This window comes from Lissotriton vulgaris, unplaced genomic scaffold (genome assembly GCF_964263255.1).
Source record: "Lissotriton vulgaris unplaced genomic scaffold, aLisVul1.2 SCAFFOLD_535, whole genome shotgun sequence".
NCBI lineage: Eukaryota > Metazoa > Chordata > Amphibia > Caudata > Salamandridae > Lissotriton > Lissotriton vulgaris.
Window position 1 is genome coordinate 1024908 of NW_028250319.1, and position 144179 is coordinate 1169086.

At 45.9% G+C, this 144179-nt stretch overlaps 1 protein-coding gene across 1 annotated transcript; it reads left to right on the forward strand.

Annotated features, from left to right (window-relative positions):
* Positions 1 to 62456: 62456 nt before the first annotated feature.
* On the forward strand, positions 62457 to 118304 carry LOC147663293 (uncharacterized; the record flags this gene model as incomplete). Its single annotated transcript, XM_086950551.1, has 4 exons — positions 62457 to 62606; positions 115475 to 115564; positions 117086 to 117213; positions 118139 to 118304. Coding segments are annotated over exons 1-4 (460 nt in total), but the record flags the coding sequence as incomplete, so codon positions are not given.
* Between the last annotated feature and the right edge of the window lie 25875 nt (positions 118305 to 144179).

The following is a 144179-nucleotide window of genomic DNA, read 5'->3' on the forward strand; positions in this document are numbered from 1 at the left end:
CGTCTTCGGCCCGGCTTTCTTGAATCCTGATGGTGCAGTGAGCAAGGGACTCACATCTGAGTATACCCTTCCACGCTTATGGTGGACAAAACGATTCAGAAAAGGGGGTGGTGATGGACAGAGTATCTGAATTAAGCAGAACACTCCTACCCAGTCCAAAGATCACGGCTTGATCCATCACCGTTTTTTAGCTCACTGCACCATCCCAGCTCAGAACCTGGCTACATGCAAATTAGTCTGTCCCTGGCCCAGTGCATCATGGGAACAGGGCATACCAAACTACCAAGCCAATTCTTATACTGGGAAGGAAACAAGCTTCCGGGGACCGGTTTCTGGCATTTCAGCCGTCTTCGGCCCGGCTTGCTTGAATCCTGATGTTGCATTGAGCAAGGGACTCACATCTGAGTATACCCTTCCACGCTTATGGTGGACAAAACGATTCAGAAAAGGGGGTGGTGATGGACAGAGTATCTGAATTAAGCAGAACACTCCTACCCAGTCCAAAGATCAGGGCCTGATCCATCACCATTTTTTAGCGCACTGCACCATCCCAGCTCAGAACCTGGCTACATGCAAATTAGTCTGTCCCTGGCCCAGTGCATCATGGGAACAGGGCAGACCAAACTACCAAGCCCATTCTTATACTGGCAAGGAAACAAGCTTCCGGGGACCGGTTTCTGGCATTTCAGCCGTCTTCGGCCCGGCTTGCTTGAATCTTGATGGTGCAGTGAGCAAGGGACTCACATCTGAGTATACCCTTCCACGCTTATGGTGGACAAAACGATTCAGAAAAGGGGGTGGTGATGAACAGATTATCTGAATTAAGCAGAACACTCCTACCCAGTCCAAAGATCAGGGCTTGATCCATCACCGTTTTTTAGCTCACTGCACCATCCCAGCTCAGAACCCAGCTACATGCAAATTAGTCTGTCCCTGGCCCAGTGCATCATGGGAACAGGGCAGACCAAACTACCAAGCCAATTCTTATACTGGGAAGGAAACAAGCTTCCGGGGACCGGTTTCTGGCATTTCAGCCGTCTTCGGCCCGGCTTGCTTGAATCCTGATGTTGCAGTGAGCAAGGGACTCACATCTGACTATACCCTTCCACGCTTATGGTGGACAAAACGATTCAGAAAAGGGGGTGGTGATGGACAGAGTATCTGAATTAAGCAGAACACTCCTACCCAGTCCAAAGATCAGGGCCTGATCCATCACCATTTTTTAGCCCACTGCACCATCCCAGCTCAGAACCTGGCTACATGCAAATTAGTCTGTCCCTGGCCCAGTGCATCATGGGAACAGGGCAGACCCAACTAACAAGCCCATTCTTATACTGGCAAGGAAACAAGCTGCCGGGGACCGGTTTCTGGCATTTCAGCCGTCTTCGGCCCGGCTTGCTTGAATCTTGATGGTGCAGTGAGCAAGGGACTCACATCTGAGTATACCCTTCCATGCTGATGGCGGACAAAACGATTCAGAAAAGGGGGTGGTGATGGACAGAGTATCTGAATTAAGCAGAACACTCCTACCCAGTCCAAAGATCAGGGCTTGATCCATCACTTTTTTTTAGCTCACTGCACCATCCCAGCTCAGAACCTGGCAACATGCAAATTAGTCTGTCCCTGGCCCAGTGCATCATGGGAACAGGGCAGACCAAACTACCAAGCCAATTCTTATACTGGAAAGGAAACAAGCTTCCGGGGACCGGTTTCTGACATTTCAGCCGTCTTCGGCCCGGCTTTCTTGAATCCTGATGGTGCAGTGAGCAAGGGACTCACATCTGAGTATACCCTTCCACGCTTATGGTGGACAAAACGATTCAGAAAAGGGGGTGGTGATGGACAGAGTATCTGAATTAAGCAGAACACTCCTACCCAGTCCAAAGATCACGGCTTGATCCATCACCGTTTTTTAGCTCACTGCACCATCCCAGCTCAGAACCTGGCTACATGCAAATTAGTCTGTCCCTGGCCCAGTGCATCATGGGAACAGGGCAGACCAAACTACCAAGCCAATTCTTATACTGGGAAGGAAACAAGCTTCCTGGGACCGGTTTCTGGCATTTCAGCCGTCTTTGGCCCGGCTTGCTTGAATCCTGATGGTGCAGTGAGCAAGGGACTCACATCTGAGTATACCCTTCCACGCTTATGGTGGACAAAACGATTCAGAAAAGGGGGTGGTGATGGACACAGTATCTGAATTAAGCAGAACACTCCTACCCTGGGATGGTGCAGTGAGATAAATAACGGTGATGGATCAAGCCCTGATCTTTGGACTGGGTAAGAGTGTTCTGCTTAATGCAGACACTCTGTTTATCACCACCCCCTTTTCTGAATCGTTTTTGGCCACTTTAGGTGTGGCAGGGTATACTCAGACATGAGTCCCTTTCTCACTGCACCATCAGGATTCAAGCAAGCCGGGCCGAAGAAGGCTGAAATTCCAGAAACCGGTTCCGGTAGCTTGTCTCCTTTCTGGTGAAGAATTGGCTTGGTAGTTTAGTCTGCCCTGTTCTGAGCAGGGACAGACTGATTTGCATATAGCCAGGTTCTGAGCTGGGATGGTGCAGTGAGATAAATAACGGTGATGGATCAAGCCCTGATCTTTGGACTGGGTAAGAGTGGTCTGCTTAATTCAGACACTCTGTTCATCACCACCCCCTTTTCTGAATCGTTTTTGGCCACTATAGGTGTGGCAGGGTATACTCAGACATGAGTCCCTTTCTCACTGCACCATCAGGATTCAAGCAAGCCGGGCCGAAGAAGGCTGAAATGCCAGAAACCGGTCCCTGGTAGCTTGTCTCCTTTCTGGTGAAGAATTGGCTTGGTAGTTTAGTCTGCCCTGTTCCCATGATGCACTGGGCCAGGGACAGACTGATTTGCATATAGCCAGGTTCTGAGCTGGGATGGTGCAGTGAGATAAATAACTGTGATGGATCAAGCCCTGATCTTTGGACTGGGTAAGAGTGGTCTGCTTAATTCAGACACTCTGTTCATCACCACCCCCTTTTCTGAATCGTTTTTGGCCACTATAGGTGTGGCAGGGTATACTCAGACATGAGTCCCTTTCTCACTGCACCATCAGGATTCAAGCAAGCCGGGCCGAAGAAGGCTGAAATGCCAGAAACCGGTCCCGGTAGCTTGTCTCCTTTCCGGTGAAGAATTGGCTTGGTGGTTTAGTTTGCCCTGTTCCCATGATGCACTGGGCCAGGGACAGACTGATTTGCATATAGCCAGGTTCTGAGCTGGGATGGTGCAGTGAGATAAATAACGGTGATGGATCAAGCCCTGATCTTTGGACTGGGTAAGAGTGGTCTGCTTAATTCAGACACTCTGTTCATCACCACCCCCTTTTCTGAATCGTTTTTGGCCACTATAGGTGTGGCAGGGTATACTCAGACATGAGTCCCTTTCTCACTGCACCATCAGGATTCAAGCAAGCCGGGCCGAAGAAGGCTGAAATGCCAGAAACCGGTCCCCGGTAGCTTGTCTCCTTTCTGGTGAAGAATTGGCTTAGTAGTTTAGTCTGCCCTGTTCCCATGATGCACTGGGCCAGGGACAGACTGATTTGCATATAGCCAGGTTCTGAGCTGGGATGGTGCAGTGAGATAAATAACTGTGATGGATCAAGCCCTGATCTTTGGACTGGGTAAGAGTGGTCTGCTTAATTCAGACACTCTGTTCATCACCACCCCCTTTTCTGAATCGTTTTTGGCCACTATAGGTGTGGCAGGGTATACTCAGACATGAGTCCCTTTCTCACTGCACCATCAGGATTCAAGCAAGCCGGGACGAAGAAGGCTGAAATGCCAGAAACCGGTCCCGGTAGCTTGTCTCCTTTCCGGTGAAGAATTGGCTTGGTGGTTTAGTTTGCCCTGTTCCCATGATGCACTAGGCCAGGGACAGACTGATTTGCATATAGCCAGGTTCTGAGCTGGGATGGTGCAGTGAGATAAATAACGCTGATGGATCAAGCCCTGATCTTTGGACTGGGTAAGAGTGGACTGCTTAATTCAGACACTCTGTTCATCACCACCCCCTTTTCTGAATCGTTTTTGGCCACTATAGGTGTGGCAGGGTATACTCAGACATGAGTCCCTTTCTCACTGCACCATCAGGATTCAAGCAAGCCGGGCCGAAGAAGGCTGAAATGCCAGAAACCGGTCCCCGGTAGCTTGTCTCCTTTCTGGTGAAGAATTGGCTTGGTAGTTTAGTCTGCCCTGTTCCCATGATGCACTGGGCCAGGGACAGACTGATTTGAATATAGCCAGGTTCTGAGCTGGGATGGTGCAGTGAGATAAATAACGGTGATGGATCAAGCCCTGATCTTTGGACTGGGTAAGAGTGGTCGGCTTAATTCAGACACTCTGTTCATCACCACCCCCTTTTCTGAATCGTTTTTGGCCACTATAGGTGTGGCAGGGTATACTCAGACATGAGTCCCTTTCTCACTGCACCATCAGGATTCAAGCAAGCCGGGCCAAAGAAGGCTGAAATGCCAGAAACCGGTCCCCGGTAGCTTGTCTCCTTTCTGGTGAAGAATTGGCTTGGTAGTTTAGTCTGCCCTGTTCCCATGATGCACTGGGCCAGGGACAGTCTGATTTGCATATAGCCAGGTTCTGAGCTGGGATGGTGCAGTGAGATAAATAACGGTGATGGATCAAGCCCTGATCTTTGGACTGGGTAAGAGTGGTCTGCTTAATTCATACACTCTGTTCATCACCACCCCCTTTTCTGAATCGTTTTTGGCCACTATAGGTGTGGCAGGGTATACTCAGACATGAGTCCCTTTCTCACTGCACCATCAGGATTCAAGCAAGCCGGGCCGAAGAAGGCTGAAATGCCAGAAACCGGTCCCCGGTAGCTTGTCTCCTTTCTGGTGAAGAATTGGCTTGGTAGTTTAGTCTGCCCTGTTCCCATGATGCACTGGGCCAGGGACAGACTGATTTGCATATAGCCAGGTTCTGAGCTGGGATGGTGCAGTGAGATAAATAACGGTGATGGATCAATCCCTGATCTTTGGACTGGGTAAGAGTGGTCTGCTTAATTCAGACACTCTGTTCATCACCACCCCCTTTTCTGAATCGTTTTTGGCCACTATAGGTGTGGCAGGGTATACTCAGACATGAGTCCCTTTCTCACTGCACCATCAGGATTCAAGCAAGCCGGGCCGAAGAAGGCTGAAATGCCAGAAACCGGTCCCCGGTAGCTTGTCTCCTTTCTGGTGAAGAATTGGCTTGGTAGTTTAGTCTGCCCTGTTCCCATGATGCACTGGGCCAGGGACAGACTGATTTGCATATAGCCAGGTTCTGAGCTGGGATGGTGCAGTGAGATAAATAACGGTGATGGATCAAGCCCTGATCTTTGGACTGGGTAAGAGTGGTCTGCTTAATTCAGACACTCTGTTCATCACCACCCCTTTTCTGAATCGTTTTTGGCCACTATAGGTGTGGCAGGGTATACTCAGACATGAGTCCCTTTCTCACTGCACCATCAGGATTCAAGCAAGCCGGGCCGAAGAAGGCTGAAATGCCAGAAACCGGTCCCGGTAGCTTGTCTCCTTTCCGGTGAAGAATTGGCTTGGTGGTTTAGTCTGCCCTGTTCCCATGATGCACTGGGCCAGGGACAGACTGATTTGCATATAGCCAGGTTCTGAGCTGGGATGGTGCAGTGAGATAAATAACGCTGATGGATCAAGCCCTGATCTTTGGACTGGGTAAGAGTGGTCTGCTTAATTCAGACACTCTGTTCATCACCACCCCCTTTTCTGAATCGTTTTTGGCCACTATAGGTGTGGCAGGGTATACTCAGACATGAGTCCCTTTCTCACTGCACCATCAGGATTCAAGCAAGCCGGGCCGAAGAAGGCTGAAATGCCAGAAACCGGTCCCCTGTAGCTTGTCTCCTTTCTGGTGAAGAATTGGCTTGGTAGTTTAGTCTGCCCTGTTCCCATGATGCACTGGGCCAGGGACAGACTGATTTGAATATAGCCAGGTTCTGAGCTGGGATGGTGCAGTGAGATAAATAACGGTGATGGATCAAGCCCTGATCTTTGGACTGGGTAAGAGTGGTCGGCTTAATTCAGACACTCTGTTCATCACCACCCCCTTTTCTGAATCGTTTTTGGCCACTATAGGTGTGGCATGGTATACTCAGACATGAGTCCCTTTCTCACTGCACCATCAGGATTCAAGCAAGCCGGGCCGAAGAAGGCTGAAATGCCAGAAACCGGTCCCCGGTAGCTTGTCTCCTTTCTGGTGAAGAATTGGCTTGGTAGTTTAGTCTGCCCTGTTCCCATGATGCACTGGGCCAGGGACAGACTGATTTGCATATAGCCAGGTTCTGAGCTGGGATGGTGCAGTGAGATAAATAACGGTGATGGATCAAGCCCTGATCTTTGGACTGGGTAAGAGTGGTCTGCTTAATTCATACACTCTGTTCATCACCACCCCCTTTTCTGAATCGTTTTTGGCCACTATAGGTGTGGCAGGGTATACTCAGACATGAGTCCCTTTCTCACTGCACCATCAGGATTCAAGCAAGCCGGGCCGAAGAAGGCTGAAATGCCAGAAACCGGTCCCCGGTAGCTTGTCTCCTTTCTGGTGAAGAATTGGCTTGGTAGTTTAGTCTGCCCTGTTCCCATGATGCACTGGGCCAGGGACAGACTGATTTGCATATAGCCAGGTTCTGAGCTGGGATGGTGCAGTGAGATAAATAACGGTGATGGATCAATCCCTGATCTTTGGACTGGGTAAGAGTGGTCTGCCTAATTCAGACACTCTGTTCATCACCACCCCCTTTTCTGAATCGTTTTTGGCCACTATAGGTGTGGCAGGGTATACTCAGACATGAGTCCCTTTCTCACTGCACCATCAGGATTCAAGCAAGCCGGGCCGAAGAAGGCTGAAATGCCAGAAACCGGTCCCCGGTAGCTTGTCTCCTTTCTGGTGAAGAATTGGCTTGGGAGTTTAGTCTGCCCTGTTCCCATGATGCACTGGGCCAGGGACAGACTGATTTGCATATAGCCAGGTTCTGAGCTGGGATGGTGCAGTGAGATAAATAACGGTGATGGATCAAGCCCTGATCTTTGGACTGGGTAAGAGTGGTCTGCTTAATTCAGACACTCTGTTCATCACCACCCCCTTTTCTGAATCGTTTTTGGCCACTATAGGTGTGGCAGGGTATACTCAGACATGAGTCCTTTTCTCACTGCACCGTCAGGATTCAAGCAAGCCGGGCCGAAGAAGGCTGAAATGCCAGAAACCGGTCCCCGGTAGCTTGTCTCCTTTCTGGTGAAGAATTGGCTTGGTAGTTTAGTCTGCCCTGTTCCCATGATGCACTGGGCCAGGGACAGACTGATTTGCATATAGCCAGGTTCTGAGCTGGGATGGTGCAGTGAGGTAAATAATGGTGATGGATCAAGCCCTGATCTTTGGACTGGGTAAGAGTGGTCTGCTTAATTCAGACACTCTGTTCATCACCACCCCCTTTTCTGAATCGTTTTTGGCCACTATAGGTGTGGCAGGGTATACTCAGACATGAGTCCCTTTCTCACTGCACCATCAGGATTCAAGCAAGCCGGGCCGAAGAAGGCTGAAATGCCAGAAACCGGTCCCCGGTAGCTTGTCTCCTTTTTGGTGAAGAATTGGCTTGGTAGTTTAGTCTGCCCTGTTCCCATATTGCACTGGGCCAGGGACAGACTGATTTGCATATAGCCAGGTTCTGAGCTGGGATGGTGCAGTGAGATAAATAACGGTGATGGATCAAGCCCTGATCTTTGGACTGGGTAAGAGTGGTCTGCTTAATTCAGACACTCTGTTCATCACCACCCCCTTTTCTGAATCGTTTTTGGCCACTATAGGTGTGGCAGGGTATACTCAGACATGAGTCCCTTTCTCACTGCACCATCAGGATTCAAGCAAGCCGGGCCGAAGAAGGCTGAAATGCCAGAAACCGGTCCCCGGTAGCTTGTCTCCTTTCTGGTGAAGAATTGGCTTGGTAGTTTAGTCTGCCCTGTTCCCATGATGCACTGGGCCAGGGACAGACTGATTTGCATATAGCCAGGTTCTGAGCTGGGATGGTGCAGTGAGATAAATAACGGTGATGGATCAAGCCCTGATCTTTGGACTGGGTAAGAGTGGTCTGCTTAATTCAGACACTCTGTTCATCACCACCCCCTTTTCTGAATCGTTTTTGGCCACTATAGGTGTGGCAGGGTATACTCAGACATGAGTCCCTTTCTCACTGCACCATCAGGATTCAAGCAATCAGGGCCGAAGAAGGCTGAAATGCCAGAAACCGGTCCCCGGTAGCTTGTCTCCTTTCTGGTGAAGAATTGGCTTGGTAGTTTAGTCTGCCCTGTTCCCATGATGCACTGGGCCAGGGACAGACTGATTTGCATATAGCCAGGTTCTGAGCTGGGATGGTGCAGTGAGATAAATAATGGTGATGGATCAAGCCCTGATCTTTGGACTGGGTAAGAGTGGTCTGCTTAATTCAGACACTCTGTTCATCACCACCCCCTTTTCTGAATCATCATATTATTAACAGTCTCGAAGTCCCAATCATCAGAAAAGGTACTAGATGAAACAAAGTCACTTAATGAAATCTTGAATTGGTGTTGAATCTGTAACAGTTCCGACGGGCCAAAAATATCATATTCTGTTTTGTCCCAAGCTATACCATCAGGTATAGGAACAGCTGTGATGTTCACTGCTGAAAAGTCTCTTTGTTCACAATGAGATGATTTGTGTGGTTTGAGGAGTAAGTTGACGTTCTTACTTGCTGTGTACATTTTTACATATCTTCCATTTATCAGCATGCCAGAGTTATTACCAAAGCTAACCAAAGTAGAAGAAAAAATATTCCCAACACAATCCAAAGTTCAATCCATGGTGAAACCAGATAAGTCTTTTCCAGGTGATGAAAAAAGTCAGTTGCTTGTTCTTTGAAAGTTCGCTTGGATCCTCAGAAAAGTTAATGAAATAGCCAGAAGCAGTTCTGTCAATGGTTGGAATAGCATCCAGATTTGTTGAAATCACTGGAACCACTTGATCACTGGTTACTTTGTTGTAGACAGGTGTTTCCTGACTGTTATTTGGGTCTCAAGAGGAATAAGTTCCATGGCTTTATTGCATAGTCCTTCTTTTCTCACTGCAGATACTTCAATCATGATGAGTCTCTCACTCTGAACCTCTTGGATAGTAGCTAGAGGAGTGCGTCTGCTACTTGGTCGGGGAACACTTGGCCTACTGCTTAGTATCGGCCACATAGTGTGGTTTGATCAGGTCGATAGACACAAACCTGTTTTCCTTTTTACCAGCAAGGGGCAGCAGCAAAACTGTTCTTGATTTGTGGATTGCTAGGACAGGTACTGGTTGTCTGTAAGATGGCCCAAATTCCATCTTGTCCGCAATCTTTTCTCTGACTTGATCTCCAAGCTTCGGGATCCATACAGGCCTTGCTGGTGTGGTTGGCTTTAGGAACACGTTGCTTTGTTTCGTTCTTAGTTCATTTCAGTCCGGTAAAACATCACAAAATGCTTTTGTTCCACCACTGATATGTGACAATCAAGGTCCGAGACCAACTTTCTTGTCCCAAAAAGGACCTCATACGGAGTGATACCCCCAAGAGAACTTCTTGACAAGTTGTTAAGACTATGTTGGACACTTATTAGATGTTTAACCCACCCGTCACCCGAACTTAATACCCTAGCTGTTATAGATTGCTTTATGTACCGTTTTCTTCTCTCCACAACTGAATTTCCCTCAGGATGGGATGGACTAGAATACCGCAATGCAACGCCCAAACTGGCCATGGTTTCTTTGTAAGCTTGATCGCTAAACGCAGGACCCTGGTCAGAATGTAGCGTGCCAATTGCGTATGTGCTGATAAAGAATCGTAAATCGTTTATAACAGTTTGAGCGTCAGCCAAGCACTGAGGCCACATCCTAAGGAACCTTGAGCACAAATCTACAGCAACCATGATATATTTATAGCTACCATCCCTTTGTAAGGGACCACAGTGGTCCAGGTAAACACACGCTAATGGTTTATCTGAAATTACCTGGGGCGTCTGCGCAGGACGTTTCACAGTAGAGACTTTCATCTTTTGACATATTTCACAATCCAAAAATAGTTCCGGGTTTGATTCCTAATGCCTAGCCACCTGTACCGTAGTTTTAATAATGATACTGTGGGGGAACACCTGCATGAGCAGAGGCGAGCCCTTCATGTGCTGCTAGGATTAGTCCTAATCTATGTTCCATGTTTGTAATTACCCTATCCCCCACTCCAAGGATTCGAGCAAATGGAACATTGTTTGTATCAGTTATATATGAGTATTTGAGTGGAAACCCTTTAGGTAACACTGCACCTCTGCCATCGCATGTAGCATTGACAGCCAGCATTATTTCACTGTCTATTTTCTTTTTTGAACGAGTGATTGCCGCTATGGAAGCTGATTCCACAGCCCCCTTTCGCGGCTTCATCAGCCAATAAATTCCCTTCAGCTTGAACGCCATCACGTTGATAACTCAGCCTGTGTATCACATGAGTGTTTTGTAGTCCTCCTCATAAATGAACTACTTGTTCCCAAAGCTTTTTATGCTTTATTGTGCCACCTTTTGCAACTTTTGAAACCATTTTGAAGCCAATTCTGTAAATATTCATTGTAAAATTTCTGTGTGTTTCTGTTTCCAATTTACTGTTTTAAAATCAGGATTGATTAATTCGTAGAGAGGTTTTACCCATTTTGTGTAGTTTAGAATGTAAGTTCTTCAGAAATTTAGGAAGCCTAGAATTGACTTACGTTTTCCAGCATTTTTGGAGGTTGGAGCAGCGCACACTTTTCTAGAAAGTTGGCTGCAATGCTTTTGCCTTCACTTGATAGTTCGTATCCTAGAAAAAGGACGTTGAGATGGCCAATTCTCGATTTGTTTAAATTTAATTTATACCCTTCAGAGGCGAAGCCAAGTATAATGGTGTTCACCCTGTTCAAGTACCTATCCAGTTCATCGTCTGTGATGTAGATATCATTGACATATGACAATGCCTCATCATCATAAGTTTGTAGTAACTCTGTTACCCTTGCTGAGACTAACCCCGGACTATTCTTGAATCCCTGAGCGAAATGACAGAATTGACGCTGTGTCCCCTTTATTGAGAAAGCGGTCAAATACCTACTTTCTGTTGAAATATTTTGACAAAAGAAACCGTTAGAAATATCTAATGTGGTTTTATATTTTTCTACCCACAATGTTATTCATTAATGCTGTACTGTGTGCATTTTGCACTGCAAATGTTTTGCAACAAGAGTTTAGATGTCTGTAATCCAATACTAGACAATATGTATTGTCTGGTTTGGAGACAGGAAACAAAGGATTGTTCATTGATGAGGTGCATGTTTCAATCACCCCTTGGTATTCAAGTTGATCTAAAATCTCCCTGACCTGTTTTTTAGCTTCTTACTTAACTGGGTACTGCCTTTGTGCAGTTGGATGGTTTTTTAACTGGATTTTCTGGTGAGGAGAGTCCTCATCCCATCCTGCATGCTTTTTGTATAATGCTGGGGCATAGGTATACTTTGAATGGATTGGAATATGATTAGAGAAGGCAGGCATAATGATATCTTCGACATGTGGACACTCCCTGACAAATTCCCATGGCCAGTCTTTTTCTGCTGGAAGTACGTCTTAACCAGTGTTCCCTGTAACGTGCGGGGCTCCTCGCCCACACACCTTTAAGACAACGAGCGCGCAGTGTTCCGTGTTAAGCGCGCACAGGTTCTTGCCGCCACCCGCTTTTAAAATGCAAGCAGTGAAAAACGGCAATTTACTGGTTGCCTGAGACGTTGGGAAAGTATTCCTCTTAATCACAGTGCCCGTCATGCGCTGCAATTAACAGGAATATTTTCACAATGGCCCACAATCAGCACCCAGCGGCGCTGTATTTAGAAAAGAAATGAAGCAAGTCTGAAAGCACAACGTGTGACACATTATGCATTCAGTCTTGCTTCATTTCTTTTCTAAATACAGAGCGACTGGGTGCTGTTTGTGGGCCTCATGATGGGTGCTCAGATTAACAGGAATCCTTAACTCATGTACAAGCGAAAGCAGTGAATGTGACAAAGCGTGATTAAAGGGGGGACCATTCATGTGTTAAATAAACCATTGTGCAATCCAAAAGAAGAACTTGCTAGGACGTGGAAGAATACACCCAGAGACTAACATGACGGTGAGACACAAAGACTCCTCTGGGGTGACCCACATGTGACAGACACCATCGATAACCAATTGCTGAAGGAGCTCACCCCTGCATGCCAGGGTGCTAAAGAGGTCTGACCCCAAAGACAACTCTGCATTGAACAGAAATGGCTGGCTTCGCCAAACTTAAAGAATTGGCATCCATTCAGCAAACCATGCTCTTCACTGCAGTAATGGAACCACACTTGGATTTCAATTCAAAACACCATGTGTTACACTTCTCTTGTCCTAGAAAATTATTACTCAATGAAAACTTTAAAAATCCTTTTTTTTTTTAATCTCTGGGAACAATCCTCTAAATCAAATAGTATTAGTTTCTATGGCAATGCCAGGTCATCACAAACTACCAAGCATACTGTTGTTCACTATGCAAACCATTTCACAACATGAAACATGCACACATGGAGGTTTGCCCTCATTGTGGCTATGCAGTACCTGTTCTATGGTCGAGGAAGCGTGCTCCACTAGTGCAGTAAGAGTTCCATGTATGCAATGGTGATTTACTTTGTGTTAGTGTGGAATTGTGGACTGCCAGCGCACTCCCTTTTCTCACAGTGATATGAATTTGTATTCCAAAGGGCAGCAGCTGGTACCCTTGGCTGGCACTGCCCATTTTGCATTACCCTTACTCAAAGGCCATGAGGCAGCAGAAGGACCAGAAAATAGTACACCACCTTTACTGTTTCCTCCTTCTCCATGTCCCTACGAAGAACAGGGGTGGCTGGAACAAAGGGTCAACCAGGTGAAGTCATGGAGGGGGCTGTTAAAGGGCGCAATGTCACTTCCATTTCCACTGGGTTTTTGGTGAACTGGCATGGCTGCTGCACGGTTGAGTGGAGGAGGGTGGACGGGTGTGGGTTTATGTCGCACATGCATTGTCCCACAGGGAATGCTTGTACTGCTACTTACCATGATGTACTTGTGTGTTTGTGAATCTTGATGCGATTGTCAGTCTCTGATCGCGTGTTTGGTTAGCTAGGGAGCCAACCCTCTGCCAATGCCGAACTCCCAAACACATGGTCATAGCACAGTCTCTAATCTAGAGCGGTTGCTGCACGGTCGGATCAGTAATGTAAGCGACAGAAGATCTGTGTATTAGAAACCTAAGGAGGGGTCACAAAGCGCAGCCTTGCTTGCTCTAGAAGCACTTGTATTATATTTTGGCTTTCCTGTTTCCAGTTTCTAATTTTGGTAAATTCTGGTGGGGTTTTTTCAGTGTTTTCAAGTGAGTTCACTACCTTAAAAACAGTTGTTATCAGTGGTTACACATTTTTGCACCACTAAAAACTACAGAAAAAGTGTTTTTCCGGTGTTTATGGAACATTTTGCTGTTATTATTGCTTGCGTTCTGCACTCATGTAACATGATATATAGGCAGTGTATATGAGGTCCAAATAGATTTTTGCTAATTAAGCTTATTTTAGTACCCCATACCATATTTCTTCAGTAAGTCTTTGGTCATGTGCGCTCGCTCTTTCCTTCCCACGTAAACCTCTGTGAAAAGGAACTCTCAACATTGGCACTTGAGATGAGCAACCCCAAAACAGCCAGTACACAATTTGTTAACTCTGGCCATTGACTTATCTTTCCAAGCCAATACTGGTACACTTGAAGATTGGGATTCTCAGGGCAGGTTCTGCAACATTTGCATTGAGCTGGGCGCTTATGCCCTCAGAGTTATTGAGCGGTACAAAAGGGGGTGGTGATGGACGGAGCATCTGAACCAATCAAACACTCACACCAAGTCAACAGATCTGAGTTTTATCCATCACCGTTCTTAAGCCCACTCTGCCACCCCAGTTCGGACATGGCCATGTATAAATCAGTCTGACTCTGTGCCTCATGGGAACAGTCCAGCCCGAACTGCCAAGCTATGCCTTCCCTGGACCGGATTAAAACTTCCTAGGACCGGTTTCTGGTATTACAGCCGTCTTCAGCCAAGCTTGCTTGAATCCAGTGGCAAAGTGAGCAAGAGACTCATGTCTGAGCATACCCTGCCAACTTATGTTCATCAGAGTTTTTGAAGCGGTCAAAAATGAAGCAGCACTTTTGAAACTACGAGGTTTCATTTACTTCAAATGCCATTGGTGATGAATGGACATTTCTATGCATCATTGCAAGTCATTTCTCTTACACTGTAAAATAAATGTTCCTGAATTGCTCTCCAACATTGCTTTGCTTAACTTTGGCAAGCACTCTAACATGGAACATTTTGCAGTTCCAAAGTCACTAAAGGTGTCGCCCAGCCTACTCTCAAGGAGATATTTCACATCTACACCAATTATGCTGAACACTTGGCAGACAAGAGTTTTTTCAGAATCTAGTTTTTTTATTATGTCCACTACAGCAGTTATGTTTCCTGTAAAAATCTAATAATGCAGTAGAGTGCACTTTTTCACATCACTATCTTTATGCGACCAAAGATCCTCACATTTCTTGTGTAGGAGAGTAGGGTCTGCAATCCTATGATCACCCAGATTTTTTGCTTTTGTTTCACTGGTTTACGACTTTCTCTGGCTGTGGGCCTGCTAATCAGACCCACAGCCTGGCTGTTCTCTTTCTAAATTACGATATGTACCCTAGGTGCATTTACCAATTGGTACTGGGCCACCTTATCAGACCCCGTAACGCAGGGCATAGGTGTACCCAGGGCCGCCAGGGGCTGCAGCATGTATTATGCCACCCCTGGCTGGCCTCTTAAATTTGACACAACTGGCTGCACGACAGCTGGGGCGAAGACGTGTAACCACCCTTCGCTTTAGGTATAGTAGCCCTATATCTAACCATACAATGGACACCCGAGTCCCTATCAGTCACTCCTATGGCAGGCCTTATCAATCCTGAAGGCAGAGTGCGTGGGCTCGTGTGAGCTAGGTTCAGGCCCGAGCCGAGCCCGGCTGCAGCTTGCGGAATCAAGACCCAATAGCTGTTCCATGATAACGCGTACCATATCGGTAACTCCGGTATCGCGTTATCAAAGCATGTCGAGTAAGGTGTCATACGAATCGGGGTGCTGCCCTCTCACCAATTCTGGCGATGAGGTTAGTATCCCACCCTTCTAGAGGGACACGACATGTACGTAACTGTGAACCCCGGTTAAAGTTAACTGAAGCCTCAGCTCCACAAAATGGATGCTGCCACCACAGACACAAGTCTGACCTCCTGCTGCTGGGAGTCCTTCCAGCGAGGAGCACTTGGACAAAGGGTTTCCTGTCGAGGGCGCTGTTCGCACCGTCCCAGACAGGGTTTGTGTATTCTGGGTAGGTAGGGCTTTGGCGAGAAGGTGACTGCGGAGTGGCACCCCGGTGCTCACTACGCATCTGCCGGTTAGAACCAGTTCCAGGGGCGACAGCCCTGGCCTGGGGAAAGCCCGGCAGGGGAGAGGGGCGTAACTACCCCCCTTCCTGGTCCCACCCTTAGGGCAGGACCTAGTCACGTACCCACCCCTTTCTTTAGGATAAAGACCGGAGCGGGGACCCTTCCAAATTAGATCATCTTTGAATCAAGAACTACTTTCTACGAAAGGACACTCAAGACTCTTCTCAAGATTTCTCCCTTGTGGCTAAGGAGTAGTCACCCTGCATCAGCAGGCACCAACTAAGAACTCTGCGGTTTGCTGCAAGTCCTTCCTCAAGGATCCGACGGCCCAGCTCGACGAGAACCGGCTTCCCTGGCACCTCTGACCTCTACCCACGTCATCAGCTCAGCTGTGATCTGTGGGTGCGACGAGACCTCGAGGGACCGGCCATCATCAGAACCTGCACGCTCTTAAAAACCAGCACGACCATCGAGGTAACTCTCTGGTGAGTGCTCTGGGGTCCGAGAAACCCCGACCCTGAGCCGCTCTAGCACCGAAGTGCAGTCTCCCAGCATCTCCACGATCTGCGTGGGGCCCTTCTGCTCGCTGCTCAGCACGTTGTCTGGTCACTCGCCGCTGGCTTGTGCCCTTCTGTGACGACATCCGAGAATCATCACTGCTGGTCTGGTTGCTCCAGACTGGCCCTTGCTTCCATCTTTGCGAGAAGCACCCCGGACCCTCCTGGTCCACTCAAGACGCCATCTTAGGCCCACCCCGTGGCCCTGAGATCTGCCAAGGCTTGTTGCCCCATCCTGGGCCCAGCGACGCCGACAGCATCATCCTTCGTGGGACAGCTCGCACCTCCATCCTGGTCGCCGACAACGCCTCCTGGTCCGTGAGACTGCAGAGCCTAGCGTCGCCCACTCACCTAGTCGAGGTGACGGCCAACCGGTGCCTTCCTGGTACCCTCTGACTACTGGCTAGTAGTACGAACTTGGTCCCCTCTGCTTTCAGGTTTCATCAATCTCCGATCCAGGCTTGGATCTCTACAAACTATTCAGCACTGGTCGCCGGCCAGCAACTCCTTTCTTCCGGCTCCTGGCTCGTCAGCGAAGACCCCGACGCCTGTAAGACTTGTGCAGCCGCAGCCCTCGTGGCTAGGTAACTCGGCATTTCGGTGCCTGCATAGCCTCCTTACTCTAGGGTCCGAGTCCCTCGCTTCCGACTTGCCTTATCGGGTCCGCCCGAGACCTTAACCTTTCCGTGTCCTCGGACACTTGTTTTAATTGTGCACTTGAAGTATTTGCTAAAGAGATTTGGTTTGTGCTTAGTACCCTGTCCTCATAAAGAGTACAGGGTTGTTGTGATTCTTAATAAATATCCTGTTTATTTTCATAACACTTGTGTGGTGTCCTTTCACTGGGTGTTCAAGGGGTACATGTGTGGTAAACAGCTGGCTTAACACGCCCTCTCGAGTCTTTAGCCTTAGACTGCTCGTATCCACGCTACTAGGATAGCTGGTCTATAGGTTGACTTACAACCAAACACCATAAGGGTCGTTGGAACGATACATAGCGGTCGCTAGAATAGCGAACGTTGCATATCGGGCCAACTTCTCACATTGGTGAGCAGCGGTTGGGATTTGAGCTTGCTGTTGTTTTACCACACGTATCCTAAGAATATCTTGTTGAAAGATCGCACAAGTACTGTTAGTACATATAACTAAAAGCTTAGAATACTCTGAGTTCTACTGAACCAGCTGTTGTAGCTCCTCAAGGCTTAGCACACCTTGGCTACAACTCTTAGCAAGGGAACAGTAGGTAAACACATAGTGTAGGTAGGTGCATCACTTACACCACACTAGAAACAGTATGTCGGACAAAGGAGGAAACTCTGGGTCTCCCCTTGTGTCAGTTGACCCTCCACAGGTCATCCCTTCAGGATATACTGTGCTGAGCTTCAAGGAGTTGAGACGGTTGTGTCACTCCAGGAAGATTCAGCAGGGGTCTAACCCCACAACATCCTTTCTGATTGGTCTCTTGGAGACTTATGATGCCAGGAGAGCTGAGAAACTTCGTAGCTCTTCTAATCCAGAAGGAGACATGCCTCCCCTCGAGGGAACCCGAGACGATCCTGACCTCATTCACCTCGCAACCGAGAACGAGGATGTGGAGGAGGATGAGTATGAGGATCTCTCTGGGGATGAGGCAGATAAGGGACAGGTAGAAGTCGTCAGACTAAGCAGGTCCAACTTAAGCAAACATGATAGCGGTACTGGGGGACCCCTGGGGCCACTATCAGGTCAGCTTAACATTGGGAACGGACGAGCCAGATCTCTGTCAAGAGGCTCTGGCAGATCCCTTCAAACCAATGGCTCTCACAACTCGTCTCAGAGAGGGATGACGTCCCCCCAGAGGAGAGTGTACGAAGCTAAGGAAAGGGCAGCTAATCTAAGGATTGAAAGGGAAGAACTTGCCCTGGCCAAGGAGAGGCTTGCCTTTGCAAGAGAGCAACAGTTAAGTGGGGTAGTCCCCACTGGTGGCAGCAATGTACCTAGTAATAGGGAAAAGAGTTTCGATACGAAACACCTTGGTAAGATAGTGCCCCCCTTTAAACAAGGGGACGACATCCACAAATGGATTACTGCTTTGGAGAGGGCCTGCACTGTGCAGGGCGTTCCCCAGAGTCAGTGGGCAGCTATCTTGTGGCTCTCCTTTGAAGGAAAAGGAAGAGACAAGCTCCTCACCACAAGGGTAGAGGATGCTAACAATTACCAAATCTTGAAAAATACGCTCGTTGAAGGGTTCGGCCTAACCACTGAACAGTACAGGGTGCTGTTCAGGGATACCCAGAAAACGCAGTCTCAAGATTGGTCTGATTTTGTCGATTGTGCCACTAAGGCTTTTGAGGGCTGGTTGCTGGGCAGTAAGGTTACTGATTACGAAGGATTGTATAATTTGATGATGAGAGAACAAATTTTAAACAATTGTCAGAACCAGTTGTTGCATCAGCATCTTGTCGACTCGGATCTGACCTCTCCCCAAGAATTGGGAAAGAAGGCAGACAGATGGGTTCGTACAAGAGTTAAACAGAACCAGGGCCAGAATCAAGGTGGTCAGAAGAAAGCAGACCAGAAGGGTAAAGATTCTAAAGGGGAACAAAGTGACCAGAAGTCTTCGACAGGTCCCCAACAACCCAAAGAGGGTGGGGGTCAGGCTCCCCAAAAGAAGAAAGAAGGCCAATCCAAAAGATGGTGCCAGTACTGTAAAAGTAAATCTCACTGGTTTAGTGAGTGCACCAAGAAAGGAGGAGGGCAGACTCCTGCCACTGCAGCCCCTAAGGCACCTGTGCCCCCTAGTACAGTCAGCAGTGGTAGTGCGCCTCCCAAGGGTTTAGTAGGGTTAACCCTGGGTTCTGAGGGGCGTGACAACTTAGTTGGCACACTCACTCAGGCTGTCCTTGTCAGTACAGGGGACGTGGACGTGTCCCCTGACGTAAGCCCCAATTCTTTGGGCAAATACCGACAGACGCCTTTCATAAATGGAAAGATGGCTCAGGCCTATAGGGACACTTGTGCCAGCGTCACCATGGTGACGCCTAACTTTGTGGACCCTGGACAGATCATGCCAGGTACAGAATTCCTGGTGACCAATGCAAGCAATGTCACTACCAATCACAGTATGGCAATTGTAGCTTTCTCCTGGGGAGGGGTAACTGGCCAGAATAAGGTTGTAGTTAGTCCAGACCTCCCAGTGGATTGTTTGTTGGGCAATGATTTGGAGTCGTCACAATGGTCAGAAGTGGAGCACCGGACTCACATGGAAATGTTAGGTTTGCCAGCACATGTGTTCGCCGTGACTAGGTCACAGGTCAGGAAATGCCCCACTGAACAGGTGCTGGATCCTGGAACAAAGGACCAGACACCTCCCAAGAAAAAGAGCGGTAGGGTTAAGGCTGCGCCTTCCCCCTTGCCCCAGGTCGAGGATCAAGTCTCGGAGGAGGCTGACCTACAGGAATTGCGGGAAACTGAGCCTAGGGAATTCGAACTTGATCAAGTTGAATTCTTGGGTTCAGGGGGACCCTCAAGGGAAGACCTGGGGAAGGACCAGTTAGACTGCCCTTCTCTTGAACCCCTCAGACAGCAGGCTGCTGCTGAGGCTGCTGGGAATGCCACAGGTACCCACAAGGTATACTGGGAAGATGGACTCCTGTACACTGAGTCAAGAGACCCCAAGCCTGGCATGACCAGGAGGCTGGTTGTACCCTTGTCTCAGCGTGGTTTCCTACTTACCTTGGCCCACGAGATTCCCTTAGCAGGTCACTTGGGCCAGACGAAAACGTGGGACAGGCTCGTCTCACACTTTCACTGGCCTCACATGAACGAAGATACCAAGGAGTTTTGCCGCTCCTGTGTCACTTGCCAAGCCAGTGGTAAGTCAGGTGGCACGACAAAGGCCCCCCTTATACCACTGCCTGTGGTGGGGGTACCCTTTGAACGGGTGGGGATCGACATTGTCGGTCCCATGGAACCACCTACAGCATCAGGGCACAAGTTTATACTGGTGGTAGTGGATCATGCCACCAGGTATCCTGAAGCTATTCCCCTTAGGACCACTACAGCCCCTGTTGTGGCAAGAGCCCTAGTTGGAGTGTTCTCCAGAGTGGGCTTCCCTAAGGAGGTCGTCTCCGACAGAGGTGCAAACTTTATGTCGAGCTACTTAACTGCTATGTGGAAGGAATGTGGTGTTAACTACAAGTTCACTACACCCTATCACCCACAATGCAATGGGCTTGTTGAGAGATTCAACAGGACCCTAAAAGGGATGATTCATGGACTACCGGAAAAGCTTCGGCGTAGATGGGACGTCCTGATCCCCTGCCTCTTGTTCGCCTACAGAGAAGTCCCACAGAAGGGGGTTGGCTACAGCCCTTTTGAACTTTTGTACGGGCATCCTGTAAGGGGACCCCTGTGTTTGGTGAAGGAAGGATGGGAGAGACCTCTCAAAAAGCCTGCAACCAACATAGTGGACTATGTGCTTGGCCTCCGCTCGCGGATGGCTGAATACATGGAAAAGGCATCTGAAAACCTTAAGGCCAGCCAAGAACTCCAAAAAGCTTGGCATGACCAAAAGGCTGTCTTGACTGTTTACCAGCCCGGACAGAAGGTGTGGGTGTTGGAGCCAGTGGCCCCAGCAGCACTCAAGGACAAGTGGTCCGGGCCCTACACCATCCTGGAGAAAAAGGGAGAGGTCACCTACCTGGTCGACCTGGGAACTCCCCGGAGCCCCCACAGGGTGCTCCATGTCAACAGGCTAAAAGCATATGTCGACAGGAAGGACATGAGTTTGCTCATGGCTCTAGATGAGGGACAGGAGGAGGAGAGTGACCCTCTCCCCGACCTGCTCACTCAGAATCCTGACGATGGATCGGTAGATGGTGTTGTCTTTTGTGGCAGCCTCTCCGAACATCAACAGAGCGACTGTAAACAGGTTCTTCAGTCGTTCAGACATATGTTTTCTCTAACACCCAGCCAGACCGATTGGTGTACCCATGAGGTTGACACTGGTGACAGCTTGCCCATGAAGAGTAAAATCTACCGGCAGCCTGATCACGTTAGAGACTGCATCAAGAGTGAAGTGCAGAAAATGTTGGAGCTGGGAGTCATTGAACCCTCGGATAGCCCTTGGGCTAGTCCCGTAGTTCTAGTGCCGAAACCTCACACCCAGGGTGGTAAGAGAGAGATGAGGTTTTGCGTAGACTACAGGGGTCTCAATGCAGTCACTAAGACTGACGCCCACCCAATACCAAGGGCAGACGAGCTTATCGATAGATTGGCTTCGGCCAACTACCTAAGTACGTTTGACCTGACAGCTGGGTATTGGCAAATCAGGTTAGCTGAGGACGCCAAACCTAAAACCGCATTTTCAACCCCTGGTGGGCATTATCAGTTCGTGGTGATGCCCTTCGGTCTGAAAAATGCACCTGCCACCTTCCAACGGTTGGTGAATCAAGTCCTTACTGGGCTGGATGACTTCTGCGCGGCGTATCTTGACGATATCGCTGTCTTTAGCTCCACCTGGGAGGATCACCTGGTCCACCTGCGGAAGACGTTAGAGGCACTGCAAGCAGCAGGTCTCACTATCAAGGCCACCAAGTGCCAGATAGGGCAGACACAGGTTGTATACCTGGGCCACCTTGTAGGTGGAGGCCAGGTTCAGCCACTGGAGAGCAAGATACAGTCAATCAGGGACTGGGCTCCTCCAACCACCCAGACTCAGGTTCGAGCTTTCTTGGGCCTGACTGGATACTACCGGAAGTTTGTCAGGAACTATGGTTCCATCGTGACACCACTAAACGAACTGACAAGCAAGAAAATGCCAAAAAAGGTTTAGTGGACAGCGAGCTGTCAAAAAGCATTCGATGACCTAAAGCAGGCCATGTGCACGGCGCCTATCCTCAAGAGTCCGGACTACTCCAAACCATTCATTGTCCAAACAGATGCTTCTGAGTTGGGTGTGGGAGCTGTTCTTTCTCAACTGAATTTTGATGGTCAAGACCAGCCCATTGCTTTTATAAGTAGAAGGCTGACCCCTAGAGAGAAGAATTGGTCAGCTATGGAGAGGGAGGCCTTTGCTGTGGTTTGGGCCCTGAAGAAGCTGAGGCCATACTTGTTTGGCACTCACTTCAAGATTCAGACCGACCATAAGCCCCTCTTGTGGCTAAATCAGATGAAGGGTGAAAACCCCAAACTGCTTAGGTGGTCCATTTCCCTACAGGGGATGGACTTTACAGTGGAACACAGACCTGGTACTGATCATGGCAATGCCGATGGGCTCTCCAGATATTTCCACTTAGAACAAGAAGACTCACCTGGTCAAGGTTAGCTTAGTGTTCCGACGTTTGGGGGGGGGGTCATGTAGGAGAGTAGGGTCTGCAATCCTATGATCACCCAGATTTTTTGCTTTTGTTTCACTGGTTTACGACTTTCTCTGGCTGTGGGCCTGCTAATCAGACCCACAGCCTGGCTGTTCTCTTTCTAAATTACGATATGTACCCTAGGTGCATTTACCAATTGGTACTGGGCCACCTTATCAGACCCCGTAACGCAGGGCATAGGTGTACCCAGGGCCGCCAGGGGCTGCAGCATGTATTATGCCACCCCTGGCTGGCCTCTTAAATTTGACACAACTGGCTGCACGACAGCTGGGGCGAAGACGTGTAACCACCCTTCGCTTTAGGTATAGTAGCCCTATATCTAACCATACAATGGACACCCGAGTCCCTATCAGTCACTCCTATGGCAGGCCTTATCAATCCTGAAGGCAGAGTGCGTGGGCTCGTGTGAGCTAGGTTCAGGCCCGAGCCGAGCCCGGCTGCAGCTTGCGGAATCAAGACCCAATAGCTGTTCCATGATAACGCGTACCATATCGGTAACTCCGGTATCGCGTTATCAAAGCATGTCGAGTAAGGTGTCATACGAATCGGGGTGCTGCCCTCTCACCAATTCTGGCGATGAGGTTAGTATCCCACCCTTCTAGAGGGACACGACATGTACGTAACTGTGAACCCCGGTTAAAGTTAACTGAAGCCTCAGCTCCACAAAATGGATGCTGCCACCACAGACACAAGTCTGACCTCCTGCTGCTGGGAGTCCTTCCAGCGAGGAGCACTTGGACAAAGGGTTTCCTGTCGAGGGCGCTGTTCGCACCGTCCCAGACAGGGTTTGTGTATTCTGGGTAGGTAGGGCTTTGGCGAGAAGGTGACTGCGGAGTGGCACCCCGGTGCTCACTACGCATCTGCCGGTTAGAACCAGTTCCAGGGGCGACAGCCCTGGCCTGGGGAAAGCCCGGCAGGGGAGAGGGGCGTAACTACCCCCCTTCCTGGTCCCACCCTTAGGGCAGGACCTAGTCACGTACCCACCCCTTTCTTTAGGATAAAGACCGGAGCGGGGACCCTTCCAAATTAGATCATCTTTGAATCAAGAACTACTTTCTACGAAAGGACACTCAAGACTCTTCTCAAGATTTCTCCCTTGTGGCTAAGGAGTAGTCACCCTGCATCAGCAGGCACCAACTAAGAACTCTGCGGTTTGCTGCAAGTCCTTCCTCAAGGATCCGACGGCCCAGCTCGACGAGAACCGGCTTCCCTGGCACCTCTGACCTCTACCCACGTCATCAGCTCAGCTGTGATCTGTGGGTGCGACGAGACCTCGAGGGACCGGCCATCATCAGAACCTGCACGCTCTTAAAAACCAGCACGACCATCGAGGTAACTCTCTGGTGAGTGCTCTGGGGTCCGAGAAACCCCGACCCTGAGCCGCTCTAGCACCGAAGTGCAGTCTCCCAGCATCTCCACGATCTGCGTGGGGCCCTTCTGCTCGCTGCTCAGCACGTTGTCTGGTCACTCGCCGCTGGCTTGTGCCCTTCTGTGACGACATCCGAGAATCATCACTGCTGGTCTGGTTGCTCCAGACTGGCCCTTGCTTCCATCTTTGCGAGAAGCACCCCGGACCCTCCTGGTCCACTCAAGACGCCATCTTAGGCCCACCCCGTGGCCCTGAGATCTGCCAAGGCTTGTTGCCCCATCCTGGGCCCAGCGACGCCGACAGCATCATCCTTCGTGGGACAGCTCGCACCTCCATCCTGGTCGCCGACAACGCCTCCTGGTCCGTGAGACTGCAGAGCCTAGCGTCGCCCACTCACCTAGTCGAGGTGACGGCCAACCGGTGCCTTCCTGGTACCCTCTGACTACTGGCTAGTAGTACGAACTTGGTCCCCTCTGCTTTCAGGTTTCATCAATCTCCGATCCAGGCTTGGATCTCTACAAACTATTCAGCACTGGTCGCCGGCCAGCAACTCCTTTCTTCCGGCTCCTGGCTCGTCAGCGAAGACCCCGACGCCTGTAAGACTTGTGCAGCCGCAGCCCTCGTGGCTAGGTAACTCGGCATTTCGGTGCCTGCATAGCCTCCTTACTCTAGGGTCCCGAGTCCCTCGCTTCCGACTTGCCTTATCGGGTCCGCCCGAGACCTTAACCTTTCCGTGTCCTCGGACACTTGTTTTAATTGTGCACTTGAAGTATTTGCTAAAGAGATTTGGTTTGTGCTTAGTACCCTGTCCTCATAAAGAGTACAGGGTTGTTGTGATTCTTAATAAATATCCTGTTTATTTTCATAACACTTGTGTGGTGTCCTTTCACTGGGTGTTCAAGGGGTACATGTGTGGTAAACAGCTGGCTTAACACGCCCTCTCGAGTCTTTAGCCTTAGACTGCTCGTATCCACGCTACTAGGATAGCTGGTCTATAGGTTGACTTACAACCAAACACCATAAGGGTCGTTGGAACGATACATAGCGGTCGCTAGAATAGCGAACGTTGCATATCGGGCCAACTTCTCACATCTTGCCTTTGGCATCATCACTCAGAAAAAATTCTAGCATGATATAGTATTCATAGCCCCTTGGACTGAGAACCATTAGCTAAAGGAGACAGTTGGGATGACTCTTTCTTTGATGCCACACAAAGCACAAAATTGTAAATATTTGCGTTTTATTTCCTGTGCATCAGAATGGACTAAAAAGTGAATAGCATCCCTCATTAAATCTGAAGATTGTAAAGATGTTTTCAGCATACCATCTAACAAGTGGCATCGTAGCTGCATCACTGCAAATACAAACAATATCACTCCAATCTTTGTTGAACTTGGAAAGAACCTTTTTTGCATAGCATTCCAAGTGACACCGCATTCCATGTTTTCCAAAAGTCTGGTGTCATGTTTTCACTAATATCCCAGATGCTTGGTGGTAACACTCTTTATACATATTCTTGTAACGATACCTTGCATTGAATGTGTAAAGCATGATGTGTTGGCAGTTCACCTACTATCAATACTGACCGACTGGAAACTGTGGGCTGATGTATTAAGGGTTTTTACCCATTCTCTGTGGGTAAATGTGATGACACATATTAGGAAAGATTCTTATGAAACCAGCCATTTTACCTATCAGTGAAAGAATCAAATGCAGCCAAACTATCAAATATGATTTTGATATTTCCTGATTCTCTACAGTTTACAAAATAATTAAACGAGACCTAAAACATGCTTCTAAAGCCTGCATCTTTAGACAAAAGACCACAAAACTGAAAAAAAGCAAAAGTAAGACGAAACAATATTTTAGTGGCATCCCTAAACAACAAAACTCAAGCAGGATAATGTTATCCCAGCCTTTCTTACTGCTAGCGTGTATAACAAAGTTACATTGTATTGGACCCTTCAGGAAGAAAAAAATCACTCTTTCAATCTCTTTGTCCTTTCTTTGAATGTCATTTAATTTGTGATTGTGCAGGTGTTTTTTCAGTGTTTATATGTTTTCACTGGTGAGGGCTATTTCTCTTTCAGTGGGGTTTTATCAGTTATTATAGGTTTAAACCTAAAACTCCATATATATCTGGATGCAATGACAGGTGCAGCAAAATATCAGTAGGGTGGCACACTATGTGATGCATGTATTTTTAGCTTCACTGCTTTTAAGCCACACCCTTAATTGCATCGGTTATGACCCTTTGAAAGATCCCTGAGTATTTTCATCCCATTCAAAGCCCAGGTCCAGACGCGCAGTCAGGTTCTTGGTGCACATAGCCTTGGCTGCAGCGCACAGAGACCTTACTCTGCCGTACACAGAGGAAAATAATTAGAGGGAACATTGGTCATAAACATAGAAAGTCGCTCCCAAAAGAGTACTTTTACTTTTCTTGGTATGTCTCCCTCCATCCGGAGCATTATTTCATATAACCTATGTGGATAACTCACCCTGGTGTCTGCAGTTTCAACTTGAATGTCTTCATTCAAGTCCACTGTCTCCAGAAGTCCTTTCAGGTTCTGGCAAGCTATTGTTACTTCTGCTGCGCTGTCCAACATTGTCTGAGCCCATTCTTCATTCTTGAGTTGTGTCCTTCAAGATCCTGGGCATGTCTGATTTTTAGACCTTCTACCTTCTTTTTGATGAATTGAGGATTTTTGCTTTTCTGAACGTGTTGATTGTCTTTGGACTTCACGTGTTTCTCTTTGTGACTGACTGTCCTCTTCTTTCGGATTTCTGTGACGAAGTCTGAAAGGTACAAGAGGAACATGTATCAGTATCTTGATATCTATCAGGTTTTCTCAAATTATCCCTATTCCTGAGGTTATACCTCTTTTCAGAGGGCTACTTTTGAGGAGACCTATCTCGGGATTGAGAACGCTTCTCTTTTGAAGTTTGGTTGCTATTCTCCCACTTCTTTTTAGAAGAGGTTGGAGTGTTTTTAGTAAAGACCTTTTCGGGACTTTCATACAGGTGTGGTTTAACTGTATAATTCTACTAATCTTTGTATATTACTAAGTAATTCATCGTCTGACATTGCTTCAATATCAGGGTCAGGTGCATGGCCGGCTAAAATCGGCCATTTTGCTCCTGGTCTACCAAGTGAACCGAGCCTGGTAATGCGATTTAAATGTTTTAGGGCACCGTTAAACCAGAGCTCATGCTCCTGGTATGTGAGTGGACCCGCGCATTGCATTTCCGCAACCCAGCCTGCTCCACCGGGGGACTTCAGCCCCCAGACTGCTTTGCTGCCTACATCACCTTGCACGCCCGGAGGCGCATAAATTCTCTTGCGGCTCCTGCTTCGTGGGACCCGATGCACCGCATCTCCGCTATCCAGCCTGCTCCCAAGGGGGACTTCAGCCCCCAGACTGCTTTGCTGCTTGCATTACCTTGCGCGCCCGGAGGCGCATAAATTCTCTTGCAACTCCCACTTTGCGGGACCTGCGCACCGCATCTTCGCTATCCAGCCTGCTCCACCAGGGGACTTCAGCTCTCAGACTGCTTTGCTGCCTGCATCACCTTGCGTGCCCGGAGACGCATAAATTCTCTCATGGCTCCCGCTTCGCAGGACGTGCCCGGACGAGCCCGGGCAAAGCCTCGGCCAAGGGCGGGCTCGTCCTTGCCCGTAACTGGCCGGAAGAGGCTGGGCTGGGCCACAGCTTTTGGCTCCACGATGAAGAACATAAAGTCTCCAAGACCACGGTAAACATTGACAATTTGGCGATTGTGTATACCTTTGGTTCCTGGTTCCTCGATTTTCGGTACATATAACTGCTGGTTATTAATCTTTGAATGTTCGGGGGGGTTCTTGAGGCACACAAGATAGTGGCTAATTTACTAAAAGGTATTGACCCCCCAGGATTGTACGCTTGTATGTTTTTTATCCTTACCTTCTTAGCATGTTTTGAAAGTGGGGGCCTCTATCTACTATTGGAGTTTCACTGCTTAGGAAATATAGTGGGAAAGGTTTGCTTTGCTATCAGGGCAGGGATTGCTCTGAGGACACGATATGGGGAAAAGAAAATTGCACACCTGACTTACTAGCCAAAAATCAAACAAGGCTAAGGATTCTAGCACAACTTTAATGAAATACTTGACAGGGGCAGTGGGCACCCTAAAAAAGCAAATCACTAACGTAGAGGATGAGTTGAACAAAGAGTCTTACAGCTCGACTGACACTAGTAAAACCAAATCTCCCTCCCTGGGATTGATTGATGGGGCACTAAAATTGACATCAAAGGAGGCAACAGCTGATTTTCAGAATGGCTGTGTTCAGTCAGGAAAGGATGAGATATCTGTAATTGACTATGATGCTGCAATGTTACCTCCCTATAAAAGAGTGTGTGTGTCTAAGAAATTAGAGGCCCCCATATCATTGTCTCCACAGATTCATGAGGCCCCTCTTACCCCTAAAAACTTAACACCTAAGCCCAAGACAATTCAGGGAAAGTATTGCCTAGCCAATAGTATAGTAAAAGAACATGTACAATCTATTTTTTTATTTTTATTTTATTTTATTTTTTTTTAAGTTTTGTATAGCGCTAGCTGGACCCGAAGGTATCAGAGCGTTTCACACCAGGTACAAGAGTCTGCCTTATCGGCGATGGAAGATTGAAATCTGGACAGCTCAAGGGGCTTTCAAATAACAAAGTACATACAGAACGTAGTAATTAGAAGGGATGGTGATAATATGAGCATTCCTTACAGTTCAGGTAGCTTCCAGGAAGAGGGCTTTGAGTAGAGTCTTGAATTTTGGGAAGTGGGAGGTTGTTCTGATGTGAGGAGTGATGGCGTTCCAAATCCTGGGTGCGTTGCCAGCAAAGCATTTACTTAAAGTTTTGCATTTCCGTGGTTTCAATGGAATGAGAAGAAGTGTGTTGGAACTTCTGAGGGTCCTGGACTGGCCAGCCCTTTTGAGTTTGGCAGCCAGGTATTCCGGTTTGCCTGTGTGGAGGGCTTTGTGTGTAAGGCATGCTGTTCGAAAGTTGGCTCGTTGTTCAATAGGGAGCCATTTCAGGTCTTTGAGCGCGGGGGAAATGTGTTCGAATTTCTTGGTTCCTGTGACCATTCTGGCTGCGGCATTGAGGGTGGTTTTCAAGGGTCCTAGGTGTGATTTGGATGAGCCGGTCAGGGCTGCGATACCATGGTCAATTCTGGAGAGCACCAGTGCTTGAGTGGCCTGTTGAAGGTCCTTGGGAGGAAGGAATGGTTTTATTTTGTAAAGAAGTTTCAGATTGAGGAAAGCGCTTTTGGCGGAGTTAGCGATGTGTTTTTTCATGTTTAGTTTGGGGTCTAGGGTGATACCTAGGGATTTGACTGAGTCTTTAGGCTTGAGGGTGCCATTGAGGGCGTCAATGGCTTTGAGCCATTCTTCAATTTGGGGGTTTTCATCTCTGTTGGAGATGAGTAGAACTTCAGTTTTTTCTTGATTAAGCTTTAAGTGGTTTTGTGAGAGCCATTGTTGAACATCTTTGAGCGTGTCATTGAGTTTGAGAATGTCATCCATACAGGTGGTTTCCAGATAGAGTTGTGTGTCATCAGTGTAGAGGTGGAAGGGGATGTTGGAATTCCTGAGTATAGTGGTAAGGGGTTCCATGTAGATATTGAAGAGTTGAGGGGAGAGAACTGACCCTTGAGGGACTCCTCTGCTGACGGGTAGGGGGTCGGATTCAAAGTTTTTGATTTTTACTCTTTGGGAGCGATTATGAAGAAAGGAGGAGAACCAGTTCAGAACCGTCAATTCCAAGCCTGCTCTTTCTTGAAGGGCTTTTAAGAGCAGCGTGTGATCGACAGTATCGAATGCGGCCGAAAGGTCAAGAAGAATGAGAAGGCAGCAATGGTCGGAGTCAAGTGATTTGTAGAAGACGGTTTGGATTTGGAGATCAGGGTGACGATCTCTGATTCCTGAATCGGCGAAGAGACGGACCATTGGGTGGGTGGGATCAATAAGGTGCTGTCAGACAGTTCTGGGGTATTGGTCCGAGTTGTAAAAGAAGGGTTTGTGCTAAGGGAGAGGTCAATCTTGATGATTTTTTCATTAAAAAAGTTGGCAAAGTTGTCGCATTGGTTTTTAGAGGACACTGAGACGGATTTTATGGGTTTGGATGTTTGACTTCTGATGATGTTGAAGAGCTCTTTGGGGCGGTTTTTAGCGTTTTCAAGAGCGGAGCAGAAGAAGGAAGATTTTTTGTCCTTGATGAGATTGTTGTCGTTTCTGCGTGCTGACTTGAGTTGATCACGGTGAGGAGAAGATGGGTTGGACCTCCAGGTTCTCTCAAGGGATCTCAGAAGTCTTCTTTCGTCATTTATGTCCGTGGTGAACCATGATCTCGATGGAATGTTTCGGGTTTTTTTTAGTTTCAGGGGCGCCAGGCGGTCGAGGGTGGACGTCATGTTAGAGTAGTAGAGGGAGGTCAGGTCAGTGGTTGAGAAGTGCTCCGTTGTGGTCGGGAGGAGGGAGCTTAATTCATCTTCGAAACGCGTAGACCTTCCTATGTAACGTTGTTACATTGAAACCATAAGAAAACTGAACAATATTTTGACTACAGGGATTCATACCTTCAAATGAGATTCTATGGTTTCTTGTTCAAAAAATGTATATAAATTGTATAAAAATAGTTGTTTGTTGTTTAAGACTGCTAGTTGAACGAATGTTTTGAGTATGTATGGGAGAGTCTTTTAGTATGAATGAGTATGAATGAGGTTTGAAGAGAGAAGTATTATCATGTTTGTTTTTGTAATGTGCTTCAAAATATTTTGTTGAAATATGGACATGTTTAAAAATAAATGAAATAAGAAAAGTGTAAATAAAATGCAAATTTGAAAAGATTGATCCTATGATTAGAATTCCTCTTACATAGTGTTTTGTTCATATGTAAAGAATGAAATAAGATTCTAGAACTCAAATTGGCAGTATTGGCATTTGTTTTGTGATACAATTTAAGGCAGGGTTTGGCCTTACTGCTTGGGAGCCCATACCCAGTGGTGATCAGTAGTTAATAAACGGAGGGCGTGGGAGAATAGGAGTCAGCTCAGCATGAGGGATTTGTGCGGGTGAGTCCTGCGAGAGGAAGATTTTAAGGGGGGTAAAGGTGGGAGGAGGCGTTCTTTCTAGTTGGGAGGAGGTTTGCGGGGAGGGGGGTTGGGAGAGTGGGCCAAGGGGCCATTGGGGATGGGAATGAGAGTGGGGCTCTTCTCGAGTGGTCTGATTGTCATTGTTGGTGAAGTGAGGTGAAGCGGTAATGAGGGGATTCTCTAGTTGTGAGAGGGAATAGGGCTCAATTCTAGAGTGTGATTCATGATTGGAGGAGGGGAGGGAGTGGGCGGTGGGAGGGGTTGGCTCTAGTGGTGGGGAGACGATGGGCGGATTTTGGGGCTGTTGTGGGAGGAGAGGGGGTGGGGTTCTATTGTAATGTGTTGAGTCTGGGTGGAGGGAGGGTAGGGTTTTGCGGCGGTAGGCAAATTCCTGGTGGAAGACGGTTGATGCAGGTTGGCAATCATAGGCGGGTGGGTGGGATGGAGGGGGTGCTCGAACTGGGTCCTATGGCTAGTTTGGGGATGGATTTTGGCCTGATATGCGATCCGAGCTTGAGGCAGGGTAGGAGCGGGGGGTCCTCTTTAACGTGGGGAATAGGGAGTCGAAGAACTCGAGGTTCTCATTTTTAGCCTGAATCAGTATGGTGCCATTATCGAAAATGGTTGTGGAAATGGAGCCGGTCAAGGACTGGTGATTTTGCAGAGAGATGGTAAGTTTGCGGCTGAGTGCTGTGATGGTGGTTTTGGCGACTCGGAGGTGGGCATTAAGGCTGTTGATCCAGTGGTCCGGTCTAACCGTGTAAAAGATGAGGTCCATTTTTATCTGGCCTCTAGATGAGCAGTGGTACGTATCTACGATAAGTGTTTCTGGGAGTTGTCTAATGGTGTTCAGTTTTAGGAGTTTTTTAGCTTTGGTCGAAAGTCTATGGGGGTAGGCAATGGCGAACGCGTTATGCCCATGTGGAGTTAGATAATTTGTGGTAGGGCAGGGGTAATCATAGGAGTGTATGGAAGGGGGCATCTTGGAGCGGATAAGGAGAGAAGCAGGAGTATCCAAAATACGGGGGGGTCGCAAAATGCGATACAGGTGGCGGGGGATCTAGGCAAGGGGCGGAGGTGCTGTGTTCTTTAAGTGGTGAAAAGGTTGTTTGTAGTCTAGGAAACAGTAAGGCAGTAGCCTGCACGATAAAGGGGACTGGGATGTCGGCAGGGGGGACAAGCTGCCTAAGAGGGGTGATGAGGGTATTGGGCTTTGTAGCGGGAGTGAATGTGCTACAGTCGGCTGAATTGTTAAAGAAGAACTAGGAGATCCGGGGCACTTCACTGTTGCCTGGGATATTGTTGCTAAGATGGGGAATGCAGGTGGTGGTGGTCTCAACCTCTCCTGTTGTTAATTACTCATGAAGGTATGCATGAGGGTGGTGGACTGCTCCAATCCTTAGTTCCCACAGTCAGTCGAAGTTGGCGGCCATTTTAGGGTCAGGCGGCCCTAGGTTGAGAAAGGAGAGAGAGTTTGTCTCCCCGGGGATTTTCTTGGCCAGGTCGCCTAGCTTAGAACCCTGGGGGGAACTGGTACAAGCCGGCGAGTTAATAGTGGAAGTTGCTCGTTTCAAGTCCTTTAGAGCGCCGAAATTGCCGGAACTATGGATAGATGGCGGCCATCTTGGGGACAGGCGTCCCGGGTTTGTTTGAGCAAGACGGAGGACGGGTGAAACTTTCAGCAGAATATTGAGCAATCAGAGGAAGACGATATGCCAGGAGCGGTCTCCTCATGAATGGAGGATGCCAACTGCAGAATGGATCGAGATACCGTCCTTCGCGGTTCCTTTGCTCCCTCCGAGTTTCCGGGACCGGCACCGGGCTTCTCCCGTATTCGGTAAGAGGAGGCTCGTAACTCTAGTCTTATTCAGGGGCAACGGGTGGGGAGGGATTTGTGTTCCGGTGAGATCTGATAGCCTGCTTGTACAAATTCGTCTGAATGTGAGAACTCGTCGGGAAATGTCTTCTCTGTGCGGAGCACCACCCTATGAGCCGAGCCGCGGGGGGGGGCTCCGGGGGTTGCTCCGGTTCGTCTGGTTGAATGTTGATTGATTGTTCTCCTCTTTTAGTCAGGGGTTGCGGGGAGGGAGGGAGGGGCGCTCCGGGGCCCGCCGGTCAGCTCACCTGCGGCAGTCTGAATTCTCGATGAGGGTTCTGGAGGCTCCCTCGTCCCGGCTCTCGGGTCAGCTTCTTCCCACTGACATCGGAGTAGATCACTTGCGGGGCTCGTCTGAGGAGGGGTCCGGGGGGGGGTCGCTCTGGGTCGGGATATGCACTTTTGTGATCCCTCTTCCCCGGAGCTCATCCCATCAGCTCTCCCCTGTCGGCCATCTGCTAATAATAAAGGTAAAATTTAAAGCCAAGTAGCCAACAACATGGTAGGAATCACAAATTCTATTTTGGATTTAACTATTTTCATCAAAGAGACCATTGGTACCTTGGTGAAAAGACTCAACTTAATCGAGCTAAACCTGGCATCTACCTCAGAGCACTTAAAGGACACTAACGTTCAACAACTTGAGCCAGGTAGGGGTGGGGGGTCAGACAAAAAAAGCAGCCAGTCCTTAGCAGATTGTGCTTCTAATCACAGTAATCAGATTAGTGATGGGGAGAGAGTTAGTTGTTCTGGGGTATCTAGGTTTAAGAAGGTAAATTCCCCAAGTGTGCAACCAGCAAGGATTGTAAAAGAGAAGGGTGGTAGAAATGACCCCAGTAGGGAAAGGTGTAACAATTACTTTCAAGTAGATAACCGCCCTAGACCAGGCAGTAGAATGACTTAAATCAGGTCTCCATATCTAACCACATTAGCTTGGACCTCCCACCTGCAGCAGTCCTGTATACTTTAGTTTTGGCAAATGTGCCACCATCCACCGAGGGAGACAAAGAAAATAGGGTGACGCTGAAGAATAAATCCATACACTTTTTAGGGGCGAAAATGGGCATGACTCAAGACATGTTCACTTCCTTTAAAATGGTGAGATGTGTCACGTGGGTGGGACCCAGTAAAAAGGCTTTTAAAGGGGATTGCGTAGTTCTATCTTTAGGCTCCCCTGCCTTAGTACAAGAAATCTTAACTCGGACAAGCGTTGCCCCTGGGATTTTTCTATCGTCCTAACATGTTCGACAGAGACATTACTGCCTCTTTTGGTACTTATTCTAACAACCACTGGAGATACAACGTAGAAGTGTCAAACTGGTTTGGACCCCTATACTCAGTGGAGGAGGTGGATTGACATATGGTAACTAATGTTGATCAAAAGTTGGTATCTGGTGGGGCACCTAAAGCACTCCAGAGAGCATGTCATCTGGTACCCATGGAGGAACTACCTAAAAATGATTCCAAGATAGTGACCATATACCTGCACTTCGTTCAATACATGGGAGGCATAAAGGGGGATCTGTGTGAATATTTTGAATATGTTTGGGGCTTTGAAGATAAAAACTCTAAAGTCATCCATCTAGTATCAAATTGTTATTATTAATTTTTCAATGCAAGTTGAGTTAGCTGTCATTAATCTTTACAACAAACTCAGATAGGGGCAACTTCACTGACATGTTAAAAAGTCTTAATGAGGATTTAGATAAATTAAGTACAACAGCAGGGAAGGACACTATTGTAATCTGGGGAGGGGACTTTAATACTAGTGTTTGTACCCAGCCCTCATGTGGGTTTGGGGACTTCGAGGTAGAGGACCATGGCCATGTGGCCCATTTTGCACATTCGAATAGGGGTGAAAGTTTCAATGAAGTCATGGCGACCCATGACCCTGGCTTCGCCAATAAGCTGTGTTCTCCACCCGTAGATTTTAGCCCTACGTTCATCGGCCGGGGCTTTAGTACTGTGAGAGACTTCATTATTCTGCCAAATCGATATGCAACGTGGGTTAAGGAATTAACTACCCACCCTAATGGGCTTAGTGATCATCTCCCGCTAAGTATTAATATTTTACTTCCTCATAGGAGTACTCCCTCTGTAATAGAAAGTTTGGCCCGGACTCAACGTTGTGTGCTGAAATGCCAGAGTGGTTATTCATCACGCTGGGTTAGAATGACCCCGAGGTAACAAATTAAAAAATAATGCTACAGGCCATAATCCCAATTATTCTAAAAGTGTTTGCGAGAAGAGATCTCTCACTCTGAGATACTGACTGCCTCTTCTCGAATTACAGCGGTGATTCAAAAAATCCTGACTCGTCCATGCAGGGAGCAAAAAATTGCTAAAAATGGCTGGTTTGATACCACGTGCATCAAGGCATACTCGTGTTAAAGTCTGCTTTACATAAATCAGTGAGTGATTATGAGGATATTAGAGGGCTTAGGAAGGCCTATAACCTCGCTAAATACAAACGGAAGAAAGAAATTAAAGACCAGGCCTGGAATAACCTGTACGAGGCATCTCTTCGTCGGGATTGCTCTTTATTCTGGGAGGCAGTAAAGGCTCTGTTCTTCACGAGTAATAAGGGAGCAAGGATTGAGGTGGCAATAAGTGAAGACTCCTGGGTCGATTTATTTTCCTTGGTTCATGGTAACGGGAGCAAATAAATTGTAACAGCAAGCAACCAAGTATTATTGGGTGAGCACATTCATTTCATGCCGATTAACATCCACTTCACACACAAGGAAGTATTGGTGGCCATAAATGAGAGTAAAGGTGGAAAGGTACCGGGCCCGGATGGGACTCCGATTGACTTGTATAAACACACGACTGTGCTTTGGTCCCCATTACTAACAGAAGTCCTCGAAGCCAGTTGTGCAAATGGCTTAATTAAATCATGGTCGGAGTCCATAATAATACCAATTTTTAAAAAGGGGGACAGGGAAAATCCTGCTTGTTACCGACCCATATCCCTCCTAGACTCTTTTATGAAAAATGCAGGAAGGGTCATCTTGAATAGACTGCAACAGTGGGCTGAAGATAATAATGTCCTAAGTCCAGTTCAGTATGGGTTCAGGGAGGGGAGGGGTACTATCGAGCAGGTTTTAAACTTTTCCATCCTACACAGGAAATATACCCAGGCTAAGTCAGGTAATTTTTTTGCCGTCTTTGTAGATCTTACCACCGCCTTCGACTGGGTTGATCATAATCGTCTATGGCAGGTCCTAGAGGGACTTACGGTTGAGCAGTCACTGGTGTTATTTCTGAGACAATTATATGTGGGGGCCTCAGCGAATTTGAGGTATGGATTAAAGGGGGAATGTACAAAGCCTTTTTGAGTGAGGAAGGGTGTTACACAAGACTGCGAACTGGCCCATTCCTCTTCTCACTATTTTTATTTATTTATAAGAGTTTTCTACAGCGCAAACTTGACCTAAGAGCGCTTTACATTTAGGATCGTAGCGTTACAAGTTACATCAGATACAAGAGCATAGTAAGGTACAGTGCACATAAACAATGTTTCAATAAGTCGTAGGAGGGAAGGGAGGGAGGAGTAATAGCGGGGAGATGCGGAGGAACTATGCCCAATGTCCGACTGGGTAGGTGACGGTCAAGGGGGAAACCAGGGCCAATCTCCTCATTAGCTGTCAAGCAGCTCCGCCGGTAATCAGCCATGTTGCTCAGGTCTCAGCGATCAGGAAAAAACAGTTTTTAGTTTATTTGATTTGCGACAGTTATATAGCGCTATCTAGCCCCGGAGGTATCAGAGCACTTAACCAGAGGAACGTTTCATTAGAAGGTACATAAAAATGATTATAAAGCGCTGGCTAGACCCGGAGGTATCAGAGCGCTATAACAGAGGAACATTGCGTTACAAATTGCATCAGTTGCAATAGCGTAATAATGTACAGTAAACAAACAATGAGGTTGAGAGGATGTATAGGAAAGGAGGGGAGGAAGGGGAGGAAGGAGACGTAGCAGGGAGACGAGGAGGAAAAGTGTCCAATGTCCAGCTGGGTAGGTGACGGTTGAGGGGGAAACCAGGGCCAATCTCCTCATTTGTTTTCTAGCAACTCCATCGGGCATCAGCAATGTTGCTCAGGTCTCCACATTCGGGAGAAACAGTTTAGAATAGATGTGTAGGCTATGAGGATAGGAGTAAAAGAAGAAGGTGGGGGGGAGGGCATAGAAACAAGCCATAGAGGGAGTTGAGACACAACGGGGAGACAAGGTGAACCATGCCCAATGTCCGGCTGGGTAGGTGATGGTCAAGGGGTCGAACCAGGGACAATCTCCTCTACAGCTATCTAACAGCTCCACCGGGCATCAGCCATGTTGCTCAGGTCTCCGTGGTCGGGAAGACAGGAATAATCAGTTTTGAGTAGGTATATTAGCTACAGTTACATTGACAAACATAGAATACCAAGTCCCCATGTCATACTTCAGCTATCCTGCCCATCAATGCTTCTCTTGAGGCTAGTATTGCTAGCAAGATCATTGCATTGTCCGACACGGAGGCAGTATCTCCCATCGTTTTAGAGAGAGGAGTCACTGCTTTCGTGTATTTGTCCATTTTCCCTTGGCGTCGAGGCTTGGAGTATTCACCCTTAGCCACGGTTTGCCACTATCATTTTGTGTCCTGTACGCCTCAGAGCTTCGGCGGCTCCCCAACTCTACCACTAGGTTGTGTATATAATCTCCTGTTGGACGCCACCATCGCCCTTTTTGTATCATTTCATCTCCCCGCTTGACTGTTTATACTGAGTCTTAGGTTTCAGTATTTGCTTAGATGGCACCCCTTTAAGCTGGGCCAACAAGGGTGCTTGCCAGCACCACAGGACTTCCAACTCTATCCGCAAGTGTCTCAGGTCATTCGCCCCTAGGGACGCCGTAGGTTGCAATGAGCTGAAAAGAAAGGTGACCTCCAAGACTTCTCCTGTGCTCAGCAGAACCTGCAGAAGCCCCAGTTGGTCTTTACTGCCTCTGTTTCTCACTGGCGAGTTTTGAGCTTCTCCTCTTACTGTGGGGAGGAAACCCATTGGCCACCCTAGCTGTAAACAAATTTGCTCTTCTCGTTTGATCCGTGGGTGAAAAGGACTCCACACCCCCTTTTTCCTCCTTGCCGGTGTTGCAGTCTCTCACTCCCGGTGGCGCTCCCCAGGGGGCCTCACTACCTCTCCTCCCAGGCTTCTTCAGTTAGGCCTAGGGCGGGGTCCCAGCGTGAATAATTTACATTTAATTTTCTCTTGTCGCTCAAGAAACCCCTGGGACTCTCTCAGCCTTTGTGCCCAGTCACGCACTTTATCCGCAGGTTCGCTTCTCAGGGTTCCGTTCCCCCCACCCTGGCAGATTAATGTCGTCCCCGCTGTTTCGCAATGCTACTGCCGGGGACTTAGCCTGTCTGTCCCTGCCTGCCCTCAGTCTCTCTCGGGTCAGCTCTCTGGGGAGGCTGCACAGTTACACCTTACCCAGGACCTCCTGACTGCTCCCGGCCAACTCTCATCCGCCTGTCTCAGCTTTCCTCCCCACGAATTGCAGAGCCGCAATGGTGGCTACCACACACAAGCTCTTGCCTGTCAAGAAGTCTGCAAGGGCGCTGGCTGCTCAGGCCCCGTGTGGTGTCACTACAGCTCCGCTGCAGTCCACGGCCTCCTCCACTCCCCACACTATGCAGGAGTCTCCTCTTCTCCACTTCGCATGCCCTCACCGTGGAGCCAGAGCTTCTCTCCTCCTAGGATCACTGCATCCTGTAGATGTCTCAGGGTCGGGCGCCATCTTTGTCTGCCTCACCTCTCAGCCAGGAGTTCGTCGGAGCTGTCTCCCCATCGACACCAACGCTTTGGAGGAGGAACTGGTGGCCAGTGTGAACAATTCACCGCAATTCAACAATAACCAGATTGTCTCCCTCCTATACACGGGAGATGCAGTTTTAATGGCCAGAACCCAGCTTGGTCTTCAGAGGGCCCTAACCACTTACATTGATTTTATGGACAATAGGGGACTGAGGCTCAACGTTAATAAAATATTTGTGATGCCCTGTGGAAAGGGAAAGAATAAACGGTGTACCCTTGTAGCTGGGAAAGATAAAATTGAACCGAGAAAAACTTTCTCCTACCTTGGCATCCTATTGGAGGATTCAGGTTCTTGGGGTTCTGCTATTAAGAGTAGGGCCCTCTTATTTAGGAGGTTGACGGCGGCAGTGATGATATTTTCAAAAAAGATGGTCAGGAGGCCGCCGGAGATCTTATTGAAAATCTACCAGGCAAAGTGCACAAGTATAGCCACATATGGGACAGGGGTCTTAGGGCTTTATGACGTATCACCAATACAGGTGGTAGAAAATGCTTTTTTAAGATTTATATTAGCTATTCCTCAAAGTGCATCTGTTTTTAATTGTCACAGCGAACTAGGGATTCGCTACATCAATGACGTGATTAAAATGCAACCAATGCTATTGTGGCAGGGAGAGCCTGGACCTCACCCAATTTAGGGTTAGACCAAGATATTATTAAAGATTTTATGGGTTTGGAACAGGCTAGAAAAATTCCCTGGTTGAATTATATCACCAAACTATCCAAAGATCTGGGTAGGCCTGAATTTTATGGTAACCCTGATTCCTTGTACTCTATATCTAGAAAAGAGCTCAGAACATTATTTCTGAATCATTTTGAGTCTTTAAGAATGGGGTTGGAGTTTAATTAAAAAAAACGTGATCAGCATCAACTTACCCTGGTCTGTACCTCCAGTCAACCCGATTTAGCCTGGTGTATAGGGGGTTATGATAGATACATCTTGACCAGGTTTAGGGGTGATTGTTTTCATCGCCTGGTTTCGTTTCCAACTTCTAGCAACTGGTCCAGATGGCTCTGTTGTTGTCCGTGCGATAACCTATCAATTCAATCTACCTTGCACGTGACTCTCTTTTGTAAATTTTATGTAACTGAACGGGCCAGATGGATTATACCCTTTTTAAAGCAGGGTACATGGCGGCAATGCCGTCCTGCCTTTTTATTTTTACAATTACTGAAAAATGTGTATTGTGTTAAAATCATGACTGGTTTTTTAAAAAGCATATTGAGGAAAATAAAAAGTATACTTTTTAGCTTTTTTTGTAGTTTTAATGTATTATTAACTGTACATATTTAATGACTTGTTTTCCTCTATGTATCTTGCTTTTATGATTTTATCAATTTGTAAAATCGAATAAAGCATTTTCTAAGTCTAAGTTTAAGAGTGGAATTTCAATATCCTCGAAAGGAATATATTCCTCTGATGGATCATCTTCTTTGTAGAAGTGAAAAATTTTAGTTACTGGATTTGCTTCAGGGAAGACTATCCATGAATAGAATACCTCTGTCTGGTGATATTCATGTGCCTCTATAACAAAAACTGCCCTACGACCTCATGATGTTAGGCCATGTTTTATAGATTTTATAGTGATGGCTCTCCTTAAATTTGGAGGACTGATTATAGTATTCTCATTGGTTTCTTGGAAACCTGTTAAGTTAAAAACTGGTACGGCGTCTCCACCTAGAACTGCTGCCAAGGCGTTATCCTCGTCAGACATTTCAATGAAAGTTTGCAGAGCAAGCTTCAAGGAAACAAAGATAAGGTGCACAATATTTTATAATACTGTATCCTTCAACTTTGAACAAACCAAAAACTAATACATAGGATTTTTCGTCCTACTCCGCTATGGCAGATATTTATCCCTTACCCACTCCAGACGTCTATTGGAGTAGTATGAGTAGGGGGTCTCTGAGAAAAGCATGACTTAGTTATTTCAATATCTAGCGTTAAATTAGTGCCTTACAAAAACTTTGAGCAACAGTAGTGTAGTTCCTATGGGGCAGATGTATCAATAATGTGTTTTGCGATTCTATAATTGCGACATTTAGCGATTCACAATTGTAGATTCGCAAAACGCGATGTATGTAGGATTTTGCGATTTCTTAAAATTCGCAAATAATTCTCAGAATATTTTGCGATTTCTTAATCTGTGAAATTCACAAATTAAGAAATCGCAAAAAACGGGAATCTGCAATGCAGGAACAGGTTGATGACCTCACAGTCAGGAAGTGGGACTGATTACCTGCACCTGCTTGCCTGATCTACACCCAGTGGCAGTTTGAAGACTGTTTGGAGCCTGAACAGACCTGCTTGCACTGAAATGGAGCCTCAAAACACACAGGATGGAATGGCTGGAGATAAAAGAAAGCGAAAACATACGTTTTCTGAAAAGAAGCAAGAAATACTCATTGAAGAGATGGATTGCAGCCATGAGTTGCTTTTTGGCAAAATAAGCCTTGAAAGTGCCAGAAGCAAGGAAAAGAAAAATCTGGCTGGACATACAGCAGAAAGTCAATTCAGTGGGAGTGACCAATCGTACCATTGAGGAGTTACGCAAAAGATGGTATGACATGCGCCAGACGTCTAAAGAAAGGGTTGCTGAAAGACTGAAGGAGGCAAACAAGACTAGCGGTGGGACTTCAACTGCTGAGCAGCCCACACCGCATGAGGAACTGGTGGAAGTCACTCTCTTGTCTGAGAGTGTGAGTGGTGTAGCTGATATAGACAGCTCTGACCCCACACAAAGTGCACAAGGTAAGATCCATGATTTTTCGTACAAAAAAACATTGGGTAATGCATGTGCATTGGTGTAGTAGAAGTACACAGTGGTAGGATTGTTTAAGTCCTGGTACACAGATTCCCATACAGAGAGCAATGCATCATGGTTGTTGTAGTTTACCATTCACATCTAGATCTTCTCATCAAATAAACACGACCCACATAGTGCTTTTCAAAAGAAGAGTGAAATGTACTTTAATGATTCAACATTTTCAAGTACAGACACTTTACAATGTTCATAAAGCACATCATCAACAAACTCATATGTCTCACTCTACAACCACAGCACAGTCAAGGCATTTAAGAGATGAAACTGAGGGCAATGAATCACCTATCCAAGATGTTTCTGCTGCAGAAGGTGTGAGCAGTGATGAGACTGTCTCCACTCCCATAGTCCATAGAAAGCGCAGACATGTGGCCCCTCTGTCTCCTTTAGAAGACGATAACAATAATGAAGGCGGCACAAGAGACAGTGGTCCTGACACAGTGGTCCCTCGTGGTACTGAAGACCAAGACCAAACACAAAGAAGGCCACGTATTGATAGCGTACAGAGATCACGGAGCAGCAGTGGTCATGTTGAAACTCCATAAGTCTTCGCAGGGTTAGAGCAGGATATGCTTCATGTGCTGCACCTGCAACACAAGGCCCTCCGTTCTATCAATAGGCAGCTGTCAAAATTAAACCACAACCAAGAAAGCATGGGAGATGGAATGAAAGCAATGGCAGCATCAATGGACAGACTGTGCTTGACTTTGGAATGCACAGAAACCTCACGCAACAAGGCAGCACACCGTGTACATGGCAGGATGCATGGATACATATAGCCATTAACAGAATATGTACTGTCACATGTAATTTTACAAGGCGCAGCATTAACATGCAAAGAGAAATGAGTGACTGTACTCAAAACATAGCCAAAGGCCTTGACAAGGTCACATCTGCTGTGGAAATACTTCAAACAGCAAACTCTGGCTGCAGCGCACTTTTAGCAGCAGCAGACAGCGAGGACACCTCCAGCAGGAGTAGTAGCAACCCCACTCCTACTTCACAGCTGATGCAGCGCCGAAGTGGGAGAAATTCTGGAAATGCAGCAACTATGGAGGGCATGGAATGCCAGCATCACTCTACGCAAAGCCCCCAGCGTATAAAATTACATTGTGCATTTAAATATTTTGAGCCTAACAATTTTAACACATGAGAAAACATAAATATGACTGTGCAGTAACATGTCATGAAACCATATAATATTGAGTTCATTGTTTTGAAAATAAAAACATTCACTTACAAAAGGAAATACATGTTTGGAAATACCTTGTCTTGCCTAAAAGTAATTTCGTGTTATCTCAGACCGTCTTTGGCGGCCAGCCATAGCTCCTAATCCTGCTGTAGCCCTTCTAGGTGGGGGTATGTCATCATCATCAGATGTGTCTGAGTCACTCACTTCAATTTCTGTTCCTTTTCTCATAGCATGTTATGTAGCATTGCACAGCTAGTTATAATCTTACAGCATGTTTCTGGATTGTATTGTAATGCACCTCCACTTTTGTGAATGAGGCGAAAAAGGCTTTTTAAAATTCCAAATGTGTCTTCAATGACACCACATGATGACTGGTGTGCCATATTGTATCTTCTTTCACTTGCATTAGATGGATTCAAATATGGCGTTAGAATAAAATTGCGCACTGCGTAGGCACTGTCACCTGCATGATGAAAAAGAAAGAGTGAGTGGGTATTACATCAAGGATTAATTGTTGTGTGAATGACTGTATGTTTGAGGTTCATTTACCTAGTAGATATTCCTCTCCAAACTGTCCTGCACTCAGACGTCTATGAATTCCACTATGGCAAAAAATAAAGGAACCATGTGTGCTGCCTGGGTACTTTGCCACAATATAATTAATGATATATCTTGCATTGCACACATTGAGCGATGTTGAGCGAATGGTAACTTTTCCTATTTCTATACACATATTCTGTGGCTGCTGGTGGAGTTATTGCAATATGGATGCCATCAATACAACCAATCACATGTGGGAAACGCGCAATTTGATAAAAATCCAGTTTAGTCTCTTGCATGGCTTGGTGGGTGTTTGAGAAGTAGATGTGATGTTGAAGCTGGTTCTGCATTGCATCCAGAAAGGCATGAAAGAAGCATGACAGGGCACTCTGGGACACCCCACCAACCTCTGCAATGACGCTTTGAAAAGACCCAGACGCCAAAAGGTGCAGTGAGCACAATACCTGCACATGAGTAGGAATTGATTGTGTCCTGCGTATGTGATGCTCCAAAAAAGGTTCAATTCATCAATGAGATCGAAAATAGTGCGTGGGTGAAGTCTGTCCTTCTCATAGATGTCCTCTGCAGTCTGCTGGAACAGCGTGATGCGCAGTCTAAATATTATTTCCTGTCTCTGTCTCCACTGTGCAAGGGCTTGGATTCGCAGCCTCCTGGCTGTCAGGTAAAGTCCCGCCATTTTGGGAGTTAACATTGCTTTATGGGTTAATTTTTATACTTTTGAACTGGTTACCACCTGCAAGTAGTTGGTGGTAATTGCGATTTCTTATATTGCGATTTCCATGTTTTCGCAATTTGCACATTTTTCATACTTCTCTTTGCGATTTCTTATGTTGCGATTTCTTGATTGCGAAATTCGCAAATAAAGATGCATGCAAAATAAGGAATCGCAATTAAATTTGCAGAAAATGTGTTCTCGCAAGATAAGTAATCGCTGAAATAGCGATTACTTATTTTGCAATGCGAATTCCTACATACATACCATTTCCCTATTTTTTTGTCGCAAACGCTGTTTTTTAGCGATTCGCAGCTTTTGAGAATAAAAATGCTTTGATACATCTGCCCCATGATCCCTAATAGGCTGTGCACATTAGAATAATATACACTATAGATTTGACATAGGACTGAGGTCCGTATGCCTCTATCGAGTACATTAAACTTAATTGTGTGTGCCAGCTAACTCAGAGGTCACTAGAAACTTTCTCGAATAAACAAGAAGGGATTAGTATCTGACAACCGCATAAACATGAAAACTTTGTTCCCCTTAGAGTCGGAATAATATTTTCAGAGTTGTGGAATCAATAGATAACTATTTCACTCAGTCAATCCTGCATGCTTCGTTTCTACAGAGTTGAACAGAAATAGAGAGACGGGCGTTTCAATAAAAAGGGTTTATTGAACCGTCTTCTTTTTCATGCAAGAGATATGAACTGCTACAAATGTTAGACAGAATGTGAAGTATAATGCGTACAGCGCAAACAGTAATACAAATGATTCTGTAATAGCATTGTCTGTTGCTATGACATATATAAAAATACATACATAAATAACATAAGCTAAAATACTCAACTGGTGCTTCTAAAATATGCCTACCCCAGGGTACCTAACCTAGGTCTAGTACGAGGAAAGAAGGAAGGTCTGGTTTAGCATAGGTTTAGTTTTGCCAAGAATGGCCACAGGTTTCTCTAGGTTCTAATGAGCTCCATACCTTAGAATGACAGAGGTTGGAATCTCTTTCCCGGGACTCGATTTCCTAACATCCTGCAAGGGGAGGCAGAAACACTGGAGCTGTATTCTCGGCAGGAGGATGACAGCTTCTAGTCAGTGCGTCAGCTGGGGAGTTGGCTTCCTTCGGCACTTGCTGTAGCGACCTGCGTCGTGCAAGTAAGTAGTCAAACTGCACCGAACCACACCACGCTTCCACCCCAGGCACTCTACCGAATCCGTTGTGGTGTCGGTCCTGGACAACCTCAGGGAGGGCATGGACCACAACAAACATCAGGCCTTGGTGCTCCTCGACCTCTCCGCCGCCTTTGACACGGTGGACCATACCATCTTGCTCTCACGTGTCAGGGCGGCGGGAATCGAGGGCTCAGCCCTGGTCTGGCTATCGTCCTTCCTGAGGGACCGCACCCAGGCGGTCCGGCTGGGGGATTTCACGACTACTCCACTTCAAGTCACCTGTGGTGTTCCCCAGGGTTCCTCCCTTTCTCCCTTACTGTTCAATCTTTATATCTTTCCTTTAATCTTCGCTCTTCAGCAGCTGGAGGTCACCGTATATAATTATGCGGATGACCTCCAGCTTATCTTCAACCTCTCTTCTTCTCCCCTTTCTGTCTCCAATTTCCAGTCTACTATGATTTTCATCAGCGACTGGATGACCCACAACCATCTCAAGCTGAACCCGGACAAAACCGAGTTGGTTCTCACAGGTGGTTCTTCCAGTCCCTGGAACTCTCTCTTCTGGCCCTCTTCTTTTGGTCCTTCCCCCACTCCTTCCTCCACAGTTAAAACCCTGGGCGTCAAAATGAACAACCAACTCACTTTACACTCTCAAATCAGTTCTGTTGTTTCTTCCTGTTTCCTCACTCTCCGAACCATTCGCACTGTTTCCCGTTTTTTTTCCCCCTAAGCACTTAAACTGATCATGTCCGCGCTGGTGATTTCGCGGCTGGATTATGCCAATGCCCTGTACAACGGCATCCCAGCATACAGCCTGCGGAAGCTCCAGATGGTTCAGAACCAAGCGGCTCGATTGGTGCACGGTCTCCCGCGTTCTCATCACTCAACACCCCTCCTTAAGGAGCTTCATTGGCTTCCTATCAAGGAACGCTCCCTTTTTAAAACCGGCTGTATGGTTTTTCAGGCTCGCCAAGGTACTGCACCCGCTTTCATTTCTTCTCTAGTTAACGAATATGTCCCCGTCAGAGAACTTCGTTCATCTTCTAAATCCCTCCTGCAAATCCCACGTTTCAAACGTAAAAAGTGGGGAGGAGCCAACTTTTCAGCTCTGGCTCCTTCCTTTTGGAACTCCCTCCCCGACCACTTACGATTTGCTTCACACTATTCCTCTTTCCGCAAAGATCTAAAAACTTTTTTGTTTAAACAGGCCTTTTCCTTGTAACTTGTCCCTGCTATTTTTATGCATCAGGCTTCCACTGTCCTGAGTTGCTGGACCTATCTCTATAGCGCCAAGAAACCGTAGGGTGAACGCTGCGCTTTACAAATGTTTTAAATTCAAATTCAAATTCATAGCAAGTGAAGGTATATTTATACCTTGAAGGTGTTTAGGAATGCCAGAATTGACGTAAAAGTCGTGCCTATGAACTTCATGAATGAACCCCTAAGGAATAGATGTTCATGCATAATAAATGAATTTTTAGAGAAATCAATATCCAGGCAAGGGGAAGTCCCTAAAGCTTAAGAGTCTGATTTTCCAAGAAGTCGTTGTGACGTAGATGAACAGATCGAAATAGCCATGCCTGTATTTGGGTAGAATGGGCTATACCTAAATAAGGACTGGATATCTATGCCTATATAAGTGCAATGTGAAATGTACCTATATGAGGGCATGAAACAGGAAATTCATACAAAATCTAAATCAATACACAACACTAGGACAGAAGAATGTTTGCAGCTCCTGGAACAGGATATGCTGGGACGTATTGGAAGGTAAACAAGCATTTTCCATGCAATTGATCTCGCATTTGTATTGTATTGTAATTGCATTTATATACTGCTTACTACCCCTGTGAGAATTAGAGCTATTACCGTTGTAAAAGACAATGTATTTTACCAATGCGTTTTCTGTTTGGAGTGGAGTGAATGAGTGTTGTGTCAAGTGGACATATATGGTTTAGATTTGAAATGTTAGTTTTAGAATTGCATTGTGTGGATTGGATCTGTGTAGTGAAATAATGTAGCATGGTGTGCAGTGTAATTATGTGGATAGCAATTATATGGTATTGAGTGTACTGGAATGAGGAGTCGGATTGTGTGTCATGGAGTGGGATTGTGTGTCTTGGAGTGGGATTATCTGGAAAGGTATTTTGTGTTGTGGAGTGGTATGTAGTGGAGTTCACTTATGTGGTGTGCTGTTAAATATTGTAGCATGATTTGGATTTTTTTGGTGTTGATTGGATGTATATGGTGTGATGTGTAATTGTGTTGTTGGTTTTAGTTATGTGGTTGTAGCAGAGTAGGGTCTGCTTCCTATGGTCATCCCCACTTTTTGCTGTGATTTTCTGTTTTTTCGACTTTAGTATGGCTGTGGTCCTGCTAATCAGGCCCACAGCCTAGCTGTTCTCTCTCAAAATTGATACCATGTACTTTAGGTACATACCAGATTGTTTACTGGGTCACCCTTGTGAGTCCCTGTATAGTGTACAATAGGTACCCAGGGCATAGGTACACCTAAGGCCTACCAGGGGCTGCAGCATGCCTTGTGCCACCCCTGGTTGGGCCCCCAAACTGACATCACAGGTCTGTTCACACAGCGTGGGTAAGGTGGTGTAATCACCCCTTACTTAGATATAGTATATCTATATCTACCTTATATATAGACACATAGTACCCTATAAGTCACTCCTAGGGCAGGCCTTATCAATCCTGGAGGCAGAGGGCTGGGTTTTATGTGAGAGGGTGCCCTAGCATGAGCTGAGTACCTCTGCAGCTTTCGGAACCCTCTCCTTATAGCGGTTTTATGATATAGAGAAATTCCTCAGACCTTGCAGCGAAGCCAATCTTCATCTCCTGCATGGATAGCGTTTGCCAAGGCTTGTTGGGTCCAATCTGGATACCGACACCGCAGTCAACTAGATCCTTTGTCGGACAGTTCAAATCCAGCTCCTGGTCATCGTCGACGACTCCTGGTCCTCGTGGCTGCAGAGACAAGCTTCACCTCTTCACCTGAAATCATCTGACATCGCCTGGTTTCTTCCTGGTTCCTTCCTGGTCACTGGCCTGTGACCCAGACTCTGTCCCTTCTGCTTTCAGGTTCTTCCGATCTTCGATCCACCCTTGGATACATCCGGACACTTTTCATCTGGTCGCCTGCAGCACGAAAAGACACCTATGCACCCGGCTATCCTGGGTGAGGTAACTCGAGTACTCCGGTGCTCCCGTGGGTATTGACTCTCCTAGTGCCCTAGTCTAAAAGGGCTCCATCGTAGTTCACTCCCTTTTGCCCTTAATCTGTAACTTTGTAACTTCTACGTTTCCAATAGAAAGTCAATGGTAACCCGCTGCTGTGTTTAGTCACTGCACGCGTCTCCCGTGGGCCGTCTGCATCCTAATCTTTGGTAGTTTAGAGTAGCCCCAGCGATTCCCTAGGCCCTAGGCCTGCTTTCTATTTCTCCCGTGGTTCTTATACCACTGTTTTAGTATATGGTTTGTGAGGCCCCTAGGGCAAAACGTATATTGTTCAACTTATCGTACGCTAATTGAGTTCCTTGTATTGTACTTTTACCTCTGACCTCATAAAGAGTCCAGAGGGGTTGTGTTTAGAATAAATACATACATATTTGATATATACCTTGTGTGGGGCACTTTCATTTGGTACTCAAGAGATTATAAAAGGTAAAACAACTTGCTTAACTCGCCTCTAAGTCTTAGCCTGACGACTGCTGTTCCATGCTACTACTAGGATAGCTTTCTATAAGGTTGACTTTACAACCTACCATCAAAAAGGGTCTTTTAGACTAGTGCAAGGTTCACACTAGAACTAGTGGACATCATATGCCAGGCTAACTTCTCACATTGGTGTGCAGCGTGTGGGATTACATCTTGCATTGTTTTACCAAATAATCTTGGGAATATCATTTGAAAAATCACATTATGGTACCTGTGGGTACATGACTTATGTAAATGTAATGTGTAAATGTAATTTGTACTTGTAAAGTGCACTAATTCCCCAACTGGGGTGTCCTGGCGCTGTAATGCATACAGCTGTGGAACCCTTCCTGTTTTTTCCCTGTGAAATGTCCACTCCTGGGCACCCCCAAGGTGAAGCCAGGCATCCCAGCGCTGTTGGGGTCATTGTGGAGATTAAGCAAGCTATTGCCCAGAGTTGCATAGTGGAACCCATGATTAGAATAGACACCGAGGCGAAAATTATCAGGTCCGAGGAAATTGAGCCCAAGACCCACCGAGGCAGGAATTGAACCCTGGTCCTGGGCCAGACCTCTGCATCAGGGTCTGTCACTCTAACCATTGAGCCACACTTCTCCACTTATAATACATACGCTCTACTGAACTTAGCAGTTGTAGGTGGTAAGGGTTTAGCACACCCTGACTACAACTCCTAGTAAGGTTCTGGTAGGAAAACAAGTAGCGTAGGTAGGTGCACACACCACACCTCACTAGTCATGGCGTTAAAAGCTGGAGCTAGTGGCTCCATGCCAGGTGTCAGCAGTTTGCAGACAACTAAGTATGACACATTTACTTTTCAAGACTTGAGAAGCTTGTGTGTGGCCAAAAAGTTAAGGCAAGGACAGAGTCCAACCGCCAGCCACCTGATAGAGATTCAAGTGGCAGATGACTTAACAAAAGCATCAGACCCAGGGAATCAAGGTAGCAGGGAGTGGGCCAACCCTCTTCAGAAGAAGACCCTAGTGGGTTGCCTCATCCAGATGAGGAGTATGATGAGGATGCAGACCAGGATGATAATCCTCACCTAGAAAACACAGGACTACCTGGTGGTGGAGAGGGCCACAAAATGGGCCTTTCTCTATTCGCTCAGTTAGGCCTAAAGGTGGACCTAGAAGGGCGAGATCCTAATCAGGAGATTCTCACCATTCAGTTTCAGCACTAGGGTCCTCTGCCACTGCTCATAGGAGAAGGAGAAACTCCTCTGCAAGGAGGAGGAGAACTTCTACAGAGAAGAGGGAACATGAAGCAAGAATGGAAGAAGCCTAGCTTAGGATAAGAAGGCAAGAAGTTGCCCTGGCCAAAGAGACCCTAGCTCTTGAGAGAGAGAGGAAATTGTGTGGGCTAGAGCCCACTGGTGGCAGCAATATCCCTAGTGGTAGGGATAGGTCTCATGACCATAGAAACCTGAACAAAAGTGTCACTCCCAAACAGGTTGGGGATGACATCCACAAATGGATATCTGCTTTGGAGAGGGCCTACAAAGTACAGAAGGTACCTCGGAGTCAGTGGGCAGCAATTCTGTGGCTCTCATTTGCAGACAAAAGTAGAGATAAGCTCCTCACTGTAAGAGAAGAGGATGCTGACAACTACTATGTCCTGAAGAGTGCTCTAGTGGATAGGTTTGGATTAACCACTGATCAGTACAGGTTGCTGTTCAGAGATACCCAGAAGACACAGACTCAGGACTAGACTGACTTTGTAGATTGTGCTACTAAGGCTCTGGAAGGCTGGTTACTGGGCAGTAAGGTAATTGACTGCACTGGATTGCATAGCCTTATAATGAGAGAACATGTTCCTAATAATTGTCAGAACAAGTTATTGCATCAGCACTTGGTTGACTCTGATTTGACCTCCCTAAGAATAGGGTAAGAGGGCAGACAAATGGGTTAGAACCAAGGTGAAGCAGAAGGTAGAGAACCAAGGTAGTGATCAGAAGAAGCAGGACCAAAAGGGTGGGGAGAAAGCAAAAGACCATAAGTCGTCTCAAGGTCCCCAAAAAGCTTCTAATGGTTGGGGTTCCCAACAATCCAAAAAGAAAGAAGGTCCAAAGAAACCATGGTGCAAAGTTTGTAAGGTAAGTACTGACTGGACCAGTGAGTGCACCAAGAAGGAGGCAGCTCTAGCCACCATTGCCCCAAAGGCAACTGTTCCCCCTAGTTCAGCTTCAAGTGGTGGTTCTCAACAGAAGGCTATAGTAGGGTTAACCCTGGGAACTGAGATGGATTCGGGCCTAGTCAGAATACCAACTCAAGCTGTTTTGATCTGTGATGGGACATAGCAATCTCCTCTACTGTGAGTCCCAATAACTTGGGCAAGTACAGACAAACTCCTTTAATTAATCCGAAAGTGGCCCAGGCCTACAGGGACACTTGTGCTAGTGTCACAATGGTGACACCCAGCTTTGTGGACCCTGGACAAATCATACTAGGTGAGAATTACCTAGTGACCAATGCTAGCAATGTCACTACCACACACAGTATGGCAGTTGCTAATTTATCCTGGGGAGGGGAAACTGGCCTCAAGAAGGTTGTTATTAGCTCAGACCTCCCTGTAGAATGTGTGCTTGGCAATGATCTAAAGACTTCAGATAGGACACATGCAGAAATGTTAGGCATCTCAGCACATGTGCTTGCTGTAACTAGGTCACAGGTCAGAAATTGCAACACTGAACAGGCACTGGATTCTGGAATAATGGACCAGTTGCCTACCAGGACAAGGAGCAGTAGATTAAAGGCTTTGCCTTCCACCCTGCCTCAGCATGAGGATCAGCCTTCTGAAGAAGCTGATTGTGAGCCTGAAGAAGGAACTGTCCTAGAAGAGCTTGAACCTGATCAGGTTGAGTTTCTTGGGACAGGGGGACCTTCCAGGTCAGGTCTGAGGCAGGCACAGTTGGACTGCCCTTCTCTTGAGCCCCTCAGACAGAAAGCTGCTGCTGAGGATGCAGGGAATGCTAGTGGTACCCATAGAGTCTATTGGGATGAAGGGCTCCTGTATTCAGAGGGTAGAGACCCCAAGCTTGGTGCTTCCAGGAGGTTGGTCATACCTTTGGCATTCAGGGGCTTCCTTTTAACACTAGCCCATGATATTTCCTTAGCAGGACATCTTGGCCAGAACAAGACTTGGGACAGACATGTCCCTCACTTTCACTGGCCTCACATGTCAGAAGACACTAAGGAGTTTTGTTGCTCCTGTGTCACCTGCCAAGCCAGTGGCAAATCAGGTGGCACTACAAAGGCCCTCCTTATACCACTACCTGTGGTGGGGGTTCCCTTTGAACGTGTAGGGGTTGACATTCTTAGACCAATGGATCCCCAAACAGCCTCTGGGCACAGTTTTATTTTGTTGGTAGTGGATCATGCCACCAGATACCCAGAAGCTATTCCACCACTACAGCACCTGTTGTGGTAAGAGCCCTTTTGGGAGTTTTCTCAAAAGTGGGCTTTCCTAAGGAGGTAGTATCAGACAGAGGTGCAAACTTTATGTCTAGTTACATGACTGCAATGTGGAAGAAGTGTGGAGTGAACTCTAAGTTCACCACACCGTATCATCCACAATGCAATGGTATAGTTGAAAGATTCAACAAGACCTCAAAGGGCATGATTAAGGGTCTCCCTGAAAAGCTCAGACGGAGATGGGATATCCTACTGCCCTGTCTTTTGTTTGCTTATATCGAGGTCCCACAAAAGGGGGTTGGCTACAGCCCTTTTGAACTTTTGTTTGGGCATCCTGTAAGAGGACCCCCTTGTCTGGTGAAGAAGGATGGGAGTTACCTCTCAAACTTCCCAAACAAGACATTGTGGACTATGTACTTGGTCTCCGCTCCCAGATGGCTGAGTACATGAAAAAGGCATCCAAAAACCTTGAGGCTAGCCAGTAATTACAAAACGCCTGGCATGACCAAAAGGCTGTACTGACTGTTTACCGGCCAGGACAGAAAGTGTGGGTGTTAGAGCCAGTGGCCCCAGCAGCTCTCCAAGACAAATGGTCTGTACCCAACACTATTGTTGAGCAGAAGGGAGAAGCCACCTACTTGGTTGACCTTGGAACTTCCAGGAGCCCCCACAGGGTGCATCATGTCAACAAACTGAAACCATGTGTTGACAGGGAGGACATGGACTTGCTCATGGCCACTGATGAAGGACAGGAGGAAGAGAGTGACCCTCTCCCAGACCTGCTCTCTCAGAACCCTTATGATGGTTCAGTTGATGGTGTAGGCTTGGCAGACAGCCTCACTGACCAACAGCAGAATAACTGCAGACAAGTTCTACAGTCTTACAGACATATGTTTTTTCTGACTCCAAGTCAGACTACCTGGTACACTCATGAAGTGGACACTGGGGACAGTCTGCCTGTTAAAAGTAAGATTTACAGGCAACCTGATCATGTCAGAGACTGTATCAGGACTGAGGTCCAAAAGATGTTGGAATTGGGAGTCATTGAACCCTCAGAGAGCCCTTCGGACAGTCCAGTAATCCTTGTGCCTAAACCTCACACCCAAGATGGTAAGAGAGAGATGAGGTTTTGCGTGGATAACAGAGGTCTCAATGCTGTCACTGGGACAGATGCCCATCCAATACCAAGGGCAGATGAGCTTAGAGACAGATTGGCATCAGCCAAATTTTTGAGCACATTTGACCTGCCATCTGGCTACTGACAGATCAGACTAGCTGATGATGCAAAGCCAAAGACAGCATTTTCAACCCCTGGTGGGCACTATCAATTTGTGGTAATGCCCTTTGGTCTGGAGAAGGCACCTGCCACTTTCCAAAGGTTGGTGAAACAAGTCTTCTAATGTCTGGATGACTACTATGCAGCTTATTTTGATGATATTGCTGTCTTTAGCTCCACCTGGGAAGATCACCTGATCCACCCGAAGAATGTATTGAAAGCCCTGCAAAAGGCAGGCCTAACTATCAAGGCAGAAGAAAGGGAATGGTTTTGATAGGTGTCAGGAAGTCTGGCGCTCGGCGTGTTCCCAGCGTGTGAGAGGTCGTCAGGTAGTTCAGGTCACTGCAAGACAGGTCAGGGGAACAAAAACAGCTGAAAATAGCCCCTGGGTAGACAGAGATGAGGATCTCTAGTCAAGTACAATGTAACAAGTGTCCTGTGCACACGATAAAGTTACGTAGTTCTCAGGTGAGAAGCTGAAAGAATTGGTTCTTAAAGAGGAGTAATGTACTTCAACAGTGTGGTTTTGAACGATCACTTTTAATGGTTCTGCGTAGAAAATCAGTACAAACAAGAGCACAAAGCCGACACGTGTTTCCTCACACCGTGTATGGGTGGTGACTCATCAGGGCTGGGAAGGAAAAGGATAAAAGGATAAGGGTGTTAAGAACAGTGGGCATGAAAAAAAGTGACTGTAGTGTTGGAAAGAACACCAAAGTTCTAGTGGAAACCCTACATTAGATGGTGTAAGCATACAGGGAAAGCCTCGCGAAGAACACATAAATCCGATCAAAAGAAAATAATTAAGAGGGCAAAAGAAAATAGGAAAGAAAAGTAAAAATGAGGGAGGTAGGTGTGATAGGCAAAGGAAAAACCGTTAGTGACGTGACACTCTTGTGTATAGGTGACACTGAAAAAGCAATTCAATATTGAAAAAAACATATATGTGCAGAAATACTGGGAAGCAAGAAAGTTACTATATACATTTTAAAAGATCTAAACAGGTGCAGCGTGACATGGAAAGGAAAGGGTTAAGGAATATAAGGCTTGACAGGTGAAAAGTGAGGAACAAATACAGGTAAACTGCACAAGTATATTCAATGTAAAATATAACAAAAAATGTATTAAAATTTGTCCCACGCAGTCATGAAATATAATGAGGGCGAAAAGCTACTAGCCATGCTCTTGGGAGAGAAGTGAGGAGTGAAGCCTGTAAAGCGCTAGTAAAAACATTTAGCTGAACAACAAAAGGTACTCATAGTTACTTAATCTAACAAGTCACATGGGGCAACCAGTCTGCGTACTCGGGGTCACAACAGGTGCCGAGAGGAGGCGAACAGGGTGAGTATCATAGATTGTAAAAGGCGGCATTTCTAAAAGAAGACAAAAGAATATTTTGGAGCACACAACAGTATGATGTGACACGAGGTCTGCCAAAGTACGAAGTTACTAGCGGCATTCTAAAAGAAGACAAAAAATCAGCAGCGTACAACAGTAAATGCGCTGCAGAGGTCTGCCAGGGTGGGGCGAGTTGTGACCACAGGGAAGCAGACTAGAATATATGAGTGGCAAAATCTACATCAATAAACCCATCAATAAGTCCTAACCTTTGGTTGTTTAGAGTAGCCCCAGCGATTCCACAGGCCCTAGGCCTGCTTTCTATTTCTCACGTGGTTTTTATACCACTATTTTAGTATATGGTTTTTGAGGCCCCTAGGGGGAATTGTATACTGTGCAACTTATTGTATGCTAATTAAGTTCCTTGTATTGTACTTTTACCTCTGACCTCATAAAGAGTCCAGAGGGGTTGTGTTTAGAATAAATACATACATATTTCATATATACCTTGTGTGGGGCACTTTCATTTGGTACTCAAGAGATTATAAATGGAAAAACAACTTGCTTAACTCGCCTCTAAGTCTTAGCCTGACGGCTGCTGGTCGATGCTACCACTAGGATATATTTATATAAGGTTGACTTTACAACCTACCATCAATAAGGGTTGTTTAGACTGATGCTAGGTGCCCACTAGAACTAGTAGACATCATATGCCAGGCTAACTTCTCTCAGTGGTGTGGAATAGAAATGTGTAGAGTGAAATTGTGTGATGGCGAATTGTGCGCTGTTGAGTAAAAATTATGTTGAGTGGTATTATGAGGCATGGTGTGAAGTGTAGTTATGTGGAATGTTGCTACGTGGCATGGACTAGAGTTATGTGGAGTTTATTTATGAAATATAGAGTAGAGCATAATTGTGTGAAGGTTAATTTTTTGGTGCTGAGTGGTATTATGTGGAGTATAGTTATGTTGTGTGATGAATTGTGTGGGAATGAATTGCGGACTTGTGTGACATGTGGAATTATGTGGCATGGTGTGATGTATAATTGTACGGAGTGGAATTATGCAGCATGTTGCAGAGTTGTGTTTTGTGGAGGGTAATTATGTGTTTTGGAGTTGATTGTAAATATGTTGTGTGAAGTATAATTATATAGTTTGAAGTGGAAGTATGTGTTGTTGAACTGTGTTGTGTGGAGTATAATTATGTGGTTTGGATTGGTATTAAGTTGTGTGGAATGTTATTATATGATGTAGAATTATGTGGTATCAAGTGAAGTGGAAATATGTGTTTTTTAATATTTAGGATTGTAATTATGTGGTATGGAATTTTGTAAGATTAAATTATTTGTAGTTGAATTTTGTTGCATGGAACTATGTGATGTTCAAATGTGCTGTGTGTGATAGAATTTGGTGGCATGGATTTGAAAAAGCTGTGCTCTCTAAGGCTTTTGTGTATTATGGTATGACGTTAACAATTGTCTATTTTTCTTTGTAAAAATAATATGGGCTGTTTATCTACCTTCCAGTACATTTCCGAACAATTTGTTAAGCTAAATTGTATTGTTGCATTGTGTGCGCAAGCAGGGAAGAACGAGTGACAGGCAGACATGCAAAAAATCATCCTAAGTCTCAGTATTGACTTCCACACTTCCAAGCAGTAATTCCATTCCTAGACATTAGTAAATACCAGTAAGTGCTTTGCCAGACTATATAAGTAGCAAAGGTTTTAAAGGGACTTCTTTTCGTGCAGGATTTTGCTTTTCCCAGGTCATGGAAGAGATCAAAAACATCTCCAGATAGTAGAGTTGAGAGAATGGTGCGATAGCAGAATATTGATATGTGTAGATATGGTGAGGACTGCGGGCAGCAAGTGCTTGACACGCTATTTGCATAAGAAAATACTATATATTTTTTTCATTATCCTCCATTAGTTATTAGTAAGGAAGGGGGAAGAGAAGCGTTCACCGACAGCATTCAGTTAGTCTTACGGAGAAAAAGAATGCAGTGGTCTGTGGTAGATGCCGCCCAGAAGGCATAGGTATATATATCTATATATCAGGAGCTGCCAATGAAAGGAAGTGAAAATGTGCTTTAGACATTGCTGGTATTGATGGCTACTGTGCAGTTCGCTGGGCCGACAGTGGGTGAGGAAATGCTACATTGTCACTGTAGGTTTAATAACATGAATCGCGGATTCTCTCTGGTGTTTGTCCCTGGGGTACTTGCTGACTGGTGCTGCATATGGGATCAGGTTTGCCTTTGACAGGAGATATGGTATAGTGTGGTACACAGTGTAAATTAATGTTGGAGTGAGAAAACAAATAGTGGACCCTTTGTACATTTAGTATTATTGTGTGTGTGAGGAAAATTAGCAGGAATGGCTTTGATACCGTAGAGGCCAGCAGGAAGAACTGTTTTGGGGTGGTCCATTGAAGAGATAGTTTAACATGTTTTAAATTACCACAATGGCATTGGGGAGGGCAGAAGCTGAAAGCCTCTGTCTTTACTGGTAGAAAGAGGTTAGATAAGGACCAGCTATCAGCCATTTATGTAGGTGATGGACAGGGGAGCAGTGGCAGCAGTCACAGGTTTGCACTGACGGCAGTGGTCTGTGTTTGGAGGTGGTTAACTGAGTGGGCTGCTCTGGGAGGTGGATGTAGGAGGATGTTTTTGGTTGGCCGGCTGAAGGCAGTGTAATGTAACTTTGCTGGAGGGTGCAGCAGCAGTATTTACTGATGTTTGCACTGGGAAGCGTTTTGCCTGATGACATAGGTCTATTCTGCTTATTATGACAAAACAAGTCGGTCTAGTTTAAACATTGTGGAATTGTTTGTTAAAGCCAGTGATCCTTTAAGAGCTGGGTGCTACAGGCTATTGACCGGTGTTTTACTAGATGTAATCTCACAGATGACAGTAATAGGCAAGGGTTTAAGTATGAGAACAACCACTCAAGGTTAAGAAGTGCAATATGTGAAATTGTGTGTTAATTGCACACACTCTTTGCATGAGTATCACACAATATTAAGCTTCCTTTTGTTCGTGTCTAGTACAATCTAGTTAATATTGGTCCAGCTTTCACATGTTTCACACACTTTCCTCCAACACATTCTAGACTCACCACCACGTCACCAGGAGACAATTTATTTGTTCCAGGGATGTTCATGGTGAGAAGTCGTTTGGCTAAACAAAGTGTCAATAACATTTTGTATCTGGTCACTGGTGAAACAGTACAGAATGTTTTCTATTAACTGAGTGACCGGGTAAAATAGTGAAGCCTTCACCCATTGTGCCAGTCCCTAGCAATGTAGTACAGATGTGCACTATTGTCCGGATAAATAGAAACTTTTAAATGTGTGGCCAGGGTCACACAGTGAGAAGGAGCAGGGAGGTTTCCACAGGGAATCCAGGGTTCCATCCCCCACAGCAGGACTTCATTCGCTTGGGGGGTTGGGAGTCTGCATTGTTGAAAAGTCACGATTTCAATGTTGGTGTAGTGTCAGGCTGCACCAAACATCTCTACACCCAATATACACTGGAGTCTACCAACCCCACTGGGGAGCTCTTCAAAACCATTCCAGAAATCTCCTCTCCAAACGTCCTTTCGAATAAGCCACACCTTTTACTCAGCTTCATCCTGAAATTATCACGTTTTCCAAAACACATGACAAAATAACTAGTAGTCCCAAACGATTACATTGATCCTGTGCAGCTAACTGAATTCATTCATTCACCAGCATTCTCGGCCACACAATTATTAAACAAGGAACCATCACCTCACTCTAAAAAACTAAAAACATCAGCTTGCCGTACCATGGAATCCAGTGTCTGCAGCTGCCCGCGCCCCCGCAGGGGACCACCTCAGAGGGCGGCCACTCTTAGTTCCATTTTAGGCGCCTCCCCATTTGCTTCTGGGTCTCCAGGAGGAGTCCCCTTACAGGGCGCGCTGGACAAGTCATGCCCGGCGCGCTGGGGGAGGGGTATTTAGGCCTCCCCCGCCATTGTTGGGTCTCTTTGGTGCCCGACAAGCCGCCTCGGAAGGTCGCGTTTACTTGTGTCTCGTTACCGTCCTCGGGCCCGAGAGTGCCTCGTGTGCTTTAAGCACCAGCTCAACGGTGAGTGCAGCTCAGCTACCCTCCGCCCCGCCCCGTCCCTGGGCAGTACCAGGTTGCACTGGTGCCATGGCATCGTTGGGCCTCTTGGCTGCCCGACACGCCGTCTCCCACCCTACCGCGTACCCGACATGAGGCAGGCAAGGGAAGTTTGAGGAAGTTGTAATATTTTCTTTGTTGTTGCAGGCGGAGTTACAGGGTGATCTAGAAGCAGTCTGGGTACAGAAGGATACCTCTGCAAGAGCACAATAGGGGTGCCAGAGTCAAATCCCAGGAGCCTCAGGGGAGGGTCCTGGAACAATGACGTTGGCGCCCCGTTAATCCTTCGGGCGGTTGTGGGCCTGAACAACCGGGGGCTTGCCTTGCTATGCTCTGCCCTGAAAGGGGCGTGAGTAATAAGGGACCAATGTATCACGTGATCCAGTAAGGGGATCACCCCTATAAGGGTAGCGCTGATTGGGTTTTCCACAGTGCTTGGCTCATATGGCGGGCAGGGTAGCATAGGTTAGTACGGCTATCTGCCCTTGGATCGCCCGTAAGATAACCCACCATAATTTGCATACTGTTGTATGGAATAAACCTGCAGCCATATTTTCTCCAAATAAAAAAAGTTGTGTGGTGTATTTATTTATGCATGCCTTTTCTACTTTGGTGCGGGTGGGGATCATCCTGCGCCGATAATGGAACTAATGCAAATCTCTTACGGCCACCCACCAGCAAAGTTGAATTCAAAATGTGTCTGCAGTGGAGCGACTAAGAGACATTTTCATCACAATTAACAGGAACTATACTGGAAGGATGAACTATGCCAAGCTACATAAAGGAATATTTATTTATGTGTTTTTATATAGCGCGGACTTTACCCGAAGGTGTCAGAACGCTTCACAATGGGAACAGTAATGATACATGAGGAGAAAATTACAAGTGAACAAATTACAAAAGCAAACGTTAAGTTACATGAGGCAAAAGTGACACTTGTGAGCAAACAAAATACAAGAGGTAGCAAACGGTACATTACCGGAGGAAAAAGTGATATGTGTGCAGGTTAAAAAAGCGTACAAAGTACAAATAGAGGTATAATACTGCACTTCCATAGTCATGGAGATTAGAATTTTCAATAATGGGAGGTCTTCCTTCAGATAATAGAGAGGGCGTGAATTAATTTTGAAGGTGTCTTTGGATAAGGAGAACTTTGAGGTCCGTTTTGAAGGCCTGGGAGAAGGTGGTGGTCCGGAGCTCGTGGAGGCCTCCGGGGCCCTCCCAGAGTCAAGGGACCCACCTTGATATGAAACACGAACCGATGGGTGACGCGCGGGCTCGGAGTAAGGGCCCCGTGGAGTTAGATGTTTGTAATAGTTTGCATACTTGTGGTTACAAGCTAGAAAACGGCTCTGGTCGTTGATCTGTTCACAGGCGTGGCGATAATCTGGAGAGAATGAGTGCAGTGTGAGTGAGGGCCACTTCCGGCTGAGATCCCACAGTACTGAGCCTTAAACCTGTTTCTGCTGGTAACAGACTTGTAATAACACAGGTGTGTCAGTGGATGTCCCTCCCAGGTGAATGAACTCCTAGAAAGTTGCAGATGTCGCCTTCTTCCTGGACAATCATGGAATTCAAAATGTGTTTGCAGTGGAGTGACTGAGAGACATTTTCATCACAATCAACAGGAAATATACTGGAAGGATGAACTATGCCAAGCTACATAAAGGGATCTTGTGAGAAGGAGCATGGAGGTTTCCATTCAGGGCACACCCCATAGCAGGAATGTATTCTCTTGGTGGCTGTGGGTGTGAAAAGCTTGTGGTGATACACACAGTGTTGTGAAGTCACACTTTCAATGTCAGCTGGCACCAAACAGCTCTATTCCCAACAGGGCTGGCTTTAGCGCTGGTGGCACCGGGTGCGACAATGTTTGTTGGTGACCCCGAATTACCACCGCCACCACGGATTCCCTCTCCGCCACCCTGTAACAGTGCCCAAGTCTCCATTACCACTCTCTCTCAGATGCATAAGTAACACTCTGTCAGAGGCATATATAGCACCACTCATACCAGTGTAGGGTGTGGACACTTTGCACCACACACACATTACACAGACACAATCAATCATAACTGTGTAACTCAGCATATATGTTCCATAAGACAGAGGTCTACAAGGTGTAGGAGTCACATGTCATCAATACTGGTAGTCAGTATAGTTTAATAGTGCTTGGTCTAGAGAAGCACAAACTCAGAATTTAAAAAGCAACACCAAAGCTGGGTGTTCTCTTTAATAATGAGAACAGATTTCTGATCTGGGTTTAATCCATCATCATTTTTTAGCTCACTCTGCCACCCCAGTTCAGACATGGTCATATGCAAATCAGTCTGACCCTGTGCCTCATGGGAACAGTCCAGCCCGAACTGACAAGCCATGTCTTACCTGGACCGGAAACAAGCATCCTGGGACCGGTTTCTGGCTAATCAGCCGTCGTCAGGCAGGCTAGCTTGAATCCAGTGGCAAAGTGAACAAGCGTCTGGGCATACCCTGCCAACTAAGGGCGAACAAAGCAAAACCATAAGGGATGATGGATGGAGTGTTGAACATTGCAAGCACTCACCCCCAGTCAACTGATCTGGGTCTAATCCATCATCATTCTTTAGCTCACTCTGCCACCCCAGTTCAGACATGGGCATATGCAAATCAGTCTGACCCTGTGCCTCATGGATTAAACCCAGATCTGTGACTGGGGGTGAATGTTTGGCAATGTTCAACATTCTGTCCATCATCTTTTTGTGTTGTTTTGAAAAACATCCCCCACGTTTATTCTGTGTATCTCTCTGAGACAAAAGTAAGGAAGAGTTACCGAGCGCAAAGTATTGCACTGTTTCCACGATTCTGTGTGATCAGGGTTGTCATATTTGATAGTTTCCAAGAACTATTCTCTCCTTTGTAAGAGGGTTTTCTAGTGACACTGTGAGCTAGCTGGTATACAGGCTAAGATATCCGGTGGGGTTGTCTAAAATCAGTCTGGACACCAATCCTACAGTGTATGTTGTCTTAACGAGCAGCTCCTATATAGGTTTATAGGAACTACATGGCAATAGTATATAATTATTAGACATTATAATCAAAACTCTTTGAGTTGTTTTACTTATGGATCGTAAACTATAAAAAAGCATATAAACATAGATCAAAATGACAAGAAAGCAGAAGGTAGCTTTCAGAAAATGACCTTTGAAGATGGTTGCACACATTCCTTACATGTCTGTGTTGGGCTGGGGATGTACAGGTGCAGAAAGAAAGGATTCAGTCACACACTGCTCTCTCCTCCCTTCCATAATGAGCCCTCCCTTGGAGGCCGGTTGATATAAGGAGCTCAGGACACCTCACCCAGATCTGCCTCACACACCAGCTCTCAGCAGTCTCCCCTCTCTTGCGGATTGTTGTCACCTCAGTTACTTCCTGCAGACACACTCTGTGGTTAGCAGTTAGACATGGCTTGGCATAGTCTAGCCCCACTACTGGCCTTCCTGCTCATCTGGACTGCGACCACTGAAGGACAGAACGCAGGTAAGGTGGTGCTAGCAGTCTCTGGGCAGCACCACAGCTCACTCTAATGGACCTTGAGAACCGACAAGCACGGCAAACACTCCAGTGCAAAGATAGTATATTATTTATGATAATAATAGCACTTCTTTCTAGACATATCACAGTTATTATGCAGTATTAATTCTTCTGTCAGCCATGTCATATTAATGGGTCATTTAATGTGCAATACAAGTGCTTCATTCCAGCCATTTAGCACTTCTGTGCAGGCATGTGCTCTTTACTGTGCCAATAATGATGCCTCTGTGCAGGGATGTAATATCTAATGGGGCAGGAGGAGCTCTATTGTGCAGGCATGTCTTGTTTAATGTGCAGTGTTAACGCTTCTGTTAGGCATGTCATATTAATGTGCCATTTAATGTGCAGTATAAGTGGTGTGGTGAGCGCGGGACCCACGTCTGGGCATACCCTTTCCACTTAGGGCAACATATGCACAGGAAACAATTGAAGGAGGGAATGCTGGACAATGTAAACATTCACCCCCAGTCACAAGGATCTGGGTTGGATGTATGACGTTACAACGCATACTTTTACTCCGCATACCATTACAACGCGGTATTTACAACGCATACCATTACAACGCATAGCGCTTTGAGGTGCTGGATAGTGGTAAGTATAATTTACTATTCTAACTCCAGTCCCCGTGGACCCTAGGGAAGGTGTTGGATAGTAAATTATACTTATTCCCTATCCTAGAGCGCCCCCCAGCGCAATGCGTTGTAATGGTATGCGTTGTAAAAGATGCGTTGTAGTGGTAGTGCGGAGTAAAAGATGCGTTGTAACGGGTGTATACCATCTGGGTTAAATCCATCATTCTTTTTTCTCACTACACCACCCCAGTTTAGACCCAGCCATATGCAAATCAGTATTGACCCTGTTCCTTGTGGGAACAGTCCAGCCCGAACTGCAAAGCCAGTCAAGTCAAGTCAAGTCAGAGAATTTGTATAGCGCACTACATACCCAGAGGGTTTCAAGGCGCTTAGGAAGGGGGGAGGATTACTTGTCAAATATCCAAGTTTTAAGTTGCTTTCTGAATGCTAGGTAGTTCTGGGTAAGGCGAAGGTAAGCGGGGAGTGAGTTCCATGTTCTAGCAGCCAGGTATGAAAAGGATCTGCCTCCCATGGTGGTCTTGTTGATGCGAGGTACAGTGGCGAGGGCTTGGCTGGAAGAACGTAGTTGGCGGGAGGGGGTGTAGAAGGACAGTCGTGAGTTGAGGCATTCTGGACCGATGTCGTAGAGTGATTTGTGTGCGTGGGTAAGCAGTCTGAAAGTGATCCTCTTATTGACGGGTAGCCAGTGGAGGTCTTTAAGGTGACCAGAGATGTGTTCGTTGCGTGGGATGTCTAATATGAGTCTGGCTGAGGCGTTTTGGATTCGTTGGAGTTTCTTCTGGAGTTTTGCGGTAGTACCTGCGTAGAGGGTGTTTCCGTAGTCCAGTCGGCTCGTGACCAGAGCGTGGGTGACTGTTTTCCTTGTGTCGGAGGGGATCCAGCGAAATGTTTTTTTGAGCATGCGAAGAATGTTGAAGCAGGAAGAGGATACGGCGCTGACTTGTCTGTTCATTGAAAGTGAAGAATCCAGGATGACGCCTAGGTTCCGTGCGTGGTCTGTCAGGATGGGTGCTTTTCCGAGGGCTTCCGGCCACCAGGAGTCGTCCCATGCAGATGGGGATGTACCTAGGATGAGGACTTCTGTTTTGCCTGAGTTCAGTTTCAGACGGCTTAGTTTCATCCATTCGGCAACTTCTTTCATTCCTTCGTGTAGGTTAGTTTTGGCGGTGCTGGGGTCATTGGTGAGAGAGAGGATCAGTTGCGTGTCATCCGCGTAGGAGATGATGTTGAGGTTGTGTTGGCGTGCGATGGTCGCGAGGGGGCTCATGTATACGTTGAAGAGGGTGGGACTGAGTGAGGATCCTTGTGGTACGCCGCAGATGACTTCAGAGGCCTCTGACGTGAATGGTGGAAGACGGACTCTCTGGGTTCTTCCGGTGAGGAACAAGGTGATCCAATCAAGTGCTTTTCCTTGGATTCCGATGTTATTGAGGCGTTGTAAAAGTGTTTTGTGGCAGACTGTGTCGAATGCTGCAGAGAGGTCAAGGAGGATGAGGGCGACAGTGTCTCCATTGTCCAGTAGAGTTCGAATGTCGTCTGTGGCTGCGATGAGGGCGGTCTCAGTGCTGTGTTTTGCTCGGAATCCGGATTGTGAGGGGTCGAGTGATTTGTTGGCTTCGAGGAAGGCGGCGAGCTGGTTGTTGACAGCTTTCTCGATGACTTTGGCCGGGAATGGAAGAAGCGAGATGGGGCGGTAATTTTTGAGTTCGGTGGGGTCCGCTGTGGGTTTTTTCAGAAGGGCGGTGAGTTCAGCGTGTTTCCAGTCTTCCGGGAAGGTGGCGGAGTTGAAGGAGCAGTTGATGACGTCTCGGAGGTGCGGTGCTATGACGGAGTCTGCTTTGTTGAAGATGTGGTGAGGACATGGGTCTGTGGGAGATCCTGAGTGGATGGAGTTCATCAGGCGGATGGTGTCCTCAGTGGAGATTGGGTTCCAGTCGTTAAGGGTGTTCGCGGGGGGAGGATGATCAGCAACTGGTAGGGTGGGTTGGTTTCCGGTTTGATTGTCAAAGCTGTTGTGGATGTCTGCAATCTTGTTGTGGAAAAATGAGGCTAGGGAATCGCAGAGGGTTTGAGAGGGGGTGATGTCGTTGGAGTTGGCCGAGGGATTGGAAAATTCCTTGACGATGTTGAAAAGTTCCTTGCTGTTGTGAGCGTTGTTGTCAAGTCGATCCTTGAATGCTGTTTTCTTGGCTTTTCGGATTAGTTGGTGGTGAATGCGGGTGGCGTTTTTGAAGGCGTCCTGGTCCTTGGTGCTGGTGGTTGGGTCTTTTTTCCAGGTCTTTTCAAGGGAGCGGCAAAGTTTCTTGGACTTCTTGAGATCATCGTTGAACCAAGAGGCCTTCTTGCTGCCAGGTTTGTTTTGACGTTTTTTCAGTGGCGCTAGGGTGTCAGCGGTTTTGGATAGCCAAATGGTGAGGTTGGCGGCGGCTTCGTTAGCGTTGGAGGAGAGGGCTGGGGTGTTTTGAAGGAGCGAAGCGGAGATTTGGTCCGTGGTGATTTTGTTCCAGTTTCTTTGCAGGGTAGGTTGGAGGTGGATGCTGGGTTTTGGTTTGTTGTAGGTGAAGTGAACGCAGCTGTGGTCAGTCCAGAGGAGGTCTGTGGTGTGGCTGAAGGAGACATGGTTGCTGGATGTGAAGATGGGGTCGAGTGTGTGACCTGCGATGTGGGTGGAGGTGGTGACAAGTTGTTTAAGTCCGAGGTTGGCGAGGTTGTCCAAAAGGGTGGCGGTGTTGCGGTCGTTGTTCTTTTCAAGGTGAAAGTTGAGGTCTCCCAGAAGGATGTAGTCTTTGGAGGGGAGCGCGTGTGGGGTGATGAAGTCCGTGATGTCTTCACTGAATTTTGCGCGAGGTCCTGGTGGCCTGTAGAGGAGAGTGCCTCGGAGTGTGGTTTTGGGGTCGATGTGGATCTGGAAGTGAAGGTGTTCGGAGTTGGCGAGGTTGGCGTCCGAGCTGGTTGATATGCGGATTGATTTCTTATGGACGATAGCGATTCCTCCTCCTGTGTGGCTGGTACGGTCTTTTCGAGTGATCTTATAGTCTTCAGGGATGGCAATGGTGATGTCTGGTGCGGAGGAAGCGTTCATCCATGTTTCCGTAAGGAAGGCGACGTCTGGAGAGATGGTGTCTAGAAGATTCCATAGGTCAATGGCGTGTCTGTGGACCGATCGGGTGTTGAGAAGGATGCATTGTAGGTGGTTGGGGTCGGGAATCTGTGGTGTGGTCGTAGCGGAGATGTTGTCGGTGCCGCAGAATTTGCAGGAGTAGCAGGAGAAGGGTCCATGGGTGTGTCCAGGGGCGGCTTGGACGCAGTTGGGAGCGCGGCCGGGGTTAAGGGCTAGGAGGGATGCGGCATCGTAGGTAATGCGGGAGGGCTGGGCAGCGCGAGGGGCAGGGGGTCTGGCGCTGGGCGCGGTCCAGGCGCGGACGGGCGTAGACGGGCTTACCTTTGGCGCACCTTCGGCGCGGGTTGGGCGCGAACGCTGCGCGTGGACGCTGCGCGCGGGAACTACTGTCATATATGGATAGTGGAGGGGGAGGGGCGAGGGCGTCTCAGCTGGGAGGCGGGGCGGGCTCAGGGAGTAGGAAAACAACAACAACACCGGAGACAAAATGGAGGGGGGAGCAGAGCAGGGCGCCGGGGCAGATCGCGCTACTATCGCAAATCCAGGCACAAAATAAGCAAATACGATTTCAACAAATAGAGCACTGTAACAGTCAAATTCTATGCAGCGCTGATCACCAATATCGCGTTGTGGCAGACAGGCAGACCAGGGAGCGACCACTCGGGCAGGAGCGACGAGGATTCACAGCGCTTTGTGGACTGGGGGGCGCTGAAATAGGTAGTGGGAGGGCGTCTCAGCTGGGAGGCGGGGCGGGCTCAGGGAGTAGGAAAACAACAACAACACCGGAGACAAAATGTAGGGGGGAGCAGAGCAGGGCGCCGGGGCAGATCGCGCTACTAACGCAAATCCAGGCACAAAATAAGCAAATACGATTTCAACAAATAGAGCACTGTAACAGTCAAATTCTATGCAGCGCTGATCACCAATATCGCGTTGTGGCAGACAGGCAGACCAGGGAGCGACCACTCGGGCAGGAGCGACGAGGAGTCACAGCGCTTTGTGGACTGGGGGGCGCTGAAATAGGTAGTGGGAGGGCGTCTCAGCTGGGAGGCGGGGCGGGCTCAGGGAGTAGGAAAACAACAACAACACCGGAGACAAAATGGAGGGGGGAGCAGAGCAGGGCGCCGGGGCAGATCGCGCTACTAACGCAAATCCAGGCACAAAATAAGCAAATACGATTTCAACAAATAGAGCACTGTAACAGTCAAATTCTATGCAGCGCTGATCACCAATATCGCGTTGTGGCAGACAGGCAGACCAGGGAGCGACCACTCGGGCAGGAGCGACGAGGAGTTCAAGTTGGACTGTTCCCATTGGGCGCAGGGTCAAGACTGATTTGCATATGGCTTGGTCCAAACTGGAATGCAATGGTGAGCAAAAAAACTATGGATTTAGGCTCAGATCTCTGTACTGGGGGGAATGTAAGACATTGTTCTGCATTCTGTTCATCAATTGTTGTTTTTGCATTTGTCACCCGAGTGGGACGGGTATGCCCAGATGTGGGTCCCTTGCTCTCCATGCCACTGGAGTCAAGTTATCCTGGCTGATGATGGCTGAAAGCCAAAACCGGTCCTAGGAGGTTTGTTTCTTGTCGTGTGAGGGCCTGGCCTGGTAGTTCTGGCTGGACTGTTCCCATGGGGCACAGGGTCAACACTGATTTGAATATGGCTGGGACCAAACTGGAATGGCATGGTGAGCAACAAAACGATGGATTTAGGCCCATACCTCTGTACTGGGGTGAATGTATGCCATTGTTCTGCATTCTGTCCATCAATTGTTGTTAGGTCGAGCATACAGCAATTGCGCTGTCGCTGGCGACCTATTGTGTATGCTTTAGGAGGTGAACTCTACCCATTACTCACTGATTGCTTTTTATTTGTCTTGGTTAGTGTCATTTAGAAATGGTTGCTTCCTGATGGGCAATCCGCCGTCTTTGTCCCTCCTTCTGGTTTCCGGTTTTCTGCATGCAACACTGACCAACTACGACATCCTTACATGTTAGGTGTTTAATGTTTTTCATTCGGGGACTACTTTCCATTTCTCTGCCTCAGCGCAGCATATGCTTTCCGTCCTTCGTGCTTTCCATTTGTTTTCCTTTAGGTGATGGCTTGTTAAAGAAGCCATCGCTTTTCTGCCAGTGGTACCACATTTATTTTTTGATCTGAGCCTCCCAGACTCTGCGTTTAAATTTCGCTCTAAGACTTCCATGCCTAAGGCAAGCTGAACACATAGGAGCCAACGTCACGGCGTACACTCCCTGCTGCTCCTCTTTGTTGTTCGGGTTGTAACTGGAGTCATGCTCCAGGCAAGCTGAACTCCACTGCGAGTTAAGGCTTTGGTTATTCCCTCCTGCGTCATGAATAAAGACACCACATGCACGCTGCCACTAAACACCCTTTGTGTGACGTGGCGTCAGGGGGCAAGAGCCTGGTAGTGATGAAGTTCGCAGGACAAGCACCACTTCTCCTTCACGCCATACAGGTCATTTTTGTTTTTGTTTAGTTTCCCTATTTGAAGAAAATGCAGAAATCGTTACTTTGGGGGCGCTGTCTTAGTAAATGGCATGGAAGCTGTGCTTTCTTTTGTTGTTTTTTTCCTCTTTCATCTTGCCTGCATCGGTGGAGGAGGGGGAGGGAGGACTCGGGGCAGGATGTGAAAAAGGGTTCAAATAACAGATCAATGCTGTTGAATGTTCCATGATTCTTGGCCACCCACTTAACCCCTTCGCTGCGGCGGCTATTCCGCCGCAGCGCTAAAGGGGCGGGGCGGCCGCGCGGCCGCCGCATGCTGGTGACAGAACCGCTCCGTCACCAGCTACAGTTGAGCTGTGCTGGTGACGGAGCGGTTCCGTCATGACCCGCCCCGCTCTTTAGAACGCCCGCGCAGGCGCGAAATCAGCGCCGCGCAGGCGCGGCGGCCGGGCCATGACGGAACCGCTCCGTCATCAGCACAGCTCAACTGTAGCTGATGACGGAGCGATTCCGTCATCAGCATGGAAGGGGTTAATCTCCTGAAACCCCCATCCTCACCCCCAAAATAAATCAACTAAACCCTGTGTACTGTAACCGTCAGGGTCCCCGTGTGAAGCGCTTTGGGTTTGCACTATAGATATATATAAACACTCTACCTCTCTCTACCTCTCTACCTCTCTCTCTGCCTGTCTCTCTCTACCTCTACCTATCTCATAATGCTAGCCCCATAATAAGGCCAGTATACCTCTAAGGACAAGAAAAAACCTCAATAGCATCATGTTACTTGGGATAAGAAATTTTTGCATAATCCATCTACTCCATTACTTGAATTGTATACATGTAGTTTACTAACTTTATACTTTTAATGAGAGAAACAATAGAAAAACACCAACAACAACAAAATATACTGTTGGCAGCTGTTCCTGCTAGTTGACAATAAGTATATCATACGATGAAAGATGTTAAACCTAAAATGGGTCAACAAAAATTTGCCATAATGATTTAAATTAAACTGTAGGTATGGTTGGATAGCAGGAACAAATTGTATTAGTAGACATTGCTGTACAGTTGGTTTCCCTATTTCACTTAGCAGACGCATTTGGGACAGATGGGACAAGCATGCTGCTTTTAGATCTTTTTTTGAAAGGTCCATTACTGATGGGGGATCATCAAAAAATCTTGCAAATCCAATGTCAGTGAGGAATGTTTTGACGTAAACCAGCCACCTGATCTTCCCCATGTTGTTAAGTTACATGCAGTCTTGGACAATTGTTCTTGTGAGATGACATTGTTCTGTTGCCCAAATCCTTCGCCACAGCATGACTGGTTGGATTTTGATAATGTCGGAAACATAGTCCAATCCAAGTTCAAGGTGACAACCATATGTAGTGGTACTTTTTGGGACTGCCAACAAGAACCTTAAAAAGGAGTTTTCAATTTTTTGGAGTTGATCTACATTTGCCCCACCCCAGACCCCTGCTCCATGAATCGCAATGCTGAGACATTTTGCATTATATATTTTGAGCAGTTCAGTCGGGGGTCTTTTACCTAACCGGAGTTCAAAAGCCTTCAGTGCACCAACGGCCCTAAAAAAAGCTAATTTGCGGGAATTGACAGCTTCCCTCCATTTAAAAGACTCATCAATTAAAATTCCTAAATAGGGATATGTTTCCGTTCTTTCAAGGGGGGATTTGTCCAGATAAATTGTCTTGAGTTTTTTTACGTTTTATGCCAGCATGCATCACGTACGTCTTTTTTTATATTTACTCTGAGATTCAAGCTGGTCATAAACGAGCAATGCTTGTTCAAAACCCGTTGGAGCTGGCCTGGGGTTCTGGCTAGGATCACCGCGTCGTCGGCGTATAATAAGGCTGGTATCTGCCGACGGCCAGCTGCTGGAAGATCTTTTGCACCCTCCAGCATTGCGGCCTCTAACCCGTTAGTATACAAGGTGAATAAGAAAGGGGCCAGCACGCACCCTTGTCTGACCCTCTTCTCTATAAAAAAACTATTGGTAAGCTGGCCTCCAGTCCAAAATCTGACTCTCCCCGTTGCCCCTGAATATAATTCACGGAGGAAGTCAACTATTGGGGGATCAATTCCCATTTGCAACATAATTCTCCATAGCCTTGAGTGTACAACGCAGTCGAACGCTGCTGTTAGATCCACGTATACCATATGCAAAGAAGAGCTTTTTGCCTCTACATACTTTCCGGCTAATAATGTCAAGTTTAGGGCCTGATCCACTGTACTCAATCTTGCCCTGAACCCATATTGCAGATCCGAGATTGCCTCATGGTCGTTCGTCCACTCCTGAAGACGGTCGAGAAGAATACGCCCTGACATCTTCCCGAGCGAATCCAGGAGTGAGATGGGACGATAGCAGGCAGGACTGTCTCTATCTCCCTTTTTGAAGATGGGAATCAATATCGAGGACGACCAGGAATCGACCAAGCCGATCTCTTTGGCCGCATTCAATACGTTAGTAAGTAATGGGGACCACAGATCTGGGTTATGTTTAAAAAGGTCCACGGGGACTGAATCCGGTCCTGGTGCATTTCCGGATTTAGCAGTTTTTATTGCTTTCTCCATCTCATTTAATGTAAAGTGGAGGGCTAGTGGATTATTCACTGGTGTCAGGGAATCTAGATGTTCTGATTCAGGGACTTTTTTGCTGCTTAAAAACCTCGGAGAAGTATTGCACCCATTCCCCTGCGTCGATTACGACGTCTAGAGATGGTGCATCTACTTTATCAGTTAGGAAAGGGGATTTCACTATCTGCCAAATGGCTGTGCTGTCCTTTAGGATGCTACTTCTCTGTAGTTGGGCCCATAGATTAGCTTGTATTTCCTTTTTCCTGGTTCAAATTGCGAACGCGTAGGCCTTCCTTAATTGTATGATCTCCTCTCTGTCTCTCTCTGCTTTAGCTAGAGCCTTCTTTAGGTTGGTATGAGCTTTGGTACATTCTGTACTAAACCATCCCTTTCTGGTGCTCTTATTTTGCTTGCAGTCCCTGGTTAGTTTTTTCTTAATATTTTCTACAATATCACTGTAACTGGCCAAAATCTCAGTTGGAGTTGTAGAGGGATCTAGACATCTTTCTATCTCATTTCTGCTGGATTTTACTATTTTTGTAGTTATGGCTTCCTGATCTGAATTGCCCCATTTTAATGTAAAACCATTTAGCCTATCCAATGTTAATGTCTGTTGGTGTAACAGGCTTAACTGGACCATATCTCCTCTCTTGTGTGGTTTTGGTTCTTGAAGTGTCATGCTAATGGGGGAATGATCACTAAGTGCATTGGTAAGTACTTCAAAGGTCTTAATATTTGAAGCTTTGTTGGTAGACACTAAAACATAATCTATCAAGCTTTTAAAGCCCCTGCCATGAAAGGTTGGTTTAAATTCAGTTATAGGTGTTTTTATTTATTGGCGAACCCCATATCCAGTTCTACCATCATCATCTGCATGTTGTTACCCTCAGATGTGTGTGTGAAGTGGGTTAGACAGTTTCCGTCTTCATCAGTGATCCCACAGTTAGGGGTATCGCTCTTGTTGCATAGAAGCAAATTAAAATCTCCTCCCCAAACTACTGTGTGGAATTCCTTTACATATTTTATGGCGAGATTATGTACCAGATGGGATATCTCGCTAAAGACCCTGGTTAACTCAGGTAGGGTCATATTATTATAAAAATTGATGATGGTATAGACCTCTTGTCTAATTCCACGTAAGATAATAAGCTGGTAGTTCTGCTCTAATTTCAAGGGAGTTATTTCACAGCAGGGCCAGAGATTTGAGACATATGTTACTAACCCTCCCTTACTTCTACCTGCATTAGATCTTATGGCTGCAGAGATGTATGTTTTGTAGCCCAGGAAACGTATAGGGTCGTTAAGCCAAGTTTCCTGGAGGCAAATTAGATTACTTAAATTTGCCAAATAAAGGAAACTACTTTCAGAGTGTTTTGAGGCTAAACCCGCCAAATAGTAATCTTAATTCGGAGTTGGAACTTGCGGCGATTGATATCCTACTCTGAGTACTACTTTCTTCAGGGTAACTTAACTGTGTTTCGTGATTCGGTTTTGGAATGGTTCCCCGCGCCTCTAGGGTATTTTGCGTGGAAGAAACAGTACCAGTGGAATCCTCGAGAGAGGCAGGGAGCTCGTGTGTTGGATCTACTATGATCGGGTGTACAATTGGGTTAATTAATCCAATTGATCCTTTTGCTGATGTACGGCATCCCTCATGGAGACAGTTGTTTGTAGGATTTTCAAATATATTAGTGGTTATATCTCCGGTGTTTATTGGGCTGATCATGTCACACTCCCTTTGTGATGATGGTCAATCAACCATCTCTAGACAGCTGTAACTATTAAAAGTTGGTATTCCACCCCAAGGTTCCCTTTGTGATTGTAGCTGTACTCTCCTACCATTGGTTTTCCAATCAGCCCATTCTCTGTTTTCATGTCCCCATCCTCCCTGGTTCCAACCCCTTTGCCCGTTGTCTGTCTGATTCCAGGACCAGTTTGCGGACCAATTTGAGCCTTCAGGATAGTGGGATATCGGGGGGTAAAATAAGGATAGACGTTTGGTGTTTATACCTCCATTCCTGTCCACTGTATCCCAGGAGCAAATGTAGTCCACTGCCCGAGGGTTTTCAAAATTAACTATAACACAATCACCTGGAATTGTTTTTTGTTGTTGTCCTATCCATGAAACCCTTTGTGCTGTGGTAATTCTAGTAACATAGTTTTGCGGGTTTGGTCTGTTGGCATTCAACCAATGCCGAACTTTGTTTAATAGGGACCAAGATGGTTCATCTGTGTCATAACTTAGTTCAGGCACCCCTGTCAAAATAACTACGAACGGGGTTGCTTCAGGGGGGAGGTTTATGGGCTTAGTCCATCCTTTCTTTGTCCGTTCTCCCTGTGTATTATACCTCTGTGGATGTTCATGATGTGGAGTATTTGTTGGAAGTGGCTTCGGGGGGATATGTGTTGTAGGTGGGTTTTTCTGTACCTCTGGAACTTTCTTAGGGGGCTTTTGTGGGGTCTTGATTTTTGGGGTTGGAGTTGCAGGGACCTTGGTTGAGTTTTTGACAGTTTCTCCTATCTTAATGATAGGGGTGTTACTTGCAGCAATACCATTTTTGGAAGGTTGTCCTGACATGGTGTTAACAGTTTTATTTTATGATCCTCCCGTATTTGTCAGCCCTAAGTTCTTTAAATTTGGAGGGTTTTATACTATTTGCTTCTCTATGAATTCCAGACTCTTTTGAATGGGCTGTAACTGATGCTTTATTAGTTCAGCTATCCGAACCATCAGATGCTGATCTGGATCGCCTATTTTGGATCCTTTGTCCGTGTCCGTGTCAAGATCTTCCTTATGAGCACTGTCATCATTACTTTCATTTGCGCTGAGATCCACGATGGTGAGATGGGAATTAATGGCACAGTTGTCTGCTCTAACTTCGTTAGAGGTATTGTTTTTCTGCCTTTGCTCATTTGGTTTATTTCCCTCTCTCTGGTTCTTGGGACGTGGCTGTGGCTGTAGGTTGTAACTTACTTATTTTTGATGCATTGACGTCTTTCGTTTTTTTTTTTTACTTATGCTCTTCTGTTTCGGAATTGCTCCCTCTCTTAGCCCCCTTTCTTCATTCTGGTCGGGGTCGTTGTCCTGTAGAGGCGGACTCGCAAAGATATCGGGCGTTTTTTCCAGCGCCTGGGTCAATTGCGAGTCCAACAATGACAAAGATGGGTACAGATCGACCAGGTTTGGGATGCCATGGATGTCAGCGCGTGTTTCCGGAGCAGCTTCCTTCTCCGGTTGAGTTAGAGGTGTTTGCCCTAACATCAGGGGTCCTAATGACGATCGTCTAGCTTGTGCCAGTTCGTACGATACTCGAAGATCTAGTAGTATTATACCCTGATCAATGGTTTGATTGGCTTTAGGAATGAATTGATCAATGGGTCCAATGGTTTTAGCCATGTTTAGTAGTGTTTTGCTTCTGGTACCCCTCAGTGACATTTGTTATGGAGGACGATGATCAAACACTCGTAGAAAGACAGTCGATGACCAAGTGCAGTCTCATATGTTGTTATATTATGATAGTAGGCTGTCTAGGCACAAATGAGTGTAGCAACAGTATATCAGGCAGGATAAAAGAATTACCTTGTATACACTGTTAAAGGGGGGGGCCCATTCCAGTCTCTTCCGGTCTGTGACGGGATAGGACGGGCCCGCCCTTGGCCCGGGCATTGCCCGGCGTCCCGCGAGACGGGTCTGATGCCGTTTTAAAGCGCCGCCTGGCTCTCCCAGGTGACACGGATCACCGCAAGGGCTTCTGGGGGATGTAGTTCGCCCCTCGCCGGTCTCCTCTCGGCGGTCCCGCTCTAGCTGGATACAGAGCAGCCGGGCAGCGGGAGACAGGCGGGCGGGTCCGTGGCAGCAGTCAGGGGTCCACAGAAGACTCGTGGGCAAAGCAGAGCAACAGCAACAAGGGCAGCAAAAGTTCCCCCACTCGATGGGGCTGATGCCGTTTTAAAGCGCCGCCTGGCGCTCCTAGGTAACACGGATCACCGCAGGGGCTTCTGGGGGATGTAGTTCGCCCCTCGCCGGTCTCCTCTCGGCGGCCCCGCTCTAGCTGGATACAGAGCATCCGGGCAGCGGGAGACAGGTGGGCGGGTCCGTGGCAGCAGTCAGGGGTCCACAGAAGACTCGTGGGCAAAGCAGAGCAACAGCAACAAGGGCAGCAAAAGTTCCCCCACTCGATGGGGCTGATGCCGTTTTAAAGCGCCGCCTGGCGCTCCCAGGTGACACGGATCACCGCAAGGGCTTCTGGGGGATGTAGTTCGCCCCTCGCCGGTCTACTCTCGGTGGCCCCGCTCTAGCTGGATACAGAGCAGACGGGCAGCGGGAGACAGGCGGGCGGGTCCATGGCAGCAGTCAGGGGTCCACAGAAGACTCGTGGGCAAAGCAGAGCAACAGCAACAAGGGCAGCAAAATTCTAATCATAAGCCCCTACTTCAAAAAGTTGATTCCAATATACATGATCTCAATACAAAACTGGTTTCATCAAACACAAGAGATATTTGTTTACTCTCATTCCATGTATAACTCAGTGCCAGGTCTAGGGGGGTCTCATTGAGGATCACTCTTACCCTTATTTCTAGGCAGATAGAGTCCTAGATATCAAAATCTGCATGTGAATTGATCCAGTGGTCTGGTCAAAATCGTAAATCTCTGAGCGGCTAGTTTTCCTTCCTAAAAATAAATTGTACGCCAATCAGAAAGGTCACTCTCTACGCTGCGTCATATCGTATATCTAAATTAAATCTAGGAGCCTACCTGTTTAAATCTGACATCCAGTATTTAGTGCGCTCTTATAGGTTAAAACCAGAGTTTCATCCAGTGGATATGTGTATATGAAAATTCTAAAGCCAGATGACCTAATGGGGGAAAGAAAAGACGTAGAACTATTAATCATAGAACTTAATAGATACTTCTTCCTAGCCACCTATCTGGGGCAATCTCTAACTCTGAGAGGCATACCTGTAGCGGTGTCTTGAAAAGATCAGCTTCTCCCGTATATCAAATATAGTTTTGGGTTAATGCTGTCACACTCACTTGCGTTCAGGGTACTTGCATCTACCTTGGAGGGTAAAAAGCATACTACCGCATTAATATATGTAATGCTGCTGGAAATATCTATGCCTACTGAAAAATATTGGCATAGAGTTCTCGACTAATTCTTACCTCCTAGGTCTCTGCTAACACTGGCGCTTACTGGGGTTCCGTGATGAATACACGAACTTTGCACTGCGGTCCTGTTTAAGAACCCTTCAGTGGTTTCTGATTGGTCAATTTAAGCTAGACCCCGTGGGCCTATTGCGGTCAGGCTATATAAGTCTGTGATATGCAAAAAAGGATGGGCTGGAATTCCTGGAAGTTGATTGGTCCTGACATTTTCTAAGCTCCACCCTGCTTGCTCCAGGGAGAGGTTCTCTATCTGGTCCGGGTCTAAATGTACGGTTAAGGACGGCTGCTATTAAAACTTGCCTTCCCATTGGTAAATAAGGGGTCCAATAAGCTTCCTAGTAAGAGATATGTATCTAAGGTAAACGTGCCTTATCTGTTTTGGAGCCCGCATTTGGTTAAAGTGGAAATGAAAATATTCTAAATGCCACCGAAGTCAATTGTGTCTTAGACTGACTTGGATCGCTCGGGGACAAAAAAATAACAAAATAACAAAAGCGGCCTATTGCTAACAACAGCGGAAAAAATAGGAGGCTATATTCCGCTGGCGGACATACCTGGAATGCCCTCGAAAGTCTAATTAAAAGTATACGATGTACCAATGGTGGTGGTTAATGTTACATAAATATCAATATCATAAATATTCACTAAATGCACCCCATGTAGGCGAATAATTAGATCCACTGAAATGGGCATATATAGTCACGAGATAGAGAAATAAAGAGACTAGTGGGGACACTCTGAAAACCCGTCCTATAGCACTGGAGGGCTGGATACCAAGACTACGGCCAGACCTATTTTATTATTTAGGAGCATTATAGACATTTGACCCAGTCCTCCCTTGTGTTAAGGCCTTTTAGAATGGTATTGAGGTGGCAAAAGTACAATTGTTCTCTTATCTTTCTTGTTTTATCTATGTCACCACCTCGCCGGTTGGTCCTGATTTTTTCGAGAATGAACCATCTGAGGTCCTCGCACGAGTGGTTCAAAGATTTGAAGTGTTCAGTCAAAGGAGCATTACATTTACTAGTGTGGATAGCTGATTTGTGTTCTAGAACACGTGTACGCAATTCTCTGCAAGTTTCACCTACATAACCTAAATTGCAAGGGCAAAGCAGTAAGTACACCACATTCTGGCTACGGCAATTGTTAAAAGTCGTAGGAGTTACTCTTTTGCCATTGTATTCAAGGTACTTACTGGTGATATAATGGGGACATATTGAACATGTCCCACATTTGAAGTTGCCAGATGCTACACTGCCGGTCAGGGTAAGTTGGGCTTCCTTTAGAGGTTTGTATGTATGGACCAGGCAGTTTCTGATTGTCTTATTATGTCAAAAGGAAAATAATGGTTTATTAAGCTGCCTATCTGTGTTAAAGTTTAACATTTTCCAATGCCTGTTAACAATATTTTTAATTTGGTTGCTCACATGCGAGAACTGCGTTACAAAGACAACTCTATCCAGAGAGGCATTATTTCTATTGCTATTTTTATTTTGGTCTAATAAACTGTCTCGATCATAGAAACGTGCACGTTTGAGTGCATGTTTAATCAATTTGTTGGGATAACACCGTGCTTTTAACTTCGTCTTGGTATTCTCAGTATGTTTGTAAAAGTCCTCTAAACTGGAGCAATTTCTTCTTAATCTAAGGAATTCGCCAAACTGCACATTATCTTTTTGGGCTTTGGGATGATTACTAGAGTATAAGAGCAAAGAGTTTTTATCAGTAGGTTTTGTATATAGCTCAACTTTAAGAGTACCATCATCCTCCTTAATGCTGATATCTAGGAATTCCACCTTATCATGACTATAATGTCCAGTGAACTTTAAGTTTGGATCTCCCAGATTGAGCCATTTTAAAAAGATTTCCAAGTCCTCAATGGCACCGCTCCAGATGAAGATGATATCATCGATATAGCGGTGCCAGCAAGAGATGTTCTCGTAAAAGATGGCAATCTCATTGAAGATGTGTTTGTTCTCAAAATTACCTACGTAGAGGCAGGCCAGACTGGGGGCACAAGTGGCACCCATACTGGACCCATTGACTTGGAGATATAATTCGTCCTTAAATAGGAAAAAGTTTTTTTTCAGGATTAAGTAAATACAGGACATAATGAAGTTGCTGTTTCCCCCTCTCAAATCTTCAGTTTCAAAAATTGAGGCAATAACCTCTGTTGTGTCGTCATGTGGTATATTAGTATAGAGGGCTTCAATGTCGAGGGCGACCAATAATTGGGCCGCCCTATTGAACCCTCTACCTTCAAAAGTAGTAATAGCATGCAAGGTATCTTTTAAATAAGACCTTTGTTTTTTTAACTATTGGTTGCAAGAAGACGTCAACATAGCGGCTAAGTGGCTCTACAATAGAGCCAATTCTGCTGATAATGGGCCTCATAGGAGTGTCAACTATGTTTTTATGTATTTTGGGAAGCCCGTAGATCACAGGGATGACCGGATGTGTGTTGAGTAGAAATTTATATTCATTATCGCTAATGAAGCCTTCCTCTTTGCCCCTATGTAAGATACTGGCCACCTCTGTTTTTAGTATATTCAGTTCCGCAAATTTAGTTCTCTTATAATGTTCTTGTACATTCAAGAGATCACAAATCTTATTTTCATACACAGGGGTATCGAGTAATACTACACCCCCACCCTTGTCTGCGGGTTTAATGGTTAACTCATCACAATTGTGTAAATTGGTGAGGGCTGTTCTTTGTTCTCTAAAGAGGTTATTATTAAATTTCTTTTTCTCAGAATTAGAAAATAAGGTTTTAATCTCAACTTCCACAACTCGCTCAAAAATCTCAACATTTTTATCCAATTGAGGGAGACTAAGGAAAAAAGTAGATTTAGGTTTCAGTCCAGTAACACTGGGGGCAGGCTCATAATCTCTATTTTCGAAGAATCTGTTTAAACGTATCTTTCTGAAGAAGTTTTCAAGTCGCTCTCTAGATTAAAGAGGGAATGTATATTGGTTGGTGCGAAACTAAACCCTTTATGGAGCACATCTTGTTCTACTCTAGTTAAAATTCTATTTGAGAGGTTCACTATCGGGAATTCTCCTACCTCCAGTATTGTTTGCTCCTTGTTGCAATGTATTCTCTGGAGCTGTTTTGAGGTGGATGGTTCCGAGGTATCTCTGGTCAATTGTACCCTCTGAAATTCCTTTGCCCCTGGTTTGGTCGCCTCTCTAAAAAAGGCTCCAGATCAAAATTAGGGCCCCCTCGATTATCCTGTGGTCTATCCAATTCTTCTTCACTGCTGGACCCAGATGTCTCAGAGAAGGTGATACGTTTATTGCCCCCTTTTAAGTCTAGAGTGGTTGGGTCTCTCCCAACGTGGTTCATTTTTATTGGTGTAATAATCTTTCTGAGTATATGGATAGACTCCGTCTTCTGAATTTTTTTCCACGTCTTTCTTAAATGTTTTATTGGATAGGTAATCCCTATATCCTTCTACATCTAGATTGATTTCCTCTAATTCCTTGTTGGCGTCTTCTGATGCTGGTGACTGTTTCATTGATACTTCAAGTTTATCTATTTCTTGTTTTTCCAGTTCTATGATTTCCTGTGCTGTTTCTATTATTAATATGAGCCAGTCCCGGCTGCAGCGGTTGGCAATTAATTTCCAGGTCTCTTTAAACTTCGGATGTTCAATAAATAAACCCGGCTAATTACGGACTTGCAGTCCTATTGGTATCACTCCTGCTTTGAGATAATCTATGAGGAATTCAGTGTGAAGTTCTGTTCTTATTAATTTCTTTTTTAGGTTAAGAATCTTCACTAACTGTTCATGACTGGTATTATTAAGTCCTTTGGAGCTATGGGCCCTCGGATTTAGATTCATTAATCTATTGTACTGGTCCTCTGAAAACCCAAATTCTTTTTATTTATCCATATTAATCTATTAGCGTGCTTTATCCACGTATTATTGCTCTAAAATTGGAGTCAAATGTCGAGACTGAACGCCTCTCCAGCCAGACGGCTGTGCAATCTATGTGTGAGAAGAGAGAGGTGCCCCTTAGGCTAGTCAAGGGAAATGGGGTTATTGCAACCCAAAATTTCAAAGGTTCCCTTGAGTCAATTAAAGAACAGGTTCACATTAACATACCTCCAAATGCAAACAATACAATCATACATACCACCAAGAATGTGTCACATTAAAAAATAATTTAATATGAATACATTGTAAATAAAAACAATATAATTGGGCTAACTAATCTAGTGCCCTAATCTAAAATACATAAAACAAAACAAGACAATCAATTATGACCTGCACAATTGAAGCTAAGGACAGAAGGAGTAAAACATAAAAATTGTTAAATGCAGGTTGTACATATGGACTCCGTTATGTTTTCCATCAATATTTTGCTACTGCAGCATGTGTATGTCAACATCGATGTCAGAGTCTTGAATTGTACGAGAAAAGGCGTCGACATGTTTCGGTGGGTTCTAATGATAATAACCACCTTTATCAAGACTTGTTGTTTATCTGTCACCATACTGGGGTCAGTAAGATCTCCCTATAATAAATATATATACACACACAGTTAGAACAATATATGAGGTCTATTATGAGTGCTTGAAGTTAAATCAATGTCAACACATTCTCATAATGCTAGCCCCATAATAAGGCCCGTATACCTCTAAGGACAAGAAAAACCTCAATAGCATCATGTTACTTGGGATAAGAAATTGTTGCATGATCCCTCTACTCCATTACTTCAATTTTATACATGTAGTTTACTAACTTTATACTTTTAATGAGAGAAACAATAGAAAAACACCAACAACAACAAAATATACTGTTGGCAGCTGTCTTTATAGCCAAACCAATAACCTTTTATTTCCGCCAAGCCACCAGGGAGGCTTCTGTCTTCCTGTGGCTCCCCCTACCCTGTGTTGTCTATTTGCACCTCCGCTGCTCTGCTGTTGTACCCCTTGAGCTCCAGGACACCCACCTCTTGCTGTTTCTTCTGGGAGGCTGACATCTGGTAAGGTCTGATGGCAATCTTCCCCCAAATGCCATGATGTGCTCTGCTCCGTCCTGGTCATTCTAGCGTGCCATGCTTGTGTCCTGCTCAGAGTCTTACGGTACCGTCTCCTCTCGCCATGGGTCATCCGTGCAATCAAAACAAAATTGGGAGATAGTCAGATACCATTCGTGGAGGCGTGGTACAACATACATTGTTTAAATACTGCTTCTACTTCATCCCTGTTCCTGGCAGGCTCCCCCAGTAAGTACTGGTCTGTTCCTGTCTGGGAGGCCGGCTAAACAAGGGGCGTGCCTGTCTGTCTACTACGCTGCTCTTTCCGTTTCATTTTATTTTATTAATGTATTTGTTTCTTTATTTATCTATATCCTTTAGTTATTTATTTATTTATTTTTAAGCATCACTTCCCTTCTCACCTGCCCCTTGGCGCAGTTCTCGCCACCGCTGTTCCCTCTAGTAGCCTGGAAGACCCAGGGGGTGTTCTCAGCCCCAGTCCTCGGGAAGCCGGCCCCGGGAAACTGACTTTGTCCTCCCCTCTTGAAATACCGAACCCACAGGGGACGCTAGTGCTGCATAACAGATGTTTTTGTTCCCATTCAATGTTCTGATTCTTGAACTACCCAACCAACGGGGGCGTCGGCGCTGCATAACAGATGGTTATTGTTACCCAGCTAACACCAGGATATTGTCTTTTCCTGCTCAACTGGTGAGACTGCAGGCGTTTTCCCAGTCTACCCATAGAGCTTGCTGTTTGGTATCACTCCTCGGGTCACCGGGGGAGGCATATTGCCCCTGCTAAGAGCACATGCACCTCATTGAATACCACTGTCCCATCTTCATTATGAGGCCGGGCTCGAACCAATGCCTCAGCCTTTCGAGGCTCATCCACTGATTTCCTGTACTCAGAGGCTTGGCTTAGGCACAGAGATCCCTCTATCACGTGCCAGCCGGTGCGTTCCACTTGGTTGGTTGTGTACGCGTTTACAGCTCTGCCAAACGCGACTTTGTTGTTTTGCACCAAGAGATGACGTGTTGAGCCCTTGAAGAATTGCATAGCTCTGTCTTTCTGCCTGAGGACTCCTGAGCGCACTTGGGCAGAGACTTCCCCCTCTCTACTATTTGTTCTTGAGTCGGATATAAACTTCCACACGTCTATCAATCAACCAGTTGAGTGCACTTTTGTCTGTAATACCTTTCCTTTCTACCCATCCGTGCTGAAGGTCTGGCAGCTTCTTCCTGAACTGCAGGATGTTTCTGAATCTACATCTTGTCCCTTTGTTATAGTATTTATTTCGTGGGAGGTCATTGGGCCACAAAGTGTATCTTTTTCTTTTTTTTTTTTATTACCAATGCTCATTCCTCCTAATGAGGCTGGGCTCGAACCTATGACCTCAGCCTCCAAGGAGAACCCGCTTATCCCCTGTGCTGCTCATCTATTTACCCGCCAACCCCCACAGACCACGCACGCAACCTGGGAATCATCATGGACTCCGAGCTCAAAATGGACCGCCAGATCAACTCTGTCTCATCTTCTTGCTTCCACACCCTCTGCCTCCTTCGTAAGACCTTCAAATGGATCCCCCTCGAACACCGAAAGACAGTCACTCATGCCCTGGTCACCAGCAGACTCGACTACGGCAACGCACTCTACGCTGGAATAAACAAAAACCTCATCCGCAAGCTACAGAACATCCAGAACCCTGCCACAAGACTGGTCCTCAACCTGCCAAAACACTGCCACATCTCCCAGCACCTGCGCACACTCCACTGGCTCCCCGTCGAGGCGAGAATTACCTTTAAGATGCTCACCCACGCACACAAGGCCCTCCACGGCACTGGACCAGCATACCTGAACAGCCGGCTCAAATTCCACGCACCCCAAAGGACCCTACGATCAGCCCAGCTTTCCTACGCCGTGGTCCCCCGCACCAGAAAAACCAGATCGGGAGGCCGCTCTTTCTCCTTCCTCGCGGCCAAAGCATGGAACGCCCTTCCGCTCCATCTCAGACAGACAACATCGCACCCCATCTTCGCAAGAAACCTCAAACCCTGGCTCTTCGACAGACCCCCACCTTGATGGAATGGAACCTGCCCCGCCCCTAGCGCCTTGAGACCCTTACGGGTGAGTAGTCGCGCTTTAACAAACTCCTGATTGATTGATTGATTGAATGAATGAATAGGAATTTGTATTGCGCAACTTTACCAGAAGGCGTCAAGGCGTAGTTGGCCGGGTGGCGCATCTTAAAGAGAATAGTCTAGCACTGCCACCGGGACACTTGTGCTGTCTTGCCAGGGTGTGGCGCTTTCTAGCGTGGCTTGGAATCAGATTCGAATCAGCGGTTCAAGAGAAAAGTCTGTCAAAGACAACAATCCAGCAGCGAAATAGGAAAAGGAGTCCCGGGGGAGGATCACTGTTTAGAAAGGAAGCTAATGGTTCTACTCACGGCTGACCTGTGCACAGACATCACGGGTGATTTTCAGGAGGCTGTCGGGGGCGCCCTCACTTCACGAGAACTGTTCACAGCCCAGAAGGGAAGTCTAACATCAGAACGGATGTTGATTTTGGGAGATGCTGGGATGGTGAAAACATGTCTTTGTGAGGAAGTTGAACTGGATTGGAAGAATGGGAAAAGGGACATAGTCTACAAATATGTTTTCTATTTCACACTTAGCGAGCTAAGTTCTTTTTCAGAGCCACGGAATGTGAGGGAACTCATAGAATCAAAATGTAAAAAAAAACGTGATAGATGTTCCCAGGGATCTGCTCGGTTCAAATACACTCCTCTTTTTCGATGGCCTGGATAAGTTGATGCAAGACATCGAGGATTTTGAAGGATGTCCATAATGCGCAATGGTATAAAAGCGCTCTGCGCCAGCACAAGCTACAGTATACCAGTATACCTTTTTGTTATGCGCGGGGCGAAGCACTTCAGCACTGTCCTCCCTCTCTGAGAGCCTGGACAATACCGACTGGAAAGTCACTCCGTTACGGGCGCCATAAAGTTGGGAAGCGCGGAGGTGAAAGAAAAAACACTTATGGATTCTTCTGGTTGCTACTACTTCCTGCCAGATGGTGCATCGCTTGATCGCCCCTGATTAGACAGTGGGAGACGCCACTCCTGACTGCGAACTTTTCTTGTATCGTTTATTTATTTTCTGGTCCTTTTATATAGCAAAATCACGACTCAAAGCTATTAGGGCGCCTTCCACACACCCATGCTGCCTCACAGCAAGGACGCCTTCATTTTATTGCATGGGGAATAATGTGATTTGTCCAGGCTTACAGGATGTGTTGGGCAGGCTCCGAGACTCCCACTTGGGTCTCAGACTTCGAAGGCGGCTGCCTTAGGAATTAAGCCACACCTCTGTGCTGTTTTTGCATTCATCGCAATACGCACTCTGATTCCCGAGGACGAAAATTCGCCGTACTGCGTGATTTTAAGTTATGGTCTCCAAAAGTATAGGTGCGCTCTACATGAGCACTGTATTTACATTACTCATTAAATTAGGGGAGATAAATGTTTGTTCGTAATATTTTGTATATTGGGACGCCACAAACGCTGACCGCTTCCTGGGTGTTACTGGAGGACTCTCGGAGTTGCCTGCCCTCTATCCCTCTGGATACCGCTGCTTTCCGCCGCTGCTCGCCGCACCCGCTTCGCGGGTGTACCTTCGCGGTTGGCAGCGAGGGGCGGAGGCTGCTTGGGCAGTCGGAGTCGCTGGGAGGAGGAATCGATGAACAGCAAGGGCGTGTGATAGCAGGGACTCTCAAGACCCCCAGAGAGACATGCCCCACCACCTGCAACGCCCCTTATTTAACAGCTCGCCTGGCGCTCAGCGGGACGCATAGCGAAGCCCGGGCAAAGGGCGGGCAGTCTGTGGCAGTCAGGGGCTGTCAGAGGCTGGGCTGGGCCACCCCCCTGTCACCCCCTGTCACCTGCTATCTTCTGAGATAAACTCAGTTGCCTTTTGGTAGGGGGTTCAGCTGCCCTAATGTCTACCCGCTCAGGGAAAGCATTGAGGGGTGGGGGAGGGGGGGGCTGCAGGGAGCACTACGATAGGTACGATGGACAAATTCATCACTAGAGTAGCCGCTGTTATAGAAAAAGAGATTGTAATGACAGAGCACCGCCTCTCACAAGATCTTTTTCCGGCGAGACGCTTCTCGTTAGGAGCGGTGGCACAGGCCCTGTCTCCATCCTCCATCCATCCCACTTCCCCTCCCCCTAGGATCGTGTCCGAGCAGCCACGGCTTGCTGCAATAGGGGCAAGTATTGATAGGCTGGAAAATTTGGTAGTACAATCATTGCCCCCTAGTCTGAGTCCTGCAGTCACGGGACCATGTTCCCCTGTGCAGCCAAGCCCTCCCACAGGCCAGGACTGCCAATTACTCCTTCACATCAAAAGGAAAAGGGCTGCGAACACTCGGAAGGGCAGCTTTACATCTCTTCACAAGCGTCCGAGGAAGCAAGCGCCAAGAGGCCCCGGTCTAATAAATAGTTGCGGTCCTGTTACGCAGATCCCTGATCCAGAAGGAAGACATGTTCCTTCGGTAGCTGCGGTCGAGGCAGTGCAGGCACTCCCTATCCCCACTGCCTCATCAGCAGCATCACAGGAATGGCCTTCCCTAAAGCTTCTAGAGAACCTGGTTAAGTCCCTACTGGTCCCCCTTATTGATCAAGTTAAGGGTTTGGGGGAAAGGATAGATAGGTTTGAGCAGACTACCCTAGATAACTTGTTTTTCCTTGAAAACCCTTATCAAACTCTAGTCCAGAGCTAGAGAGGACAGCATGGGTGGGAATGATGGAAAGGGGGCTACAGTCGGCTCAACTCAGGCAATACCCCCGTTAACGTCTGTAATAAGCATGGGCGAATTTTGCAAATCTGGCGTTCGCGAATTTTGCGAATTTGCGAACTCGCAATCTGCAAAATCCGCGAATTCTTGCGAATTTGCGGATTTTTTTGTGTGTGTTCGCAAGGATTTCTGCCAGTTCGCAAGGATTTCTGCCAGTTCGCTAGGGTTTTGTACCAGTTCGCAATTGTGAACTTACATGTCGGCTCGCAACGGTCGCAATTATGTTGTTTCTACGTCTGGTTCATCATCACAGGTTCCCAGCACCCTCTGTTTCATCCCTGCCACCCTCTGTTTCACCCATGCCACCCTCTGGTACATCAATGCCACCCTCTGGTTCGTCATCACTGTAGATTATGGGGGGAACAAGCAAGCACACCTGCCCTGCTTCAACTGACATGAATTAATTTGGGGTTGATTTATTAATGTGTCACTGTTTTAAAATTCCAGTCTGGCACCTGCTTCCTTATCTGTAATTTGCTTTCTGTTGCAGTGCAATTTTTTTTCCAGGACCTTTGTGGCCTACTTGTAGCTATTCTATGAGCCTGCTGTGAGGGTCAGAGCAGGGTCATACAATTGTTGCAACTAGCAACTGAACTCTGGAGGGGCCCTTGTCGGGAAGCACTACAGGGAATGGTTACTAATGATGAGTTTGAACTTTTGAACCTGCTGAATGCTTTCACTTTTGCAAAACTCGTTTTTCTGCAGAACAGCATTACAGCAACTGTAATGCCCCAAACAAGCTTACTTGAGAAAGTTGATTTCTAATCCAAAAGTGATCCAAAGAAAGTCAAAAGGCCTCAAATCTAAAAAAGTGCAGGCAAATGTCAACCTGAGGAGTTATTCTGATAAAAATCATCATTTTCAGAAGGTCTATGCTGCTTGCTAGTAGATTTCTTGTGCAGATTTGCAATTTTTGTAATTTCCCGAGTGCGAGATTATTGCTGCCCGCCGCACCTACATGTTCGCAATTGCTATCTTACACCGCACGCCGCAAAATTGTATCATCAAGAAAAAAAAATCCGCTGCGTGCGAATTTGCGGATTTTCGGTAAATTCGCGAGCGTTCGCGGATTGCGATTTTACCGAAAATCCGCAAAATCCGCTAGCGGAACGGATTTTCCGCCCATGCTTAGTCTGTAATCACTACAGCAGTGGGAAAGGACTTGACAACTGTCTCTGTGATCCCTGCTACCGTTAAACCGGGAACTACTACTCATACTGCCCAGGTCCACGCTAGCACCCCCCAGTTACCAAAAAATGCAAAAACTAAACCAGGCCAAATGAAGCTGCAAGCGGGTGGGGCCCAACCTAAGCCAAAACGACCGGCTCAGCCAATAGTTGATGCTAGGGGAGTTGGCCCAGTTGCAAAGGCAAAATCAGCAACGAGCCACTTGGCAGCTGCTTCCTCAGCGGTTATACCGCAGAAGGCGGCCCCAAAATGTCTGCCAGTAAATCTCCCCCCTGAGTGTCACCCTTATGTTGCTGTCCTTATTAATGTCCCCATTCTGAAGGATGCCCAGTTGGAAACCCACCAGGCCCTAAAGAACAAATCCATGCACTGGTTAAAAGCCAACAAACCTCTACCTAGGGGTGTGGATGGGTTAATTCTTGGAGTGCGTAGGGTAGGTTAGGTAGGACAGGGCAAGAAATCATTTGAAGGCGATTGCGTGGTTGTTAACTTCAAAGACACTAGAGTTGCCCACGCAATCTGCAATTTCAATCAGGTTGCGGGTGGATCAGGCATTGACGTGGTGGACTTATCATACTTCTACCCACAGCAAGTTACGAACTACCCTGGCCCATCCCTTGTGGATACCTGCCAAAACAACACTGGTAGCCAACGGTACCCAATGATACCCCAGTTCCAGCCGCATGCGGTATGGCCCTGGTTGGGATGGGGTCCTACGGGGTATTGACTTGCTGATTCCTTCGGGGAGCATTGGGGGGATCTTACATCTGGTGGGGCTCGCCATCTCTCCCGAACGTTGATTAGTCCACCCTCCCCTTCAGGAAAGCACGTTGCCCCAATGGTTGGACGGGAACCTGGTGAGGGGGGACATTAATGGAGACGATGGTGGCCCTCCTATTCCGGTCGAGGCAGACATGGTCGGCACTGTCGCGTCCAGCAGTGCTGCAGCTGTAACGGACCCACCTCTTAGGGTTTTCAGCTGGAATGTGGCTGGACTAGATAAGAAGTTGGCTCTGCCCGACTGGAATGCCCTTGTGGAGGAATATTCCATCTGCATGTTCCAGGAGACATGGAGCAGGGAGCCCACCCACAAGGCGGGATATTCATCCCACTTTATACCTGCTGTCTACCCGGAATCAGGCAGGGGACGTCCCTCGGGAGGCCTCCTTATTTGGGTGGCCTCTTCCCTTAATTGTAGGGTAGAGGAGCACCAAACTAACTGTCCCGATCTCCTCAATATTACCCTACAAAATTCCAGGGATTGTGTCGTTCTAAACATCTACAACATCTATGTTCGGGACACGAAGGGAGGCAGACAATCGTCCACCCTAACTCTCTTAGAGAGCTTGCTTACAAATTATGTACCCTGGTCGCGGGGGATTTCAACTGTACATTCGAGCCCCTTGGCTCGGAAGTCACCCTTGAACAGGAGGAAGAAGACCAAAGGAGAGGGATACCGGCTCTAGAGTTAACTCCAATTAAGAGATGGACGGAAGTGGCACTCCAGATTAATTCTCTCACTATGGAGTTCGACCTGAGGGCCCTTAACGTAGGACAAGATCTGACAAACCGGGAGTCCATACGTTTAATAGGCCTAACCACACGTCAAGAATTGATTACATTCTGCTTGACGTCCACCTATGGAGCGCGGTGAGAGACATGGAAATTATATCGTCCGTCGAGAGCGATCACAACCTGCTCTCCCTTGCCTTGACTCCTTGGTGGCTGGAGGGCATAGGGGTCCGTTTTTATGCACCATTGTACCCGGTGAATCAGTTGTCTCGAACTCTGGCAGACGACTGAAGTGGGCTAAGCTCACACTCTCGGCTGAGAAGGTGTCCATCATAACGCAGATCCTAGCCGCAGTCCTAGACAACCTGGATTCCCCTGAGGGAGGGCCAGCGGAGGTCTCTGGCACGTTCTGTGATCTGTCCCTGGCAATAAGTAACTTCTTCATTGTCCAAACCAGACACACTGGGGCTAAGTCACGTCCAGGGAAAAGACAGGGTTGGTTCAACCACAAATGGAGCGATTCTTAGACACTGCTAATTGAAGCTGTGAAATCTAAGTCCCAAATAAGAACTAGGGAGGCCAGGAAGTTTTATTCCCATTGCATGAAAACCGCAAAAAAGGAGTGGGAGGATAACTTTTGGCAGGATCTTTTGGCCGCTAGTCGAGGAAAGGACGCTAAGGGTTTTTGGAACTTGGTGGGTAGTAGGAATCGTCCTGATGACACTCTGAGGACTTGCACGATTTCAGCCCAGACGTGGTTCAACCACGTCAGGGCACTATACTCATTAGTAGAAGGGCCTCTTAACGAGCCATTTTCCCTTCCCCCAGTCTCATTAGATAGAGCCACCGACCCCTTTATGGTACGGGAGGTCACGAATGTTATTAAATCCTTGGTACCCCTGAAAGCAGCTGGCCCTGATGGGCTTCCTGGGGATCTACTTCGAGCCTAACCGAGTGAATGGGGCAAACTGATTTCTGCTCTCCTGAACGCCATCCTAGAGGGAGTGTTGTCCCTGAGTCATGGAAAGGGGCAGAGGTTGTCCCAATCTTTAAAAAGGGCTGTCGGGATCAACCAGGGAACTACAGGCCGATAAGCCTCATAGACTCAACCCAGAAGGTGGCGGGAAAGGCGATCCTGGGAAGGATTCTTCATTGGGTGGACAAAAACCACATATTGTCTGACTTTCAGGCAGGCTTTCGTTCTGGCACGGGAACTATCGAGCAAGTGTTCGGACTCATGCTTCTACATTGGAAGGTGGTGGAGCTGGGCAAAGGCAGTCTCTATTTGGCCTTTATTGACTTAAAGACTGCCTTTGACCTGGTTCCTAGGGAGGAACTTTGGAGGGTTATGCAGGGTCTTGGGCTGCCCCCCTACATTCTGTTGCTCCATATCAAATTACACAACGACAACTACGCACAGGTGCGATGGGGCCAGAATGGAGAAAAGACAGACAGGATTCCGGTCCACAGGGACGTCCGGCAGGGATGCATATTAGCTCCCACACTATTCTCTCTGTAGGTAAATGGTGTGGTAGAGCACCTGCTTGACGAACCAGCAGATGCACCATCGTTGGGGGGCGTGAGGATTCCAACCCTGTTGTTTGCCAACGACACCCTCCTCATCTCAAAGACTCCCCAGGGTCTACAGAAGCTTTTGTACCGCTTTCAGGACTTTTGCACAAAAAGAGGGCTGGTCATCAATGTGGACAAAACGAAATACCTGATCATGCATCCTCCACGGAAACTTGGTCGTCCTCCAGTCCTGAACTCTGTTCCTCTTGAGAGAGTCTCTGAATTTGATTATTTGGGAATTCGCATGAGCGATGCCATGAGCTGGTCACCCAACATCAATAAAATGACCCTTAGCCACAAAAGGGTGGGGGGAGCTCTGTTAAGGGAGTATCACAACTCATCTAAGCAATGTGTAGCTCCAGTAATTGACATATACAAAGCCAGAGCTGTCACTGCATCACTATATGGGGCTGAGTTATGGGGCCTTGGAAACTCGGAGGCCCTATCCAAGGCAGAGAACACATTTTTGAAGGATCTTCTGGCTATCCCTCTGAGTACCCCAACAGTCCCGGTGCTTTTGGATGCGGGATGCAAACCGATCAAGGACCAGGCTCGCCTCCGGCCCCTCCTTTTATGGGCACGTCTGTGGAGGGTCCCCGAACTGAAAACTTATGCGGATGGGCTGTCAGAGGTGATGGGAATGGATGGTTGGCATAAAATCAAATGGCTAAGCGACATCAAAAACCTTTTGGGGGAACTGGGTTTGGGGTCCTGTTGGATTACAAAATCTGCCCCACCGAAGGCAACCCTAAAAAAACTATATTGGGAGTGGGTCTCTGCCCAACTGATCAGCAATCCACGTCACTGCAACTCCACCGCAGCGTACTTGAAAATCAAAGACGTGGTTGCCTTCGAGCCCTATCTGGATTTGATTACAATACCAGTAGATCGGGCACTTTACATCAAATTCAGAGTGGGTACCTTACCCTTCGGAGACCTGCTCTCTAGATGGAACATGCATGCGCAGGTATCACCCCATTGTGCCCTCTGTTCCAATAGGCCCGAAACGGTGGCACATTTCCTTTTTGAGTGCCCCGATTATTCCCGCCCAAGAAGACGTTGGCTCAAACCTCTTTGCAGACAATTGGGAACTCGCCAGCACATGGTGGCACTTCGCATTTTATTAACTGACACTTCCTCACCCATAGTCTGTGGTGTTTCCAAATTTTTAAAATGGGCATGGTTGATTCGCTTAAAAAGACTTTCCATCCCAATTTAATCCCTTTTTAATTAATTTATTCTATGGCACTCTCTTTTTTACCTGTTTTTAACTTGAAATAGTCTTTTTCTTATGATGTGCTGTTTTATATATCTATGTAATGCTTTTATGATATCTGCATATCGAAATAAAGCTATCAACCAACCAACCAATATTTTGCGAAGTAAAATAAATGCTTATACCAGTCTCAAACACCATAGACACGTTGCCCCAATGAGGTGCTTTAAGCGAATACGCCATTCCGGCACTGTGCGCTTGTGAATGACGGTGTTAGCCCGGAATTATTCCGTGAACATTCACCCTTTTCTGCATATCACACTGGATTGTTCGTAGGGGAAACCTTTGCTCTGCGGGCACCACTAGCACATCGCTATCCCAGTACTGCATATTTGACTAGTTATCCCAAAACGCCATCATTCTGCCGCCAAATATGCATATTTCCGGTTTCTAACGTGCAGCTGCGGGCCTGCCTTAGACCCAGCTGCTCTGGCTGTAACCCCTCATCTCCCCTCCCTGTTTCAAGTCTGTGACTTTATGGCTTAAAACACATTACCCTTTTTATGCAGTTTATCTATCCAGCTACTGCTGGCTGCCGCAACAAGGGATGCGCAGGTATTCTGCTACCAGTATACACTTAATGAGCCCTTACCATTGCCCTTGAACAGGGGGGGAAGCGCCGTGTTCCCGCCAGGACAGTTGGTTCTTCCCCTCGTGGTCACGGTTGGCCCATCTTCACCGTCTTCTGCTCTCATGCTGCCTCGCACTCTGGACGTTAGTTCCCCCTCCCGGTTCTCGCTGAGGCCTCTGTGCGAGTGGATATAGGAAGGTGCAGCGCTGTACCTACTGCTGCTGGCACCGGCCTGCTCTCAGTTGAAACCAACACTTCATCCTCTTTCTCTGCGTGGGGGAGCGTGGTCATCCCCGTGTCACTCGCAGCTTCGTGGTATCGACCCCAGCCGGTTGATGGGCTGAACAGCCCTACGGGGATACGAACCAGTGGCCTTTCGGTCGAACAAAGGCCCCTGGAGCAGGTGCATTTGTCCAGTGCGGCATTGCCTAGCACATGCAAAATTGTATCTGGACAGATGAGCCCTTCCCTCCATGACTGCTTTGTCACTTTTCTGCGTTTCCTTCGATGGTACCGCTGAGCCAGCCAGAGTCGCGTAGCCCCCAACACTGTGGCGGTCCTCCGCTGGTGGGGCCCCGTAGGGGGAAGCACAGAGGGACGTGATCGTGGGACTGGGCGTTGGGCATCCTAGACCCAGAGAGCCTGGTTAAAATTAAAACCGGCACTGGGCAAACATCGGCCGGCACCGTACCGTCACGATAGGAGCGGAGCTGCTTCCAGAGTTCTTCCCGTGCTGCTCGCCAGCACTCGAAATTTGTGGGTGCCGCTCCCCCAGCTCCCTGGTAAAAAAGGTGAGCTGCCTTTCCTGATTTTTGTCTTCTCCTGTCAGATACCTTATGACCGTGGTGAGATTTTGGATACTGTAAAGTAACACACAGTGAATGCTTGAAGAGGTTACTTTATTGATTGTAAATACGACACACCGGGCAGCGCTCCGGTAACTAGCTCAAACTCATTGACAGCTGCAACTGTCACTTTAACTGGATTAACTGTCAGATAAGCCTACACGCCATCTCACGTAAAGTATGCTAATGGGGTCGCGCGGCAGGACGGAAACATGAAAGGGACAATACAAGAGGGAAGGGTACCTACGTCACAAGTATGCAAATGTAGCGCCGCGCGGGAGGGACAGGAACAGGAAGGGTGAAAGCAGATTAGTAAGAGTGTCATCGTAACACATCTCCTTCCGAAGGAAGAGAAAGAAGAGAAATTAGGAACACATATATAAATTGTGAACAAAGTTCTAGCACTGCAAAAGTCTGTTCACAATGCGGCCAAGTCGTCACGGATGAATGATTATCCCACGTAGTCATAATCTGCATTAAATCCAAACACAAAACATGTGGTCTCACCCATAACCAATTCACAAGAAGTTGTCGCCGCTAAGCAGTTGATTTGTTCATGTGCGCCAACCAAGTTTAGACATTACCCAACGTGAATGAATGAACTACATAACGTTTGTGGTTGAGTCCACGAAAACACTAACTTGTGCTGAAATGGACTTCCAAAATGTAAATAGTCACTCCCTAAGTATGCTTCCTCATGTGAGCATTGCATGGATTTGGATGCCTTGTCACTCTTCCTCTAATTCCAAAGTGTGCCACTAGCCTCTGCAATACGTTTCTCTATAGCTCTTTAGTCCACATTTACATGTTCCCCTTCTTTTCCTAGGAGAGTGGCAACAGCCTTAGGATCCTTTTTCTTTGGAAATTTCCTGAACCATGTTGCACTGTGTCTTCCCCTACTGATACGACCAGTTTCCTTCTCACCATCCTGATCAGCATTGGGTCTAACATCCATTCTCACGTTGTACTCTGCACCAGAATTTTTTGTAGATTCAACTTTACTTGCCACAACAAGGACTGGTCTTACTTCAGATTCCTCCACGCGAATTCTACTAGGGAATGTGGTTGAGTCTTCTGTGTCCCTCAACACATATTTTCTCCTGCCTTCTGTAAGTAACCTGTTCCTTCCTAAAGAAACTTTGGAATGTGAACATGGTGGGCTATTCTGCGTCTTCTCTCTTTCCTTATCCAACACCTCGCTATATAACCAGTCCCAGTACTCTCCGTACTTATTACACTTTAATTCAATCTGACTCTGGCTATCTACTCCTACTAAGTCAATGTCATCAACGCACTCCTCCCTTGTCATTGGTTTGGGCTCAGCCAGTGCAGTAGAGCGCCCCGCCTTCTCATCCTTGAGGCGAGTATACTTACAAAAGGCCTTCTCTGCCCTCGTGGTTAGTGTTTCCACACATGTTCCCTTACAAACCAGCTCGTCAAATTCCACACCATCCTCCTCACTTGTCTTACCATTGAAGCATTTACTTATATTCTCTTCAACATCTTTTCCAATGGACGTTTTTAGATTCCTTTTGAATTTGTCAACTTCTGCCTCACTGATCCACTCATTCCACTCAACAGCCCTTGTCCATTCGACACATGCCATAGATGGTAGAGTTCTTTTCTTTAACATCTCCATTTTTGTAAATTGTCTTCTGTTGTCAATTGACAGCCTACCCGTGGAGTTTGTATTTGAGGGTTTTTGTGCCAATCCCAATTTCATCTGCTCGTTCCATCCTAGTACGGAGAACTCATCTTCTGAAATATATACTTTACTCCATGTACTTCTTTTCCTGTAACTCAATTTCATCTCTCTACATCCAATCAAGATAATGCTCTCACCAGTGTATGTTTCCAGGGTCGTGTCTGCTTCTTCCCAATTTTTCCCTGGAGTTACAGCCAATTTATTCTTCCATATGCCTTTGCTTACCACTGTATATTGTGACCCGGAGTCAACTTTAATGTCAATATCTACTCCACCCATATTGATGGTATACTCATGTTTATTTTCATATTTGTTCACTTCCAATTTGATATCACCATCTTCTTTGTATATCATGTTCTCTTGTGCATATCCTTTCTTAACTTGTTTAAAATGTTCATCTAAAATGTGTAAGACATTTTCGAATACATTCCTGTCTGTTTCCTTATTGAATTTGTTTTTTAAATTATTGTACACTTTCCGACCTCCGGCTCCTAAACTGTGTAACAATATTCCTACCTTCTTCTCTGGTTTTAAAGGTTCTTCCTCCTCATCAAAAATGGATATGTAATTGCTAAAATATTCCTTCCACTCCTCCCATTCTGCAGAATATGTACCATCTCCTTTCATAAATGGCTCAAGTGGCGGTAAATTATTCATCATGTTTTTTTCCATTATCAGTCTGGTTATTTCCTACTGTTTGCAGATGTTAAACTAAAGGATACAATCTTAGTACTCTTTCCGCTGTTCCCCTCAATTTAAATTATCCTTGTTTTTTTTAATTAAGGAATTCTATTTTAAAGATGCAATTGCGGCACTCAACAATAAGGTGGCGCTATAACGTGGAGAGCATCACTCTCCCCTTGGCGCCAAAGAGCTGAGGGAAGTGCAACACACGTTGAGCGTCGCAGAAACTTCTAGCTTTATTTACCTCACGTTTCTGAATTCTCTGCTTAAAGGTAAGATAATTATGCTTTGTACACTGATGTATTTCAGTTTCTACGCTTAGCGCTGATGAGGGTCAGGCTTTTTACTTTCTGGCTGTTTACATGTACGTGGGTTTCCGCCGCTTGCTGTTCAATTATTAAGATTACATAAATTCACACATAGACGATCCGTAAAATCTCACTTACTATGTGTTATGATGTTATCTTTGGTTGCACACTAGAGATGTGAGGAGAATTTTTCTTCACACGTTGTTTGCGTGCAACATTTACCTCAAATTCACAACGCGGTCCTTATCATTTCTCGTTTCTTCTCATGGCTCAATACTTTAGTTGCTCTTTCTTTATGTTCTACTTCACTTCAAAATGTATTCAAATATTTTTCATCATTGGCACGCTTGTTCCTCCGCTTGATGTTCACTTTTAAATTAGTCTTTTATTTCTTCCTTTAGTCTTTCCCAAAAAGCGGCAGAAAGATACCACGTTTTCTCTTTGTTTTGCGCTGTGGATCCGAAGAGAATTACACTTAACTCGCTTTGCATGCAGCTTAAATCAATTTCAAACGCGGTTTTAGAGATTTTCAGCTTTGTTCTCTGCTTCCACTCACATCTCACATTTCAACTTCAAAATTGCGGTGACAGCGATTAAAATCGTTCCCTGCTCCGCTCAAATCACCTTTTTCTTCTTAAACTGCTCACCTCATGAACTTGCGCAGATTCCAGTTTTCTTAACTTGGGTCTTACTTTTCTTCAGTACTTTTAAAATTCACAAAACGCCCATATTTCATTCAGAAACCACTGGTAAAATCACTACGCATAAAGTCCAAGGGAATTATTTCACTTCACTCAAATTTCAAAATGTGCCGGTAATCACGGAGGCTGCTTATTTTCTTCAACTCATGCACGTTTAAAGATGACTTCTTTTTTTAAAATTTTCTCACGTGGTGGGTTCTCCGGCGTGCCGTCCTCGTCGCCAAATTTGTAAAGTAACACACAGTGAATGCTTGAAGAGGTTACTTTATTGATTGTAAATACGACACACCGGGCAGCGCTCCGGTAACTAGCTCAAACTCATTGACAGCTGCAACTGTCACTTTAACTGGATTAACTGTCAGATAAGCCTACACGCCATCTCACGTAAAGTATGCTAATGGGGTCGCGCGGCAGGACGGAAACATGAAAGGGACAATACAAGAGGGAAGGGTACCTACGTCACAAGTATGCAAATGTAGCGCCGCGCGGGAGGGACAGGAACAGGAAGGGTGAAAGCAGATTAGTAAGAGTGTCATCGTAACAGATACCGAGGCAGTAGCCTAATTACTCCATATTCATTTACAATTTTGTAGTCGCTGTTTAGGTTGTCTTATTGGTGTGTGACGCTTTGTCACAGTTGGGGTTGTATCACATGGTCCCCCCCCCATCCCCCCCACGCACCGCAACACCGGAGACAAGTCACGGGCTCAGGATTGGGATGCGCCCGATGGACATGACACCGCCGAGCAGGGGAGAGGCTGAGGAGAGCCCTGAGAGCCAATTCACAAATATGAGCAGATCGTAAGGGAATGAGGCACATTATGGATTAATGTTGGGATGCTGAAAGACACTACGGACACACAGAGACTTGAGGTACTTGTTTGTCTCCTTCCCGCCTATTAACTGTTAATCTACCTCCTTGGTTCAAAATGGCTGGAGCCATAAACCTGTAGCAGTAAATCCTCCCACCCTTCCCTGTACCTTTGTCCACGTGGCTCTTTGCTTTGGCTCCCCCACACAGCATTCCTCCCAGATAGCTCGAGCATTGCGGGCTCTGATGGAAAGTGAAACTCCTCCCCCTATGCTGAAAGCAATAACAACAGACAGAGGACTATATCCCCACCTCCCCTGCATGCATGAAGGAAAAGGGAAACTGCAACAAACAAAGGACTGATGTCTCTACCCCACCTACTTGGCGGACATGTTTGACTGGTCTCTCTCAGGGACGTACTTCCTGGATTAGTCACTCTCTGAACACTCTATACGAATTTCACATCCTAGATTGATCACAACTGCTGAGCACTTGGCTCAGTTACTTATCTACACCATCTTGTGATAGAATGCCTGCCTATTTTGTATCATTTTTACTTTTAACTATATTCTGATCATGTTTGATGCACGGAATACTACCTCATATGTGAAAGAATGTCTGCCTACTAGTGCAATCCACTCCTAGCTTTACTCTGAATACTCGTAATGCATTGTTATAATTCCCCTCCCCCACAACGTGACCACTCCCAATCCCATCTCCCATCCTAAGCTATTTCATTGCATCTCATATACAGGTTGGCTTTGTAGCCACTTTTTGTATCATTCATACTATGTGTTCTTACTGTATTACCTGTTCTGACTATGCTCCCCCTTGTACTTCCTATGTAAAGCGCTCTGATATCCGCAAGGATCTTGTTCGCGCTATATAAAACGTTCTAAATAAAATAAATAAATAAATGGTCAGCTCAGTGATGGGCCGCGGGTAGCGGTCAGTAGTGTTTGCAGGATTGTCAGTATGTTTCCGCAGAGAGTCTCGTCTTTGTCCATCTAGAACCTTCTGTTAGTGTTGAGGTTTGGGTGCCTGCCGCGGCTATTATGCCATCGGGCAGTGAGCGGGTTTTAGTTGCTTGCCGAGGCTATTATGCCATCAGGGCAGCAGTGAGTTTTGCGTATCTGCCGGCGTTTGCCTTCAGGCAGTGATGAGTTTTTGGATGCTGCGTTGCTGTTTCAGTTTCGCAAGGTTAGCGCTTCAATGGGACGCGGGTAGCGGTCAAATGGGTTTGTAGAGATGTCTGCAAGTTTCCTGATCAGTGGGTTTTCTTTTTGATCCAGTCCATTGTAGAACGTCCTGTTGAGTGTGAGGAGATGGTCGTCCAACATCTCGATGCCTAGGTCTCTGTGGAGGTCTACTGTTCATGTGAACATGGGAGCACCTGCTGCAATCCGTAAGGCCTTAATCTGTAGTTTTTGTAGGTCCTTCCGAAACTGTGGGCGGCACCCACTCCAAACTGGTGAAGCGTATGTCATAGTTGGTCGAATTATTGCAGTGATTACTTGCACCTTGCTCTGCATGGGCATCGACTTAGTCTTCAGGAGTGGGTATAATGCAGCCAGTTTGGATGCTGCTTTCTGGCAGGTCTTCTCTATGTGGTTTCTCCAGCTGAGTTTAGAGTCCCGAGTCACCCCCAGGTAGGAGCTGCTGTTTTCCCATTTGACCTCGTCCCCAATGAGGAGGATCTGTGGGTGTTTCCTGTTCTGTTTCCTGGTAAATAATGTTGCAGTGGTTTTGCCTGTGTTCAAGGTGATCTGCCAGTCGCTGTACCATTCGTAGAGTCTGCAGAGCGATGTCTCCAGGTTCTTAGCCACTTCTTTGTCGCTGAAGGATTGAGAGATGACTGCAACATCATCTGCGTAAAGGGCAAGATCAGTCTTCTTTAGGTCCATGGGGATGTCGTTTGTGAATATGTTGAAGAGGAATGGTCCTAGGATTGATCCCTGAGGCACTCCAGCAAGAATTGGGCGTGGCGATGAGCATTCTTCTCGCACCGCCACGTGAAAGGTCCGTTTTGTCAGGTAGCTGGACAGTAGCTTGACCAGGTAGCTGGGAAACTGGAGCTTGATAAGTCTGTAAAGCAGTCCCTCGTGCCATACTCGGTCAAATGCTTTGGCTACATCCGGAAAGACTACTCCGGTGGACTTGTTGATGTTGAATCCATGGCTGATGATGTCCACAACTCTGAGGAGTTGGTGATTGGTTGAGTGGTCTTTCCGGAACCCAAACTGTTCTTTAGCAAGGAGGTTGTTGCTTGTCGCGAAGTCCACGAGACGGGCGAGGTTAACTTTTTCAAAGAGTTTTGATAGGCCGGATAGCAGGCTTATGGGGCGGTAGTTTGCAGGATCTCGCAGTGGTTTCCCAGCCTTGGGGAATACGACGACTCTGGCTTCTTTCCAGGCATTTGGGAAATACTGGTGCTGCATGCATGCGTTAAATATCTCAGCAAGGTGATGCACTGCGGTATCTGGGGGCATCTTGATGGCTTGGCTGACTATTCTGTCTTTCCCTGGTGCCTTGCCGTTTTTTAGTGTTTTTGCCAGGGCCAGTAATTTGCCCATTGAGCATTCCTCAATGTGTGCAGTTTCTGTTTCTGGTGGGTGCTCCTGGTGATGCTTGGCGACCTCTTGCTCAACTTCTGTTGCCAGTTTGCTTGCCTGGTTGGGCCTGAAGGATGCCTCCAGCTTGTCAGGGAAGACCTCAGCCTTATCCCTGTTGCTGCATGCCAGGTGAGTCGTCCCTTGGATCGGTGGGTTTGGTTCCTTCTTCCCAGTCAGGCGACGGGTCATTCTCCAGAGAGAGTTGTCTGAGTCCTTTAGGTTAGCTGTAGCTGCTTCCCATTTTTCGCCTCTGTGCTGGCTTATTTGCATCTTCAGCTGTCTTGTCAGTTCATTATACTTCTTCAGCAGGTCAGGGGTGCCCTACCTCTGCCACTCTCTGCGGGCTCTGTTCTTGTTGACTATTGACTGCTTGATGCCCTTCGGGAGATCCTAGATTGAGAATCGTTGCAGTTTCTGCTCTGGAGTGCTGCGCTCAATAGCTGCGTGGATTGAAGCTGTGAAGTGGCGAATTGCCTGGTCAATGTCTTCAGTGCTTCGCAGGGGACCAGGGACCAGTGTCTCCTCCAGGCATCTCCTGTATAGGCACCAGTCCGCCTTCTTGAAGTTGTGCCTGATGCCCTGTTGCTGGTCTTCGAGTTCGTCTCCAACTGTGATCAACACAGGGTTGTGGTCGGATGTCAGCGCTGTTAGGGTTTCAAGATCCATAGACTGGGAGAGATTCTTCATGACCACAATGTCCAGAACATCCGGGTTATACAGTGCAGAGCCTGGATAGTGTGTTGGTTGAGTCGGGCCTGCCACTAGAAAGTCCTCCTTCTTTGAATGGGCAAGTAGGGCGTGTCCTTTCCTGTTTCCTGTCCGAGAGTTCCAGCATTTGTGCTTGGCATTAAGGTTGCCTCCAATTAGTGTTGGGATGCTGGGGTCCAATAAAGCATCCAGGTCCTTTGGGCTTAGCTTGCCTGGGGGTGAGTAGGCGGGGATCAGCCGCAGCGGGCCTGCAGATGTCTGGATCTGTATGCCAGTTGCTTCAATGCTCCCAACTGGTGGTAGAGAGATTACGTGGTGCTTCACTTTTGTGCTGACGATCACCGCTGTTCCTCCGCCCTTGGCTCCAGTGGTGCGATCTGTGCGGTATACCCTGTGGTTTGCTATGTTGAGCTTCTGGCTTCCTTCGAGGTGGGTCTCGGAGATAAGCGCTATACCCATGTCCATGGTTTCCATCAGGTGCAGGAGTTCTGCAGTTTTCTTCTGAATGCCATTAGGATTCCACATCACGAAGAGGGAGTTTCTTTTAGATTTTGCTGCCATTGCTGGTGTTTTCTTCGCCCTGGAAAAGTCCGGCTATAAGATTCGCCACCATTGTCACCACTGGTTGGATGTTCATGTCTGCAACTGTTTTTGCAATCTTCGCGATGAGTTCCTGCCAGTTGATGGCTGAGCCTATCTCACAGGATGGTACTGGGGAGGTTGTTGGTGCTGGGATGGTCGTTGGTGCTGGGGCGGTTGTTGGTGCTGGGGCGGTTGTTGGTGCTGGGCTGTCCTGTTTGGGTTTAGCTGTTTCTGTGTATGATCTTCCATCCATGCGTGCGCTGCTACGGCTGTTGGTTGGATTAACATTTGGGATCCTGTGTGCAAATGAGGGTTTGTAAGTCTTCCTTTGCCCCTGGTCCATCGTTGTTGAGTGTAGGGAAGTCTTTTGTGGTTGGAGGGGTTGGCGTTGACATTCCTTCTTTGCCTTCTGGAGGTAGGAACAGCCGCGGTAGCTTGCTGGATGTGGTCCTGCGCAGTTGGCACATTTTGCTGGTTCGGTTTCTCGGTTCCTTGTGCATTGGCTAGAGGTGTGCTCGCCTCCACAGCGTACGCACTTTGGCTTCTGTTGGCAGAAAGCAGAGGTATGCCCCAAGCGCTGGCAGTTGTAGCACATGACTGGTCCTCGTTTCCCTCTAGGTGCTTCAGTGGTGACGATGCAGCTGCAGAGACGTGTGACTCCTGAGAGGTCAGCTGGCTTCCCATCATGGCTTGCTGACAGGGTTACGACAAAGAGGGGAAATTTCTTGCTCTTGTCTGCTGGAGAGGTAATCTGTGCGATATTTTTGACTGGAAGCCCGCGTTCAGCTAAGTCCCCAGTGATGTGCTCAAGTGATGCATTTGCTGGGAGCCCCCGTATTACAAAAGGCTGGGCTTTTGCAGTGGTCATTGGAAAGGTGTAATACTCCATTTTCTGGTCGGTAAGTATGCTGGTCACGCTACTGTAGTATTCTGGGGTGGAGAGCATAATCTTGGCGTGGTCTTGCCTGGGCTTCATCGTGTGGGGAGAGGTGCAGTGTTCATACAGCATCTCCACTAGGACCTTGTGAGTGGCTGGGTTCTTCAGGACGATAGGGGGGATCCTTAGTCGCTTGGTGGGACCTGAGGAGGTCTCGAGTTCAGGAGCGGTGTGGTCTTGAGGGTGGGCGTCACCGTCCTGGGTACCTTGGAGAGCCAGATAGCAGTTTGAGGTTGGTATTTCGCTGCTTGCGGGGGGAGGGCGGGCAAGCTTTGTTACTTTCTCTGGTGAGTCTGGGCACAATTCACGCCCCCTCTTTATTTTAATCTGCCATTCCATTTTGCCTTCGGGGGTGGCGCTGGGTTGGGCCATGGCGTCTGCCTCCGTGGTTATTTAATGCAGCTGGATGGGGTGGGGGGGGTTAAGGGGTTTGGGCTCTTCTCCTTCCCCTCTTTGGCGCGCAGCCTGGCCCCGGTCAAGCCAGGAGGACGCAGGCCTAGCACCTTAGAGGAGTGGGAGAGAGGGCAGAGCGGGCCAGGCCGGGCCGGGTGTCGGTGTGCAAGATAAATCAAGCAAATCAATCAGGCAGCGGAAAAGATTCAACGAGCAGAGCGCAGGTGAGCAATTGGAATCTGAAAAGTAAAATCAAACAGGCAGCGGAAGTGATTCAACAAGCAGAGCGCAGGTGAAATTGGAATCTGAAAAGTAAAATCAATCAAGGCAGTGGAAATGGTTCAATGAGCAGAGTGCCGCAATTACAAGGTGCTAGCTGTTATTAAAATCACGTTGTAGGAATTAATTGTGCACAGTGCAGCAATGCAAAATCAATCAGGGCACAGGAACAAGCTAAGGAATTTAGTCAGTCAGGCAGAATTCAGCAAGTCAAATTGCAGTCAGTAGGAGCAAGAATAACAATCAACAAGCACTAAGCAGAGCAAAGCTCCGACCGAAATTCAATACAAAGCTGATCAAGCAATGTAAACAGGCCAGATCTATCCCAAAGGACAGAAATGGCGCCTACCAGGTGTCTGGGGTATCAGCTGATGCAGTCATCGGCTCCGGCAGATCCTTTGGTCAAATCGGGTACTCTGGGGGCCGTCTCGATCGGAATCCGGAAGCAAATGGCAGCCGGGACGCAGCTCCGATGTCCGAATCAACAAGTCAGCTGCCCATCAAGATGTCTGGCATTCCGGCTGCAACGCAGCTCCGACGTGCGCCATCTCCGATCTCCGATCCGAATCCGGTATCAATCAAAGAACCCAAATCCATCACAAGTCTGAAAATCAATCCATCGAAATTCGAAATGCCAATCAAAAATCCAATCGGTGAAATGTACCTCCCAGGCACGAGCCCAGTAAGCGCACCTTATATCCCCCCTTCCCTTTGTCCTTGGGGAGGGGGGAGGGCCTCGGGCACTCTTCGCCACGCAGCCTTTCCTGGTGGTGCTAACCAGCGCCAACCGGTTTCGTTCCTTGTGGGCCTCGGCGGCCTCTGCTAGATACCCAATATCTTCGGGCTATATTTGCGCTATATAAAATCCGTAAAAAAAATAATCTCTACCTAAACTTCAGAAAACACACAAGAAAATAAGTGCATACGCCTAACACAACTGATGCAAAGAAAGAGAAAGAATGACTAACTATTAAACTCTAATCTTGGTTCTGGAGTAGCATTGTAATTTGCTGCTAAGCACTTAGTGCCACCTCAGGGGAAGTAAGCCCTATATTAATACCATTTATATAGTTTTGCCTATACTTACATGTGTGGAGTTTTCTACCGGTCTGTTGACTCTCCTCAAATGTAAGTATAGATTTTAATCGTAAATGTAGGAGCGGCACAGAGGAGTGGAGGGAAAATGGGCATACATTCCTAAAGGGAATGGAATTAACAGGAAGTAAAAGGGGATTAGGGAGGGTCAGTGAGGGATTTGGGGAGGGATATCACCCACGCAAGAGTAGTCCAACTGCCTTACTCTTGGGATGGAGACATGTAACCAACACTTTTTTGGTAAAGGTATACTCTGAGTTTTTGGAAACCAAAAGTATTAAGCTTACTACAAAGTATAAGCTTACTCAGATGTGTTACTTACATTTGTGAATCAGGTCCTTGGTGTTATTCTTTCTTTCGGAATAGATAGTATTATTTCTGACATGAAAGGGAGCCCTGTTTGTGAATTACTGCCTTACAAAGGAGGCTACTCACTGCGCTCTGGTGGGTTTATTGTCACTGCTTTCTTTCCTGCTGGGACCTGGTGCTCGTTGCCAGCTGTCTCCCCCACCGCCGCCATCTATTTCCATCCTAGGCGTGGCCGATTGAAGAACCGGGTTTTGAAAACCCAGCGGCGCCAGGGACACGCCCAAAGTCTTCGGGTTCTCCTGTCTTGGCAAACAGAGACACGGAATACTTCTAGGTGGCGTCAGAGATCAAATTTATTAGCTGCAGCTAGTAGCAGTAATCCCAGCAACACAACACGGTGTACAACTCAAGAAACTGCTCAATTTTGTAGAGCAAGACATCAGTATTTATAAACAATATTCACATTACAAATGGACACCCACTGCAGCAAATTCTGACCAATAGAAACACATTTCTATACATTACTACATTCCAAAAAAGGCTCACTTTACATTGTACCAACCCCACAAGTTAATTATTAGGATGTCCCAAATTCAATTTCCACAAGCGGGACAAACCCATAATTGAAAGCACAATGCATGTAACGAAGGAACATAAAAAGGAAACAATGATAGATAACGAGCAAGATAAGGCATGTGTGGAAAAGCTTAAAAGTTGACAATGTCCTGAACTTTGACTTGCAATCTCAGACAAGGATCAACTAAGGAAATTGGCCTCGCAAAGGGTCAGTTTCAGATAAAGAGGTCAGTTCCTTACAATGCACCTTAGAGTCAAGAAAAGGCTTAGTTAATAAGTGCATGAACAACGAAGCCCATGCAACTTCGTTCGACTAGTTACCTCCATGGGCCTACGTGATGGCAACACCAAAATGGAGGCACAAACAAAATGGAACCCATATTCGAGACAAAGTCTCTGAATACGTAATGAGCTCGCTAGTTAACATGACAAATTCACTCCATATTGGTCGTACTTGCTAAATACGGTACAACATCACCAAAATCGTGATGGAACCATAACATAACAGGACAAGGCAGATTTTACAGAGCCTCAGACCCTCCTTTTGCCATTACGTAGGCAAGAACCTAAACTCAAGTCAATCTGAATCCAGGTCTATATCTATTCTCATCAGGTCATCAAGGTGTTGCTGTAACATCATCTTATTAGCCTTCACTTCTCTCGGGACGGGTCTTCTCACACAGATTGTAGCACAAAGACTACAAATGGCGGGATTACATTGGATGCATAGGCACCACGAGAAAAGGATAGCTAACACCATACCAAAGAACATCAGAATCTTCCATCCACATTTGGACAGCAATTCCCATAACCATCCCATCAACGACCAGTTACCTTCGTCTACATGTATAGATTCAGCAGACTTACATAACTTCTGGATGGCTTGGTACACTGTCGGGGCATTATCTGGTATGAAAATGCAGCAACTAGATCTGATCAATTTGCATACCCCACCTCTATCTGCAAGTATAATATCTAGAACAAAGCGGTTTTGTAATGTCATAAGGCAATCTGCTTGAAGCTCAGCTGTAATATTGCTAAGGGCACCTACAGTCTCATTTATAGTGGCCTCAACCACTCTCGTAAGCTGACGAATATTCCTACTATTAGCCATAGGACCCCAAAAGGGCAGGAAACCCTTAAAGAAGTCTCCAGCTTCTTGTGCGACAGTATCTTTCGCATCGATAACACCTCTACCATATCTTGTCTTGTGGTAATCGAAAAAAGCAGTGTATGTAGGGGGAAGCAGAAATGCAACATAACGTGCCAGAAAAATCAGATGGCAACCATGTGTAGGCTCTGTCGTGACAAACAAAATACGTGCCTTTAGCTGGCACGAACGGAGGAGAATTCCTGGACGTATAGACATAAGTGTGGACACACACTCTTACCAAGCTGAGCTCTCGGATTTTGACCATTACCTTGCAAACAAAGATGACCTCCGTGGGGTACAATCCAAATAGGGGGAGACGTTTTTCGTCTCTCCTTCTCTGTCAGACTAATGCTATACTCTGTCTTGTTCCAACCAACATATGCTCGTACTTCATCCTTGGGGATAGCATTATATGCATCGATATCTCTGATCATATCTACTATTCCCTGTATCAAGGCATTATTACTCGCATTGTCTTTAACAGAACGTACAGAAGAGGCTTCATTCGCATAGATAAACATTGATTGGAGTGCCCAAACTGACCCATTAGGTGAAAAAGGCAAAACCTAATATGGCATTCCCTTATCTATAGTATGTGGCATAAGACCACACACCCGACAATTTGTGGTATTTATGACTAGCTGATGCTGATGCAACATCTGTATAAACAAATTGTTCACAAATTCTGATCTTCGTGTCTGCTCATGTTCAGGTAACGTATGAAACTCATGTGGAGAAACAGTAGGAAAAGGAAGAGTAGGTTGGGAGGTAGATGTAAGCTGCAATTGTGTGATATAGAAAATCCAACCCACACAAGCTAACGTAATATTCACAAGCATAAGAAAACACATTATTAAAAAACATTTGCTATGAATCAATATACATATTCGGACTTTAGAATCCACTTTCCTAACACACTTATCAGACTCAAGAAACTCCATCCTCTAACTTGCTGCTCACGGCTATTACCTTCTTCACTTAAGTGTGCGCCAAGATCGCACTAACGACCCTGAACCACAGACCTTGTGTCAATACGTGGCTCACCCCTTAGGAACTTCCTACCGTGACCCTGCAGCTGATGGTGACTCGAAAAAAGGAAAAAGTAAAAAAAAAGTCTCTTGATCTGACAAGGTGTAATTCACTATATAAAAAAATTTGGTTTTATTTGTCCATAGCAACAGGCTTTCTTGGCCTCAAATCGTAGCGTTCTTTATCAGGTACAGTTGGATCCTTAAATAAAAGTTCCGGATTGGTGGTGTCAATCTTTAGATGAGGAGGCACAGCAGCTTGCAGAACATCATCATCCTTGCGTTCTGACCATGTCCATGTCAAATGAGCATCACTAAAAGGCACGAATGTGGGAACTCTCTCGCAATCTGTATCAGCTATACCATCCCTCACCCACTGATCATACGGTAAAGGCAAAGAAACCTTTTTACAGTGGGTGGCATGCATCCAGTTCTTTTTGCCGACTACTCTAACAGCGGTTCTAGTAACCAAAAGGACTAAGTAAGGACCAGTCCATCTGGGTTCCAAATTCTTGGTACGCTGGAAGTTCTTGACCAACACGTAGTGACCAGGTAGGATTGAATGTCCTGGATCTGTAGTAGCTGTCGGCAAACTGTCATAGACCTGTTGGTTGAGAACACGTAATTTAGCAGTCAAGTCATGTAAGTAATCCACCAACATAGGGTACTCAATACTGCTGTATTCTTTAGGATGAGGCACACCCCAAACATTCGCTGGACGACCAAAAACTATTTTGTGTGGGCTAAGTCCCACACGAGAATGCACTGTCATCCTTGTTGACAAAAGAGCCAATGGCAAGGCATCCGTAAGACCAGTGCTCGCTTGTACCTTACCTATTTTCAGCTTCAAGGTACCATTGTAGCATTCAACAAATCCAGCAGACTGGGGGTGATTCGCTACATGGAACTTTTGATTGATACTCAATCCCGCACACACTTTCTTCATGATCTGGCCCACAAATTCACTCCAATTGTCACTCCATACAATGCTCGGTAATCCATACCTAGGGAAGTACTCTTTGAGCAAAACCTTGGCTGTAGACAAGGCAGTATTATCCTTTAGGGGGTAAGCCTCTATCCACCTGGAAAAGGCGCAAACAACCACAAGGATATACTTCAAATTATTGCATCTCTCCATGTGAATGTAGTCTAACTGTATCACTTCAAACGGATACGTTGGAGGAGCAAAATGACCAGCTGGAGTTTGAGTTCCCTTACCAGGATTATACTTCAGACAAATCATACAATGCTTCACCGCGTTCTCTGCACATTTCGGAATTCCAGCATTCTGCCAAACTGGAGCAAACAACTTGCATATTCCCTTTGAACTGATGTGAGCCATTCCATGAGCCATAGTAACCACTGGGAGCACATACGCGACTGGCAACAACTATCGCTGGTGTTCTGACAACTCAACCCAACAACCTGTAGGATCCAACATACCCGTAGTCTCTCTCCACGTACTTACTTCCTTCTCTGTAGCTTCAGCCTGAATCATTTTCACACTTTCTATTGTGTCTCCACACATTCCACCAGCCATAACCCAATTAGCTGGGCCTGCAACATACATACGGCTCATCATGTCTTTCGCCTTTTCCTTCGCAACTTCATCCACAAACGCATTCCCTCGACCAACATCGTCCACAACTTTCTTATGCGCACTACACTTCACAATTGCAATCTGCTTTGGGAGAGTGAGAGATTCCAAAAGTTCATTCACCAACTGTCCATGCTGAATTTTCGTTCCATGGGAAGTAAGGAACCCACCCTCTCTCCACAAACGCCCAAAACTATGGGCAACACCAAACGCATACTGGCTATCGGTGTAAACATTCACTCGCTTTCCTTCTGACAACAAGCACGCCCTAGTCAGTGCAATCAACTCTGCTGCTTGCGCAGAACTCTGTGGTATGCGTGCTGTCTCAACAACTGTATGTAAAGTTGTAATAGCATACGCTGCAGTCGTTTCACGATTCGGAAGCTTAAAACACGAACCGTCTACCCAAAGGGTACCATCAACATCCGTAAGGGGAGTATCCCTTGGGTCAACTCTAGCTTTCGTTTCTTCCTCTGTACGAAGAAAACAATCATGCTGTTCCTGAGGATCCGTCTCTGTAGAGATCGGCAACAATGCAGCTGGATTCAGCACATTACATCTTTTAACGTGCACATGACTAGCCTACAATGTCAACTCGTAACCTGACAGACGTGAACTAGTAAGGTGCTGTGTCTTAGTCCTGTTTAATAAGGTATCAACTGCATGTGGGACCATCACAATTAATGTATTATCCAATACCAAACCAGCATACTGTCGGATAGTAACAGCCGCTGCAGCGGTAGCTCTCAGACAACTCGGCAACGCCTTAGCAACTGGGTCTAACGTCGATGAGAAATACGCACATGGACGCTGCTTATCCCCAAATGGTTGTGTCAACACTGACAACGCACAACCTTCTCTCTCGTGCACGTACAACGTGAAAGGCTTACTATAGTCTTGGGTACCCAACACAGGAGCCGAACACAGTGCGTCACGTAATTCAGAAAAACTTTTCTGACATTCATCGGACCAAGGGAGAGGATGCGGAGTATCTTTCAGAGTCAATGCTAACAGAGGTTTCGCCAACAGTGAAAAATTGGGAATTCACTGTCTACATACGATGTAATACCTAAAAAGGCACGCACTTCTCTCTTTTTGGATGGCACACTCATTTGCGCAATTGCTTGAATTCGTTCTGGGGTCAACCTCCTTCCCTCCTTCGACAAGAGATGACCTAAGTAGGTCACTTCTTGGAGGCAATATTGCAACTTTGAAGGTGACACTTTATGATGAAGGTCAGACAAATACCTCAACAAAGAAAGAGTAGCCTCTTTACAAATCTTCTCATCATCAGCAGTAATCAACAAATCATCGACGTACTGAATAAGAGTAGCACCAACAGGTAACACAAAACCGTCAAGCTGAGTTTTCAATGCTTGACTATAAATGGAGGGACTTTCACAATAACCTTGGGGAGTGTAACAAAGTATGAGGACACAGGATGTAGTAAGAGGTATTTAATACAACCTCATCCAACAGCCAGAGGATCTCAACTGCCATGTAGAGAACACAGAGGAGTAGAACACAGGGAGCTCTCTTAAACCGGAAGCTTCGGCCTCCTAATGAGAAGCCAAAAATATCCCTGCTCTCCTCAGCAATAGGAATACTGAAGAAAGCATTCTTCAAATCGATGACAGAAAACCAAGCTGCCGAAGCAGGAATCAGAGTCAACAAAGCAGTGATATCAGGTACCACAGGAAACTGTGGCACAACAATTTTGTTGACCTCTCGTAGGTCGATCGCAAACCGGTACACAGGTTGCTGAGAAGCATCAGTACGTTTAAGGACAGGCAAAACAGGACTGTTACACACATTAACTCTTGTTTCCTCTACTACACCCTTCTCAACCAGATCATAGACAATCGCTAAAAGAGCTCTCTCACCATCGCTCGAGATCCTGTATTGTGGAATACGAGGCAGCCTAGCATTCGACTTAAGGGTAACAACATACGGAGGAATCTGCAAAAGACCAACATCATTTGGACCTGTAGCCCAAAGTGTATCAGGAAGCGAACGCAATTCCAGTGGAAGACAATCTTTAGACAAATACACTGGAGAAATCACTTCCTTACCGAGAGTAAGTTGTACTCCTGAAGGAGAACAATGCAATGTTGCATACAATCTTTTCAGCAAGTCCAAACCCAACAGATTCTCACCACAACCAGTCGTCAGAATAAGTGGAGCTTCCAATTCACAAGGACCAATGGAAAGGGACAAAGGACTAGAAACCGGGCTACGAACTGGGGCACCTGAAAATCCTACTGAAACATTGGTCAAGCCAGACAAAGGTGCGCCAGGAAGTTTAGAGTGCATAATAGAACTCTTCATCGCACCAGTATCCAAAAGAAAATGTTCTACCACACCTGATGTAATCACTTCAACAAAAGGTCCACTCTGGTCTACTGGAACTGACAACTGACACTACTCCCTCACTTTGTCCTTGGCTGTCCTAGTTATCATTATAACCAGAACTCTCACCTTCGACATAGTAAACCTCAACATAATACTGGGCGGACTGACCACTCGGAACATTCTGTCTGTCAAAATAATTCGCAGAATTCTGTAGGGAAGAGGAACGTTCATTCTTGGGGATCACACCACGTCCCCTACCCCTAGGTGTCTGCTGAAAACTACCATGACCTCTCTGACCAGATAGACCATTTGCACGCTGTAACAAAGCCGGGCAACTATTCTTATAATGACCTTCCTCTCTGCAGTAAGCACACTGATTAGGGCCAGGTAAGAATCGCAGAGCATAGGGCTCAGGCTTCTGTAACAATCTCTGAAATTGTGGAGGTTGCTGAAACGGAGGCTGATTCTGACGAGGCGGATAAGCTTGCTGCAAAAGAACTTTCGTCTTTAATTCTTAAGTCTTCCTCTCTACTTTATCCTTCTCATCTTTATCCCTATTCTCGTAATATTGTGCAGTAGCCAATATCTGGGACGACGAAGAGACAGCCCATGAACTCTCGGAGTCCTTTAACTTATTAGAAAGTTTGGGAAGCAAATTAAAGACAAATTTATCCACGAACAACCTTTGACCACCTTCGGTACTCATATCCTGACCACTATGATCAATAAACGTCTCTTCAAAGAAATCAGATACACTCTCGTCATTCTTTTGCTTACATGCTGCTAACTTATCCCAATTTACTCGTAAAGCGGGCATCATCGTTTTCATCAAATTAATAATTCTACCTGGTAATTCTGAAACTAAAGGTTCAGGTTTAGCACCTCCCTCCTGTCTACCATCTGCAGCAACAATATTCGCCCAGGTATCACATAATTCAGCAGCATGATTCTCATGACGAATCTTCGCCCACAAAGGTTGAGGGACTACATTACCCATCAACATATCGATGTCAGCTAAATTCATAATACACTCTTCAACTGTCTGGGACAACTCCTTGTAATAACCAGCAGGATTCTTACGAGGGTCAGGTAAGGTCTGCTTAAGAGCCAAGACCTCTGCTCTCTTCCAAGGGACATGTACCCGCACTCGCTGATAATGAGCCGGAGCGGCAACAATACCCTGATTTGCATTAGCCTGAATTGCGTCTTTCCATACAGGAGGAACTTCTCTCATAGGGTACTGTTTCACTTTCCTCCTAACAGAGGAATCGGGTTCATACAATGTCTGAGGCGAAAGTCTGGATCTGAAAGCAAGTATCGTCTCTACGGCATCTGTAACATCAGATTCCACTATCATCCCTTTAGCAAACTCTAACTGAACCTCGAGCACATCCTGCGGAATCAGACCCAACTCATTATTTTCCCATTCCTGACGGAGAAAAGTACACATCATATCAAATACATACCTCTGCTTCGGTGGTTCCCACTGAAAGAAAACATCCATAATTGCTGGCAAATTATACCTCGGAGCATTTAAAATCCACCTACGAGCCAACAAATCCAACACTGTCCGTTATTCAGAACTAGGAAGCTGACTACGACTCTGCTTACGTTCCGAAACAGGGGTCATATTCAGTGACCCAAACAATGGTGACAATAGATTAACAACAGTCTTGGTCATTCGTTTTCGAGTAGAAGGGGACGAAGTAGACATAAGAACAGGAGAATAAGTATTTTGAGGCAAAGAAGGTGTAGGGACAAGCGGAGCAGGAGTCGAAGATACAGAAGTAGAAGGCAAAGGAGTTTGAGGCAAAGCTGGTAGCAAAGTCGGCGACCCTAGAGGAGGTTGCGCCGTAGGAGGGAGAACCATCTGTGAAGCAACGGGTGGCTGAACAACAGCAGGAGGCTGAACAGCAAGGGGTGTAGCAACCGGGGGGAATGGAGGTGCAGTAGCACCCTGCACATAAAGAGGTGGCAATCTCAGTTAATGAGAGATCAAATGATCTTTTTCAGGGTCTTCATTCACTTTTGAAAGGGAAGGCGGATAACATTTATCGATAGCCATGCAACGCTGTCTATCTAAGACTTCACTCACACGCTCTTCCCCATCTTCCTTAAACTGCCTAGCAGCTTGTAATACTGACATATTGTTATCTTTCCAATCTCTTTTTGCTTGCTTAATTTCTCTCTGTTTGGCTTCCTTTCACCAAAGGCGGAAAGAGTCAAACATTGCCGGCCGGGCTTTTTTCTTGAACAGCACAACTTCTAAGGTTATCTTAAATATTTGATTCAAAACTACCATGTTGGGGCCATTGTAAGACACCATCTTTCCTAGTATAGCGGATGCATACTAAGGGTGGGCGTAGTTCGCGTAGCTACGCGAAGCCGTTCTCGCAGTACGCGAGCTTCGCGAGCTTGCGTAGTAGCTTGCTGGTCCCGTTCGCGAGCCGTTTTTCTTGCTCGGGAGCGCGTAGTGCTTGGTCGGGGCGCTGTCTGCGTGTTCAGGGGATTGTAGCGTGTGACCTTAACCATGTGGTTGGGCTATGGGCGCGCCATCTTGTTTTTTCAATTGTCCAGCCCGCCCGCGCACCCTATTTCCTCTTCTGGGTCGCGATTGTTCGGGATCACAACTACTTGTTCACACTGAGAAAGTGCGTGTTCGCGTGAAATCTCGCGCAAACTTACCCATGTGGTCGCGATGGGCCCGGCCATCTTGTTTTTCACACTGTATGCTATAGTTCTGGGCCTAGTTTTCTATCCACCTTATATCTGTTCAATCTTTACCTATTTTCACAGTTTTTCTTACTTTTTTTACTTCTCATCTATTTCTCTCTGTCCCTAAGTTTATATTTTGCATTTTATTTCTACTTTTTCAGCTTTTTTTAGCTTTTCTACTGTTTTATTTTACTTCTTTATTTAAGCTCCTACTTCCTCCCCCTAACTTTTTTTCCTTTTGTTCTAACTTTTCTTTTCCACCTCCACCTCCACCCCAGAACCATGGCAAAGGGGAGCAGCAGAACCGGCTCGAAGGGCAAGGCGCCTGCGCCCAAGAGGAGCCGGCTGCCTTGCGGCAGAATGCGACCTGCAGGGGTGCAGGCCTGGAATCTTTTCGGGGAGGCGGAGGTGGCCGCCCTGGTTTTTTTCATGCAGCGCCACCTACCTTGACCTTGGCAGCAGGTGGCAGGCCAGGGTCCGGTTACCTCCCAGAGGAGCGTCACCGCCGGTGGGCGAAGGTGCGCCGGGCAGTGTACCGTCGCTCGCAAATCCGGCGCACCCACCAGCAGCTGGCCCATCGGTGGGCAGACATTCTGGACAGGGAGCAGGACCTGTTGGACCTGCTAGGTGTTGAAGTCGTGGGGCTTGGTGAGTAGCTAGTAATATTAATAATTTTATATATATTATAGTAGTATAAGTATTGTGTATAATTCTTGGACGAATAAGTAACACAGTTACTGGTGCGCTTAGTTACATTGCAGATGAATTCCGTCTCAACTTCTTCTGTTATTGTATGACACAGGTGCTGCTCACCACTTCTCTTACTGGTTTGTAACTTAGCGCTGGCTTGGGCTGCTGATTATTTATGTTAGAGTTTTTAGAGAACTGAAGTTAGTTGATGCTATTGCTAGAGTCTAGTCCTTACATTGTCCTTTAGTGAAATAGTGGTGGATGGATAGTATTAGTTCATATTTTTTTAATGGTCTGCATGACGCCTCCTCTGTCACTGAATGCTTAGTTAGTTCTTATTTACCCCACCCCTCCATAGAACTGGTTTGAGTTTGTTTACTGAGTGGTAGGCTTAGCAGCACAGCAATAGCATGGTCAGGTGAGTCAGTAGCAGTTCTGATGCAAGCAACCAACAATTACGTGTATGTACAAATTTATGCATGTGTCCTCCATGTCATCATCTATGCATGTTTGCGGGCAAAAATAAAATTGAAATGCCGACTTACTGAACAATTGGCCCGTCTGGATTCTTGAATAGGTGGTGTAGGTAAGGTGGTACTGGCTTCCTTAGTATATTCTGCAATCAGAATGTTTATGGCACATTTGATTAGTGTTCTATAAGTAGACGGTCTGTGGATCTTGCAAGCCAGTAGTCATTTATACTTTGAAGTCAATTTTATTGGAATTGTTGTTCCCTAAAATGTTTGAGAGGATTTCTGAATGAGGTCTTTGTTTCACAGCACTTAATGTTTCTCTTTCTTTATTATTTCTTACATGATCAGCACCACCCAAGGGCAAGAATACGGGGTCCGAGTTGGTGGGACAATCACAAGAGGAGCGCTCCTCTACCGCGGATCCTGCTGCTGGCCCCAGTAAGTCCTACAGTGCTTATATTAACAATTATATTTCCCTAACTTTTTAACGCACTTTATTTTTTCCAACCGATTTATCCTCCTTCCTAATTCAAAGTTAGCAAAACCTTCTTTGGTCTTAAATTTGTTTTCCAAATTTTGGGTAACTAACTATCTAATGCCATCCCTGACTTTCAGTTCCTTCAAACTGCCTCTGCCCCAAGACTCTCTGTGCTACTACTATTAGACTGTGTGTAGCTAAGCTTGCCCTGTTGGCCACTCTATAGTTAAGGTATTCTTTTGAATAAAGCTGTGATAGAATAGCTGTAGGCACTGGGTCCACTCATGTTTTTTTGCGTTGTCCTCTGTAATCTCCAGTCTTTGTCAATTCCCACCAACAAAAATGCACAACCAGATGTTTGCCTACTAATTTTTGTTCTGTTAGTATACTTCTACTACTGTTGTGGTATTTATTCTCTGCACATACACATACAGAACTATGCACAAGAAATTAGGATGTTGTTGATGTTGGTGATAGGGAGGTTGGACCTTACACCCTGGTCACAGAACTCAGTCAGAACAACCCATAATCCAATGACCGTCTAGTCTTCCTACCTAAGTGTCTCGGTCATAGTCATTTGTCCCACTCCCGACCCCCACACGAAGATAGTTAGATATACCCAATGATTTTATTACACAACCCAGGCCAGAACAGAAGAAGAAGAAGACCCTTTCCCTCACTCACTCGTTTCAGTCCACAACACCCCAGACACTGAAAATATACCACAGAGTCTACGTGCAAGTTCAAAAACTTTATTTTTTTTAATTACAAGCTTTGTATTGTTGTAACTTGTAAGTATTTCCATTAAAAACATCCTGCTCCACCATGCAAAACGAAGAAGATTAAATACTGTCCATTTTGTACATCTAGTGCACGATAGAGAAATGTGTGAATTGTGGGAGACCTCTCACCGTTGAACGTATACTGTAAGTGGTTACACATGCATCTTTTGAAAGCTCATCCCTTGTTTCGTAGAAGGCAATCTTCTCTTCTCATCTGCCTATGAGAAAAATGTTGCACGTTAGACAGTGTATAAAACTATGCCCGTTTTTAGCAGTCATGGCAAAAAGTGCAACATTACATTATGGATAAGCAACAGGGACTAAAAATACTGGTTTGTCAATTGTATGCAACACTCATGTGGCCTCAATGGTGTCTTTCTTACTGTGCAACAAGCTGCGAGGTAACATGGGCAAAGCAGTAGACACGGATCTAAAAATGGTTATATGTCTTAGGCTAACTTTCCAAAGACTAGAGTAGGAGTAGATTAGATGACCCTAGGGACCATCTAATAAATGAAAACTAAACTCTGTCTAATGTGACTGCTGTACATTAGGACGCAATTTGGACTAGTTACACTGTCACAACGATTCATGTTGTACGTGACTGTTTTTTCAATCTTCCTTCCTGGTTAAAAAAGTACAACTAGTAAAATAGGGGAAGGTGTGCAGGCATCTAAAAAGGTGTACTTGCTTTTATAGGTGCACAATCAATACTAACCACCAGTGCCGACAGAGCCAGCGGCGAAGAGATTGCCATCCAGGGGGGACAGAGGATGCGGCACCTGCAGGAGCATCAGTGGGGGAGGAAAGTTCAGCGGTGGGCGGTGGTAAGTTATATTCATTATTTATTTGCATTACTAGGTGGATGGGGGACATTTTTTTCCTCACTGTGCTATGAAACTTATTAGGAAAGTATGAATTTGAAGTTGTACTGGACAATATACAATGGTTGAACAAGACACCCTTTGTAGCATTACCAGTTTTAGTTGAGTAAACAAGGCCTCTTCCATCAGACTCCAACTCAGCTGTGAAACTTATGGAGAAGACTAAAAGTCAGATCAGATGACCTTGAGGCATGTGTTGAACAAAAAGGGAAAGAAGTGAACTAGGTTGGAAGGAGGAAGGGAGGACTAAGATATGTAATAATAAGACTAACTACCATAGAAGGATTCTTTGGAAGGTTCATTCACATGGCTGATATGAATCGGATGCATGGGTTGTTAAAGGATGGGTAGAACTGTAAGGTCTAAGAAAATGCAGGCCGGGTTGGGCAAAAGAATATGGGTGCATGGATACAGTGGATAGCAAGAATCATGAGCGGAGTTTGTGTCAATGAAACCCAAGGCAAGGAAGGAGTGGACACATGGGTGGTTGGTTTGCTGGTGAAAGTGAAACCAGCTAAGCCGATAATAAAGAATGATAGACATTTACTTTTAATGGGTGGATGCCCCCTAAATGTATTCGTATTCATCATAAGTGAAGACTGTCACTGGAAGCAGAGTCTTAATAAAAGGAGATACAAAAAAGACTTTTGTTCTTATGTGTACTCAATCCCACCCAGTACTAGGGCAAGTATAAAGTCGGAAAAAACTTCAACAAATGCTACAGGCAGGGGAAGCAGGAGGACAGATTAGATAGATACTAAAAGTTGACACCAATTGTATGGACTGCGCTTGATAGTGCTACAATGCCACTATGTACTGTTGAATTCATTATGAAGAGTTTGCTACAATTCTGTTTCTTTTTTTATAGATACTCATACTCCTTCCTCAAAACCATCATGGAAGGAGTTGGCAGCCAGGGCCTGGCAAAGGAAACTGCAGGCCATTGTGGAGGAGTACCGCAAGCTGGTGGCTGAGGCTGAGGCTGAGGAGGAGGAGGAAGAGGCGGCGGCAGCAGCTGCTGCCTCTTCCAATGCGTATGGCCCCAGCAAGGCTTCACCTGCAGGAGTACGGTGCAGCGGCCAGGCTGCCGCTCACCGCTGCCATTTAACATCTGCCACCCCCTCACAGCATGGATGCAAATGTAGGTGCCGTGCATTTTGGCAACAACTTCTCCTCCGGGTGGCCAAGCTGGAGGACCAATTAGAGGAGCATGTAAAGATTTTAGTGGACAAACACCTCAAAGCCCGCCAATTGTAATGGGCCCTGTTGATTTGCCCCTTTTTTAATACTTTTGTTGGTGGTTGGGAATTGGGTGTTTGGGTTATTTTTGTGGGACATTCTTTTGACTTGGACTATGGTTGGGGTTAGGGTGGGGATAGGGGTGGGATAGGAGGATATTTTTATACATGAATAAATGTTATTTATTTTCAACTTACACAGATATGATATGATGTTATTTTGTGGTGGGGTTACTGTTGTACGTCACAAGGTTTACTCTAGATGCAGGGCAGCGGCCAGTGTTTGATTGAAATACTTTATTAACTGACCACAAGTGTAACATGCAAACAGATAGATGCTGGGCCCCTCACTCAAAGTAACATGTGTCCTATTAGTACTACCAGCCTCTCCTCCGTTATACCTCCCAGCAAACTGCTCTTCTTACATGTGATTGATGATGATTACGTTTGGCAACGCAAGGGGTGCATGGTTTCCCAAGACAACGGAGAATATGCCGTGGTTGTGTGATAGTATTCGAGTAGACTCCTAGACACTGGCACTAGCATTGGAAAACAAAAACAAAGAGACAGTCATTTGCCTGAGAAAGAAAGTGAGAGAAGTAGAAAATTACAGTACATAATACGGACCAAAAATACAAACAACATTGCAACTGCTAAACGAACGCAAAGAAATCAATGGTGTCGGGGACTGAAAAAGTAGAAGAAGATAACTGTAGTTGCGTTGGAGTCATTAAAACACAATACAAATCGTAAACGTACATGCTCTAAAATTAAATTCAAACAATGCCAGCAATGATTAACATTTATTTGTTGGGTCACTTTGGGAAATTAATTGCCTTGTACACTATTACATAAAGTGAGCTTGGGTGGGCAAGCAGAAGAAGATCCTCGCCCTGCCTCGTTGACATTTGATTTTATTATTGTTGGTTTCACCACATCTGCCCCAGCAAGCGTGTGATCAATTGTTGGTGTATATATTTAATGTAGTAACATCACACCTAAATATAAAACCACACAGCCCGGGGGAAGAGGGTTAGTGTTTGATGAATGGATGGGAATGGGGATTTGGGGAAAGGTTTGACAAAGAAAAACAGTACGCATGGAGACAACAAGCAAAACATTGAAGACGATGATTGCTGATCCACAATTCCCCAATAAATGTAAAGTCAATTAAGAACAACGAAATGGATGCACGATGAAGGTTTTATTAACTGGATGGTTAATAAGAAGTGGTAATTACTTAACTACTACTACACAATTCAAAGGAAGTACTTCTTATGATATAAATGATATGACTTTTGCCTAGGCTGTATGCCCTCTGAGAAACCGTAATACCTGTTGTAGCGGGCTGAAAGCTAGCAAACAAAATTGAGATACTTTAAGTGAACAATCAATTCCCAAACACAAGCATAAAATAAATGAAGAGGAAAAAGGAATCAAAGAAAAATATGAAAATGATACTAAAGTTAATGTATTATCCAGGGCCAAATGTGTAGTTGTACCTCGTCATTCATTTTTTCCTCCCTTCCATGGACACTGTTGTGACTGATTGATTGATTGTATCATTCTTGGGCGCCTCTGGCAGAATGATGATGATGAGGAGGATTGGTAAGGTAAGTGTGAGTTGTTGCTCCACGTATAAAATAGTAGCGCTGGGTGAAAGGCCGGCCTGTAAGTGTTGATGAAAGAAGAAATGGGGTATTACAAAATAAGTTAACAGAATGAAAACATAGAAATCAATTACGGTGTAGTGCAAAAAAGACAAGACGAGAACATTTTCAGACTGAGGCTAATTGGATACATTGATTAATTCTACTCTTCTAGTTGCACAGCAGTCATCAGAAAGAACAACAAGATAGGAGCCAGCACAGAACAGTTACCTGGCCACACCACAACACCGGGACGTGAGTCTGTGGCCCAAACTCCATTTACCTACATTTTTCAGAGTTTCAGACAAAAGGCATATACATCAACCTAGTATTTCCAAAACAAGTGATTAATGTAATTGAAAATCATTGCACCAATGTCAATCATACCACATTCCATTCCACCACTGCACACACATGTAGCCTAGGTCTGCTGTGCTTCTTCTTGATTGGTTGTGTGTTTACCTTGTATTCCACTTCATGAACATATTCCATCATTCATCTCTGATCAAACTGACTGACAGCGTGCAAAGATGGTATGGTGGTCATCATCATCATCATCATCATCCGGTGTGGCACGTGTACGTGTTCTCCAACTGACCAAAAACAGCAACTAAGCATGTATTGAGTGACTACGATTAAGTCCAGACTGCACCTGCAGTAGTAGGAGTACAATTGGATACATATTATTAAACAACATGGAAACATTGACCATCACTCGAGACACAAGCACTTTGAAACTACTAGTATACTTCGACTTCATGCACATTTGCTCTGAGTCAGCAAGCAGCCAATGCAATATCATTTATCTCATATACCTGTCTTTCTCTTCTTTGTGACTGTCAGATCACAGATGCAGCAGAGCCTTCTGAAAGTGATGACGAGTTTACTTTAATTTTGGAGCCCTGTTCAAGTTCTGACATTGAAGAGTTGTGTATGCCTGCAGACAGAGGTGTAGCCTTAATACAGTGATGCATTTCAGATTGGAAACAAAACAGAAGATGGCTGTAGTCGCGTACGTTTCAATTGTTATGGAGGGACTGTTAGAGGCTACATTATTGTACTATTGTCCATCTCCATCCAAAGTATGGCAAGATGGAAATGTATTTAGGGTGAGTCAGGAAGATGGAGCAGGACTCTGATGAGTGGAGTGCACAGTAAATGCTCAGATGTGCAACTCCAATAGGTAATTAAAAGAGAAAGGAAGATGGAGTTGGTTTTCAAGTTTGAGTCAGAAAGACAGATACACAGAAATAACTAAGGAAGGGAGAAATAAAGGAAGGGAGAATGTAACAATTTCCAAGCCTAGTTGTCAGGGAAGAGGAGCTCGTCCTCAAACCCTGGTGGTTCTTCTGACAGAAGTAGGTCCTGTAACCCAATACTTATTTCTTCCGACTCGCTCTCCTCTTCCAGCTCTGATTCACGGACTTTGTAGTCTGGTGGTATCAAGTGCTAGTTCATTTTTATCATGGTTAACCTCTCCACGCTTTTGGGCGAGAGACTGGTCCTTCTCATAATCACAATGGCACCAGCAGCACTGAACACACGCTCAGAAGAGACAGTGGCCATTGGCTTCTTGTCCTATACCAATACACCAATGGGCTTTGCTCCATGAAAACCTCTGTTGTATCATCCAGCTAGGCCTGGACCATCCGCTCAATGTTCATTGGTGCTCTGGTTTGCTCGTCCTCTTTTTGCTTTGCGACAGCAACGGACTTCCCCATCCCTTTCTGTAGAAACCAAACAGCTATTTTTTTGCTTGTGTCTGATGAATCAGATCCTGTTGGTGCGGTTGGTGTTATTGTTTGTGTTGGTGACTGCTCGGAAGCAAACGCACTGCTCGCATGCTGTGAAGAAGAACTTGACTCTGTAGGATGCTCAGTAGTACTTGCACTGTCCTGGGCTGGCACTGGCAGGCCTCTAATTGAGAGCTGTTTGTTTTCTAAATCAGTGGCTTCCTTGGCTATTACAGTTTTGTACTTGGAAACATCCTCTTCTGAAAAAGGAATTACTGCATTACTGTTCACAAATAATTTGTACCGTGGATCCAAAATTGTGGCAGTAATTTAATGTTCATGTGACAAAATCTTATTTTGAATCCTTGTATTCTGAGATAAGCGGCTTGCTAAGGACTTCGCAAAATTACATGCTAAACGTTTTCCTTCCACACCTTCGTACGTTTCAGACACCTCCTTCAGCTCTTGCTCAAGCATGTACAACAATGGGATTGCTTGGCTCATAGTACAGTCCTCCCTGCTGACTGCACGTGTGAAGACCTCAAAAGGAAGTAGCATCTCTGTCAGGCATTTAATGAGGTCCCATTGCCACATCTCAATGGTCATGGCTTTAACAGCAATATCCCCTGATCTTCTTGTCATGAAATAAGCATTAAGTGGTATGTACTGCTCAAACAGCCGTTTGAGCATGTAATACGTAGAGTTCAAACGTGTTGGTACCTCCTGAATAAGTGCTTTGACTGGCATGTTACACTCACGTTGAATGACCCGTAGCTGCTTCCGGGCTTTAAAAGAATGATTGAAATGCGTGCAGATTCTTCTAAGTTGCTGACTTGGCTTTCACTTTTCAGAAAGTCTTGAACCACAATGTTAATACAGTGTGCCAAACACGGGACCCTGAAATAGCCGCCATCTTCCATGGCCTTAACTACATTACTGCCATTGTCTGTGGCAACAAAACCAATATTGAGGCCTCTAGGTTGCAGCCATTCAAAGACCTTGCTGTTGAACTCATCCAAAATGTTTGCAGCAGTATGCGATTCCTCCATAGCAAACATGGCTACAGTAGCATGTGTGCGAGTATCATTAAAAATCTCAGTAGTGTCAATGCCTGTAGATATCTTGTCTCTAACACCTGAAAAAGAGATCCAGTGTGCAGTGATGCACATGTAATCTGTGGCTTGGCTACTGCTCCACATGTCTGTTGTCAGGAGGATACTATGCACAGCACTCTGCTGCAAGGCTTTTCCAAGCAATTCCAGCACGTCGTGGTGTAGTGCTGGAACAGCAACTCTGGCAAAATAGTAGCGGCTGGGAACATTCCATTTTGGGCAGAGGGTTGACACAAATTCCAGGAAACCCATCCCTTCAACAAAAGAAAAAGGGAGAAGGTCCAGAACTAACATTTTAGCAAGCTTAGCATTGTACAAACGTGCTATTGGGTGGTTGCGCTCGTACTTTCCCTCCTGCCTAAACATGCTAAGAATGGTACGCTGCTTGGTATTTCTTTCAGATATGCCCGATGCAGTACTTCGTGTCGCAGACTTCGCACCCGCACTCCTTGGTGTCTCCGGGTTACTCTTACTCTGGTGCCACAGAGATGTTGCTGATCCGGAGGATCTGGGTTCTACCACTGCAGTGCTGGGGAGTGGGACAGGGGTACTTACTAGTGTACCACTACCAGATAGAATGTCTCCCTCTTCATCCTGTCCGGTTACCAGTAGACCTTCTACTGCTTCGACACCAACATTAATGGTTCCAGCTTTTATGACACGTAGGTGGTCCTCCCACTGGATTGGGTGGTGTTTTTTCATATGGGTCATTTGGCCTCCGGTACCATAGTTTGTGCCAAGCTTACCACGACTAACAGAGGAGTGACAAATGGAGCATATAGCAATGTTGTCCTCATTTGCGCTAACTGTAAAGAAGTCCCACACTGGGGAGCTTAACTTTTGTCTCCTGCTAGAAGTGCCACTTCCAATGCCAGATGAACTGGAGGTTGTGTGGTGAACTGCACTATGTGGCTGCGCAGTAGTACCACTACCTCCTTCTGCTGAGGTGGAACTTGTGCTGGATGTAGGATGCTGCCGGCTTTGTGCAAATGTAAAAATGGAAGCTGTAGGTAATTTTGGTGTGGTATGTGTGCTACTACATCCCTAGTCGCAGCCATTCTTGAAAGGGTTAAAATGTTGGTCTCCATGTCCTCAGGGCCAGGAGTAATGCTTGTGATGACTGCTGGGTCTGACTCATCATCACCATCATTATCATTATCCGGCTGCTGAACATCGCACTCCATAAGTGGTAGGCTTCCTGGAACCTTCCTTTTCCCTAGCGTGGTCTTCTTGGGATGTCTCTCCCTCTCATGCTCAGATCGTTCTGGCTCCCAAGTCAAGTCAAGATCATCAGAAGGGATGCTTGGCGAAGAACTCAATGGACTAACCCTCCTTTTCCTTGGTGGGGATTTGGAAACCAATAGATCTCCTGCATGATGTGCTGCCTCTTCTTGCTCTGCATCAGGCTCAATTTCCTGAACTGCCCCGACTTCGGGAGGAACAACAACTACTATTGCCAGTGGTGGTTCTTGAACAACTATTGCAGGCGGTGGTTGTGGTAGTTGTTTTTGTTGAACATCTACTATTGGGGCTGTGGTTGTGGAACAACTACTATTACAGGTGGTGTTTGTGGTTGTTCTTTTAGTTGAGCATCTACTATTACGGGCGGTGGTTGTTAAACATCTACTATTGCGGGCGCTGGTTGTTGTTCACCACTTTTCTGCTGTGTTCCCTCTTGCGTGGAATGTGCACTACTTTGAGATTGAGATAAGTTCAGGTCATGCTCAGTATCACTGCTTTCCACCATTAGGATGGCTACCTCTTCCCCACTCATCTGCTTGGGCCTGGGGTGGTGGCTTGGGCCCACTGATGCAGAAGTGCTGGCCCCAGCTTGGACCCCGGTCGCTGCTGCTGCAAGCGTACTTTTTTTATTCTCCCAAAAAAGGTTTTCGGGTCAACACCAGACTTAAGTGTCACTTCCTTCTTCTGCTCTTCCTTCTTCTCAGCAACTTTCTTGGTCTTGGAGGACCTGGTACCTGCTTTCTTTGGGCCCATCTTCTTCTCATGTCAGCAGCAGCACTCAGTTGCACAAGTTGCTGAGAATGATGTCTGGTCAGGTTAGTCACTCACACCACACGTGACGTAGTACAGAAGGACGTCCGTCTGGCAGTAGAACAGGAGATGAATGATGACAGACACCTCCTCTACTGTCTTTTGTGCACCTACAAGCAAAGAAGGCAGAACAACATCAGTCGAATATGGATTTATTTTAGGTTTAATTACTACTAGAAGTATTAGTACATCCAGTAAGAGTAAGAATATCAACAAATTAAAATGCAAATGTAGTGGAAGTGGAACTTGTTTATCCATTATTTGTGCATCATGGATGCAGCATCAGTGACCTGCAGCAGATAGCAATGGGGATGTGAACAGTAGTAAGCCAACAGGAACAATGGCAAGACACAGGCCAATTTGTCAAAAACAAAATGGCACACTACTACTACCACCACAGCTCCACATGGGCACTCATCACAGGTACATGGGTAAAGGGCAAAGGTCAGAAAAAAATAAACTCAACCAGGCGTATATATCCCTCCCTGTATGGCCAGAAAAAGGAGGATGCATACATCACAGCTTAATGCAAAAAAGAAAATCCCCATGGCTACAAGGTTTGAAAGTTACACAACAACACAAACAACAAAGGCATTTGGAGTTTTCCCCCAAACAGTTAACTACACCCCAAACACCACAAATGAAAACTCAATGCATTGCCACCCATGCCCTAAATGATGTTAAATTCAACAGACAAAATGGAAACCGCTACATCAAGCATCCCCGCTGACTATCTCTGGGACTCTAGGCCTACTGGCAGCAAAAAATCACACAACTTTGTAGGCCTGCGGCAACCAGGATAGAGGTCACACATAATGGCCGCCCCTACATGGCCTGGCCAGTGCCACCCCCAAAAACATGAAAAGAAAGAGAAGACAGACAATAAATTCCTATGGCAAAAGGACAATGCTTGGCTTGACAGAATGGCCGCCACCAAGCAGCCCACATGGTCAGGCCACCGTCTAACAACAAGGTACATAGAGGACAGAAACAGTAAGTGGTCCATGCTCAAAAAACTACAAGCAAATGACAACCTGAGGAGTTTATTTTAGCAAAATGAACAGCATCTACATTTTCGGGAACGTTTTAGGCAACTCGAGAGATATTGCTTGCGAGAATGCAAATTCGGCGTGTTCGACAGCGCGAACTGAACAAAATGTCGTGATCGCGCGCCCGAGCACGCACATTGAGCGCGCGAAGACGACAAAAACTGTAAGGTCGCGTTGTAGCACTGTGCAAACTTACCAAAACTACGCGAGCTGAATTCTAGGGTTACCTAGTGCGCAAGAATAAGCCATATTATTCAACACACACCCAAAACTTGCAATTCAACACCAAAAACAAATTTTTCTAATTAATCCAAAGCCATCCATGACCCACATGATGTTACACTTACAACTTAAACACCCCTATAACAGTTGAACAACTTTCATGCACCCATGATGAGGAGGACTCTAGTAGTACCCTTGGGCCTACCTACTGGCACAGTAGGCCACAAGCTTGGAGGCCTATGGCAAAAACACAGAGGCTGCTACTAGTACCAAGAATTAAAATGGCTGCCCCCACATGGCCTGGCCACCCCCAAAAACATAAAAAGAAAGAGAAGACAGACAATACATTCCTATGGCAAAAGGACAATGCTTGGCTTGACAAAAATGGCCACCACCAAGCCGCCCACCTGGTCAGGCCACCGGCTAACAACAAGGTACATAGAGGACAGAAACAGTAAGTGGTCCATGCTCCAAAAACTACAAGCAAATGACAACCTGAGAAGTTTCTTTTAGCAAAATGAACAGCATCTACATTTTCGGGAACGTTTTAGGCAACTTAGAGAGATATTGCTCGCGAGAATGCAAATTCGGCGTGTTCGGCGGTGCGAACTGTACAAAACGTTGTGATCCCGTGCCCGAGCATGCACATTGAGCGCACGAAGAAGACAAAAACTGTAAGGTCGCGTTGTAGCACTGTGCAAACATACCAAAACAGTACAGGCCTCCCCCAATAATAATATTTAGGAAAGATTAAAAAGCACAGAAAACTGTACTTAAAAAAAAAAACATTTATACAGTACACCAATTCTCAATTCTCAAACTTACTTGTGAAAGAAAAGTTCAAATCCAAAATTCTTCAATAAATCCAATTAAATGCTATGATGCAGCAGACAAACACAAAGAGTGATCCTTCCAGCTCCAATTCGAAATGAAAGTGAACAGCACATGGACAAAGCACTGGGAGGAGCCTGGTGGACAGGAACAGGAAGTTGGAGACTCGGGGGCACTTCCTTTCTCTTGAAAAAAGAGTAGAAACAAAAAGAGGACTCCTAGCCCCAAAAAATACAGCCAAATCACAATCTGAGGGGTTAAATGAACATTTTAGAGAAAATTTTAACATGCTCGAGAGATATTCTGTGCCAGATTGCAGTTTCTGCGTGTTCGGAAGCGCGATCTTACCTACATAGCGCTGTAAGAAAGATTGCGCGTCCTAATGACATGTTCGCGCGTCCGAATGACGTTATCGCGTTCTCACAGTTGGGTTGGATTGTGCGGCCGGATTCCAAACATCGTAGCGAACGCGACCGGGAGAGAAAAGCGAGAAAGCGAATGCAGAACCACGGTAAGTCATTACCGTGCACGCGAAAATGCTATTGAGCGCGCGAGGAATAAAAACTACTACGCTACGCTGAAGATTGCGAAGTAGGCGACAGCTACGCTCTCCGCGAAGTGCAAAGTTGCCGAAACTTCGCAAACTCCGCGAACGGAGTGTAGTTCTCCGCCCAGGCTTAATGCATACCTCATTATAGGTGATAGGTCCCACTCCGTGTTTTGAATACAGCTCATAAGTTGGAGTTCCAACCGGAGGTATCGGACACGAGTCCTCCAATCGGGAATCCTTGTTGCAACCACAACTAAACCATTTCCTACATTTACTAAGACCAGGCATCTTATAGCTCACTAATCTAGCTTCAAACTTCAAGGGGTTATCAACTATCGATACTCTCGCAAATATACGAGCCCCTCGGCTTCGATTACTGCAGTAGCTGAATCAAACCAAACCAAGAATCAAACCAAGAAGCAAACAAAAGAACCAAACAACGAACCAAACAAAGTCGTGGGAGCGACCCACTCATATTTGACCAAAATATCTGTCATGCCACCAGAAGACCATCTATCGTCTCGCTCTACAAAGCATCTATCGAAGGTCCAAGACAGGGAGACAGTCAGGGCAGCAGTCCTTCGTAGCCGTCGGAAAGCGGGTAGCCTCGCAGAAAATGCCTTCGGTCCACTTCGACATGCAGGGGTCGATGAAGTGGCAGCCTTCCTCCAGAATTTCCTCACGTGGCTCCTCACGATCCTCGGGCTTGGACCGGTACCGCTGAAGTCGCCCCACCGATGGGCGCCAACTGAAGAACCGGGTTTTGAAAACCCAGCGGCGCCAGGGATACGCCCAAAGTCTTCGGGTTCTCCTGTCTTGGCAAACAGAGACACGGAATACTTCTAGGTGGCGTCAGAGATCATATTTATTAGCTGCAGCTAGTAGCAGTAATCCCAGGAACACAACACGATGTACAACTCAAGAAACTGCTCAATTTTGTAGAGCAAGACATCAGTATTTATACACAATATTCACATTACAAATGGACACCCACTGCAACAAATTCTGACCAATAGAAACACATTTCTATACATTACCACATTACAAAAAAGGCTCACTTTAGATTGTACCAACCCCACAAGTTAATTATTAGGATGTCCCAAATTCATTTTCCAAAAGCCGGACAAACCCATAATTGAAAGCACAATGCATGTAACGAAGGAACATAAAAAGGAAACAATGATAGAGAACAAGCAAGATAAGGCATGTGTAGAAAAGCTAAAAAGTTGACAATGTCCTGAACTTTGACTTCCAATTTCAGACAAGGATCAACTAAGGAAATTGGCCTCGCAAAGGGTCAGTTTCAGATAAAGAGGTCAGTTCCTTACAATGCACCTTAGAGTCAAGAAAAGGCTTAGTTAATAAGTACATGAACAACGAAGCCCATGCAGCTTCGTTCGTCTAGTTACCTCCATGGGCCTACGTGATGGCAACACCAAAATGGAGGCACAAACAAAATGACGAATTCACTCCATATTGGTCGTACTTGCTAAATACGGTACAACATCACCAAAATCGTGATGGAACCATAACATTACAGGACAAGGCAGATTTTACAGAACCTCACGCTGTGCGGGGAGACTACATCACCCAGGAGCCCCGGCAACCACATTCCGGGACACGCCCCCTCAGCGCGCCTGGAGGCGTTTAAATCTCGGACCTCACCTCGGCTGAGCGGGAGCCCTGTTTGTGCATTACTGCCTTACAGAGGAGGCTACTCACTGCGCTCTGGTGGGTTTATTGTCGCTGCTTTCTTTCCTGCTGGGACCCAGTGCTCGTTGCCAGCTGTCTCCCCCGCCGCCACCCCCTATTTCCATCCTAGGCGCGGCCGCTGTGCGGGGAGACTACATCATCCAGGAGCCCCGGCAACCATATTCTGGGACACGCCCCCTCAGAACACCTGGAGGCGTTTAAATCTCAAACCTCACCCCCGCATCGCGGGACACGCGTGGGCGGTGCCGGGAGAAGCCCGATACAAGGGCGGGCCATCTGTGGCCGTCCGGGGCCTGAAGGGGACTGGACTGGGCCACCCCTTTTACATCTTGCCCTCTGGGACTTGTGATCTGTCAGTAAAGCGCCTCTCTCTACCTTCATTGAATTTTATCCAAGTACCTGTCTTTTGCCACTCAGTAGAGACCAAAACTCTTTGGTTTTGATCTTACGATAACTCAGTTAAGTGGGGCACTGTACTTATATTTTTGTAGTTGCTGAAGGGCTAAAACAAATATGAGCAAGAATAAGAATACACCTATGTCGACTCGTTTGACTACAAGGAAAAAAGCTCAAACCATTACCCCACTTCCAAGCCTGACTGCAATTGATAGAATGCTACAAAAAACAATTGGTGTTGTTGTTACTGCCATAGAGAGGACGGAGAGGCGCCTCTCACTACCTCCGAGTATGTGCCTATCTACCCAACCCACTAAGGAATTTAATACGCACGCAAATATTTCTGTAACTACTACGTACTCACAGGACTCCAACCTCATGGAATCATATGCTGACTTTCCGGAGAAAGACACTAATTGTGCTACTACACCACACCAATCTCCACCTAATGACTTTGTTAACCGGGAAAGTAGATTGTCATTGACCCCAAATATGTGGATAAATGTTAACTCCTCCCTATTAATTAATGTGTCAGAAGGGTCTGATTTCAAAAAGGGAGTAAATAAGAGCCATGCATCAAGGATTGTCAATAGCGCCACACAAAAGTTAATACTTGTAGAACCAACTCAGGTAATTGGCAACCAAAGGATTATGGCCACTGACACTACTGCCATAGAATTGCTCGACCAGACATCGGATAACAACATTTGTGTAGAGACCCTCATGCTAAGGATGAAAAACCTAATGAAATCACTTATGCTTCCTATGCATGAAAGGGTCCAAAGGATAGGGGAGAAACTTGAAAAAATAGAGGAAATGGTACAACGAAACAATGAAATTTTAGTGAAACATACCAAATCCTACTTGATACAGTCAAAAATTACAATAAATGATAAGTTAGTAAAACCACCAAATAATAAGGAAATTCTAGAAGTCACATCAGACAAATGTAAGCCTGTCAAACAAACACATGCATCCTCAACGCCAGGCAACGGGCATAAAGAGCCATTAAAGGACCCTCCAGTAAATCTAGGTAGGAGCAGAGATAAGATGCCTGCTAACACCCAGTCTAGAGCACCAGAGTCTAAAAACATAAATGGAAGGGATGAGCACAAGAGGGGAACTGAGGGTCCAAACACAAATATTCAGCTGAAGCAGCCACTAGATAGAGTAAGATCGTCTAATAACAACACACTCATTAATTTGCCACCCGAATCCCACCCTTTTACAGTGGTCATGATAGGAGTACCAGTTCTAGGAGGGGGAAAGTTAGAAAACCACTCTGACCTAAAAAACAAGGTTAGCCATTGGCTAAATAGGCACAGGCCAATCCGGCCAAATACTTCACGTCAGAAGACTAAGCTGGATGGGACAGAGGAAAAAAGATCAAGAAGGTGATTGCATTATAATAAACTTTAAAGATAAGCGTGTGGTAAACTACATTAGTGTTTGGAGGGAAGGTGACCTAGAAAGCAGGATCCAAACCGTAGATCTCAGTTACTTTTACCCTCCATCTCCCATAGCCCAATGTCACATGTACTCAAATTGTACTCAAGGAAGAAGGCATTACGAACCTTATGAAAACCAATTTATGATTCCTACCTACAATCGATTTGATGCCTTTCATTTCCAGTAAGGTCTCGAGGGCGTGGATTGACTTAATGAGGAGATAGGGACCACAATAGCTCATATCTCATTTGAACCACGTAGTAGTACAGTAAATAGGGAACAGGTAAAGGCGGATATGCACTCTGCATTAGCTATATGGGATAGCTCAGACTTATTGATATCAAACACCCCGAGGGAAAGGTTCAAGATTGAAAATCACCCAGGACAATCGGCGCCAGACAATGATCCTCAGAACGACAAAAATCTAGCCAATGACTCACCCGCCCAAATATCACTAACCCCAGTTGCTGAAGTGACAGCAGAAGCTAGGAGAGAAATCACAAGTCTTAAAACAAAGTTAGTCTCCTGGAACATCGCTGGACTTAACAAGAATTTAATAGATGGCTCCTGGAGTGAGTTCATAGACCAGTATGTTATAGTATTTTTACAAGAGACGTGGTCACAAGATTGCCCCAAAAGACTGGGTTATAAAACATATAGTGTAAATGCGAGCAAGTGTGGTAGAGGCAGACCTTCAGGAGGTTTAGTCATTTGGATCAGTATCACCATAGAAGTAGATATAATCCCTATATGTATTGACTCCCCTGATATATTGGGGTTAAACGTTGTAATGCTCGATAACAGAATAATAAATCTATTCAATGTTTATAACAGGCCTCATAGCAGTAGGAAAGAATCACCAGTCATTGAACAACTGGACCACTGTCTAGCGCTACTAGAGGCTGAGTCAGGTGTAATCTGCGGCTGGGATTTTAATTGCAAGTACGAACCCTTGACAGGCATAGGTGACCTTTTTGAAGAACAAGATTTAGCTTATAACATTCCCTCTCTTGATCATAGTAGCAAGATAAAATGAACAGTAGCAGCGACACAACTCTTAAAATTAACAGTAGAGCACGCACTACGGGCGTGCAATGGTCGCCTACCCTCAGATAGACCTGGAGTTTGTACATTCCATAGAGGTAATTACTTAAGCCAGATAGATTACATAATGCTGTCCCTAAACCTATGGTACACTACAATAGATCTAAGGATTATTACCAGGGAGGAGAGCGACCATTATCCTCTAGAACTAGTACTAGAATCTGATCTATTTAAAACTAGTAATAAACGAGCGGAAGAGAATTTACTATCTACTGAAGAGCTACAAATAACTAATAATAGAAGAGCCATAAAATGTCCCTACATTCTAGCCAAAGATGATAAAATGGCAGATATTTATAATACATTCTCAGACATAGCTACTCCACTTCAAGAATTAAAAGAAGGGGACGATAAGGTGTTACAGTTACACTACAACTTAGTAGAAGCTCTACTCCCGTTACTGACGAAATTGTACAAAAAGGAAGATAAAGGGTCTAGAAAGCACTATGAGATTGCTAACCCCTGGTACAGTAAGGAATGTAAAGCGGCAAAGTCGGAGCTTATACATGCCATTAAAAATAAGAGCTATTCAGAAATTAGTACGTATAGGCAAAAGTATAAAAAGTCACTATTAGAAGCTAGGAAGGCCTGGGACAACAATTTGTGGTCGGACCTAATAGCTGCCGCTAGAAGTAAAGACCAGGCTGCCTTCTGGTGCCTTATTTCTATGGGAAATAAGACCGGGAAAACGAATAAAGATCTTTATCTAGATGAGAAAACCTGGGTCGACCATTTCACTATATAGTGGGGATGATTGTACAATAACAAATGGCATATACGACATCAGTTTGGCCACTGTACTGCACTTTAGCTAGGAGGAGACTAATAAAGCAATAGGTACTATGAAAGTAGGGAAGGCGCCAGGACCGGATATGATCCCAGGCGATTTATTAAAACACGACTTAGAAGCCTGGGGCCCTTATGTAAATTTTTTGTGCAACTCGATAGCCGCTGGGACACCAATTCCCCACACGTGGAAAGGGGCTGAGATAGTTACGATCTTTAAAAAGGGCAACCGCCAAGATCCAGCCAACTACCGCCCAATTAGTTTACTGGACATACTACAAAAAATGTATGCTAGGCATATTTTAAACAGATTATCAGAATGGATGGATGAGGCAGACATTTTAACGAAGTTTCAAGCGGGGTTTAGAGTGAAAACAAGCACACTTGACCAAGTTTTCAGGTTCATGTGTATTTACTGGAAATACATTTTAATTAGGAAGGGCAGCCTTTATGTCGCTTTTATTGACTTAAGGGCTTCATTTGACCTAGTTCCTCGCTCTCAGCTATGGAAGACCTTAATGAAAATTGGGGTCCCTTTGGAAATACTAAGGCAACTAATAAAGCTACACACTGGGAACTATGCCACAGTGCGTTGGGGGCCTGGGGGAGAATTAACAAAACCAATTCCGGTGGGAAGAGGAGTAAGGCAAGGGTGCGTATTGGCACCAACCCTTTTCTCACTATTTGTAAACGACATCCCCAACTTTCTATCAGGAAGTATGCATGATTCTCCTCGTTTGGGAGGAGAGGTGGTATCGGCTTTATTATTTGCAGACGACACAATTATAATATCTCAAACACCAAAGGGACTTCAATCACTAGTAGACACCTTCGCTAGATATTGTTTACAAAAGGGACTTGAAATAAACTCCAGTAAAACGAAATACATGTCACTAAACCCCCACAAATCTTTTTAAAATAACCTTGTTTTAAATAACCAGCCTCTGGAATTCGTAGACAGTTTTAATTATCTAGGAATCAACTTGGATAGCAAAATGACCTGGAAAGGTCAAATTGAAAAAAGTAGGATTATGATGGTCCAGCATTCGGTACCAATTTTGAAAAAACACGAGGCTAGCACATGCAGAGCTGTTTCACCTGCACTGGAGGTATTAAAATTCAAAGCACAATCCGCTGCGCTCTACGGAGCTGAGATTTGGGGCCCCCAGAGTAGGAAGAGCTTTGAGCGGGAAGAAAATAAATCCTACAGGCAAATAATAAAGCTCCCCAACAGGACCCCTTTCCTGCCAGTTTCTTTGGACTTAAATATAAAACGTACAGACCACTATGCGGCCTTAAGACCACTGGACTAGTTCCTTAGCGGTCGCTCCCCCACGCTCCCCGCCACGATCTCCTGGCTGATTTCTCCCCTCCTCCTGCAGAGTTTGCTCGTATTGCCGACTGCCTGCCCCAGTTACTGCTCCTGACACCCATTGCCTGCCTGGGTGAGCGCGCTCCGATGTCGCCTGCATTTCCTGAGAGCCTAGAGGCGAGCATAGCACCTGGTATTGTTTGTTTTAATTTATTTGCAAAGCATATTGCGCTGCATTGCCTGTTTGTTTATTTATTGTATTCTTTCATTGTGGTCCCAGTTTCGTTTTAAGTCCGTCCATTTTGTGTTTGGTCACTCGTGGACCGTGTCTCCTCCCCGCCTCCCAGCTGCCCCTCCCACCCACAAGCAAAGCAGCCCGATCCTCCCTACACTCCTCTGTGACCAGCTGGACTAGTTCCATAGCGGTCGCTCCCCCACGCTCCCCGCCACGATCTCCTGGCTGATTGCTCCCCTCCTCCTGCAGAGTTTGCTCGTATTGCCGACTGCCTGCCCCAGTTACTGCTCCTGACACCCATTGCCTGCCTGGGTGAGCGCGCTCCGACGTCGCCTGCATTTCCTGAGCGCCTAGAGGCAAGCATAGCGCCAGGTATCGTTTGATTTAATTTATTGGCATAGCATATTGCGCTGCATTGCCTGTTTGTTTATTTATTGGATTCATTCATTGTGGTCCCAGTTTCGTTTAAAGTCCGTCCATTTTGTGTTTGGTCACTCGTGGACCGTGTCTCCACCCCGCTCCCCGCCTCCCAGCTGCCCCTCCCACGCTCCGCCCCCTCCACTTTCTATTTCAGACCGATGGACCTACGCTCAGCATCCACGCGCAGCGGTCGCGCCGAAGGTGCGCCAAAGGTAAGCCCGTCTATGCCCGTCTGCGCCGGGACCGAGCCCAGCGCCAGACCCCCTGGTCCCTGCTATTCCCAGCCCTCCCGCATTACTTACGACTCATCCACTCTCCTAGCACTTAACCCTGGCCGACTCCCTAACTGTGCCCAAACCGCTCCGAGACACACCCATGGATCCTTCACTTGCCTCTCTTGCAAGTACAACTCCATCAAGACCCACAACAAATCTTCAAACACCAAACAGAGACCCGACACCAACCACCTTAAATGCATCCTTCTCAACACCCGCTCGGTCCACAAACACGCCATCAACCTTTGGAACCTACTCGACACCATTTCCCCGGACGTCGCCTTCCTAACAGAAACCTGGATGAATGCCTCATCGGCTCCAGACATTGCCATAGCCATCCCGGACGGCTACAAGATCATCCGTAAGGACCGCACCAAGCAAAGAGGAGGAGGCATTGCCATCGTCCATAAGAACTCCATCCGCGTCTCAACCAGCTCAGAAGACAACCTCACTATCGCCGAACACCTCCACTTCCAGATCCACACCGACCCCAAGACCACACTCAGAGGCACACTCCTCTACAGAACCCCAGGACCCCATACACAATTCATCGAAGACATCACTGACTTCATCACCCCACACGCCCTCCCCTCAGAAGAATACATTCTACTGGGAGACCTCAATTTCCATCTAGAAAAGAGCAACGATAGGAACACTACCACCCTCCTGGACAATCTCGCCAATCTCGGACTCAAACAACTTGTTAACACCCCCACCCACTACGCAGGACACACACTCGACCCTATCTTTACCTCAAGCAAGCATATCACCTTCAATCACACCACAGCTCTCCATTGGACGGACCACAGTTGCATCCACTTCATTTACAATAAGACCACGATCCACAACCTCCCTCAACCAACTCTGCGAAGAAATTGGAACAAAATCACCATCAACCAGATCTCCTCTTCGCTCCTTCAAAAAACCCCTGCCTATTCGACGAACCCTAACCAAGCCGCCATCAACCTCACACAATGGATAACCCAAACTGCCGACAAACTAGCACCCCTGAAAAAACATCAAATCAAACAAGGAAGCAAGAGCGCCCCCTGGTTCAATGATGACCTTAAGAAATCCAAGAAACTTTGTCGCTCCCTTGAAAAAACTTGGAAAAAAGACCCAAACACTATCACCCAAGCTGCCTTCAAAAACGCCACCCGCAAACACCACCAACTTATCCGGACAGCCAAGAAATCAGCACTCATTGACCGACTAGGCAACAACGCCCACAACAGCAAGGAACTTTTCAACATCATTAAAGAATTCACCAACCCCACCGCCAGCTCCAACGACATCACCCCCTCTCAAGCCCTCTGTGACTCCCTCGCCTCATTCTTCCATGACAAAATCGCCGACATTCATAACAGCTTTGACAACCAACCCGTAAACCAGTCAACCCCTCTCACCTCCGAACCTATACCTCCTCCGAATAACCTTCTCAACTGGAGCCCAATCACCACAGAAGACACCATTCGCCTAATGAACTCCATCCACTCAGGATCCCCTACAGACCCATTCCCTCATCACATCTTCAACAAGGCAGACTCCATTATCGCACCCCATCTCCGAGACGTCATCAACTGCTCCCTCAACTCAGGCACATTCCCAGAAAAAATGGAAACACGCCGAACTCAGCGCCCTTCTGAAGAAACCCACAGCTGACCCCACCAAACTCAAAAACTGCCGCCCCATCTCGCTCCTCCCATTCCCTGCCAAAGTCATTGAGAAAGCCGTCAACAATCAGCTCGCCGCCTTCCTCGAAACCAACAAATCACTCGACTCCTCACAGTCCACACAGCACCGAGACCGCCCTCATCGCTGCAACAGACGACATCCGAACACTACTGGATAACGGAGACACAGTCGCCGTCATCCTCCTGGTCCTCTCCGCAGCCTTCGACACAGTCTGCCACAGCACCCTTATACAACGATTCAGCAACATCGGAATTCAAGGAACAGCATTGGACTGGATCATCTCGTTTCTCGCTGGAAGAACACAGAGAGTCCGCCTCCCCCCTTTTATGTCAGAAGCCACCGAAGTCATCTGCGGCGTTCCTCAAGGATCTTCTCTCAGCCCTTCCCTCTTCAATGTCTACATGAGCCCCCTCGCAACCATCGCTCGCCAACACAACCTCAACATTTTCTCCTACGCCGATGATACTCAGCTGATCCTTTCACTCACCAAAGACCCAATCACTGCCAAAACCAACTTACATGAAGGGATGAAAGAAGTAGCCGAGTGGATGAAGCACAGCCGTCTGAAACTAAACTCGGACAAAATGGAAGTCCTCATCCTAGGTGCATCCCCTTCCGCCTGGGACGACTCTTGGTGGCCAACGGCCCTAGGAAAAGCTCCCATACCGACGGATCACGCACAGAACCTGGGAATTATCCTGGACTCCTCTCTCTCGATGACCAGACAAGCCAACGCCGTCTCATCTTCATGCTTTAACATCCTACGCATGCTCAAAAAAACATTTCGATGGATCCCCACCGAAACAAGAAAAACGGTCACCCACGCACTGGTCACAAGCCGTCTGGACTACGGAAACACTCTTTACGCCGGCGCCACCGCAAAACTGCTGAAAAAACTCCAACGCATTCAAAACGCCTCAGCCAGACTCATACTTGACATCCCCCGCACAGACCACATTTCCGGTTACCTGAAAGACCTTCACTGGCTCCCCGTCAACAAAAGGATTACGTTCCGACTCCTCACCCACGCACACAAAGCCCTCTATGAACTTGGTCCTGACCGCCTCAACTCGCGCCTCTCCGTCTACATTCCCACCCGCCAACTGCGTTCGTCCAACCAAGCGCTCGCCGCTGTTCCGCGCATCCACAAAGCTACCATGGGGAGAAGATCCTTTTCCCACTTAGCGGCCATAACCTGGATTTCCCTTCCCATCCACCTCCGCCTACCCAAAACCACCTAGCCTTCAGAAAACAGCTTAAAACCTGGATATTCGATAAGTAAACCCCCCGCCCCCTCAAGCGCCTTGAGACCCTCTGGGTATGTAGTGCGCTATATAAATTTTTTGACTTGACTTGACTTGGTCAGGATCTGGACCACTCCCGAACTGATCCATTACAAAACTGGCTTAGTTGAAATTTTAAAGGCCAATCGAACCAAGGATATTCCATGGTTAAACCACGTTATGACGTGGTTGCAAAAGCTAGACCTACCACACTACTGGGACGATCCACAACAGCTACAATCATTAAGTAAAAAACAGCTAAAAATGATATTTTGGGCCCACATAAATAACAACTTAATACACAATCCATTTTAGGGGCCTCTAAGTGTGAAATTTCTAGCATTTAAAGATGTAGCTTCCTTAGAGCCATTCTTGGATGAGATAGAACCCCCATTAGCTAAATCCTTATACTTACAGTTTAGATATGGTATCTTGCAAATAGGCTCCAACACGGCTAGTTGGAAAGCAAACGGGGCGGGCTCAAGAAATATCACATCTTCTAAATGTGTAACACCAGAAATAGAAAATGAAGCCCATATATCATTTTTTTGCCCAGCGTATACAACTACCAAAAATCGCTGGATCAGACCCCTCTGTAAGCTTTTAGGCATAAGGCGTTATAGTGTTGTTGAGCGCATATTGAAACCTTTCTCATCACAAACAATAGTCTTTTCTGTAAGTAGATTCCTATTTAATGTATTCCTGATTAGGAAAAGAATGGGGTTGAAATTTTAGGGTTGCATGTAGCCCAAAATATTAACCCAAAGCTGAATTAACATAAGGTCTATTTGTATCTCTTTTATCTTTTTGTGTGACAATTTCCTTTTAGCCATCCCCATCCATCCTCTGAGGTCACCTTGTGTATGATCTTTTTTAATGATGTAATATTTATAACTGTTTTTAAAACTACATTTTATTGTATTAATATATTATGATCTAGTAAATTTTGAGTGTGTAGAGGCCTAAGATATCTTTCCCCCTGTGCCACACGTTGATTATATCTTCGAAATGTAATATGTAGAAGTTGTACTGACCTGTAATGATTTTATGAATTGTATCTTTCATGGTCCAAGTGACCGAAAATAAAGAATAAATGAAATGAATGATATTCTATAGTTTGGAATTAGACACACCTAAAAGCAGTTCATAATTTATTGGAAAAAGATATAAAATCCAATTTAATGTAAATCAGGTTACATACAGGCTGTAGCCTAGAACGAGTAATACCATGCACCAAGATTCTTTATTTCCTACGATGATCCATACTCACATAAAAGGTTGACATTATTATCTCCTTTCTGCTGATCACTGTTCATTTTAAGAAAACCAAATCATAAGAACAGTTAGTCAGCTCATGTGCTCTTTGTTTGAACTGCAGTTGCAATGAAACTCTGTGAGCCATGGCTGCTGGTCCTAAGAGCCGGCACTCTGATGTCACAACTCAACTGTAATAACATTCCATGTGAGCATCTATATCATTTTTGTTATCACAAGCGATTAGAGACACTGCAATCAAACTGTACTGAAGAAAGAAGAAACCAGTGACAGACATTTATAGAGAGATAATGTATTGGCTGCTGCACCTTGTTGAAATATTCCAAGTTACTTACGAGTTCTGGGAATATATAAAGGAATAATCATGCCCCTTGCCTTTTGCAGTGCCCCACTTAGTCTATAGCATGTACAAAGCAAGGCTTTCTGAAAAGAGCAGTGCATTGGAGGGTGTGAGTTGGTGAAATATGTATTCACTGACAAAATCAAAGCTTAAAGGGACATAACTATTACTCCAACCCCAGCAATGCACATTGTTGCTGTCATGGATGTTACTTCAGATGTTGCAGTGATGTTATCAATGATGTCATTAAACAGTCTTGATAGATGTCATTTGTGAAGTAATTAGGAGTACATGGTTAAGGGCTGACATTTAGTTACTTTAGTACAAAAGTTATAGCCACCCGTGATACCTGTAACTGGCGAATTTCAGTGATACTGTTCATTTGAATGGCATGTTTTAACTGACATTTTCACCTATCTATACCGTTCCTTTAACCTTTGTATTTTTCTGTGAACTTCTAAGGCTTTCTTTAATGTAAATTGACATATTTTTACAATTACCAACTATAACAGTCCTTTAAAGGTTTATTTTTTCAGTGAATATCTAATTTTTAACATAAAGTAAGATGTTGATTGCCATGCTTTGCATGGGATCACCTATATCGAAGCCCTGAGCTCAACCCCCAACCATCAGCTGCATCCAGCATCCCACCAGAACGAATGTCTGACTGTCGAAAGACAAAATATACACATGCAAAAATATCAGAACAAAAATATCGATGTCGACAATATCGACATCATATCTCCCAAAAGGTAAGTACAAAAATATCGAAAAAAAATATTGAATGCCAAAAATATCGAAATGTAAAAATATTGTTTTTTTTTAAATAAAAAAAAATAGGTAAAATAAATTAAATGATACTTATCAATGTAATAAACAGTAAAAAATATGTTATACTATTTAAAATTAATAATTAATATAAATAATTTAATAAAAAATAATTAAACATATACATATAAAACATAATATATACTTACTTAATCATAACTATTAATAATTATTTTAATAACATAAATAATTACAAATATTAAAAAATACAAATACATCTAAAAACATAAAATAATAATATAAATAAAAATTAAATAAAAATGTAAAACAAATAAAAAAAAGTAAGGAGAATGTTGAATAGTGTAAGGATAAAATTTACTATTTCCACTCCAGAGAGTGCAAAAGTAAGGAAAGCGTTGGATATCGTAGGGGTAAAAATTACTATTCCCACTCCAGAGAGTGCAACAGTAGGGAAAGCGTTGAATAGCGTTGGGGTAAAAATTACTATTCCAACTTCAGAGAGTGCAAAAGTAAGGAAAGCTTTGAATAGAGTAGGGGTAAAAATTACTATTCCCACTCCAGAGAGTGCAACAGTAGGGAAAGCGTTGGATAGCGTAGGGGTAAAAAATACTATTCCAACCCCAGAGAGTGCAACAGTAGGGAAAGCATTGGATAGCGTTGGGGTAAAAATTACTATTCCCACTCCAGAGTGTGCAACAGTAGGGAAAGCGTTGGATAGTGTAGGGGTAAAAATTACTATTCCCACTCCAGAGAGTGCAACAGTAGGGAAAGCGTGGGATAGCGTAGCAGTAAAAATTACTATTCCCACTCCAGAGAGTGCAACAGTAGGGAAAGTGTTGGATAGAGTAGAAGTTAAAATAAAACAAAATTATAAATAAATTAATATTTAAAAATACTAAAAAAATTAATTAATAAATAAATGTAAACTATTTAGAAATACCAATACATCATTATTAAAAACATAATGACCAAATCATTATTAAGTAACAATAAACTAATATTAAATATCAATTAATAAAAATGAATTACAAAATAATAATTAATTAACAATAATATAATTAACAAAACAATTAATGTAAATAAATGATTACCTAATTACATTTAAATTACTTCCCACCCTTTTCCCCTATTAAACAATAACCTGCTACAGAACATAATTATCAATTAATTAAAATTAATTACCAATTAATACAATTTAATTATAAATTAATAATTAATTAACAATAATATAATTAGCAAAAACAATTATTAAAATAAATCATTACTTAATTACATTAAAATCACCTCCCACTCTATTCCCCTATAAACCCATAACCCACTAAAGAACATCATTATCAATTAATCAATTAATTAAAATTAATTGCCAAATATTAAAATTGTATTACCAATTAATTAAAATTAATTTATAATTTCTAAAAATAAAAAATAAATGTAAAATAATTAAATTACTTCACACCCTATTCCCCTATAAACCCACAACCCGCTACGGTATTAAAATACAAAATTTATTAAAATTACATTAAAAAAACATATTAAATACATAATAATATACATAAAAATCGATTTTAGTAACATCGATATTACTAAATTCGATATTTATGAAATTCGATATTACTTACCTTCGAAATTCTTTACCTTCGATATTTAAACATCTATATTATTGTATATCGATATTTAAAAATCGATATTTTGTCTGCCTACCCACCAGAACATTAAAAACAAGCATTGGCAATGCAATAGGACTCGTATTTACGCAAGTTTGAGCTATTGACTTTGCAAATGACAATGCCCTTTATTTTTGTTCTCGTTTTTAAAGCATAAATAAAAGGCATTGTCATTTACAATGTCAATAGCTTAAACTCGCGTAAATGAGAGACCTATTGCATCGTGTGATGATTTAATTTCTATTTTTGAGATGTAAAGCAATCTCTGCATTGCAAGCACTCCGTAAGAGTGGGATTAATACACCAAACAGACAATAGAAAAGTGAGAGAGAATTTCCCCATTCTATGTATATTATAAAGAATTGGCAACAATACATTTTGTAGAGCGAATTCAAGCCAGGTCAAAAAACAGACAAGATCCCAAATCAAAGGCTGTTCAAAGACTAACACACACTCATTTTACGAGACTGTATAATGTTGCTCTGTTTGTCGTGCGATTCTATCAGTGCCTGTGTGTGTCAGCTTGTGTCTCTTGTCCATCTGTGTTTATGCCAGTATGGTATAAAACATCACAGACACTGGTAATTGGAACAAAGACTTTATTCAAGGAACTGAACGATACAGCTGCTAAGTTCTCTAGTTCCACCTGCCATAAGCCGCTCCAGTCTAGGTTTTTTCTTTGTACCATATATAAATGTATACCCCAATTAGACCCGCCAATGAGACTGGCGCACATCAAGGCTCTTTAAAGCGACCGATCTCGGAAACCAAGGACAATCCAATATATGAACCCCTCCATCGTTCTGCGCTTACCGAATGTCTCCTGCTTGTAAAAGTCACTAGGCACACCGTTGCACAGCTTCTTCTGCCCCACGTGAGTTTTGAGCTGCTGATGACTGCCTTTGCCGAACGGGTAGGATTGTTTAGGCATGTTCTACTGACTACGAAACTGAACAGGCTATTTTGACCACGATGAGCTCGCAATCCAGGAAGTTCCAGAAACACCTTAATGGCGGGAAACATGCAGGAACACCCTCAAGGAGACCCACAACCTCTGCTTTCACCATAGTATGGGATGACGTCATAGCGCTTCCGAGCCAATGAGCGTGGTCTCAGTTTGATAGATTTCCGATGTAAACTACGAAGCAAGTCACTGTTCTTTCAGATCCTGCGCTGCTCTGAATTACAGATCGAGTGATTTAAAAAATCCCTTTCAAGAGTGAGAAGGCAATATTTAAATGTGAAACCAAAGAAAGAAAACTGTCCAAGACGAAAATTAAAAGTTTTTTTCACGCCTAAATTAATCATCATCAATGATCTGAAACCTATTGTAGTATAATGAGAACGATTTCCACTTTCAAATATAAAGTAGATACTTCCTTGCGAGAATTTGTAGTTCTAATTTCCTACTTTCACTGGCAAGCTAACATTTCAATATGGCCGCCAACAAAGTTGTGGAACCCTATCCAGCAAATAACACACCAGCTTAGAAAACAAGCGCGAGCAGAGGAATACTGTTGTTAGACGCCGCTGCTTCCGGACTACACGGAAGTTATGCATAGGATCAACAGCCAACAGAAAGCAAGATAAGAGCAGCCATGCCACTTTTAAAGAAATCGCAAGCCGTATAACAAAATACACAGAGTTTCACCCAAAATACAGATTACTTTAAGTCTCGCTGAGACAGCGCATGCAGCACCTATGCTGCCAAGGTGAGACCTAAAAATATTGGTGGTA